This window comes from Maylandia zebra, linkage group LG11 (genome assembly GCF_041146795.1).
Source record: "Maylandia zebra isolate NMK-2024a linkage group LG11, Mzebra_GT3a, whole genome shotgun sequence".
Classification (NCBI taxonomy): domain Eukaryota; kingdom Metazoa; phylum Chordata; class Actinopteri; order Cichliformes; family Cichlidae; genus Maylandia; species Maylandia zebra.
This window is the reverse complement of record NC_135177.1, coordinates 22395304-22505197: the sequence shown is the minus strand read 5'-3', so window position 1 is coordinate 22505197 and position 109894 is coordinate 22395304. Positions and strand designations below refer to the sequence as shown.

At 42.6% G+C, this 109894-nt stretch overlaps 8 protein-coding genes across 15 annotated transcripts; 3 read left to right on the top strand and 5 right to left on the bottom strand.

Moving 5' to 3' along the window:
• The first annotated feature begins 3512 nt into the window (after positions 1 to 3512).
• On the top strand, positions 3513 to 36254 carry itga10 (integrin, alpha 10). Its single transcript, XM_014412063.3, has 30 exons — positions 3513 to 4320; positions 13484 to 13595; positions 13724 to 13833; positions 13932 to 14020; positions 16164 to 16278; positions 16398 to 16525; positions 17241 to 17389; positions 23317 to 23467; positions 26117 to 26282; positions 27465 to 27538; positions 27628 to 27772; positions 28158 to 28306; positions 28450 to 28593; positions 28753 to 28959; positions 29040 to 29170; positions 29373 to 29539; positions 29648 to 29790; positions 29894 to 30004; positions 30092 to 30177; positions 30258 to 30399; positions 30506 to 30598; positions 30717 to 30793; positions 34537 to 34626; positions 34718 to 34802; positions 34907 to 35020; positions 35091 to 35195; positions 35286 to 35399; positions 35484 to 35579; positions 35662 to 35775; positions 35875 to 36254. Exons 1-30 carry the CDS (start codon positions 4269 to 4271, stop codon positions 35926 to 35928), a joined length of 3513 nt encoding a protein of 1170 aa, XP_014267549.2. The 5' UTR covers positions 3513 to 4268; the 3' UTR covers positions 35929 to 36254.
• Positions 36255 to 36304: 50 nt separating this feature from the next.
• polr3c (polymerase (RNA) III (DNA directed) polypeptide C) lies at positions 36305 to 43861 on the bottom strand. The gene is made up of 13 exons (XM_004541238.5): positions 43721 to 43861; positions 41126 to 41272; positions 40081 to 40345; positions 39434 to 39738; positions 39190 to 39294; positions 38476 to 38649; positions 38315 to 38366; positions 38144 to 38204; positions 37898 to 38048; positions 37061 to 37162; positions 36890 to 36939; positions 36625 to 36774; positions 36305 to 36529 (listed from the first exon to the last, which is right to left on the bottom strand). The coding sequence occupies exons 2-13, from the start codon at positions 41270 to 41272 to the stop codon at positions 36448 to 36450; spliced, it is 1644 nt and encodes a 547-aa protein (XP_004541295.2). The 5' UTR covers positions 43721 to 43861; the 3' UTR covers positions 36305 to 36447.
• Positions 43862 to 43872: 11 nt separating this feature from the next.
• Positions 43873 to 49132, top strand: rnf115a (ring finger protein 115a). Its single transcript, XM_004541237.4, has 9 exons — positions 43873 to 44025; positions 45937 to 45995; positions 46235 to 46289; positions 46434 to 46717; positions 46867 to 46935; positions 47024 to 47096; positions 47172 to 47265; positions 48109 to 48224; positions 48892 to 49132. Exons 1-9 carry the CDS (start codon positions 43873 to 43875, stop codon positions 49009 to 49011), a joined length of 1023 nt encoding a protein of 340 aa, XP_004541294.1. The 3' UTR covers positions 49012 to 49132.
• Positions 49133 to 49957: 825 nt separating this feature from the next.
• On the bottom strand, positions 49958 to 57025 carry gba1 (glucosylceramidase beta 1). The gene is made up of 12 exons (XM_004541236.3): positions 56889 to 57025; positions 56674 to 56751; positions 56336 to 56527; positions 56102 to 56248; positions 54420 to 54553; positions 54173 to 54345; positions 53984 to 54073; positions 53729 to 53876; positions 51858 to 52082; positions 51260 to 51423; positions 51055 to 51171; positions 49958 to 50970 (listed from the first exon to the last, which is right to left on the bottom strand). The coding sequence occupies exons 2-12, from the start codon at positions 56744 to 56746 to the stop codon at positions 50865 to 50867; spliced, it is 1569 nt and encodes a 522-aa protein (XP_004541293.1). The 5' UTR covers positions 56747 to 56751; positions 56889 to 57025; the 3' UTR covers positions 49958 to 50864.
• Positions 57026 to 58563: 1538 nt separating this feature from the next.
• Positions 58564 to 64658, bottom strand: dap3 (death associated protein 3). 4 transcript variants are annotated; one of them, XM_076890016.1, is made up of 14 exons: positions 64461 to 64657; positions 64241 to 64282; positions 64003 to 64116; positions 63028 to 63129; positions 62793 to 62901; positions 62597 to 62689; positions 62128 to 62258; positions 61122 to 61202; positions 60272 to 60436; positions 60102 to 60161; positions 59934 to 60023; positions 58958 to 59075; positions 58763 to 58874; positions 58564 to 58720 (listed from the first exon to the last, which is right to left on the bottom strand). In XM_076890016.1, exons 2-13 carry the CDS (start codon positions 64277 to 64279, stop codon positions 58789 to 58791), a joined length of 1188 nt encoding a protein of 395 aa, XP_076746131.1. In that variant the 5' UTR covers positions 64280 to 64282; positions 64461 to 64657; the 3' UTR covers positions 58564 to 58720; positions 58763 to 58788. The 4 variants fall into 4 exon arrangements, with proteins under 4 accessions (XP_076746131.1, XP_004541297.2, XP_004541298.2 ...); XM_004541240.3 differs by having other exon boundaries at positions 58692 to 58874; positions 64429 to 64658; XM_004541241.3 differs by having other exon boundaries at positions 58692 to 58874; positions 64472 to 64658.
• A 4067-nt stretch (positions 64659 to 68725) lies between these two features.
• Positions 68726 to 83947, top strand: LOC101472002 (uncharacterized). Of its 3 annotated transcripts, XM_004541243.6 has the most exons (14): positions 68730 to 69191; positions 71888 to 72780; positions 73690 to 77839; positions 79178 to 79529; positions 79687 to 79860; positions 79968 to 80062; positions 80147 to 80220; positions 80307 to 80352; positions 80459 to 80499; positions 80599 to 80669; positions 80773 to 80954; positions 81466 to 81557; positions 81675 to 81817; positions 81898 to 83947. In XM_004541243.6, exons 2-13 carry the CDS (start codon positions 72100 to 72102, stop codon positions 81801 to 81803), a joined length of 6087 nt encoding a protein of 2028 aa, XP_004541300.3. In that variant the 5' UTR covers positions 68730 to 69191; positions 71888 to 72099; the 3' UTR covers positions 81804 to 81817; positions 81898 to 83947. The 3 variants fall into 3 exon arrangements, with proteins under 3 accessions (XP_004541302.2, XP_004541301.3, XP_004541300.3); XM_004541244.6 differs by lacking the exons at positions 81675 to 81817; positions 81898 to 83947 and having other exon boundaries at positions 68728 to 69191; positions 80773 to 80967; XM_004541245.6 differs by lacking the exons at positions 79968 to 80062; positions 80147 to 80220; positions 80307 to 80352; ... (4 more) ...; positions 81675 to 81817; positions 81898 to 83947 and having other exon boundaries at positions 68726 to 69191; positions 79605 to 79742.
• Positions 83948 to 84777: 830 nt separating this feature from the next.
• Positions 84778 to 102966, bottom strand: rusc1 (RUN and SH3 domain containing 1). 3 transcript variants are annotated; one of them, XM_024804117.2, is made up of 12 exons: positions 102873 to 102966; positions 97104 to 100421; positions 94195 to 95073; positions 92978 to 93100; positions 92813 to 92889; positions 92182 to 92356; positions 91746 to 91851; positions 90400 to 90446; positions 88879 to 89399; positions 88542 to 88786; positions 88210 to 88377; positions 84778 to 87199 (listed from the first exon to the last, which is right to left on the bottom strand). In XM_024804117.2, the coding sequence occupies exons 2-12, from the start codon at positions 100300 to 100302 to the stop codon at positions 87034 to 87036; spliced, it is 5706 nt and encodes a 1901-aa protein (XP_024659885.2). In that variant the 5' UTR covers positions 100303 to 100421; positions 102873 to 102966; the 3' UTR covers positions 84778 to 87033. The 3 variants fall into 3 exon arrangements, with proteins under 3 accessions (XP_024659885.2, XP_076746128.1, XP_076746129.1); XM_076890013.1 differs by having other exon boundaries at positions 102798 to 102926; XM_076890014.1 differs by lacking the exon at positions 94195 to 95073.
• A 1460-nt stretch (positions 102967 to 104426) lies between these two features.
• fdps (farnesyl diphosphate synthase (farnesyl pyrophosphate synthetase, dimethylallyltranstransferase, geranyltranstransferase)) lies at positions 104427 to 109112 on the bottom strand. The gene is made up of 10 exons (XM_004541249.4): positions 108924 to 109112; positions 108331 to 108483; positions 108106 to 108246; positions 107553 to 107633; positions 107306 to 107428; positions 106591 to 106679; positions 106436 to 106508; positions 106272 to 106349; positions 106014 to 106148; positions 104427 to 105053 (listed from the first exon to the last, which is right to left on the bottom strand). Exons 1-10 carry the CDS (start codon positions 108924 to 108926, stop codon positions 104853 to 104855), a joined length of 1077 nt encoding a protein of 358 aa, XP_004541306.1. The 5' UTR covers positions 108927 to 109112; the 3' UTR covers positions 104427 to 104852.
• Between the last annotated feature and the right edge of the window lie 782 nt (positions 109113 to 109894).

Here is a 109894-nt window from a genome sequence, read left to right as displayed (position 1 = left end):
GTTACACCTGATAAAGCAGCAACACTGATCATTTTATTATAGATGAAAGAATTTAGACAATTTTTGACTCTCAGTGATGCCACAGTGTTCGTTTGACTTTGGGACCTGAAGCGGAGTTTGGACCCAGATGAGGATTCCAACTACGGTAGCCGTAATGCTCCGACGATCCATCAAGCGGTGTGGCTTCGTAGCTTACCAAAGTCCTACTAAAACATTTTTTGACAGATTTTTGAGCGCCATATACCACATAAAATCGGTTCGAGGTCAGTAAGCACAACCAGAGTTCATACATAAGGGGCACCGGATTATAAGGCGCACTGTTGATTTTTGAGAAAATTAAAGAATTTTAAGTGCGCCTTGTAGTCTGAAAAATACGGTACTTAATTTCCCTCAAATTAATGAGTATACTGCTTTAAAGTTGCAGTTGTAAATAATTTTAATTCTGTGCATAATTCTGATCATTAGAGACTAAACTGTTATCATATTTATAGTTTAAAATCTGCAAAATAAAATAAATGAACCTTTAAAAAATGGTGTGGTGTACAAAATACAATATTTACATGCAAAATATCGAAAATGGCATGACACAGAAATATTTATGTACAAATACATTAAACTGTACCTCAGTAAAGTATTTGAGTAAATGTACAGTTAAGTTGCAGAGTCCCAATTCATGCTTTCAGTGCTTAACTCTAACAATCCAGTGTCACCAGTGGTCTTCGGGTGGTGGCCAGTCCTATTTCAGGGGAAGCAGAGGCAGTGCCAACCCATGCACACAGCGGTGTGTCCAAAAGGGGGCAGTCATGTAGAGCAAATGCAGAGCACACAGCTGCAAAGATAGAAGTCCGAGAAAGTATTTCATGAATTTCAAAGAGGAGACGAGAAGCAGAGGGAGGAACACTGGAAAGAAAACAGAACGACAAACCAAATACAACAGCAAACTCAGGAATAATATATGCAAACAGGTAAAACCAATAAAGACATGGCAGGCGTGATCCTCCTGCCCACTCTGCCCTCTCTATCAGACTCTGTCTTTAGGGGATGGTTAGTGTGTGAGGGGAAGCACATCTGTTGGCACTTGGCTAAGGCTTGTTAACATCCTCTCTTCTCCCAGCAGGCATCAGGTTGGTTTGGGTTTGGCTTGGGGTTTAATTTTCTTTCTTTGAAAAAGCCCAATATGCGGTGCGTCCACCAGACCCCCAAAAAGTGACTAACTAACAAAAACATGAACATCTCAGGAGCTATGAAAGAAAAGTGACTGGACTTCTTTAAGTATCTTGAAGATGTTTAAGAAAAGGGGTCAATTTTCTTTTACAAGCTCCTTAGATTACCATGACCTGGATGACTGAGAATCTACACAGACATAAAAACGTGAACACTACACAAGGGTTAAAGTCGCCCTGTTACACTTCATTAGGTGCACAGGTTCATCTGCTCATTAATGCAAAATCACAGGGCGGCAACTCAGTGCAGTGAGGCACATAGTAATGGTCAAAACTGAGCATCAGAATGGGGAAAAGGGTACTTTAAGTGACTGTATATGTGGCATGGTTGTAGGTGTTAGAAGGGCTGGTCTGAAAAACAGAAAATATCCCATGAGCAGCAGTCCTCTGGATGAAAAGGCCTCGCAGATGAAGAAGGTCAGAGAAAAATGGCCAAAATGGGACTTTGAGCTGAAAGTAAGGCAACAGTAAATCAATTAACCATACGTTAACACCAAGGTATGCAGAAGAGCATCTCTAAATGTCAAAAACTGAAGCAGTTGAGCTACAGCAGCAGAAAACCAAACTGGGTACCACTCATGTCCGCTAATAACAAGAAACTTAGTCTACAATTCACCAAAACTGGATAGGAAGATCGGAAAAATAGTCCTTGGACTGAGGAGTTTTGATTACTTCTGCAACATTCAGCTGGTAGGATCAACATTTGGCATAAAAATCGTTGCCAGAAATGACTCCTTGGTACCATCTAAGCATCATTTAAACACCACAGCCTGCCTAAGTATTGTTGCTGACCGTGTCTGTCCCACAGTGTATCCATCTTCTGACGGCTGCTTCCAGCGGGAAGCTACTCATGTCACAAAGCTCAAATCAGCAAGTTAACTGTACTCAAATGGCCTCCATAGTCACCACATTTGAATCCAATAGGCCACTTCTTAGATGTGGTGGGACAGGAGATTGTCATCATGGCACATAAGATAAGTTCAGCATGTGTTTTCCTGCCATTAGTACAACAGTACAGATACCAAATGTCATGGAAGGTGGTTAGCCCAAACCACTGCTCAAAATAATGATCACTGCATGACTGAAATTTAAGGATGTGGTAAACCTGGATAAGCAAGATTTTATGTGAAATTTGCATTTTTATGTGTTCTTACTTTTGATCAGTTAGTTATCAAAAGCCTCAGTGTGATGCATGGCAGAACACACGTGGTGAAATTATATGCTCAAATTACTCTTTTGGGCCACTTTATGCTAGTGTAGCATTGTGAGTTGGATAACAGATGGAAAAACACCATTAAGTAATAAGTCACCACAAGCCTCAAAAGCAACATTAGTGCTCCTTGTTTTGGATTCCCCAAATCTCTGAAAACCTACTGAAGGAATGAGCACCATTCTTAAAAAATGAATCTCTTAATTTGGTGTTTTTATGACATGTTATCCCAAAACCTCTTTCTGTTGCCTGCTGGGGCTGAGATAAGGTAACGGTGAAAACAATAACCGGTGGTTTACGGCATTCCTTTTCTCATGAAAGCATTCATTGACATCTGTTGTCCTGTAGATGGTGCCCTTGTCACGCTTGAAGCGATGCCCACTAGGCTAGAAGAATTTCAACAAAGGGTGACTTTACAGCACTGATTCTAAAGCACAGAATTAAACATTTTATCATTAATTCGTAAATAATTAAGCAGAATTATCTCAAATAACTGCTCCAAAGGTTATGGTAATGTTTATTGTCCACAGTTTTTGTGTTAGCTAATTTAATGTGACTTTTCCCGATTCAGAGCACTTCTGTTTCATTTCCATGTGACTCAGATTCATGTCACCTTTTCATCAGACATTTTGATCTGTCACAGCAGAAGTAGCGCTTGGTACATAAAACCAAATTTGGTTTTAATGAGAGGCCACCTCTTACTCAGCCTCTCTTAAGTCTTATGAAATGATGAGTGCTATAAATCATTATTCCCCCGTTAGCAGCATTTGATTTGGGAGTTTTGAGCACACCCCCCTGCCAGTGTGACACTTGTTTTGTCTTTTACGGTTTCTGAAAGAAAAAAAGGATTGATTAATGTTGTATTAACTGCAGTCAGTAACTGACTCTGATTCTCACCCGTTGCAGGCACATAGAAACGGTGTCAAAAACAGTGAAATTTGACTCCTTATTCGTAAATCATAAAAAAAGAAGAAAAGTGTACAGGAGAGAGAAACGGTCTGAGTGTTTGAAAAAGAAAAACGAGTGCGAGGAGAGGAGAGGAGAGAAAGGGGAGATGTGGGTTTGAGGTTTGTGAACCAGTTGCTCAGAGAGGAGTCTGGTGGATGGAGGGAGGGGAGCTGTGAGGATAAATGCACTCTTTCATTTCAACGTGAGAGAAATCCGTTACTAGAGACACATATTTACACGGACAAAGAAGCAGGGGAGCCTAAAATAAGAGAAATAAGCGGAGTGGATCATGGATAACGTGCTGTCAAAGATACCGCTCACGACAGCGCTCCTCAGACTTTGGGACTGATGAGCGGAGTTTCTGTCAGAGGAGTTTGAGCTTCAAAGACGCGCTCCGGAGTCTGGAGGGATAAAGCTGCTGCCTGCCTGTTTGTGAAGGCGTTACACATTTGTAATGGTTTAATGAGTCGGAACTGCGGCCTCTTGTTGGATGGGACAGGTGCAGTTATTGTCACGCCATGGGTCACTGAGACGTCACAAAGTTGATTTTTCATTTTTACATTTTTAAGACGTTTTCGCTCACTTTAACATAAGACGAGAAGAAGAAGAAGAAGAAGAAGAAGAAGAAAATCATAGCCAGATATTTCGTTTTATTCGTTGAATCAGTATTTAAGCTCCTGAAGTTGAACCCCATTCACGCACGTGGCATGCCACCGCGGCACAGTTTGGCCGACTTTTACGCATCTCTTGGAAAGAGAAAAAGCTGAAAACAAGCGTGTCTGTGTATGTGTGCGGTGGGCAACGACGCTCCTCATTTCCACCTAGTAAACGAGGGAAAAGGGGGAAAAAAAACATTAAAGAGAGACTTCTTTCATTCGGATTCATAAATGGAGCTGCGTAAATACCTGTTGTGCCTGGAGTTTATCCTCCTCCTTAAAGGTAAGAGCCACATCTCAGCCTATATTTCAGACCTTTAAAAAAAACCTGTTACATTTCTTTAAAAAGCCAAACAAAACTGAAGGACAGTTTAAAATAAGGTGAAGTTATTCATTCAGTTAATTCAGTTAACTCAACGCTGTGAACACAAATCTAAGTATATTCATCTCTGTGTAAAATAAGGCTCTGGTGTTGCTCCACTGCCCAGTTCCTTACCCCTCACTCAGCCCTCTCTTACTGGTGATTAACCTCCCTCAACTTTAAAAGACAGCATGTGCCAGTGATGGTGTGGCAGCCTCCCTGAGGCCCACTTAACACTGTGTGACAGTAAACTACTGACCATGAAGACATTCCTCAGATGATTTTGTGCTTAAAGAAGGAAAGCGGGAATCTTAAAACACCTGGACACACTCCATTTGCCAAATAAATCAAAGGTAAAGGAAGCTGTGCCTAAAGAGTACCGGTTCTTGGTTCAAAGTCAGATCCTTTAGTAAATCTATCACATATGTTTGAACTGAGGACATATTTCATTTTTGTTGGAGGTCTCCAGCTACCATCAGATATACGTGTACTCAGAGCCAAAAGGTTACCGGTTCATATCCGCTTATAGCTGACACATACAAACCCTGGCAGCTGTGTAACACGACCTCACCGGCCATATCAGCCATCTCTTAGACTTGATGTCTAAAGTTCCCCTAATAGGGTGCCTGTGCCATGTGTGTTTCTTCATGGAGCATGAACATCAGCTCCCCTTCAGTACTCATGTTCGCTGTGCCACAGAACAAACCGAGACGTTCCCACCCACCAGAAAGAAAGTGAAGAAAAAGGCCATTGTTGTCTGCATACTGATGCAGCTGATAAGCAGTGGTTAACTGCTGCCCTACGCCATGCAACCACGATGCAAAATTAGATCAATAGGCGTTGAGATTATGTTTTGCAAGGCATGTTAAATCTGTACCTGTGTCAAATCACACACAGTCGCTGAGGTTAATCTATAGAAGGAAATGTTGCCATTTGTGGTCATTTGTGGCAATTTGTGGCGTGATTATCCACGCTGCCCATTTTCACCCTTGTTCAGACCCCAAGGAATGAATGAGGAATGCATCAGGTACGAATGTTTCACGCTTTACACTCACCGGCGCATATACCCTTCATAGAAACACCAGCAGCCTGTGGTGTGGTTTTACACATTACACTCCATTACACGTTTCAATAAAGCATGAACAAGCCGACGTTTTTTTTCACCTTTTTAACCATGTAGCCTCTATTTTAATTCGTGCAGTATAGCTTAGTGTTTACGCTCGTCCCTGCGTGTGAGTTTGTAAGCCTAAGCATGTCTCACACAGGAGCATGTAGGTGAGTGAGTATGTGTGTAATGTTAATGGCTTCAGCAGAACTCCCCTGATGTGGTCAGCAGGCATCTCATGTCTGTTACACTCTGCTATGCTTTTACTGAGATGTCAAACACAGGTGTGTTTGCGTGTGTGTGTGTGTGTGTGTGTGTGTGTGTGTGTGTGTGTGTGTGTGTGTGTGTGTGTGTGTGTGTGTGCATATTTCACTCTGTTTCACTGCTCATTCATAAATTCTTGCTATTATTCTCCCAGCTATCTTCTTGCGTGTTTTCTTTTACTCTCCCATAATTCGCTGACTTTCATTCCTACTCCCCCTCTTATTCGTCCACCCCCATTCCCCACGAGAGGGTGACAGAGATTAGAACAGAACACGATGGAGATAATGGAGAGAAAATCTGTGGAAGGGTATAAGAAGAGGTGAAGGAGGGAGAATGAGTGGAGGAACATTATGAGTCACTTCAATACAGATGACAGAAACAGACTGAATAAGACATCTCTGCTCGAGGACATTTCACAGAGGTGCTGTAAGTCAGACGTGTAAATTAAAGAGGACAGGGATATACATCATTGTCTTTAGTTAATGCTCTAAATGCTGGCATGTCTTTGTAGTCCCCCAAACACTATAGTGCTAAGTTCCATTCCTTTTGCCCGACATGTGCACACACATGCACATACATATACTGTACTACACAATCGCAACTATTCACATCAAGCAGCAGTAGCGCCCAGAGCTGAGCGTGTGGTTGAGCGAATCTGGACTTAGTTTGGCTTGATAAATGTTTGCCGGCAGTTGTCATGGCAATGGGTGGTCAGACAGCTTGTGGTAAAGTGTCATATATAAACCAAGATGAAAATACAACCAGAGGAGGGATGGCAGGACAGGGAAAACAGGGAATGATGGTACAGTTTTCTGGAAGCTGCAGGGGTTGAGACGGGAGATTTGTCCTTGTGGTGCATTTATAGCGTGTGTGTCTGCTCATTTTATAGCAGAGTGGGCAAAAAATAAATAAAATGAGCAATTTAAGGCTCATGAGAGAATGAGCTAAACACGAGGATAAAAGAGAACATCAGTAGCAGGAGCTGTTATCAGATCCCTGCTTTGATGTGGGAAGAAATCTGGAGTTGGAGTGTGGGTGACATTGTCTCAAGAAAAGAGAGAAACAGTTTACTGCAGTGTGTAAGACGGGTGGTGGGTGTCAATCTGAAAGAATAGCTAATTGCAAAAAGCCTGGGAAAATGGATTTTCTTTCTCTGGCAAGGGAAATAAAGACTGCAGAATTATTATACTGCTGCCTACGCGGATCCCCAATGCTGAAGCCTGTTAAAACATCTGTGTAGAACTGGATAGATGCATGAGGCTCATCTTAGTCACTGGAGGCTTGGATAAAGAAATACTGGAAGCTTGCGCTGATGTGCAAAATCAGCAGAAACAAGGCTTAAGGGTCTACAACCATGCCAGCAGCTCTGTGAGGCAGTGTTTGAGACAATGCTCATTGGTTCTTCCAGTATAGACGACTAAATATAAACACTTTTAGAATAACATAGTTAGTATAATAGACTTTTTTATTGCATCATTTATATCTCACTCAATCAACTGTAAATGTGTAACCAGAAGATCTAATTATAAATAATTACATTTTATTAACATCACTGCAATGCTATTAATACTTAATGATGAACTAATTGATCAGTTGATCTAAAAATTGGTTGTTGTTTGGTGCAGTTGGAAAAATTATGTGTAAGCTGGTCATCTAACTGTTGGGATTTTCTCTCTAATGTTGTAGGACCGTTACTCTACACTGTAAAGCAGCTTGAGGGAACTGTTGTTGTGATTTGGAGCTACACTGAATCGAATTAAATTGCACGTTTATTTGTACGGGCCAATAATCAGCCTTCTGTTGTTCCAACATCCAGTATATCCCCAAAAGCTGATTCTGTTCATCTGGACATAGCGTTTTCAGTGGGAGAAACGTTTTGTCACTCATCCAAGAGACGAAACGTTTCGGGATTTACCTACCTGGATGATTAAGCATGCATCGAAACATCCAGTATAAGTCTCTGAATTTTTTGTGGTACAGTGAGCTCAGCAGGTTAGGTTTGTGTTACCTATGTTAGGGTCATGTTGGTGAATTGTCTCATCTCACCTTCCCTCCATCTTTTAATCAACAGAAACCTGCTTAGTGAACCATAGTATGACCAACTTTTGTAAAATGCCCATCATTTTATATTTAAAAAAAGAGAAAAAGAGTGAGACTATAAGCTCAGCAGCAAAGTGCTTGCAAAGGCCAAGTCAGGAGTCTTTTTACAACCACATTTATCTTCCCCTCATGGCTATTCTAGGGTCAGAATCAATCACAGGGCTAATGTAGTTTATGGCCAGTTTAGAAAACACAAACAATTTAGCTTTCATGGACATTGGAGGGAGCCCAGAAAGCTACAAGAAGAACATTCAAATGATAAAATCAAGGGAACCCGTTGGCAGCAGGTTTGAACCCGAACCCTTCTTACTGTGAGGTGACAGGTTAACCACTGCGTCACTGCTGTTCTCATCCAGTTGTTGTCAAGGTAAGTTACAACCAATAAAGTCAAACTCAAAGTGGTGACAGACAAAAAGTCTCTGCGTGTAATAATTTATTGACATAACTTAATCTACACCAGAATATCTGCTGTTGCCATGTCTGAAAGCCTCCATCTTTGTAGGTGTATGTGGTGAGTACGTCTATGTAGATAAAACCAGACAAAATGTGTGTGACAATGCAGTCATGTTACAAGAAAGACAATCTGTAGAGAAAAGTGAAGAAGCAGGTAGAAGAAACTACAGTGTGTAAGAAAAGCATGAGCAGGGACGGAAAAGAAACACTGAACATATCTAGTTTCATTCTCTAAACCAAGTGGAATCCCAATCTGATTGGCTTGGCGGAGGTACAATCCTGTGCAAAAGTCTTGATTCACCCCTTGTTTCTTTATATTTTGCTGGGAAACTGAGAAATACGTGCAGCGATTTATTGAAATATGTGCAAGAATACATGGAAATACAGTGTGTAAGGCACAAATGAAGTTTGTCAAATTCTAATGAGTTTGAAGGTCAATATTTGATATGACCACCTTTATTGTTTCCACAGCCTGCGCTCTCTCAGGCAGCTTTCATGTCATTCAAAGCTTTTGTTCTGTTTTCCATCAAGATGATCACTGCTTCACTGATGTTGAGGTCTGGGCTCTGGGGAGGCCAGTCCATGACTCACAGTGCTCCTTTATGAGGTTTTCTATCCAGGTATGCTTTTACTGCATTGACAATGTGATTGGGATCATTTTCATGCTGGAAAATCAGGCTTCTGTCTATCAGATGCTTTCCAGATGGTAATGTGTGGTGGATAAAAATCTGATGGTACTTTTCTGTGTTCATAATTTCATCAGTTTCAAGATCTCCAGCCCTACTCTCTGAAATGCGGCAAATGCAAAAACCTCGCCTCTGACCTTCTCCATACACACTGATGAGAATTTTAACAATAAATTTCAAATTTGGATGATCACTCCATCAGACCTGTTGCCACTGATTTTTCTTCCATTTCTTGTGTAATTTGGTAAAACGCAGACGTGTCTTCAACTGAGACCAACTCTGATGAGGCTTCAGTCATGTGTCTTTGCTGGCTTTAAGATAATGCTGTGGCACTATGACACTACGCTGAGACACAAAAACAAGTTTTGAGCTAATAGCACTCGGGAATCATTTTGCTGGTACAAAAATATCATTTTATGCCCGTCAGACCTGGCTTATCTTACATTTTTCATTGATTCGAGTAAAAAAAAGGAAACAAATAATGCTTGTTCATACAGACTCTTTGCAATAAAGTGCCTAAAGATACAGTTTAACATGAGTGCTTTGCTAAATTGTCCGTTATGTGTTGAGACAACACTGGTTTATCCTTTGGGTTAACCTGAATGATTTATAGGTCAGTGTCAAGTGTTTTAAAAGCAAACAAACAAATATTATTCTGAAAAAATTGTTAGAGACAAGAACCTGACTAAAAATGAGTGAAAAAGCAGCCAATGTCCAAAGAAAAACTTTGAAAGACCTTCAGAAAGCTCGGAGAACTATTGCTCAACACCATTTTAAAAACTTTAGGAAACTGTGGCTCCTTAGAAGCAAAGTATAAATAATTGAGGAGTGAGGCAAGACTTTTGCACAGAATTGTGACTGTCTGTGTTTAGTTGTGGGAAAGTACCTGGACACAAGTGTGTAAGCAGCTGTTTCATAATCATGCCACCAGTGTTTTGGTCTGCTTCCCAGTCTGGGAGTACTGGAGAAGTTACAGAACTGTTAGGAAGGAACTGTAGATGTTGCTAAACTGCTCAGTAAACTGAAGCCATTCTGAAAGCCCATTTTAGCAACCACATCCAACACACCCTACAAATAACATACAGTAGACACACAAGTGGGACAAGTTAAATACCGACTGTTGAGAGCTGCAGAGCTGTCTCAGTCTGAACTGAAAATAATACACGATGACTCTCTTTAATCTATGGGGAACTGTGTAGGCAAGAAATACCAGCTGGCTCATATCCTATAAGCTACTTTCAACCACTTCAGTGGAAACAGGAAATACATATATATCTGCTTAAATGTTTGCTTGACAACATTTTCTTTAACTTGTATTGTCCATTACATACTCAGTCTATTTATGGGTGTTTGGAAATAACCTGCTATCTGTTACATGTAGCTTGAAATGCAAAAGATGAAGCCAAAATCAGATAAATCTCAGATAAATTGGATTGGTTCACATGTCACGTTCAGCGTATATATGTCACCTGTATGTACACTGAAAAAAGAGAAATGCTGGAACAGCTTAGTTATATTACGTCGATTGGTAATGCATGATTGAATTATTAAATAATAAGTCAACCAGATCAACCCAACACAAAGCATAATACGTGAAGCTTAACTTGGGTGCTTTAAAAATACCAAGTTAAGGGACCAGGCTCTAATTTCAAGTTGACAGAAACCCAAAAAAATACACCAACCTCACTAAAGCATTACCTCAGCTACAACTTAAATACTCCTTGCACAGTGTAACTTAAGAGTCACCAAAATTTGGATCCGTGACAGAATTTTGTTCGAGTCACCACTAAACACAGGCTGAATGAAGAAAAGTGCAGAAAGCCTGGCTTCCACCATTTAAACACAAATTTAGGCATTTGTGAGTTTTTTCATGACTTCTCCAGTACTTCCTGTCCTCCACTACATCTCAAAGGTAACCGTTGCCCTTTCTCCCTCACTATGTGACAGCTAGATACTCAATACTTGCAGTAAATGATGATACTGGCTGTTCTGTTATGAATGAAACAAATATAACTTGCAGTTGGACATGAAGTTGCTCACAACAGCTAAATTCTGCTTCTACTGTGACGGCCACAGGGCTGACCTTGTTTTCTTTGTTGCCTTTGTCTATCTCTTCCGGGTAACTGGTGGATGGAGCAGACCTAATTTGGGATGTAACATACCTGAGCAGGCTCGGGGCCGTCTAAAGCAGCCCTGCCAGACCTTCGTGGGGGCTTTTTTTCTGCTCCTCTCTTGCACTCACTCGTACACTTACCCTGCATATACACTAATCTGCTGACAACCACTCCTACTAATCTTTGGTTTCTTTGTTTTATTTAATTAAGCTATTTAATAGCATCCTAAAACGACGTGTGTGCTTTCTCTTTTTGAACCAGGGTAGTATAAAAATCCCAAGATGCGATCTTTCCATTTTAAATAATTTGCTTTAAAAATGTTTTTACATTTTCAATGCAGGACGTTGTGTTTACACCGTAGTATAAGTGTAGACTACAGTGTATAGACTGCAGTGTATAGACTTCTACTGCCATGAGGTCTCTCTTGGAAATGAGATTTTTAATCTCAATGAGATTATTTACCTAGATAAATAAAGGACTAATAAAAAGTATAAGTAGCTGTATTTAAGTAGAAGATGCGAGTCCTTCCTCCATCACAGTGCTTATGCTGGCATCTGTTGGCATTGAAGATTACAAGTCTGACACTGAAAAACAATGTGAGGGTGTGGTGCTAGAAGTGAGCTATGAGCTCTGTGGTCTCTTCTTCATCTCATCTACATTTGCTGCACCTAGCATAACACACCCGGGTCCCCAGACTGCAAGTCGATTAGCTGTGGGTCACTTATGTGTCAGGTGCTTATGAGGAATAAATGTGTACGAATTAACAGTCCAGGGTCTGTTTTTCTGCTGCACCTAGTTTGATCTTTTTTAATGTTTCCCTTTTAAAAAGGTTCAAATGGATGCTGAAACATCCGTGTTATTTATTTTCAAGCTGTTTGACTCCTAAATCTTTATTCATTTAGTTTAGCTCTGATCATCAGCACCGAGCAGCTCAAACATGCTTCAGCTTACTTACAGATGTAAACAAGTCAGTGAGCTACCATCTCACTGTGTCTCCCTCGCTTCTCCCTGTAAGTATGAAGGGCAGCTTGTGTGTCATAACAGGGAGCTCACTATATTTAAGAGTTTTTCTAACCCACACCCTTCCTTGCTTTGCTTCTTCTCTTCTCTCTCGTCTCCCTCTTTCCCCTTAGACTGAACTCTCTTTTTCCTCAGAGACGGCCTTTGGTCACTTTGTTTATCCATCTTTTTGACACCCCCCTACCCGCCACCCCCTGTCCCCTCTAATTCTCTTCTCCAAGGCCAAGACATGAAATAATAATCTTACTCTTCACTGTAGCTCTAACTACACATAGTGCACACAGTTGTCCAAGTTTTTCACTGGCCTTTGACAGCTTATGAATAAAGTTTATGTAAGTGCATTAACTTTAGTGCTCCATGAACAGATGAATAAATAAAAAAGCATAAGTTGGAGAGGTAGATGGAATGATTTATATTTGTACTACCATGTCGATAAGGTTGTGGGTTTGAATCCAGGCCAGGAGTTTGAATGTTCTCCTTGTGTCTGTGGGGGTACTCTCTGGGTACTCCAGCTTTCTCCCACAGTCCAACATGCACGCCAGGCTTTAAGAGCAACTGATTATTCCAAATTGGCTAAAAAGGTGAAAGTGAGCATGAATAGCTGCCTGTCCATTGTGTTAGCCCTGCAACAGATTGGCTGTACCCCACCTCTCACCCTATAACAGTGATACGCTACAGCTCCAAGTGGAAGAGGATGGATGGATGCTTTAAAAGTTATGGTTTTAATACCATTACAATTCCAGCATTTTCCCCAGTTACAGTTTGTATACTAAATCAACCACCTAACTAACGGGTTAGTTTAATATTTAAAATCTAAACTTCAAACTTTTCTTTGAATGCACAGCTTCCCCCCTATAATTTTTTTACGTGAATCTTTAAGAGAAAAAACCCATCTTCCACGCTTTATACACATCACTCAGCCATAACACATGACACAGGAAAATGTAGGGTAGAGGGGTTTCCTCCTGCCAGAAGAAGTTTTACTGGGGCTGTAACATTCGAGCTTGTCCTGTGGTGTCTGGTACCCAGATATTGGCAGCTGGCAGTCCTGTTGCTGCTCAATCAGACTGGGATCTGCAACATTTCATGGGGATTTTGTTAGCAATGCCTTGTCCCCAATGACTCTGAACGAGAGGATTAGCATTATCTGTTTGTAGTTTTAATGTTATCCATTAAAGTGTTTTTTTGTTGTTTTTTTTCAGCTTGATTCAGTTGATTTATTGGAGCATGCCACTTTTTTTGTGGTTGTATTATTTAATTGAACAAAATTCAGTTAAGTGAGCACTGTTTTGTTGTCTGTTTTTGTCATCGGTGTTTAAAATGTTCTTTGTCATGTCTTCCAGAGCTTTGTCAGTGTTTCAACATAGATGTAAAGCACCCGCGCATATTCACCGGTCCAGAGGACGCGCTGTTCGGCTTCTCCGTCTTGCAGCATGAAGCAGATGGAGAGAAATCGTAAGTCTGTGAGGGAGACAGTCAGATATAATCTAATGGAACCACACAGTCATAAATAAACTGTCATAACATGTACACAAAGCGGGCGATGGATGACATTTTGATGATGAATGAATTACTCCGTAAAGGATGCTGGTTGGTGCTCCCTGGGACGGGCCGCCCAACAACAGGAAAGGAGATGTGTACAAATGCAGCGTGGGACGGGAGAAGAACTCAAGCTGCAATAAAGTGAATCTAGGTGAGAGAAACTATGAGTTGAAGAAAATATGCAGGAAAAAAATCCTCAATTCATGTTTGGATTTGTTACTTCAAAGCTAAGATGTTTGTGTCGCTCAGGTGAGACGGCTCTCCAGAACGTTTCTAAAAATCTGAGGAATTCTCACTTGGGAATGACCCTCACACCAACTTCACCTGATGGCTTCCTGGTATGTGGCATCAACACTGGAAAACGGGGCTTTTTATTTTTCCTACATGGGCAGTGGGTTGATGGGTGGGAGCCTGAAGGGATGTGGTCAGACCAGGTTGAGTTTGTTCAACAGAATTCTGATGAATTCGCTCCCTTCGAGTGTTTTTAGTTGAATTTAGATTTGACCACAAGCGATTCACTGATCCTCCTCTTTCTTTTCTTTCATTTTGGACATGCATTTGCACATTTACATAGTGTGGGAAGGTGTTTTAAACCCATTTCCAAACAAGTGGAAAACATTCAAGACAGTTACCAATCTTCCCAGGAGTGCAAGTCACAGAAAATTCACTTCAAAGTCAAACTCTACAATGCTCAGAGAAACTGCAAAAAACCCCAGCGCCACATCTCAGACAGTACAGGCCTCAATCAGTTACACAGTAAAGTAGCTAACCACAAGACTTCTAGAGTAATGTCTATTTAACAGATGAGATCAAAGTGGAACTGTTTGGTCATAAGTCTCAGCAGCATGTTTGGTGAAAACCAAGCACAGCATATCAGCGCAAACACCTCAGACATACTGTCAAGCACAGTGGAGGAGAGGTCATGATTTGATCTTGTTTTGGAGCCACTGGTCAATAGTCAATAACTGCAGTATGTCAGTGGGCTGGTTGTCAGTGTAGGTTGTATTTAAATAGTTTAATCGAACCTCGTGAGGACCACATAATTTATTTTATGTCCTGATAGGTAAAACCTTAGAATTTAAGGAGGGTGTATTTTCTTTTTACCATGACTCTAATTAATGTGAGAACTTACAGAGCTTGTAGTTACTGACACAATAACCAGACATGAATGATTCAAAGTCAAGCTGATGAAGTCAAGTGCAAAGCAACGTTTATGGACAGAATCTAACTCGAGTTTAGGTTTAAGACTTTAGCTTTTAGACAAACTTCTTGAAATCTTACTCACTCATTTATCCTAATTTCTGCACTTCTGAGGCTTCTGGCTTGCAGACCCACACACTTATTGCCTTAGCGAGGAGACAGCAGTTTGTGTTACATGCCTTCTTTGTGTAACTCTGTGTGTATGTTGGGCAAGTGTGCTTGCGTGTTTTGGTGTCTGCCAGGTTTTTTACTGCTTCTTCGGGCGTGGAGTCGTGTACAGTTCAAAAAACGCTAGCCAGCTTGGGCGGGTTTTTTGTGTGCGCGTGTGCACAGGCATGTGTGCGGGCATGTGTGTGTGTGTTTATCTTAACCCCAGTGGTCAGGTCTATAACAGGATCGGAATGCGTCTCCGGCCCTTTGTTAATGACAGACCTACCAAAAGCCATAGCACCTCTTTCGCTTTTCTCCATCTTCTCCCTCCATCGTTTCCTCCCATCCCTCTCTCTCCATCCTTTCTTCTCTGCCTGTCTGTGTGCCTGAGGAGAAACCCTTCCATAATGACAGGGCAAGAAAAACCAGGATGTTTCTCTTTCTCTCATTCTACCCCCACTTCACCCCACTTTCAGTCTCCTTCTTTTGTCTTTCTGCTAGCTTCTTTTTTATCTCTTGTCTCTGCATTCACCCCTGTTCTTTCCTCTTGGTATGGAAAGCCAAATAAACGGCACGCTTTGAAGGCAGAAATATTTTTTATAGGGTGCCCCCTCCCCAACCTCCTTACTCACCCTCCCTACATTTAGCACAATCAAGTTTAAATCGCTCATACTGGTCTTGTGCTCCAGCTCTGTGAAACCGCTCATGACAACTGTGACTGCCAGCATGTCGACAATAGTCTCCCTCCTTCTCCTGTCCTCCAAACCACACTATTGTAGTTTTTCCATGACTTATTCCCTGTCGTGACTTGTTTTCTTTTTGTTCCCTATCTGCCCTGATTTAATTGTTATCGTTTTGTGCGTTTTTGTGTGTGTTTGTGGGTATGTTTGTGTGCACATTTCCATGTTTTAAACTCTTTGATACACATCTTGTGCACGTAAAACAAACAGTGAAAAAGAATAAACTCTGTTCAAATTAATTACAGCTACTTGTGAAATTCACCTGTAAAACAGATGCTGTGTGTGTGTGTGTGTGTGTGTGTGTGTGTGTGTGTGTGTGTGTGTGTGTGTGTGTGTGTGTGTGTGTGTGTGTGTGTGTGTGTTTGCGCGCGTGTGTGCATCTGTTTTGCAGGCATGTGCTCCACTGTGGTCACAAGAGTGTGGTACATCTATGTTCAGCACTGGCATCTGTGCCTCAGTCAGCGATGACCTAGAACCAAGAGAGGCAATCGCTCCAACAGCACAAAGTAACTATACTTACACAAACACACTCACAAACACAAAAAAACCCACAAAGTGCGGCAAAGAAACATGTTGCAGACCTGCTTCAATCAACCAAACATTTCTAAACGTCCATATCTGGCAGGGTGCTCGACGTACATGGACATCGTGATCGTGCTGGATGGCTCCAACAGCATCTACCCCTGGTACGAGGTCCAAAACTTCCTCAGTAACATCCTCAGCAAGTTCCACATCAGCTCAGACCAGATGCAGGTAAAACTCCAATTCAGTGTGTATTTGCACAGCCGATAAATATTATTTACACTAGTAATGGAAACTTGTGGGTTTAAATTTGAGTGAGTCTCCCACTTAAATATCTGGAACCCCTTAGCTGCAGCCCAGAGCAGTAAGACAAGCTAGTCCCTTGAATGAAAACATGCTGACAGGGACATATTAGGAACCAGTTTGGCAAATATGTCCAGAAGAATAGTTGGAGTAATGTAAAGGGACATGAGCCCAGCTCACTTGAGGTTGAAGGGGAATGGGAGCTGGGGGTTTTGGTGATGGTGTGTGTGTGTGTGTGTGTGTGTGTGTGTGTGTGTGTGTGTGTGTGTGTGTGTGTGTGTGTGTGTGTCTGCATGAGTTGGGGAGGGGAAGTGAGGTTTCTAGTGACATTATTCAAAGCAAAGCAACTAGTAGAGTGAAAGGAGAACTGAGTAATGAAAAGGGGAGGTGGGGGGTAAGGGGTAGCAGGCAATGTGAGGTGAAGAGGAAATACCTCTGGTTTTTGAATGAATTCAGAAATCCCCCAAGTGCACTGTTTGCTTTAAGAACAGGACTGGTACTTAAGGAGATAGTTCAACCCAGAAACAAAAGTCTCAGATGTTGCTTTCCACAATTATGTGCCGGCGCAACCAATAACATGTGGCATTGTTGAAATGCTTGTGTGTTTCTGTACGTGTGTTTGCCCTCGCGTGTCCATATTTAGGTTGGTATTCTGCAGTATGGTGAGGTAGCTGTTCACGAGTGGTCTCTGAAGGACTACCAGACCACACAGGAGGTAGTGGAGGCCGCCAAGAACATCAGCCGACAGGAGGGACGGGAGACGCGCACGGCATATGCGATTGAAACAGCCTGGTAGGCATGGCAGTTTACTAGTCGGGGATGATTTTTCTCATTCTAAAGCATGCTGTAGATTTGGCAGGTTAACTGGAATCTATGTGACGCTTTGGTTTTTGTTTGTAACAATAGTTGGTGCTTATAAATAGATCACTGTATAATTTTCAGTTATAATGGCAATCAGATCTGTTTTCTTCTTCTCTAATTTCCTTTCTAACAATATGCTCCATGTTTAATTTATGGAAAACTATTCGATTTCTCATAATGTATGATCTGTTTCTGTTCAAAATTAGTCAGCGGTAGTGGCAGCACACCACACAAGTATCTTTCAGCCAATAGTTTTAGTTCGGACAGGTTTACTTCTTGAGTTCATTCTCACTGATTTCAGGCAGCTGTTGTAAGCAAAAAAGCTGAAACAAACCACTCTACACTCCCTATACATAAACGCTTAGTGCCCAACAACAATTTCAGAAGTAGCTGGTTTCCAGATGGTATTGCATCTCCAACATAACTAGCTGAAATGCAGTTCCAAACCTCGACGGAGGCTTCACTCAGTGTCCAGGGGTGTCCAACTCCAGGCCTCAAGGGCAGGTTTTGGATGAGTCCTTCATCCATCACAGCTGATTTAAATGGCTAAATAACCTCCTCAACATGTCTTGAAGTTCTCTAGAGGCCTGGTAATGAAATAATCATTTAATTCAGGTGTGTTGGCCCAGGGTGAGATCTAAACCCTGCAGGACACCGGCCCTCGAGGTAAATTGCTAAATTGTTTGTTTGATTGTTTGAAGGGTAAAAGTCATAAGTCAGTGTTAAGCGATTTAACAAAAAACAAAATCCTCTGAAAATGAACAGGTACAAGGACTGAAAATGACTCAAAGATCAACCAGTGAAAAACATTGAAAGACCTTTGCTTAAGACCCCTTCAAAATTAAAATAAAAAATATATAAGGAAATAAGTGGCGGTTCAGTACAGTGTGCAAGATCAAATCCAAATAAAATGCATAAGGGACCTTTGAGGCAGTCTTCTATAACTTCCTCATGGCTGCACTGTCACCCAGTTCCTCCACACATCCATCACTTTGTAGAGGTATGTTGGGGGGCTTTAACGCTGGTAACCCAAGTGTAAAGAAGTTGGCAGGTCAGTGAAAAATCTTTCTTTTCAAAACAAAATTCCTCCTTTATTAAAGTCATACCCACATAGAGCACCACACCCAGACCTGATGTGTGGCCGTGACTGTTATTTTGGTATGTGTGTCTCTGAGCACGCACACACGTTCACACAGGTAATTGGAGGGTTCCTGTTTTCTGGTACATTTAAAGGTAAAAGTTGGACATGTAAACGATAGTGGAAAAGCAGCCCCTGGAAACCAGTAGGCTATAAGGTCTTAAAGCTTTTTACTTTAAAACGCCAGCGATTGGAAATCCAGTTTTTGCTTTCACTGTAACTGTCATCTTCACTCCCTGCCCAATGTGATGGTTGGGCTAAGTTATATGCTTTATGTGTTTCTAAGTGTAAACAAGTAAAATATAGGCATTAACTTGACATTAAGAGGCGGGACTATCAAAAGATAACTTCTAAACTAACTCTCATAAACATATCTACTTCCACTCTCACATACTCATGCACAGATGGACAGATAGCAGCCCTGGCACTGGCAGGAAAGTGACGGGGTAAGAAAAACAACGAGATTAGCTGAGCTGGGCTAGCCGGCTGCTGGCTCAGCACAGCTGCAGGTGTGGCATGACCTGACCCAGACTGGTCAGCCAAGTAGTTCTGCTACAGCTGTAAAAATACACACAGAGACACGTACAGCATGCACGTGCACACGTACACACACATAATGAGGACTCATGTATAACTTGTTAAATTCACGAACGATGCCTTTTAACTATTCTTTCAAGACTTGACAGTTACAGCATTTGTTCCCTGACCTCCTGACCTCAACGTTAACCTTCTTCACTGTGTGTTTAACTTTCAGCCTTTACCCCAACCATCTCCTTATGAGAAACCTACCCTAAAATGAAGCACTTAGCTAAAATAGCTCCCGAAAGAACAACAGAAGATTTCGAGTTCCTGGGAGAGCGGTCGGTGCAGATTTAAACTGATCTTAGACTTTATTCACATTAATGCCATAAAAATCAGGAATTTCGATTTGACTTGAAGTTGACTGCTCTGAGGCTTGGCATATTTGAGAGCTAACTATTTGAGGAGGAGAACTATTTGGGACTACTGGAAAGAAGGAATGATGGTTTATTCAAATGATTAACATTTCACACCTAATTTGGTAGAAATAATCCGACCAGATCTACTGTGCGTAACTTGATAAGCATGCTATAAAAGTACAGCTGTGGGAAAATGCACAAAGAAACCCCCACAATTAAAGGGATTTTTTGAGCTAAGCTAGCTAGTGTTAGTGAAAACTAATCACAGAGAAGGACTTATTGGTGGCCAAATTCAAGGCAAACGTAGGACAGAAATGCTTCAGTAAGTCCTCCAACTAAAAAAATCATATCAGCTATCATCTGCTATCATGTGACACGACCCATGAAACAAAACATAGCAGTGTTTCCACAAAACAAAGTCTGCATTAGGAGCCAAATGATGGGTAGTATCTCACCTGCTGTTACATTATCTGTTGGTTTGTGGAACCCCTGCTTTCAATTGTTGACTTTTTTCTTTTTTTTTCAAAAAAGTTGGGTTGCTGACAACAGAATGCAATCATTTGTAAATCTCAAAAATCCACATTTTATTGACAAGAGAACATAGAAAAGGTATCAAATATTCAAACTGAGAAAATATATTTAATTTGAGGAAAAACGAGGCCAGCTCTGTGCCTGAACTCTTACTTTGAAGTCTTGCTGTCTAGTAGCTGCAGTATGGAGTTTATCATTGTCTTGCTGAAATATGCGAAGCCTTCCCTCAAAAAAAAAAAGAAAGAAAGAAAGAAAGCGTTATATAGGCAAAGGCTTTATTCAAATGCAGCTGAGAACAGGTGAGTCTTCAACCTGGATTTAAATAAACTGAGTGTTTCAGCTGATCTGAGGCTTTCTGGGACTTTGTTCCAGATATGTGGAGCATAAAAGCTGAATGCAGCTTCTCTGAGTCTGGTTCTGACTCTGGGAACGGATAAAAAACAGGATCCAGATATCCATGAGGGATCTGGAAGGTTCATACTGGGCCAGGAGGTCACTGATGTATTTTGGTCCTAAACCATTCAGAGCTTTATAGACCAGCATCAGAACTTTAAAGTCTATCCTCTGACGGACAGGCAGCCAGTGTAAAGGCCTCAGAGCTGGACTGATGTGGTCCACATTTTTGGTCTTAGTTCTGAATGAGCTGTAGTTGTCTGACTGATTTTTTTTTAGGTGGACCTGTAAAGATGCTGTTACAGTAATCAAGCCTACTAAAGATGAATGCATGGACTAGTTTTTCCAGGTCCTGTAGAGACATCAGATCTTTTATTCTTGAAATATTCTTGAGATGATAGTTAGCTGACTTTGTTATTGTCTTAATGTGTTTTTCTAAGCTTAGGTTTTTCTAAGTTTAAGTTAAGTCTGCGTCCATCACTATAGCTTTAAGCACTGATGTTATCTTTTCAGATGTGCAAGCTGCCAATGCAATAGATACTCATCCAACCCAATACCATCAGAGATGACATGTTTGATGGACCCTCTCACTGTCAGATTTCACATTTGGATTTGTCTGATCACAGAACAGACAGAATCTTTTAATGCAGTGCTGCCTGAGGCATCACAGGGGTCCTGTTCTGATTTTCAGCCTTGTCCCTTGCACACAGAGATTTCTTCAGATTCTGGAGACACTGCACTCTCATAGAGTAACAACTTATCAATAAATAGACCCATCCCAAAGCATTCTCTGCTTTATTATCTGTTGGACTCTAAATAGGAGAATGAATCACCAAATGAACATCATGTTATGTTAAAAAAGAACTGAAACTGGGAATCGAGGTCATAAACTTCTTATAAAAACTTTAGTGAGGTATTAAATTCAGTGAGGAGTAGGGTAGTTTATTCATAGAGTTCAACACAATCTTACTTCTTTTTGCAGCCAGGAGTCACTCAGCCTCACTCTGTGTTTCAGCTGTGACTGTCTGGAAGTTTCACCCATTGATTGCTTTGGTTTTTACTCTCGATTTTTAGGCACAAAGATGACAACATTTGCAGATTCCATCCCGTATCACAATAATGACACCACCAAACATTATGCATGTGCTTCTTCACTCTGCTAGAAGTACTTTAACTTTAAATCATAAACATAGCTCACAATAACGGCTCGCATGAGGAACATTTTTTGTCTGTGGGAGGAAAGTCAAGGACTTGACCTGAATCTGACTGCCACTTGTATAGTGTAGTTACACACTTTACCTAAAACTTGATTGTTTTGTATCTCCTTGCATAATGAAATGAGACTAGTACCAGACTAGAGTACAATTTGATTGCAGACTAGATGACTGCTTCATTAACATGAAGTAACCCATCTAGAATTGGATTTGCCACTAATTTTTTTTATCGCTCCACCCGTCTGAGACGCACACCATTCCCTTCTACACACACACGCAGAAAAACAACTAAAGTACACACACACAAACCGCTGTGCTGTGTCATTACCACACTGCTATGACTCCATAAAATGGCTAGTAAATACAGCCAGGCCTCCCAATTAGCTCCCATCACTTTCTCTGCTCTTTCATCTCCCTGTCCTTCTTTCTCATCTGTTTCTTGCTTTTCCTTTTATTTTTCCTTTGTTTCTTGCCTGTTTTTGTGTCTCTTGTATCCTCATTTTCCCCAATCTTGTCTCCACCACTGCCCCCCACTCTTCTGTCGTTCTTTTCAATCTTTCCCATCACATTTGTTCTGCTGTATAATTCACTAAATTTTAACGATAAGCACAACGAAGTGGGTTTTGCACTCATAATGTTTGATGTAATTTTACTGTCTTTATTCTTCTTGTTCTTATAATGAAAACTTATAGTTTGCATTATAGTACCATTATTGTCATTATTCTCCATTCGTGTATTTGTAGTTTTTCTGTTTGTTGCTTTTTTCCCTCATCTTAATGTGACTTTTCTCGTTCATTTGTTCCTTTTCTTTTAACTCCTCTCCTTTCTTTCTCCTCTCCTACTCTGCACCCTATGTAATTTGCAGACTGCATAGGGGAAACTGTTGTTTTTAACTCAGAGTTTCTTGCGGCTGACCACAACGTTATATTTAGTCATGGGCTGGAGTTAGGCCTGAAAATGACTGAGTTCACTAGCAGTGACTTCTCTGCCTCATTCACTCTGTGTGTGTGTGTGTGTGTGTGTGTGTGTGTGTGTGTGTGTGTGTGTGTGTGTGTGTGTGTGTGTGTGTGTGTGTGTGTGTGTGTGAGGCTTACCAACCCTATTCAGTGCTTGAATCAGCTCCCACTGAGAACAGGTTTCCTCCAGACAAATGGGGTGCAGCTCGGGTCTGTTTGTGTGTTTGTCAAGTTTTCGTCTGTGTGTCATAGCACAGCTGGACTGGAATGCACAAATGTGGTTCTTGTGTGCAGTGACACATCCACACTGCACGCAGTGACTGGTTGGAGTCAACTGGCAGCTGATGCATGTGTGTCAAGTTGGACTAATAAAGTTGTGGAAAGGTCCAGCTGTGACTTGGGCCACTTATATCGCGCTCGATGAAAGCAACTCAAACTCCGTGTTTTACTAGCTTTTTCTTTTTCTCAGAGAAAGGATTAATGTCGTGTGTTATCTTACAGAGGATGTCTATTTAAATTACTTGATACTCACTGGTAGCCTCCCTTTCATCCATTTCCTAGCTACACTTTGACTCCGTTTTTCTTTCGTTCTCCACGTCTAAGATCTGATTCTGTTTCACAAGATCTGCAGGACCAACTGACGTATATTTTTTTAAAGCTTTATATGTCTCTCTCTCATTCTTTGTAGCACAGAGGCTTTCAGTCCTGAGCGTGGAGCGAGGGAGGGTGCCACCAAGGTGATGATCGTAGTCACAGATGGAGAGTCCCACGATGGCGATGAACTAGAAGGTGCTCTGGAGAAGTGCGAAGAAAGAAACATCACCCGATACGCCATCGCTGTGAGTGCATGTTGTCCAAGCTCAGCAGAACGATAATCTTTGGGGGTTTATTTGACAATTTGTGCGTTTTGTGGTGCTCAAATTGTTGATTCAGAAATTCTTTCTACAATACTAATAAAAAGACAACTAATCGACGCCATATGCAGGATGTGTAGCGCATCCCTGGCATTCCTCACACATTGTGTGAAAGTGGTATAGCAAATATATACACCCCGAATGAACCAGACAATATCAACACCACCCCACCCCAAAATAACTCCAAATTACAAAATGACCCACTTGGGTCTACTAAAATAGCCAACTGGGAACAAAAACTCTTCCTTTCCAGCCCCACCCGACCCCCTCAACACACAGAAAAACACCGAGTGGTGGCGTGGTTTGTTTTTGAGAGCCAGACAGACTCTAGTTGGCAGGACTGGTTGCAGACCCCTCCCTACCCACAAGAGAAGCAAACGAACCTAAAGGCTCCGCTGGAACCGCAGAAGAGGAGAACATGAGCCAAGCATGCAGGAAGAGTGGCAAAGGGCCACTTTGGAAACAGATGTAGATTAGAGAAGATCAGATAAACTGATCACTGACTGGAGAAGCTTATTTACAGTACGAGTCAGTTTCAATAACTTGTTCTGTTGAAACAACGAGTAAGCCCTACCTCTGGAACAATAAATCCCGCAGTTTAATCAAGCCATCATCAGTGAATATTCTCCCATGTCTCCCTGAATCTGCTTCCTTTAATGTTTCGCTACAGGAAAACATCTAAGGAACTAATTTCAGTCTGTTCATTAAGCAGTGGTGGGCCAAGATAGAAATGTTCTTCTAGCAGCTTTTAGTGGTATCAGAGCATGCAGATAAGTCTGTAGCGTTTCTGTGATTGTTAAAGGAAAATGTTAAATATTCTTTATAATAGTTTGAGCTATAATCACAGAAATCTGTTACTTTGAGATAATTATTATTTTCTTAACATGATAAGAAGCTGGATCTTCCACAAAGATTCAAAGCTCTGTACAGAATCACCATATACATTTTTTACTTATTTATTTTACAACAAAATACTTTTTGTTCAACATTTTTTGATCCATGTTTTTCCTCTTATCCACACTCAGCCTGCATTGGCTCTTTGGCCCACCAAGGAGATTCGTTACTCAGCATAACCCCTGGTTTGGTCTGTTAGGACACCAGCAGTTCCCAGTTAGGACTAAATTCAAAGCACAACTGATTCTGGTGATACTGATGAATCTTGAAAGTTGTTTGGATTCATCAACCACAAAGCAAATGATGAATTATTTTCATTCAATAGTTTTGAATGAAAATAATTAATCAGCCAAACTAGTGGGCAAACTAACGCCACTCTGAAAATCCAGTAGCAGCTATTACAGCCACTGTTTCTCTGGATAACAGTTTTAATATAGACCATTTACCACACTTAAGGAAAGTGTGTGAATCATAGAGAAAAATGTCTCTTAAAAAAAGACAAAAGGTTTGAGAAGTACAGATGAAATTTTATTGTGTCTATGATACCAGAAACTCTTTGGCTCCAAAAATCACCTGGAGAAAGTAATAAAATATGCTGCAGAAACAAAATACTTTGTGAACCACAGTTTCATGGAGGGAATCAAACAGGTAGTGACAGATATTTAAGGTGCTGCTAGAGCAGACATTTTATACACAGTCACAGACTTAAATATTGAAACAAACAAACAAAAAATGGCTGAAGCAAACGACAGTGAATGGGGTGGGTTTGGTGGTTTGAATGTTTGCCCAAAAAAGTCAAAGTGATGAGAGGTAATTATTGCTTATAACAGCAGCCATGTTTTCATGTTGCTCTCTGTGCTGCAGCCCGTGTGTGTGCGCAGTGAAAATGGCTCGCCAAGGGGGTCGGAGCTCTCAAAACAAGAGCAAAAAAAGCGCCCGGTCACTGAAAATTGTGTTTTTTACATCAGTGCAGCCCAGAGGCTAAAGCATTTAGGCAGCACCGTATGTTTGGAAGCTTGTAAAGTGGAAACAAACCAATCAGAAGAGTTACATTTACTTTACAGTTCTTCTTTCCCTGTTGCCCTTTTATGCCCATGCGAGAGCTCGCAGTATTTGGCAGTCTGCGTGGAATTTCTCAACTTCTACAAGTTCATAATGTACATATTTATACGCAGGCTCGCCTTTATGTTACACACTGCACCCCTGCCCTTTGAAAACAGAGGATTTCCTTAGTTTGCTTGGCAGCTAAAGTCACAGGGGGAGATCTTGGGTTTGGTTTCTCTTATGGAATTTTCTCATTTGTACTTCAGGCGTTAAGCCATAAGCCTTTGCCGCTGCAGTATATTCTCTGGATCAGTCATCTCTTCACCTCGCAGCTAGGCCTGTGCTCCTCATTTACAAATCTCTGGTGGCTGCCTTTTTCTTCCATCTTATGCATTCCACTCGATTTGTTGACTTTGGTATCACTTAATTATTGGTAAATGACACAGAAACTGGCACATCTCCAAACTCAGTCGATTTTACTGATAGTCACAGCAGAAACATGGATGAGCAATTGCTCTGATACCTGCTTGTATACATCAGAATTTCATCTGTGGTCTTTCATCAATACTTTGCTGAGCTTGTGTTATGTGCTCATTCATTTCCCATGTGATCTTTTACCTTTCTGACTTTCTTCAGGTCCTGGGTCATTACATCCGGAGACAGCAAGACCCTGAAACTTTCATTAAGGAGATCAAGTTCATCGCCAGCGACCCTGATGACAAATATTTTTTCAATGTTACGGACGAAGCTGCGCTCAACGACATTGTTGATGCACTGGGAGATCGCATCTTCACTCTTGAAGGTGACTTTCAATCCACATGGTTTTTCAGCAGTTTACCTGCTGTGTTGTGCTGCATAAAATGTGCTAGCTGTTGCTCACAAGCAAGAAAGACTGAATGGTTGCACAGTGCTGTGAAAAAGTCTTGAGTGGCCACTCAGACTTTCTTTTACATTTTCTTGTACATTTTTAAAGTGGTCTTGAGCAATAGTTCTTCAGGGTTTTCAAAGGGCTCTCAAAGTTTTTGTTTGGACATTGGCTGCTCTTTTTACTAATTTTCAGTTCTGCCCATGCACCTGAGGAAAGTTGTTTTGTTTGTGAAGCCAGTTAACACTGAAGCATAAAAAGGGTACCTGACTGAATGGATGAACCAGTGTTGTGTCTACACACAACAGACAAATACATAAAAATGTTTCCCCGTTTCTTTGAATATACAGAAAAAAACTTAGCATAATGTGCAGTGTGTTCTTAAAAGTTTTTAGGAAACTGGACATGTGTAGAGCAAAAGAAGCAGTGCAAGGGAACAGTTTCTGAAAGTCCAGACACAGGACAGGAGAGATCCACCTGATCCACTGAAGCCTCGTTGGAAATCAGAAAGTTTTTCATCCAAATTGTCATCTATGTGTACAAAGCAGACCAGGTGACAATGACCCTCTATAAAATACAATGGAGGCCCTGAACTCCAACATTAGTGAAGCACTGTGGGATCAATGTGCCAGAGAACAGAACAAAAGGCAGAAACATCCAAAGAAGAGCTCCGAATCTCCTTCAAGAAGCCTGGAGAACTATTCCCGAAGACTGCTTACAGAAAACTTGCCTATGAGAGTTCAGACTGTGTTGAAGAATAAATGTGGTGAAATTAAAGAAATGATAGCTTTCTATCTGTCTAATTGGCAAAGAAAATTACATAAGGAAAGAAATGTGTGGGGAGGATGTACATGGATGAACAAAGCAGTGAAAACTGAAAAAGGGCATGTTCAGCTGTCATAGTATTTGTGGGAAGATGATAGGAAGGACGATGAAAAGCGATGCCACCCTTCAATGTTCAGGGAAATCTGAGAGGAAGAGACAGGAAAAAAGGAAATGTCTGCCACCTCCAGTGTCTGTCTTCAGTGTGAGTGAGGATGCCAACAATCAGAAAGAGAGAGGAAAGGGAAGGGAGGAGATGGGCAAAGGAGCACGGAATGACTTGTTTTCCTCCTTTAGGTACGCTGGGTTACAACGAGAGCTCGTTCCACATGGAGATGTCTCAGATCGGCTTCTCCACGCACACTCTAGATGTAAGTCCAACTTTATTTAATTCTTTGTGAGCCAGCAATTAGTTGAGTTTTATCTCTGCACATCATTCATTCCCTGCTCCATTCTTCAGGATGGCATTTTGTTTGGCATGGTGGGGGCCTATGACTGGGATGGGGGTGTGTTGAAAGAAGGGACCAATGGGCGAATCGTGCCATCCAGAGAGGCCTTTGAAAGCGAGTTTCCTCTGGAGCTCAAAAATCATGCTGCTTATTTAGGTAACCACACATCATACCACCAAACATGACACTGAATGCTTTGGTTTTTGCACTTACTGTGTGTGGTATTGAATAAAAAATAGAAAAAATTAAAAAAAAAAAACTATCTTCATTGATGAAACAATCATGTAATGGCTCACACTTACCCTGGTATTACAAACGCAGATGACCATATTAAACCATACTGGAGAGTGTGAGTCGTCCCCACTCTCCTAAAAAGAATGGCAAATATTGGTTTATAAAATATCAAATAACAACTTTTTTCAAACAAAGTAAACATTCCTGGTCTTTCCGTTTAATATAAGATACAGCATTAATGTAACTCTTAAAGAGCCTTAGATTAGGTTTTCAGTGCTGAATGAGGTGTGTTCATACGCGTTTCCAGGTTACACGGTGACCTCTGTGATAATTGGTGACTGGAAGAGGGTGTATGTAGCTGGAGCTCCTCGATTCAAACACAAAGGCAAAGTCATTCTGTTTGAACTCAGCGATGAAGGCGATGTCAACATTGTGCAGGCGCTTAATGGAGAGCAGGTAAAGCCCTTGTTTGAGTCTCCCTTCAGTTTGTTTTTGCTTTTAATATTTCAGCAGCAAACAGTAGGAGTCTGATTTCTCTGGGTTAAAGCAAGCGCTCCCCCTGCTGGCGGTAAGATGAAATAACATGTATCTGTGTTTAGATTGGCTCGTATTTCGGCAGTGAAGTGTGTGGGCTAGACATCGACCAGGATGGCATCACTGATGTCCTTCTGGTTGCTGCTCCAATGTACCTTGGGTCAGGAAACAAGGAGGCTGGACGAGTCTACATCTACACTCTCAATGGAGTAAGACAGCAGCAGCATGGATCGATCACCTTCATATCAGTTATTATGAAAACATTCCTGTCATATACAACAATGAATGATATCCCTGTTTTTCTCCTACAGGGTCTCCTGTTACCATCCACTCATCTTTCTTTGTTTCCTCCTCTTCGTGTCTCACAGGAGGACATTTTTGTATCCAATGGAACGCTGAAGTCAAACAATAAGTCCCAGGATGCCAGGTTTGGTTATGCACTGGCACCCACTCCAGATCTGAACCATGATGGCTTCACGGATCTGCTGGTGGGAGCCCCACTGGAGGATGAACACCGGGGGGCCATCTATGTTTATCACGGAGACGGTATTTATGTCATCCACAACTATAAACAGGTATCCCCCTTTTTACAACTGCAAGTTTTACTGGTGCATCTCAGAACTTAGACTAATTCCTGTCTCTCTCCTTATCACAGCGGATAGCTGCATCATCAGTTTCCCCCTCCCTGCAGTATTTTGGCCGAAGTTTGAATGCTCAATTGGATTTGGATGGAGATGACCTAATAGACTTGGCAGTGGGAGCGCAGGGAAGTGCTGTACTGCTCAGGTGGGTAGGATGGAAAGTGTAACAGGCAGAAAGCAGTGCAAGCAGTGTTAGATAATGGAGCCATATAAAACATAACTTGTGTATCATCTATAAACAACAAGTTCCCACATTTAGAATCATAACAAAAATTTCTACTGGCTATTATAACTGTGCACATAAATGGATAAATACTGCTTTTTGAGACTGTCCCTTCTGTCTCTAGCTCTCGCAGCATCGTCCAGATCAATGTGAGTCTGTCCTTCCAGCCGCACTCCATTAATGTCATTCAGAAGACCTGCCAGAGAGGAGGCAGAGAATCCGCCTGTCTCAATGCCACCGCCTGCTTTACAGCCGTGTCCCGCTCCCCAAGACCACGCAGCAACAGTTTTGGTTGACACATTTATATATATTTTATACATATATGTATATATTTTATAAACCCTACATTAAGTAGCCTATCGATGGAGTTTTTGCCTCAGTTGCATGATTTCTCTTCAGATCTGTGGGTGCGGGCCATGTTGGATGACAGGAAGTTGTCAGCACGGGCGCTGTTTGATGACAGCTCCCACCGACAGACCCAGCTGGCTGTACGAGCCCAGACAGGGAAAACTCTGTGCTACAGACTTCCCTTCCATGTCTATGTGAGTGTCGGTACACACCTTCCATCTTTCATTCATACACAGCAGGATGGGAAAGTCACATTTCTTTGTTTTGTTTTTTACATTTTTTCTGTCTTCAATGTAGGACACAGCAGATTACATTCGTCCTATCAGCTTCTCACTGTGGTTTAAGATCAACAACACAGAAAGTGGTCCCGTGCTGGATGAAGGGTGGCCGACTACTATCAACAAATCTGTGAGTGGCACAAAAATTAGCGCTATATATCCTTGTTGTTGTCCACATTCGTTCAACATGCTGCTCCTGCCTCCCATACCTGTCCAGATCCCATTTTTTAAAGACTGTGGTGAGGATGATGTGTGTACAACTGACCTGGTGCTACAGGCACACATGGACATCTCTGGGACAAGGTACAGAACTGAGATATTCTGGTGTTCCCTCTCTTCCCTTTTTTTGGTCTCAGTGAGTTTTCATTGTGTTTCCTCCACAGACAAAAGCCTTATGTGATTCGCAGCCCTCGTAGGCGTCTGGCAGTGGAGGTGCAGCTTCAGAACAGACTGGAAAACGCCTACAACACCAGCCTGACGCTGCACTACTCACGCAACCTCCACTTCTCCAGCCTTAGCATCAGGGTAAATACAGCACATGTACTGCTATTACATGAGGGACCATGTAACCATAAACATCTATCTACATGCACAGATCCTCTCTTTCTTCGTGTCTTTTCTTTCATCGTAGGAGGTTGCCCACTTCAAGATCGAGTGCACAGCTCTTAGCGCCAACAGCCACTCATGCAATGTCAGTTATCCAGTATTTCGCTCCCAGTCAAAGGTACGTTCGTGCTGAGGAAATAGCTCCATCAATCACTCAACTCAGCCCACACATACTTCTCTTCCTCCAGGTTAGATGTGGCACTTCAGCAAGTTGCTGCTCTCTTTTTTGTTTGCAGGTTAACTTCCTGTTGGAGTTTGAATTCAGCTGTACATCTTTGCACAATCAAGTGAAAATGAAGCTCCATGCATCCAGGTAGCTGTCTGCAAAGTAGCATGCATGCACACGTGTTGAGATGCTGGAGTATTTACAGATGAGGACAATATTTGAAAAAAATATTAGAAAAACTGACTGTTTTTTTTTTTTAATTGAGCCATAGCACCAATCAGTGCTGTTCAGTGATGTGCTTTAACTTTGTAATGGTCAAAACTTGTAAAATTAAAGGTTATCTTTCAATTTGCACACAATATAAAACCTACAGCAAAGGTTTGAGCTGTCACTTGAGAAAACAGCATGCAACAAACAAAATACCTCAGTTTAGACTTGAGAAAAAGAATTATTGCTGCTCACAAGTAAGAAGTATCATCACAAAATTCAAATAGAGCCAAACAGTACAGAACAGAAAAGACTGGCAGAGGTAGGAAGTGAAAGATTTCAAATACTCTGGAAAGAAAACTAGTGAGAGATGTGTCAAAAAAAAAAAACCCAGAACAACTGCCAAGAGACTATTGAATGACTTAGCCAAGTCAAGATATGTAATCTCAAAGAAGATAGTCAACGCCACCCTGGGCAGGAATGGACTGCAAGAAAGCACAAAAAACGCCACTTCTACATAAGAGACATCTTCAAGCCAGACTAAAGTATGCTAAGAACAACCTGCAGAAATATTTCATACTGGGATAAACTGGAGTAATATAGAATAAACTGGAATAAGCTGGAATTTTATGTGTACTGGAAGTACGTCCTGTGGTCAGTTAAGACGAAAACTAGAGTTCTTTGGCCACAGAGATGCTGCTTGTGTTTGGAGAAAGAAGGACGAAGCGTACAACCCAACAAACATCGTCCCCACAGTGAAACAGGTGGTGGGTGTATTATGCTGTTGGGATGCTTCAGTGTGCCTGAAACTGAGAACCTCATCAAAGTGGAAAGCATTATGAAGAAAGAAGGATATGTGAAGTTTTTAAACAAGCTTCACGCAGTCAGCAGCTAAACTGGGTTTGGGCTGTCACTTGGTCTTCCAACACTACAGCGACCCAAAACATACGCTGCTGGTGAATCACTGGCTCCAGAAGACCAACGTGAACTTTACTGACTGGGCTGCTTAAAGCTATTGCTTGGATCCCACTGTAAATCTGTGGGGTGAACTAAAGACCAAGGTCCATGCCAGAGGACATAAAATGTTGAGAGATTGGGCAAAGAAGAATGTGCTGGGATTGTTCAGGAGATGCATGCGAGACTGACTCCAGCTTGTTTTACAGCAAAAAAACTGGTATTTTCTGGTTTTTGTGAAATAATTTTATCTATGTGTGCAAAGTAAAATATTGTAAGCATTCAAAGTAAAAGTAAGATGTTTGGAAAAACCGTGTAAAAAAAAAAAAATCGGGCTCTTCAACTGGTGGGGGGGATGGTCACATCTGGCAGGAGCTTTCTTCTCTCAGGAACTCTCTGCAGGAGGGGGAGATACAGGAGAGGTGGAGGAAGATCTCAGCCTGGGCGTTTACCGTCTTATGTAGTCTGGAAGATGTGTGGTTGGTGGGGTGGGTGTAGTTTTCTCTGTGGTGGGGTTGGGTGGACTGTCCAGGGCTCTGTGGAGCCGGGGGGCGCTACTGCACTGGGCCCCGGTCTGATGGGCCTGGGCCCCCCTTCCCTGGCGGGTCGCGGAGGGTGGGAGTGCCTACTGGGGTCAGCGGGGGAGCTGGCCCCAGGGAGGGGTTACCTGCCCCTCCCTTCCTTCCCTCCCCATCTCCAGCTGCCTCCCTCTTCCCGCTCCTCCACAACCACCCACACATGCAGGGCCTTGGAGTGGGGGTATGTCACCAGGGTGCAGAGGAGGCTACCCCCCCCCCCCCCCGTCCCCTTCTGGCTGCCTCTGCCTCAATTTTATCCCACAACTTAGACATTCACAGTATTCACACTCTCATTACACATACATATAGGATCTTGGGGGTGGGCACAATCACGGAGTCCAAATCACCATCAGGGTGTATACCTCACCCCTGACGTCGTTGCCCACCTCTCAATTTTAAATACACTTAGTCATTGAGGGTTAGCAGGAGGGACTATGCGCTTACCTGCTGCTCCTTGGCAGGTAGCTCCATGCCCTCCTGGGTTTTAAATGCACCTTAGAACACACATGCATCAACACTACAATGAGCGGGTGAAGGGAGGTTTGGAGTCTTCTCCCACCCCCATTCTCTGCGGCCTGCTGGAGCGGGAGGGCTAGTAGGAGGAGTTGGCCGTCCGACTGCGGTCTGGGGTGTGGGGCCTCCCTGCTGCTGCGGAGTCGGGGTGGTCTGCCTCTCCCCACCGCAGGGAAAAGGGTAACACCACCTGGGTCTGGGTGCAATTCCCCCCTCCAGGGGCAAGGGTACCTAGACCCGGTTTGTAGAGTACGCTTGGGGAGTGTGATTGTGTGTACAGCGTCTCTTTATGTCTGTCTCCACGTTGGTTGAGTGTGGAGTGAGTGCATATGAGAGCATGAGGGTGGGAATGGATGTTTGTGTCTGTGTGTGCCTGTATGTCTGTGTCTATATGTCAGGTTGGGTATCAGACGCCACCTCTCTGGGGACACCTCAGGCCCTCCAAGGTTTGGAGGCCTATCTCCACCCACCACCACTTCCCCTGCCGGTGGCGGACTCCCTCAGGTGTCGGTGTGTTGGTGGTTCTTTGTGTCTGGGGGTGGGCGTCCGGGTACACACCGGCTCACTCCTTGGCGGCCGCTTGTCGGGGCCTGGGGCCTGGGGCTCGCTCGGGCCCCTTTGGAGGTGGGGTGCCCCCGGCCTCTCGGCCTAGGGCTCGGTCACTCAGGCGCAGCTGGGGGCCGGCGGAGCTCACGGGCGCGTCACTGCAACTCCCCCTGACTTCTGCTCCGCGGCTGCTGGGCGAGCCCTCATCTGGGACTCTCCTCAGCTCTTACTGGGACAGTGGCGCGGCTGCCCCTCTGTTGGTCTTCCATGGTCTCTTGTGTTCTGGGGGCCTCTGGATGTCTGGAGTTTTGATCTCCTCCATACCCGCTTCACACCCTGGAGGACGGGGCTGTGGCCCCCCCACACTCCCTAGCAGATCATTACATGGAGAAACCTTTGGAATGCAAGCATGCTGATCCACACAGGTATGCACACATGGGTATTCACAGACGCGGACTAAAGCTTTCCTGGCTGCTGCCTCAAAGCACACTGTGCGCTGTCTATCTTGCGTGCTGCACAATATCGTTTATTACTTAGTAAATACTGATATCTATGACTAGCTAGTTTATTGTGATGGTGCTTTGTTTTCTCTATTATTATGTTGCTCTTTGTTGTTTGCTGTCTCCTCTGTTTGTTTGTTTGTTTGTTTGTTTGTTTTTTCTCCATACAGGTGACCCAGGAGTTTTTTTTTTTTTTTTTCTCTCTCTCTTCCCCCCCCTTCTCACCGTCTCTTCTCCCCTTTGGTTTTCTTTCTTTCTCTCCCCCTCTCTCTCTCATTCATTCCCCCTGTCCTATTTATTTAAAAAAAAAAAAAAAAAAAAAAAATGACAAAGGATGAACTGAAGCTCTGCCATCACGTAATGTCGCATACTGCTGTTTCTGATGTCATTTAAAAAAAAAAAAAAAAAAAAAAAAAAAAAAAAAAAATCCTTACTCTGTTTAACAGCACTTGGGAAACACTTAAAAAAAGAAAATTTAATAGGGGGGCTAATAATTCTGTCTTCATCTGTTTGCATCCACGTTTTGAGATGCTGGAGTATTTAGGAGACATTTAAACTGAGACGCTTTCGTAACCCTTCTTTTGTCTTACAGTGACAGTGTGGAGAGACAAGACACTTTGGGGGACAACAGTGTTCAGTTCCAGACTTTTGTTCAGTATGAACCAGACCTTTTTGTTAGCAGGTGTGTTTGTACAGCATCGATCTAGTTAAGCTCAACTCATGAACTGGTTTATCTCTGCATTTATGTGCTGATCTTTTCCCTGTTTTTGCAGTGAATCTAATTTGAACCGCTATGAGGTCCATCCTACTCGGACAATGTCGGAAGCAATTGGACCAGAATTCTACACACATCTCAGGGTAAATGTATATCCTCTATATAGGTCCCAATAAAAACATATAATTATAATCACAGTAAGAAAAATAAGACAAGGCAAACTTTTTAGCTTTGTTTGTGTTTATAGCTGCAGAATCTCGGCTGTTACTCTGTGAGTAATCTGGAGCTGCGTCTGCATCTGCCCTCTGTGGCTGCAGGTGACAGAGTCTTCATGACTGTCACCGATGTCTTCTCAATAAACGTGAGTACTGCTTCTGTGTATTCTTATCATGCTTTAAAATCGTACCTGACATATGTAAATTACCCCGTAGGTCACGGTGAACTGCAGCGTGCTCAGTGATGCAGCACAGCTGAAGGCCAGACAGGGAGATGTGCGCCCCCTTCATCCTGAAGACATGATGCAGGATGACATGTTGGTAAGGGCCTAAATTGCCACAGAGCTGCTGGTGAACACTGCAAAAGCAAAGATGTTAATATGGCTCATGTTTACATGTTTTCGTGTGTAGAACTGCAGCAGGTCATGGTGCACAGAGGTCGTGTGCCAAGTCAAGCAGCTTCCGAGAGGAAAGGATGCCATCATTCGGGTCAGCCGCAGAGTTCATGATGATTTTTTCAGAAATGTGAGTAACAAAACATACGCAGATTTTTAAATTGTGCTCCTGTGGCACAAACATTGGTCATAATCTGTGTGCCTCTTCCTCTAGGCCAAATATAAGTCAGTGAAGATAATAGGCGTATATCGACTCACAGCTCAGGAGACTAACCTCATTACTTTGAGCGCAGGAACAGTCTGGAGGGAGGTAAGACCCAAGAGAATCCTGAGCAGCACAATATGCATAAAATTAATTTCCTCTAATCTCTCCCTTCATCTCTTTTCCTTAGACTGTGCTGGAAGTGCTGAAAGGCCGAGCTATTCCCATCTCGCTCTGGATTCTGATTGGTAGCATCATAGGGGGTTTGCTGCTGCTGGCCCTCATTATTTTCATACTGTGGAAGGTATTTGGAGCTGAAATTTCACATCAGATTCCTTCAAGAAAATATCAGAAAGTAGTAAATCTGTCTCAATTTCTTGTTTTCTGTTTGTTTTTTTATCAGCTTGGATTCTTCACACGCAAACAGAGAGAAGAGGATGAAAACCATGAGGACTGAGCAAAACTTCTGCTGCCAAGAACACACTCATCTGCAATGAAGACTGTCAGATGAGTAGAGCCCTCCTGGCAGACACAAAGATAGTCCCGAGATGGGCCTTCAGGACCAAAGAGTATCGGGGAGGGGGTTCAACAGTAATGCGCTACCCACTGTTTCAAGGGTCAGGGGCACTTATGTAAATAATCTTTTTCTAATTTTAAAGTAATGCAAAGTGTATTAAACCACAGTCCTTCTATTTAACTTGCAGACATTTTTATGGTTTTATATTTCAGTCACTTGATTCTTCAGTTTTTGTTTGTTCTTTAATTAAAACAGTTAAAGACAAATTCTTGTTCTTTATTTATTCACTGCTGATGTAAATGTAATAACAAAAAGGTAAAGCAAAAAAATCTGATTTTATTTCAGTCCAAACAGAAACATTCGAGCTATAAACTATAAAACAGTCATACTTGACACGCACGCAGAAATCATACACAAAAATTAACTGCATGGATGAAATATAAAACTCCAAAGTATAAGTCATGAAGATGCATTGGTTGAGTTGATGTAGGACTCTAGAAGAAAGATGGTTTCATCTACTTGGTTTTCTGCAGAATCTAACCTAAAGGAGAAAAAGACAGTGAAAAAAGGACTTGATTAAACCACCGAAGAGCCTTGTCGCCTTTAGAAAAGAGAATTTCTGTTTTGCCTTCCTACTTATTGATGTGAAGCCTTAAGGTATCCAGCTGTTGCTTTTCAGGAGCAGTGATCATCTCCTCGACTTCAGTTAGCTGCTCGGGCTCGGCCCCGCTGACCTGCAGAGATGCCAAGATGGCTTCGATTCGCTGAGATTTCTCCAGCAAGCGCCTGTAAACCAAAAACCGTCAACCCATTTCTTTGTAGCAACGTGCGTGCCAGACAAAAGATTTTATCTGCCTTGCAGTGAGATGCATCAAAATATATCACTAATGAAAAGACTCACTTGCTCTCTTTGGTCTCAAAGAGGCGTCGCTCTACGAGGTTGGCTACGGTCTGCAGAAGGAAAATATTTAGAGATAATGTTACCGGAGGCAAATACCAGAATGAAAGACAATTAGCTGTCTTCTTCTGTTCAGAACTCTAAAGGCTACATGTAATGAGTTTACTGTTTTACCTTGTAGCAGCTCTGGAGCAGCATTCTTGCAGTCGGGAGTTGATTAACAGTGTAAAGATAGAAGGTGCGAGAGGGAGCGTAGTCAGGAGTCTTTGGGATTTCCTGAAAAACAAGGGGGGGGGGGGGGGGGGGGGGGGGGGGGGTTGCATGCCTGTCGCACTTACATGTTTCAGATCACCAAATAATATTAGACAGCTAAGATAAGCTGAGTAAATACAAAATGCAGTTCTAAAGAAGCACCTATATATTACATATCACTTGAACAGAAGCTGTCTCACAAAGTGAAATAGGCTGAAAGTTGTCAAAAAGCAAAGCATCACAATCTAAAGAAACAGCTGAGAAACAAAGTCATTGACTTCAATCATGGAAAAGGTTACAAGACACTTCTAAGGCTTTGGGACTCCAGCGAATCACAGTGAGCGCCATTGAGAGAGATCCAAGAACAAAACACCTGCTGACCAAAAAGAGCACAAACCTTGACTAACATTTGCCAAGAAAACATCTTGATTATCCAAGACTCACTCAGTTTATGCAGTAGCTTGTGCAAAGGTTTAGTCAAAGTCCAGACTTAAATCCAACTGAGATGCTTTTTCATGACCTTAAACTGGCTGTTCGTACTGGAAAAACCTCAAATTTGAATGAATTAAAATATTTCTGTAAAGAACATTGGGCCTCCACAGTGAGGAGGCCCAATGTTGAAAGACTCATTGGCAAATTATTGCAAATGGCTGATTGCAGTTCTTGCTGCCAACAGTGGCACAACCAGTTATGTGGAGTTTGCATGTGTGGGTTCTCTCTGAGTACACCGAAACAACTAACAGTCCATCATCCGCATACCTGTAGCTGGACCAGGTTCTGTGACAGCAGTGTGTACAGCATGTCTTTAGCCTCTTTGGCTGGAATCATAGCAAAGTCCTCCACCTGCTTCTGCTCCAGGTGACGTTTTCTTAGCAACAGACGAAAGATGCGAGCCGACCGGGAGCCAAACCTGATGTCAGATTAAGAGTGACTTCAGTAACACGAAGCTGGTGATAATAGGACACTCACAGCTATATATATTATTTAACATACACACCGGCTTACCTCTCCTGTACTACAGACTCGAGTGTGGCCCGTGCCAGATTGGCCAGTGCTCTGTGCAGATCTGAGAGAGGAGCTTAGAAAAGCAACCGTGATTCCTGAATTAAATCATATCAACCAGTGTGCTGCTTCATAGGAAAATGCTCAGGACCTTTTAAATCTGAAAAAGGATACTGACAACAAACATCCCTCCTCCGCTTTCACCAGCCTTCCCCACAAACTCCATCTTAAAAAAGAGGAGGAAAAGAAGATATAGACATTGTGTTTTTTGTTTATTTAAAAAACAAACAAACAAAAAAGATCAGAAAACATAATATGGTGTTTGCAGATCATACCGGGTCATCCACCAGCAGAGTGAGGTACTGGTCTAAGATGGGTCTGAGGATGTTGTAGCTGGGTGGGAGGGACCTGAAGATCTCATTGGCTGAGAGGGGCTTTGTGCAGGTGGCCATGGGCGAGGTTGTAACCTCACTCATCCTCAGCATGGTCCTCACTATTTCACTGCTAGTCTGCATATTGAGGATTAAGAAGATAATTAGTCATTAAATTCTTAATCAATCACAATAATAAATCATTCTAGTATACGCACATATACTATACTATATATGCATTTATAGTGACTATAACATGCTCTTTCACAATAAGAGCAGGCTCATATCATCGCTACTCATAATGACTTCTTCATTAATTGAATTAATGACATAACAGTGGCATCCATATTTTCTTATGAATGACTAAGCTTCGCACTAAGGACTCTCAGGTCTGGAGCTCCCTGCCTGAACTACTAATGCCTGCATAACCAGCAGCAGCTTTAAATGTATGATCAAAATGTACCTTTTATTAATAAACTATTTCTCTCTACTGTGTTTTTTGTGGACATTTGTTATATTTCTAATGTTGTAGCATATTTTGTTTTTCCTTTGTAAACCACATTTTTAAAAGGTGTTGTGTACATAAATGAACAATAATAATCAACAAAATAATCTTCATAACGCAAGAAAGTAAATGAGTGTCCTTAAATTAAAAATTATAATACTTTTTCCCATCACCTGGTCCAGCTTGTTTGCAACAGCACTGATGATGGTCTGATCTCTAAAGTGGAGATGGAACCGTTCAAAATTCACCTGCCAGTAAATCCCCTCGTCACCATGTGTCTGAGCCGAATGAAGCAGAGCATATGAGAGGCAAACAGAGAAATAAAAGGTCACATGAATGATAAGCGGGAAGGTAGATATAATGGACGGAGGACATTGCAAATTTGTTAAAGTAACCAAAAAGGTTAAAAAAACTAACCTGTGGATCCATTTTGGCCCTTTTTGCGCTTCTTTGCTCCTCTCCATCCTCACTGGCGAGCTGGCGTTTGCCCCGCCCTATGAGTGTCACACTAGGTACCTTATAGCATTCTGGGAAGCTCTCTGGTGTGGGTGGGGCAGTGTTAACGGGAGCAGCCGGAGTACCAGGAGTGGCAGGAGTCTCACTTGGAGCAGAACTGTCTTTATTTCCCACTCTTGGCAATGGAGGGCAGCGCTGAAGAAAATGGGTCTCCACCAGTTTGGAAAAAGTCGAGGACACTTCACTGTAATCCATGGTGAGGCCCTCTGCAGCAACAACAGAGAAAAAGTGGTGTTACCCAAGTCATATTTAATTCCCTTTTCACACAGCTAAATTACAAAGACAGTGCAAGTACTAGAGTCTCTAACAAAAGTCCAACATTGATAAAGTCAAAAGAGATATTAGGACTTCTGGTTCACTCACAGGCCTCCAAGTTTTTTGGGAGATATTCATTTGAAACCTTAATTGCTAATCCTGACATTTTTTTTCCACATAAACATTTAAACACTGGTTGTAGCAAATGGCATGTCCATCTACTAGACCAAAATCCAGCTGTCAAAACATCCACTGATAGAAGTATGTGTTCTTTGCTTGATGCCAACACTGACCTGCCATGTTCTGCGTGAGGCGGTCTGCCACCGTCTTAACGGTGCTGCTCATCGTCGTGTGGCCTCTCTGTAGTAACTCCTCTATGATCAGCTCTCCTGTGTCACCATACAGGGTTTTTGCAGTGTAGATGTATCGTGGGTAGCGAAGAATCCTAAGGATTCGGTCACAGCTGGCGTGATACTCTGTGGGGCTCCCGGGTCCTTTGCGGCCTGAACTGAACGTAGAGGCACCGTGTTGCACGAGGACACACAGAGACTTCTTCACCTGGATTTGGAAATAAACAAATGAAAGAAGGGAAAAAGTTTATCGCTTCCTCTGATATTTAATATAACTGACAACGGTCAGGTAAAGACAGAATTCAATGCGATTCAAGTTTCACTAATGCAGAGAACAACAACAAAAAAAGACATTTTCCTTATTTTCATTGTCTGGTTTCCTAGCTTAGATGTTGTTGTTTCTAGATCCACATTTCTTTTGAGAAAGGTAAAATTGACAAAACTTGACTGGAGATTAATAAGAGTGTAAAATATGTGACCAATGGCAGGCTAATACCTATAATCCAGCGAGTTAGACTATGCACCACAAAGCATGAAGGTCTCTGCAGAAGAACTGCAGCTTAACCATTTTTTAAAAATCTATTCTAATTAATAAGGTAAAAGTAGGATTTAATGAGGTAACTCCAAATTATGTGCGCTTTTTTGCCTTTTTTCCAGTGTATTATGCTCAGAAAACTACATCTTTGCTTCTGTTCGTTATGCAAAGCTCCATTCAACTTAATTACCATATGCCCTTAAATGCTACTTTGTACTGTTCTACACTTGTTAGACAACTGTGTAACCCCTACACTATAGAGCCATCTATCATATCTAATTAGCTTTTTATAAAATAATAATTCTAACAAATAAAAATGTAAGACGACAGAATTTTCAGATAAATGGCCATAAAGCCATAGCTGTTGGAACACAGTGTTATATAAATAAATACAATAAATATAAACTCAGCAAGCTTAACAAGCCGAGGCAGAGTTGGTGTAGTACTCCTTACCAAGTCCACTGAGAGGCCAGTTTCATGAATGATGGTTCTTAAATTTTGTGCTCCACATTTGAGCAGGTGTGTTCCCACTTTCTCAACCACCTCTCCAAAGTGCTCCCGCAGCAAAAGACCACACAGGCGCACTTCTTGGGCTGTCATCTGCACAAACAAAAGAACAGGAACACACAGGTGATGAAAGGTCTAAAATCTAGTATAGCTGTAAGTAACTACTTATATCAGTACAAAAACAGCATTCCAGTATTCCTCTATATTCCTTTAATATAGTGTCATTTTTCTTAACACCTGGATGTAATAAACCTGAAATTAGAATCATATCAGGATACAAGAGATCTGTAATTTAAGGTTAAATAAGTCGCCCCCTGCAAAAACCAAACTCTTATCTCTGTAAAGACTAACACATTTCTACAGAGAAGTAAATGCTTTTTATGGAGTGTGTGAAATATATTTTTATTATGACGGAGGTGGACTGCTGTTGCTATGTGCAAATCACTGGTTGCTATGTGTTCATATATTAAGATGTACATAAAACCCCATAATAATTTGTGTCCCCTTACTAGAAGGTGCAAACAATATATGGTTTCTATCTACAAGAACACAAAAAAATATAATTCAAAAGGGGAGAATTAAAAAAGGAATGCTAAAATAAGCAATGTAGGATGTGTCTCTAACAGTGGACTTCTCACACGCTTGAATCACATGCATCACTTTTTTTTTAACTTGTTCTATACCAACTTCAGACTCAGAGACTCTGAAGCACAACAGAAACTGAAAACCCTTTTTTAACAACAAAAACAACAAACAACAACAAAAAATGATTAGGAATCAACAAAGACTTGGATCTATAAGCAAAATCTGTGTCACTGCCATCAGCAAAATCTTATCATACTCATCCCTAGTACAGATCAGTAGGCAAAATCCTGAAGCAGCTAACTTCAAACAAACAATAACATCTTACTCATTAATAATGATAATGTTATTAATAATGGGAACCGTATGACCTAAAAATACTCATGATAAGGCCTGAAGCCCTATCAACAAATTGGTCCATTTCCTGGTAATTGTATGAAATTCATCAGCAGCATTAAGACCAACATGGGCAGCAAGTACAGCATAAAAACTACAACATCTGATTTATAGTTAATAATAAATCATTTTAGGCCAATGTTAGCACCATCACCTCACATCAAGCAGGTCCTGGGATTGAATCTACTAGCCAGCTTGGGATTTGAAACAGCTGGGGACTTGAAACACTGTGGGTTCGCTCTGGGTACTCCAGCTTGCTCTCACAGTCCAAAAATTTTGTTCACATTGTAAAACTGATTTAAAATATATTACCTAAATTAGTTTGCCAACAGCATGAACAGACCAAACAATACTTACAGCACTGGCATGTAATATTGATAATAAAATGCTTGACTTTTTGTACAGTTGTAGCTAAATTAACAATGACAACTCCACAGTTTCTCCCTCCCCTCTGGCTGAAGTCCACATATCTTGCTTGACATGCAATACTTTCTTTCCAAACTCACAGCAGTAATCTCACTCAGTCTTTATAACATTAGTTACCTCTGTATATCTCTCACACTCAATAGTACCACCATCCTGGTTACGTCATCCATCGACATCTTTAACTCCCTTCTCAAGTCCATCCAGAAATTCACTTTCTTACAACATGCCTGTACTTCAGGAGTTTCACTGGCTCACAGTTAAATATCCTATTGATTACAGAACATCACTCTGCAACATCCCTCTGAAATTCTGCACATCAACACACTCATCCACAATCCCAGATTTTCTTCTTCTCTCGATCTCGTCGCCCTTTTCCTGTTTGACTACCATGAGGTCTAGAGGCTTCATTTGCTCTGTTCCTCGCCTCTGGACTTGCATCCGACCAGAAATCCACAACACTGACTCTCTTCATTTTTAAATCTCGTCTCAAAACTGGCATATGCACTCTGACTGTCTTCCACCTATCATATTAAACCTCTGCTCTTACTGATTTTATATATTGTTTTATTGACTTGATCGATCTTTTCTTATTTTTATATTGTTTTTCAATTCTTCAGCGTAAAGTAACCTTGGTTGTTTTGAAAGGCGCCTAATATCACGTATTACTGTTATTATTACCGACTGTCTCTCCACACCTCCCCACACTCGTGTTTCCAAGTGTAACTGATTTGTCACAAAAAGAAAATGTGACACAAAATGAACGCAAAAAAATTACTGTTTTATTTTTCAGATTATGTCGATATATTTCGATAGCAACCACATTATTTTTGGTAGTTACAATCTGACAACAGAACTGGTCTTATCTAGGCTAAAAGTTGTACTGCACATTACTGAACAGAAACAACAAGTTTCCACTTAGATTTAAGCGACTGCAGACCTCAGTTATATTTAAACCACTGTTGATGAATTTCTAAGTACATGTGTAAATGACACATTGTGCAGAAGCATCTTTGTCGAGTACAGAAAATAGTTTTGTCTAACCCCAAGTTAACCCTGTGAGCAGTGCATGCTAAGCTAACTGAAAAGCTAACATTTACAGCTGACCATTTCAGCCGTTCTTTAACACTTTAAACAAACCTTTTAAGCTGAGAAGTTTCTGAACATATGCTGCTTTTATTCTCCGTCACCCGCACCGAACACTTCACGTGCGGCTTCTTGACGTCAACACACGAACACTTTTCCTTCCGCTCCTCGGTGAGCTGGGACTCCAGCCAGCGGCGCCGCGGTGCATGCTGGGCTGGAGGTGGACGGCTGCCTTCGGTTTGTGGAGGACCGACGTCAGTGTTTGTGCTGCTCTGGGGAAGATGGCGGAGGCTGCGGCTGTTCCCCCGCATCGGTTTTTCTGTCACTGTTGTAAAGGTGAAGTAAACCCCAAACTACCGGTAAGCAAGAGGCTTTTCTTGTTTATCTGTCAGACTCTTTTAGAATACGTCCGGCTGACAGCTCTGCCTCACCGCTAACGGCCATTTGTTCCGCTTGCTTTCTCGCTACAGCTAAACACCAGCTAGCCTGTTAGCAGTTAGCGACGTCTGCTGTTGTTAACTCACTAAAATAAACTCCAGCTACGAGCTCCGTCAAAGGAAAGGGGTGGGGGGAAAAAACTGACATTAAAAGCAAATATCGACAGGTTTTGTTAGACTTTCCTAGACGTTTCTGTCAAAGCAGTGTACTCGAAGCTCTGCTGTGACAGTTCGGGGATGTTGTGTTTTTCCTCAAAACAACAAGGACTTGTCGAAAACATTTGCGTTACTGCTGCCTTTGTTTAGTGCTTCACACTTAACTTTAGTTGCCTGACAGCTGGTTAGTTTTTAATTTCCGATAAAAACGCAGTGTTGACAGGACGAGTTGGGGGATTTTTGGAAACATAGTTAAACATGTCGTATTCAGTTTCAGTTTTGAAGTTAAAAGTAGAAGCTAAACTCTGGACTCAATGCTGACCTAAACCGTGACATACTTAGCAACTTTAACGTGTTTGAAACATGTCATCCACGTCTTAAATAGTATGGCGTGTGTTTGTATTCAGTGTGTTACAAGTATATTAAATACAACAACCTAAAATTAACCTACTCCAATACAAGGTTATGGTCAGCTGTAGCTTTCTCACAGTTCTCAGTGGCACTGTTTACTACTGTGGTGTTTTGTTGTGTTTTGTAGGTGAAATCTCAGATTCCCCCCCCCCCCTCCCCAAATAAAAAATAATAATAAAAAAATTGCTGGTTGTCATAGTCCTTTAAGAAAGTATTTTTTGTTTGGACAAAAATAATCTTATACTGTGGACAAACTCTGCCCTGTTTAAAAAAAAAAAAAAAATTACAATATTCACAATGAACTGTTGACTGGTTTTATATCACCACTAGAGACACATTAATCTTTTATTTTTATGATCCAGCTGAGGGTGATTCCAGTCCTCCTTGTCACTGACTCTAAAGTGTCCCAGGCACAGTCAGTCCTATGGCATGTCTTCACTGAGCTAAGTGACTCCAACACCTAAGATTGTCGACCTGTGCTACTACAGTACAGCCCAGGCACCAGTCCTCAGTCATCTGTCCGTTTTATACAACAAACTGTATAATCTGTGAGGTTGTCCAATTTGACACTCAACTGATACAAACTGTTTTGCTTACGGCAAAGTTTCTTAACACGTTTTAACCACAAAATTCATTTTAGATCCCCAAATTTCTCTATGCTGTGCGAATATGAGTTTTAAAATTGTCATGTGAACTTAAGCATGGTATAAGCATAATACAAAAGGCTGGCAGTGTTTTCCTCATTCTGTTACACAGGTTTTCTATAACGCCTCTCTTTAGGTGTGGTTGGCAGACCAGCTCTACCTACTTGGTTGCATTCACAAAATACAGGCCGTCACACTTCTTACTGATATTATCTGGCTGTACTTCTTTGTGTGCCATATTAGGCCGCAAAATGTCTTTACGTGCTGTAATTATTTTGTGGAATGGATGCTGATTTGACAGTGATGGAATATTACCTTTTGTCACATCTCATTTTCACACATGCAAAGTGGTGTATAGTTAACCAACACAAACAAATACTTTCAGTTGATAGTGTAATTGAATTTTAATGTAAAAAATTCCAGGTATTTATTGATTCCTGATTTTATTTTATTTTTCTGTGAGAATTGATATAATTGAGAATAGAATATTTAAATTACTGGATAGTTTATGTAGTATGAATAGTTTGAATAGTAGGGTCTAGGAAATTAAAAAAATAAATAAATAAATAAAATGAATTTTTCCTCTTCTATTTGACTCTTACATGGCTCAATCTATTTCTAGGAGTACATCTGTCCGAGATGTGACTCGGGTTTCATTGAGGAAGTAACAGAAGACTCCAGGTAAGAGGTTTTTGTATTATCGTCACTATCCATTTCACTTCTCTAGACAGCATATGATGTCTACACACACACAGGCTTTAGCTGGAACAAGAGCATGGACATGTACTGAAGAACGCTGATGTTGCACTGTTGTAACTTGTAGGCTCACTCTGCAGTTTTGTTCCAGGCTTACGCTACAGCTGAACAGTGCATGTTGCTAATAATGAGTCTTTTGTCCCCTTGTGCGCTGTTTCCCTCAGTCTCCTAGAGGTCGGCGCCAATGGGCTAGATGACACAGCCACACAGTTTGCAGAGGTATGACATGATCTGAAAGGTTTGGGGAGTTGAGGAAGGAATACAGGATAAAGAGGTTTAATTAACATGATTGTATGTTTTACTTTACTTAATCTTTTCCTTTTCTTCTGTTACTGTTCTTTTCTTTATTATTATTTCATCAAGCTATGGCACCTCTTGTTAGTCGAGCGGCCATTTACAAGAGACATTGACAGCCCAGACTCAGAACCTAGGCTCCCTGGTGGGCGCCTGGGGAGTTTCGGTGACCTAGGAGGGTTAGGAGGGGGACCAATTGGGGGATCTGTCCCAGCAGGCCTAGGAGGATCTATGGGGGGCCTACTAGGAGCTGGGGAACACTGGGGACCAGGACGCCCCCCTCGTCTGAGCAGCCAGAGGAGATACCGGTCTAGAGGCAGCAGTAGGCCAGACCGCTCGCCTGCTGTGGAAGGGTGAGTATCACACTAGTTCATCATTTTTCCTGGCTCTATTCTCTGCCTTGAATACTCCCACTTATAATGACAGTGCTATTTATGCTTTCCCCCGAACCGATCTTATTTTTGGTAATGACATTAACTGCTGTACATTTTCTGTTTGTCAGGATTGTACAACAATTTCTTGCTGGTCTTTTTGCCAACTCTGGAATCCCTGGCTCCCCTCCCCTGTCATGGTAATATGACATTATAGAGCAACAAGGTGTTACTACAATTTAAAATAACATTATTATTATTAAAAAGGTCTATTTGTGTTTCGTTCAGGACAGGGATGCTGCACTCTAACCCTGGGGATTATGCATGGGGGCAGGGAGGATTAGATGCTGTGATAACACAGGTAAACAAACTATAAAATAGTCTACAAAATTTGTGTTCTTCTCATGTATTTACATATGTGCCCGTGTCTGTGTAGTTACTAGGTCAGCTGGAGAACACAGGACCTCCGCCAGCAGAAAAGGAGAAGATCTCTTCACTCCCAACTGTCAATATTTCTCAGGAACAAGCCGGTCAGTCACCTCTGATTATCTTTTTTCCTTCACTGTCCCCTGATGTTTCTTTATTCTGTCCTTGAAATACAAATTGCAATTTTGCCATTGCTCGAGTTGTCAGGTCAAACCCCTATTTATTACTACTACAACTAAGTTTGTGTTTTAAATAGTGGTCGCACTATTCATACCTCTTGAAGTCAGTGTGTTGTATGCTGTCCGCTTACAAAATAATCAGTAATGCATTCCAGAAAAATGTTAAACCAAGTATTACTTTGCTTTAGTTGTATATGTGCACTCATTGACATGTTTCCATATAATGTTTTATTTTTACTTGTTTTCAGCTTTGAAAAAAAATAGCTAAGGACAAAGTGTCCATTTTGTTGATACATAGTTGTTTCAAAATCTTCACAGCACTTAAATGTCTTGTATACACTTGCTGCCTGTTAGAAGGAGCTTCTGAAACTGTGCCTGTTAGGGACGAAATGCCCAGTAGCCATGACAATATATATATTTTTGCTTCCTGGTCTTTCACCTCCCCAATTTTCTTTCCTCTTTTGGCTCTGTTCTTCTTGACTTCCTCTTCTTGGTATGCTGTCCTATTTTACCCACTCAGCTGTAACTGTGTGACTAGTTATGCTGTCCAGTTGCTGCAGGACTGTTGATAGCTGACTTTAAGGCATAGATGAATGTCCAGGTGCATTCTCAGGACTTTGTGTTATTCTCTGTTGAGAAGTGTAATGTATATCTCCTCAAGAAACGTAGCTGTACCACTTTGTAAACATGTGTGAAGCTGTCTCAATCAAAAATGACAAGGGTGTTGATGTCAGGAAAAGATTTAAAAACACATATCCTCTTCAATAGATTGCTGTATGGAATGCCCTGTATGCAAAGAGGACTTTAGAGTTGGAGAGCCCGTCAGACAGCTACCCTGTAACCACTTCTTTCACTCAGACTGTATAGTACCGTGGCTGGAAATGGTGAGTCACATCAAAAACGTTGAATTTTTATTAAATATAACCATACCAGAGACCATACATGACATTGAGGATTCTATGTGTTATTTATTCACTTTGCATTTGAGAGCATTCAGATCTACAGGAACCTCAAATATGTGATTTGATTATCTGAGTCATGATGGAAATGCCATGTAGGTGGGACCTGAGTAACACTTAGCTTAAATTGATGATAATGGAGTGGAACTGATGAAGTGTTGTTTTAATGCCACTTCTGTATGCTGAATAATGCTTCCCGATAGTTTATTTATTGCAATGATACAGTCAGTGTTTTTATTATTGCATGGTGCTTTTAGTATGTTATCCTCCTCTGTGAATGTGTTATTTTGAAAATCTACCTGGAATTTGCATGGGACAAAAGGTTAAAAAAAAAAATTACAAATCTGAAAATTTGTTTGCATTCGTCTTCGAGTTATTTGATATTAGCAGTTGGGAAGCTGTGGATAGCACATAATTGGCTGAGCAGATTGAAACATTTTTAAAAATGAGTCACAATCAAAGACAAAGAGCAGACTGACGTCATTTAAAACAGGCCCGAAATAATGTTCCACTTATTAAAACTCTTCTCAGACACTTGTGAGAAAACTGTGCTTAGCAACTGTTTTCTGCATTTTGTTCTGTGGCCGTGCAGCATGACACATGTCCAGTGTGTAGGAAGAGTTTGAACGGAGAAGACAGCAGCAGCCAGCCCCCATCAGAGTCCCCCTCGCTCTCCACGGACCCTCGCACACAGGAGAGATGGTCCTTCTGAGACACCCACCTGTCGCATCCCTTTAGTTCTCCTCGCCTACATCAAGCAGCCCACTGAGAAGACAAAATGCTTCTCATTTCCCTCTGTTCATCTCCGTTGCAGTCATAATCATCTCTGTCTGAGTTTTTGTATTTTTACTTTTTATTATAATGCCTTTCTCCTCACCTGTGTACCAATGCAGACGTCTTAAGAGTCAGTTAAGTTCAGATTTATCTTTTTTTTTATTGCCTAATAACAAACCAGCCTAGATTGTTTATCAAGCCCATATCCTCTGTACTTTGAACCCCCCAGGAAACTGCTTTCAAATCTTTTCTTTAAATATACTGCTGCAATAGACTATGGTGGAGAAATACCAGACTTCTTCATGCTTTTCCCTCTTTATTCATCTTAAGATTACCTAAATCCTGCAACTGAGCCCTGTAAGCATATGAAAAGACTGTAGGTGATTTTTTTTTTCACTCTACGCATGCACAGAGGCAACCCATAACAGCATGAACACCTTTATCCCTGAAATAAATGCTGTTTATGAAGGGTCTGTATAATGTTCTTTGTTGAGATTGTGTCAGGAAGATGTCGAGTGACTGTTGATATGTTAGTGTTTAATTGGATTGGACTGTAAAGGTGTTTATGTTTTTGTGTGCACACTCTGCAGTGTTTCAGGAGCACGACAGTCTTGTATAGGAATCATGTGGAGTTGCTGCTGTAAAATGGTCACAAACAGGTCGGACTAACTACAGAGGAAAGTAAGGGATTCAAGACACCTTTCAGAACTCTTCTAAATCAGAAGAAAACAAAACAATTACCCATAGTACCAGCAAGGGAATAAAAATAAATCCTCAGAGCTTGGCCCCATATACAATGCTTCATATTTCAACATGCTCCTCCTGGTGTGTATAGTATAAACAGCTGGCATCCCTCTGTCATTTTATTCCTGTTTACGACTGTCTTTTGTTTCACATTTTATCACTGTTTGATGTAAATAATTTTAGTCCAACAACTTAAAATTTGCAAAGAAATAAACATGAGAATGGAGGCCCAAATGTGAAATACTTGGTAATGAAACTGTATATTATATATATGAAAAAAATGTCTATGATAAACTGTCTATGATGTATTAATAAACTGAAAAAAAAGTCATTGTTTCATTTTCATTGTTCACAATCCATGTAATAGTTGTTCCTCCAAATTTCAAACATTGTTTTATTTAGCAAATATGATTAAATAGCAACAACTTAAATTATTTACAGATTCAGTGCATTACATGATTTGATCAGAGCCATGTCAAGCATGTTATTAAAAGGAAATCAAGGCACCAGTGATTACGTAGCACAGGCTAATGTGTATATTCTTTTCAGGCATCATTTTTCCCCCCCCAAGACATTTGAAAGGGGAAATAATGTGTTGAATGTCTGGTTTCCTGTGGTTATTTTAAATGAATACAGGAATTACTCAAGTTATGTTTAAAAAAAAAAAAAATCACAGCAAAACAAAATAATATGTCTGTGTGATGAAACTTAAAACATAAAACAGCTTTTGTATTAGGGGTTTTTGGACCAAACAGTTGTGGAGACTCCCAAAGCCACACTGAAATCTTTCTCAAGAACTAGGGGCTTATAAGGGCTTTTTTCCTGTTTGTATTCACACTGCCAAAAGGAATGCTGAAGTGATGCAATCGCCCTACATTTATGTCAGAGGTTCCTCTTGCTTGCTTGGTCCAGAGGTAGGAGCTAAACAAAAATTAAGGCCCTAAAATCAGGAGGTTTTATGATCATCCTGTGTGCAAATTTGCAGAGAAATGCTTTTAATGTGGTTCAGCTGAAACAAATATGCAGTCTGAGAAACTGCTTTAATGATCACTGCCTTTTCCAAGCAAGTGTGAGCAGAGAATGAGCTGGAGCAGTGGAGGGGATGTAACCCACAGGAGGGTCCCAGACTTCAAACAGGATGTCTGATGATGATCTAAAACAGAAAAACAAAGCATAGAAACAGTTCAGTGTTTACCCATCATGCCACATTTCCTACAACAGATTAAATATGCCTTACCTGTTGAGTATGATGAGCACTAGTGAGCCATCAGGTCGGATGAAGGCAGAAAATTCCAGGTGTGTCTCTCCACTGGCAGACACCCCCACTCTCTGAGACCCCTCCCACAGAAACTTGCTGTGTAGAAAGATCATGTAAGAAGATCTCAGTGAAGTAATGGAACGGGTGAAATGTAGCATTCAGTGTGAGCAGAGATCCTGACTACCTGAAGTGGGCCATGCTGTAGAAAGACGGCTGCTTGTAGAAGACATCACGCGTCGCATCCACTATAACAGGGCTGTCCACTAAGTTTTTAACCCAGTTTGGTCCACCGTTCGGGTCCAGCGCCAGGTTCCAATCAGTCCAGCCGACCACATAATGATTCAAGTCCTGCCGTGGAGAAAAACACCCACAGTTTACTATCTACTACCTCCTCTGTGTTTTGTAGTAAGATGTGTAATTTAGTCAGCCTGCTGAACTAGCATTTTGTTTAACTATCGCAGGGATTGCACGTCTACATAAACAAATTCCTCTGGACTCTCAGAGCGTCTGCAGCCTGAATTCACCCATGCAAAAGAGAGAGAATGGAAGGAGTCCAATTTCCCTTGAAAGAGAGTGAAGAAAGAAGAAACTAAACACCAGTTCCAGCTTGCTTTGATGGCCTGCAGGCCTGCAGTCTCTCGAGTGTGTGCACAACCTGCACTGCAGCACGAAGGGAGGTGACTCACCTTTCTGGAACAGCTCACAGCTTGTCAAATTCTCTTTTTGCAGTGGATCTGACTGAACAAGCACAAACCTCCACGCATCAGATAATATGATCTTACCTCTATAATGTCATGTGCATACTGTTCAGCTCTGTCCCAGCTTCCCAGCATCACTCCTTTGTTTAGCGGGTTCCAACCAGCGCAGGCCTCTGTGCCAAACAGGTAATACTCCGGGTAGAGGTCATGGGTGGTTCCCAGGCTGATGTCAGGTGGCACAACGCTGTCTAAGTACCAGTGGACTGCCACACCATGGATGTACCTTCCTGCATGAATATCACTTAAGACCTGGAGGGACAAGAGGGAAAAAATAATAACCAAAACAAGAAGCACTCAGAGAGCACAAACCTCTGCTAGGGCAGCTCAGTCGCTGGACAGTATTTACTATTAAGGGGAACCTTTCACATTTTTACATATTCATTTTGTTTTCTTTGTTATTTTGAAATGTAAGAAGTTTTGTAGTGCAGTTAAAACCAATAGCTAATTTTAATATACTTCACATAATTTTGATTGTTTATTGTTTAGTACATTTGTTTAAATGTACACTAATAAATAAAGTGAAAAAAGTTTTGCTTTGTTTTTAAAAAAAAAAAAAACACTTATTCATAAAACATTGTAAATGTACTCAAATTGGTATTTATTTAAAAGCTATAAGCTTTTACTGTAAAGTAAATAACAATGTCGTAATATATTAACATATTTAGAATCCCCACATATCCCTATAAGCGTATGTTGTCAGGTCAGAGGTCAAACGTGACGTGACATTTTAAATCCTTATATGGTACTTTCTGTGTGTTGACAATACACCATACTTGTAAGAATCATAGTTTCTAAGCATTAAGACTTTTTGTCGATTTTATCAATAAATCATTCAATTTTATCAGAATTCACTCATAACTTCACAGATAGAAAGATGACACACACGTGCAAACCTCCTTGGCAGAGATAAGGAATAAAACTTTCCACGTGGTTAAAGTAACAGCGCCACAATTTTCCAGATCAGTCCTAGAAAAGTATACACAAAATACTGGATTTATTTCCTCCCAAAAGGTTTCAGTAAAGTCTTTAAATATACGTTTCCTCACAGCCGCTGTAGACACTGAGTAAAGTAAATGTCCTTTTATGTGATTCCAATTCCAGTCACGACTCATTTTACCACTATAAACTCTCCTCTGGACTTTCATCGAGTGACACCAAGTTTTTTTTCTTAAAGTCCTTCCCCTAGCTTCAATAGGCTAACTGGAAGCTAATTATAGCATAATGGGTAAATACTGATTTTAATAAGTTATTTGGTTAAATTAGACTACAGGGCCACAGTTTTGCCTGTTGCTTGCATTTTTCTTTTGCAGATCCAACAACTTCCCTATTTTTTGGTGTAAATCAGTCTTTGGAGTTTGTAAGTGGCTAATTCATCCATATATACTTTAATATCCCTCCACAAGTCATGTTAATGGAAATTATGGTTGAAACAGTGATTAACAAGACCTTGAAAAGGAAAAATAATGCACTTCACTCAACATAATTGTGAAAGATGCCTTACAGTGTTAGTGGTTTTGACTTTATTTGTTGAACCACTGCAGAACATTTGCATTAATCTGCTTTTAGCCTGGTTTCATCTGATTCTTAACTGTCGTGAAATAGCAAGACAAGCGTCGTTCTTTGGGTTGATTTCTATCAACAGCTTATCAGATTGACATTTTTTCCTTTGCTGAACAGTTTGGACACCAAGTTTGTGAGACTTGAAGTCAAAAAAAGTTCTTTATTCCCTCTTCCCCTTCTTGTATTTCACTACATTAGGCTTTCAAGTTATCTTGTTAAGATGTTTTGGATTCATTTATTCTCCTAAAACTGATTCATTTTTAATTTCTTATTTGCCTCAGGTAAAATAAAGTTTGCCATGACCTTTCCTGCTACCCTTCTGTTTACTGACTCACCACTTTGGCCCAGTGGGGCAGCAGAATGCGGCTGTCATCCAGTATGAGGATGTGTGTGTGTGGGTATGACGAAGCGTGCAGGGCAGGGCCCAGGTCTAGAGACACCCAGTCCCTCTGCTCCTCAGGAGTGAAGCCCAGGGCTTGAAAACTGCAGTGAGACAAATATGCTTGTCAGTCTGCTGCAAAATTTAGAATCCACAGCTCAATGCTTAACATTTTTTATATGAAAAAAACTTTTAATGCATCTGAGTAGACCTGTAGTTTGTCATCATTCCTGCAGAGGGCTCGTTTCCTGTCGTCAGTGCCCAGAAGGTCAAGTTATATTTAGCATATTCCTCCAGGAACCTGACAGGAAATGATTAAAGCACCAAACAGAATACATTTCTCTTGAATCATGCTCCTCCAATATCTGATATCAATCTGATTTTAAGCCACAGAAGTCACCTGACATAGTACTGAGCCCAGGTTTTATGCTCCTTGCCCCCTGGCTGGCCCTTCAGGGAGCCCTTTCCTGTGAGTGCACCGTTCGTTTTCATCCAGGCGGGGGCACTCCAGGCACTGGCCAGCAGAGACAGAGGACGAGGAGACAAGGCCTGCGCACGCTGCAAGAGAGGGATCTGGAACACAAAGGAGGTAAGATGAGACATGGGCGACAACGGCCGTGTCAGCGTGCGAGACAAAAGACAGACACCTTCATGTTGATGTCTTCTGGGGCCAGAGTGAAATTGTGCAGATCATAGTCTCCAGGTGTGTCAGCATAGGTGTACAGACGTGTGGAGAAGTCACAGCTGGCCATGGGGACACGCACTACACTGTAGCCGATACCTGCCACAAAACACATCAACACAACCAAAGCTGGGGGATAAATCAGTATTATTACTCAACAATTATAGCATTTTATTCCACGGTGTAAAAACTCTTTAAAGAATATGTTTTAGAAGACTGGTGAACAAGCCATGCAATAGATTTCCAGAAATCTGAGGCATCAATAACAACGTCCAAGGAAGCTGTTCTGGCAGGATGCCCTTCATAGTAGCTGAGTCATGGCTGTAGTTGTAGTTTTTGGGCAAGAAAAGAACTCTGCAGGTGTGCTCAACTTTCACAGTCTTTCAACCTCCTCACCAGGAGAAGGCTCTTTCAGCGTTTTCTGCCGACCTACGCCATTGCACTCTCGTCCTAGTGAGCAGCCTCCACACAGAGAGGGGAATCCCAGACAGCCCACTTCCAATGGAGAAGAAAAGAAAACAAAAAACCCACGTACCACCCTTTTTGTCCGTACATTTGCCAGGCAGCTGTTGGTGTTTACTGGTCGACTGCTTTCCCACAGTGCAGTCAGCTTCACTAAAATGATTTCCTCCTTTCAGTTAACCAGATAAACACATCTGGCCTCAGCTTAGGAGGGAAGCAGGACATCTGGGAAGTGGAAAATAATTGAACTAAGGCCATTTTTGGTTAAAATCGTTTTTTCCTTCCTGAATGAAGGTAATTGTGTTGAATGACTGTTGGTTTTGATCTGCTTTTTTTCTTCCTTTTTGGCTGCTCTAAGACATCTACAAGTGTCAATAATCCTGTAATCATGGCACCATCTATTACTTGCCTCAGGCCAGTGATGTCAATGATCAGGGCTTGGCAGGATGTGCACCGTTTTTTGTTCTTCATGTCCTCAGGTTTTATATTTCTAACCAAACTGTAACTGAATTAGATGAGACTCTACTTTATAGAGGGCCCTAATACTAATTTCCAGCTCTATAGCTTTAAACTTTGACTCTACTAGAACAGCTTTGCGTTACAGTTCACCACACTTGCATTTTACTGGGCCTGGGTGCAGTTTCATCCACTGTGAAACAAGCTTTTTTTTTTTAGCTCCCTTGCCCCATTCTTTAATGACACTTTCTTCTGATTGGCTGCCCTTCATACACACCAGGTCTAAACAGCAGGTGAGTGGGTTTGCTGTGCTAAGTACCCTTCAGATCACTGGGGACATGCTGTCTCACTGATGTCGTACTACCATTGTAACAGTGTAACAGTAAATGTATAGAGAAAATAAAAAAGGAGACACAATTAGACACAAAACCCTTTTCTAGTTATTCTGCATATATTTGTTACATCTGTGTATATCATTGGGGAATAATTTTATTTTTTAATCACTCAGTCAATTATAACTGGTGCTGATACTGGGCTATGACATGTTTTGATGATCATCATGCTGCTGATGCAAGTTAAAAAAAAGTGCCTTTTAATACCCCAAACTGTCTAACATCTCCTCGTTTCTGTTACCCTTCTTATACCTATTAGTATTATTTTACTGCCTGACTTTGTATCGCCCTTTCGTAGGCTGTAAGGCTATGTCTCCCCGGTACAGTGGCAGTGTACCTTCACTGGAGAAGTACTGCCTCAGCAGCTGTTCCTGTGCACCAGCAGAAAGAGAGAGTATATTGATGGCTGCTGCATCTGTCATCGCCCCTCCAAATCCCCTGGTCTTCTGGTACTTCTGATAGGGAACGATAGTCAACCTGAGCCCTGAAAGAAACACAAAAGCAGACAGAAATGCTCTGCACCTGCTCCAGCATCACTGATGGTATCTTAAAATGCCACTCCTCTACCCACTTTCTCCAGTGCTGTTAGCCCGAACTTCACCCTGACTGGCCTCCAGTCTGCTGCCCGCAATGTTGCTCAGGTAGGACGAGAACTGGCCCAGTGGAGGTAGGCTGACAGATCCAATGCTGTCACAATATGTCGAATTACATTCACACACCACAGAGTCATAGCCAAAGTTTCTGGCAACACATTTATTGTAACCTGGGAGAAGAATAAATCTAGTTAACAATTATTCTTCTGCAGTAATAAAAGACACACAAGCTGTGTGTGTGTGTGTGTGTGTGTGTGTGTGTGTGTGTGTGTGTGTGTGTGTGTGTGTGTGAGAGACTGTGTGTTTTCCTGGTTACCTGCAGAGAGGATCACTTGTGCTGCCACGAAAAGGAGCGCCCACAGGACAGATGACAGAGATGAAAGGGCCATTTTATCTACAAACAGAGTAGTTTTAAACATAGAAGTGCGAGTTTTTATTTAGAAAAACACACGTATCAGACAGAGGTGCGTGCTTTTACTAATATCCTTGTCATACGGCGCACTTTGTAAACGTAGAAGAAGATGTGCTCACCTTAGACGCTCCTGCAGTTTACCTCATGTCCTACAGAGTTACTAGAAAGGTCAGTCCTCCTCACGTTTCTCCAATTTGATCAAATGTCATCCCAAACAACTTTCCCCACTTCCTCCCTATTAGCCAGTCATGTGACGTTACATATGATCACGTGAACAACTATGCAATATTCCGCATCGGCAGCCAGGTGGTGCTATACCTTCATTTTTTCCCCACTTTTTTTTTAGATCAACTTTATTGCAACATAGAGAGCAAGAAGTGCAAAGGAAGAAAATACTAAGCCAATTACGTAACTGCACGATTGGGCAATAGAACAATATACGGAAAATTACAAAAATAAATATTTTTAAATATTTTGTAAATATATTAATAACCTCAGAAAGGTTTTCAGTTCAGCTGATTTTAATTTATATAGCCCCAATTCACAGCAAGCTACCTCAATGCGCTATATTTGAGAAATTATGAACCTGAAAGCTTTGAAAAAAACAGTTTAAAATAAATAAATAAATAACAACAGATTACTGCTGTTACTAACATCTTGTAAGGAATAAAAGCTATTTTATTTGAACGACTTTTTCCGATTTCTTCACTGATCAAATAGGCTTTACGCATAAATGTCAAGTTCTTCCTCCATTTCTGTATTGTAATGTCTTTTTCTGTTACGCTAGCTTTTCAGCGGCTTTTCCATTTGGTTATCATATCTGGGTTTCGGGGAGGATGCATCTCTAGGTCTGCGTGATTCTTTTTGTGTCACACGTGTGTTGTGAGACATGACTTCACGTTTGGAAACCTGAGCCAATTAAAATGTGGGACATTGTCGTAATATGTGGGACAAGGGCACGAGGGATAAAAATGCAGTGCAGGCCAACAGGAAATGGGACACGTGGTCTCCAAGCTGGTGAATGTATGAAACTAGACTAGTAGTAAATTTACTAGTACTGCATTTTGAACCAGCTTGCTTTTATTCACCGACATTCGTAGTAGATCATAATAAATCAACAAACAACTTTGGACCATAAAAGTAAGCCAGTGATGTTTGGTTACAGTTTTTAAAATTATTAATTAAAATTTGTAAAATTCAACCCCAGTGAATTATTTATCAACTAGTCATAAAGTCCTGATGACTGCCATTTATCAAATGTTCAGAGAGGCTGCTATATTCTCTTGTAGAATTTACCTCATTAAGTAAATCCCAGAGATATATAGGTGTAGACACTTAATGACTGAAATTACAATTTTCTATTTGCTAGCTGGTTGGTATTGGGGAATACACACTTTTTCCCAGCATATGGTGATCAGCAACCCTTTCCTATGCCTGTGTGAATCCAGTAATCCTGCTCGGTATAGCAGATCCACCTGGACTTTGGTCCTGGTTTTTGAAAAGTGTGTTTCTGACTGTACCTGAAACCCAAACTCCGGGGTGTGAAACAAAAGTCCTGGGGGCCAGAATCACCCTGAGAAAGACTGGACTTTTAACTGCATCCAATTTTAAAGCTTTTCCTAACACCTTCCCCATGGCCACTCACAATATACCAAAGTAATTAAACTTAGATTGCTGTAATTTTACACATTACAGTATCCTATATTAAGATATCTAATTGATTAAATGTGTAGTTAAACTATTTACACTGACAGAAATTGAGGATTTCGGACCACATAAGATCAAAGTGCTGACAAAACCAAAAGCACTATTTTCTTTATTTTAACATTTTATTATCAAAGTAGCACGCATGCATCATAGTTTACAACAGTATACATATTACAGACATGGACACATGTATGTTTTTGTATTTCTAGTAGACCGATACTGTGTGTGTGTGTGTGTGTGTGTGTGTGTGTGTGTGTGTGTGAGTGAGTGAGTGTGAGTGTGTGTGAGAGAGATTTTAATCTGTTTGCATCCTCATAAGAAGCCACAAATTCTGTCCAACATTGATGGATTCTTGTTGCTCAAGAAGACGAGTTCTTTTTTCCCTTCCTCAGTTCGACCTGATTAGAGGAAAAAAATTAAAATATTAGAAACACAGCCTAAATTACGTGTTATTAGTGTCACCATCACCATCCTCGCTCACTCTGTGGGTGCTGCAGCCAGTGGCGGTCCATATAGTAGAGGCAACAGCTCTCAAACTCCTTCTCGCTGTAGTTGGGCACAGAAACTGGAATGAATGGATCCATGCTGTCAAACCCCCTCTGATGATGAAAACACAAACAGAACACAAAACATCAAATCTCACTTTCAACCATGTTTAAAGCCTTTCAATACAGCTGATGATCACTTACATACTGACAATAACTTACAATAGAAAAATAGAGAACGTATGAATCATCATAAAAATGCAAAACATGCACTGCAGGCTCTAACAAATATCAGTCTTTACATAAGATAGATGCACTAAAGGGGAAAAAAATCAATAATGCACATTTCTAAATATGAATTAATGCATTTAAAAGAAAAGAAAAAGTTCAGGTCAAGCCCACACAGTGTGAACTTACATCACCAACACTTTTTAATGGGGGGGGGGGGGGGATCAGAATGTTTTACGAGCCTGCTTTGAGTTTTATTGTTTAATCGTTATCCAAAGTAAGAAGTGGGCGACAGAGATGGATTTATCGGTCCATCTGCAAATGAATCTTGTGACACGCATACATCAGACAAATATGGCTGTGATGAACAGAACGGACTGCATTGGCACAGTCACGCTGTATAACTGCAAAACTGAACCCAGCGAGCAGAATGGGAACAGTAACAGAAGCATTCACATTCATGCTGCTGCATAGAAGAGCCAGCTTACTAAAGAAAGAGGGCGTGTATGCACTAAACAAAGAATAAGATTCATCCTTTGTTGACAAATGTCACAAGAAATCTGTTTTCTGACAATATTGCTGGTTATGCAGCATGATTTGATGCTCACAGACAACAAAATGTTGCTCAGTCTGCAATTTCCTGACTAATAGCCGAAACTGAAAATGACAAGCAAAGACTAATCTGCCGTCACTGCTTGAGGGCGAGTGCTACAGATAATAAAGCACAATCAAATGACCTCTAACCTCTCCGAGCAGCTCTTGAGGCAAGTAGGCAGATTTGGGGGTGTAGAGCGATCCCGTCTGGGACAGAGTGGCGATAATGGCGCCTCCAGTCTAAAACGAGAGAGAGAGAGCGTTAATGGAAAATCTCTTCAACGTAATATTCTCGTAAACACCTTGTGCTCTTCTCACCCAGTCGTTCCTCATGAGCTTCCTCAGGTTATAAATCAAAGTGAGCTCCTCTGGATCGACCTGATAACAGTGAGAAAGTGAGACGCATGAGATTTTCCATCTGTGGCAAACGTAGAAGAAGCCTGAAAACATCTTTGAGGAATAACAGGACTCTATATGTGTCTTCTCACAGCACTCTTATCCTCCTTCTTGATGGTGGATCTTCCCCACAGGCCATTGACACCATCCACTGCCACGGCCAAGTGGAAGTCTGAACCCGGTTGCCCGCTTTGCAGCCTCAGCTCCTTCATCACCGCCCCCACAACATCACTGCTGCTCTTCACACGAGATATACCCTAGAGTGATGCAATACCATTTGTTATGGAAGCAAAATCAAGAATATAAATAACAGTAACTCTGCAGCAGAAGAAAATCTGAGTTATTGTAGCGTGTGGGTGGGACGGGGAAGCCTGTAAACATCCAGCTGTTTGATACAGAAGCCAAAAGAAGAAAGGAAAAAAAAAACCTGGATACCCGTCTGTCTACTCGCTGTTGTAGGATAATTGCTTAATATAAGCTTTATCCATATATATGACAAGCTTACCCCTACATTTAAAGAAAAAAAGAAAAAAAAAAAAAAGAAGAAAAAAATATTTTTTTATATATATATATATATATATATATATATATATATATATATATATATATATATATATATATATGCACCATCTTTTAAAGAAATGGGAATAATGAGACAACTGATACAAGTGGGAAATTGACAAGCTGCATATAAATTCCTGCAGCATTTGTCAGCATGCATGGTGCAAAAGTATTGTTCTGATCCATCAGTGCTCAGTTCATTCGCTATTGATCTCCAGCAAGCACAGGCAAGGTGAAAGATGAAACTTTAATGACCTGTGTGTTGGGAATCAGTCAGGCAGGACAAAAGAATCAGTAACAGGATGATGAAAATGTTTTGGAGGGTAAACAAATCCTCTAAACAACAGAACTCCCACTTATTTGTACAGAGGGAGGACTCACCTGATCCACCAGCTCTCCTAGCAGACTTCCCTCCTCGGTGAACTCTCTCTTTGTCCACATGTAGCGATGCTTTGTCTTTATCTGGCAAAGAAACAGAAACATTAAACTCTCATCATTTCTATTTGAATTCCTCACCAGACTTTTACCCAACCCTTTCAATGTTTCTCATAGTTTTAGATTTGCTACCTTGAACTACTTTTATGCCCACTTGCATATGTGCACCTGCAATATATACTGAATCTCCTCCAGTGTGTTCAAATGGCAACCTTAGGGTTTTATTTTGAGAAAGAAGTGAAAGTCAGAGGAGAACAGATCTGGTGTGTAGGGTAGATGAGGAGCCAAAATTGTGTTAGTGTAGACAGAAACTTCCTGCCATGGTGAAATCACAGATTCATAAGTACAAGTAGTCAGAACAGAACATCGTAAAAATGGAAGTGGTCTGGACGTGCATAAGGAGAAGACTTGAAGACGGAATCTAACGAAGGAAAATTTAAGCCAGTTATAGTAATTTTCAAGTTTGGTGGTTACATATGGGTACATATATTTACTATTTATAGACATTTTTTTTCTAGGGGGGTGCATTTAGTAGAAAGGACAGTATAGATTAGCCATTAAAGTAGGGACAGAAAGAGGGCGAGTGGCTGGAAGTGAATGAAGTGGACTGGGATCCAAACTACTGGATCAATAATGATCACAGTTTATGGCACACGGGTCGTCTGCTCAACCAGGTGTGCTATTGGTGGAACATTTTTTCTTTAAAATGTTACACAAGTTTGGATGAAGACCATCGCTGAAATTTACATGCTACAGGAACCTGTGTCTCCATGTCAAACATACCATTTTCCGGGGTAAAGACGGGTAGATTTAAATGGTGTCATTTAATAACTTAAGTTAGTCCTAAACTACATCAAAGCCAGTACTTGTCCAGCTTATTGATAAGCCTTTATCTCACTTTGAATACTCAAAGTACTCTAAATACTGCGTATTACTGTGTCCATATTGTTACCTTTGAAAGGAAGCGTTCGTTGGTGAGCCTGAAGTTGCGTAACCATGTCGTGGCTTGTAATGGCTGATCAAAGCGAGACGCGTTATAGGATGAAGGCAGCAGCTCCTTACAGTTCTTCACCCATTGATCAGCTGCGCGAGCAAAGAAGATACTGATCGTTAACTTCTCACGAAGGAGATGCAGCGATTGTGAAATAATATATTCATCATTAAAAATAAATAAATAGGTTTAAAGACCTTTAAACCGACACCACACTCTTTCTGAACGACTAATACATTTATCATTGGATTTGCAAGCAGGGTGGTTGAAAGTTGATCGCATACAACAGAAAAACATCACTAAAGGTCATTTTATTTGCTGACAGGTTGATGCCAGTCAACGAGCCACATAACAGGCCATTGAATCAGCGCATCCCAAACACTTTCTTACTGTTTACTAATCAGACATTTAGCCGGTGTGTCTGTCTCACCATCAGGAATATGAAGCACCAGCCATCCCTGTGTGTAGCAGAAGTGGACAGCGTGACAGAGAGAAATCGTCTTCCCAGTACCCTTCTGCCCATCTGAACACCTTGATAAGGACAACGACTGCTTTAATCAGGATCAAGAGCTAGAGTGCGTTCACTTTTCTGTAAGCGGCAGCGCAGGTGTGTTTCTGAAGGATACAAAATAAATATCGCAGAGCAGGTTTGCTGTAGTCTGTTTTTTTCAGGTAAGAGATGACCTCAAGGCTTGGCTGCCTCACCATGATGCAAGCTTCGTTAAATGTCTTCACCTAAAACCATGGAGAAGAATTTATCAGTGCTGCTTAAATCATTTAAGAAAAACTACACTGTAATCTACAAACAAGGTCACATTTGTAACTTTTCTATGCAGATCTCACATCCAAGGATGAACTTACCTGTTGCTGATAGCGCCAAGGGAGGCCTGAAGGGAACAGCGTGCGGATATGTGCAGAGGGCAGAGTGTAGTACTGTCCGATGTGCGTCTCTGAATGACATGCCTGGAAGGAAACGCAGGTCAAACTCATAAGCTTTTTTCAGTCATTTCAATTAAAGGGACAACAAATTCCAAATATCTGATTTAAGAATAAGCAATGCAGTCGCATTTCTATAAAAGCTGCAACAAAATGTTTTTAAATTGGATCTTTGTCAGTTGCTCAGCAACCCTCAGATTGCCCTAAACAGAAATATATACTCGTCCTCTATATAACAACATTTTATCCACCATCCTGTAACCATTTTCACCGTATAAATCTCAATCTGGCTGTAATGGTCACGAACGAGTTCTCATGCAGTTCATGCAGCACAAACAAAAATCTTCAGGACAGCAGAAGAAAGAATGAAACACCGTAAAATGAAGACTGACAATGCTCACTGACAAATCTTTTGAACAGACACCAAATTCTGTGAGTGCGTCGCTTTTCAAGGCAACACATTTATGCAACATAACCTGAACGTAAAAGAAATTCAGCTAGATCAAACACAATTTCCTCTATTCAGAAAAATAACAACTTATAGTAAAAAAAAAAAAGGAAAAAAAGGAACAAACACTAATAAATGTAAAGTCTAACATGTGGCTTTTGACCTGAAATAGAAGATAATGCGTTTTCTTTTTGTTTGTTTTTTCATTTTGGTAAGTTTGGACCTTTTGTTTGCTATTGCTGATTTTTAGTCTTAAAAATTTTTTTAAAATAAAGATTTGTGTTTAAATAATTTTCCCTTCAGTGTGTTGAACGGCAGTGGTGGTTTGTTCATCTGTTTTGCTTTTCTTTGTTAAGTTAATGTTGGGCAGGTACATGTTTAATAGACTAATGATTCAACACTTATCCCAACAACACGAGTATGAATCCAGCTTTGCCTCATGTCTTGCTTACCGGGTCGCTCTCCGGTGTCCTGAAGACTGAGAAAGGTTCCGGTTCCGAGTCTACAGCCACAGCCTCCTGCTGCTGCCTGCGTCCACCGCTGTGAAGGGACCTTACGTGGGTTACCTGCAACATTTTGCCACAACAGCTGTTAGTAAAAACATTTTTGACCTGACAGTTTTGACAATAAAGTGAAATATTTAAGTACTGTCCAGGTTACGAAGAAGCAGCTTCTAAAGCCTATCCTCACCGTTGGCCGTAGCCTTGAGGACAATCTGTGAAGAGCCATGACCTGAAACAGGGTGGACAGAGAGAAACAATTCAAAACGCCAGGATATATAAACACACACCAGTGTCCTGTAACCTTGCATAAACAGTTAGCTAACAGCTAGCTGTGTCGTCCTGCAGACACGTATGTAATAAGTAACGGGAACGAACCCAGAGCCGCGCGGACGCTGAAAGCTGCTCACCTGCGACTCACTTCATTAAATGTTCAGTGAGGAAGATTTCGACAAACGTCATCTGCTGAAAAGGCTCTCCAGACTCCGGTCACGGAAAGTAAATACTGCACAAACCGAGCCGATGTCAATGTGCCAGACCTGTCATGGACACCGCCATCATGCTGCACACAAAGGAAGTGACGTGACGCGGTGGTTTAGCCAATCAGACCGCACGAGGCGAGGCGACAACAAATGAGGAAAATGGAGTTTATCAGACTTTGACGTTTGGCCTCTGATAATTACGGTACAGTTATTATGACTGTTTAATACATTATAAAGGGTAAAGACAGTGATCTTTAAAGCATTAGATATATCCCTGTTCTCCGGATTTAGGTAAGATTAACAGCAACGGTACAGTAATCTCAGTTAACCATCAGATTAGTTGCCTGGAGATTAAACAAAAAAAGTTACAAGGCTCGTGATGAATATTCATGATGAGAAATTAATCAGCTAAATGTCTTTGCTCATGCAATATACTTCGTGTTCTTCTTTAGGGATCACCTCTGCAGATCATCTGTCTCCATCTCAACCTATCCTTAGCATCCTCCTCTGTCACATCAACCCTCTGCGTGTACTCCTTCACTACATCCACCAATCTTGAGGTCTTCCTCTTTTCCTCCTGCCTGGCAGCTTCATACTCTGCATCCTTTGTCCAGTATATCCCTCCTCTGCACATGTTCGAACCATCTCAGCCTTGTCTCTCTAACTTTGTCTCCACCTGCTCAACCTGAGCTTTCCTGTTTATATACTCATTTCTGATCTTTTTCATTCTTCAGTGAAAATCTGAGCATCTGCAACTCTCCCACCTCCAGCTGTCTTTTTGTCACTGCTACCATACATCATAAGAGATAAAGATAAAAATGTGTATTTGCAATTTGGAGACATACACTAAGGTCTAGGTAACTCTTAGAGATTAGAGTCAAAGTCAAATAAATACTCTATAAATATATATCTCTTTATGGTGTATAAAACAGTGCACACTAAGGTTTTTGTTTGTTGTTGTTGTGTTTGTTTAAAAAATATATATATAGAAAAGAAGTAACATGTAAATTAGTTTCAGCTATGAGACGGTAGTTCCCAAATTCCAGTGTAGTATGAGAAAAATATTGCACAGTCATTTAGATATTTACTCCACATTGAAATGTGTATTGCATAGGAATATATATTGCACTAAGTAAATGAGATTTTGTATGTTTTAGTTTGTCTCTATGTTTGCTTTGCCATCAGTCTCATTACTATCTTCTAAACCTTCCCTTTCACTCTTGCTGCTGTCCTTCTGTCACAAATCACCCCAGAGACTCATCTCCCCTCACTCCATCCTCTCTGCATGCTATTCTTCACCTCTCTTGTGCACTGTCTGTGGCTTTGAATCATTGATCCCATGTATTTCAATTCACCAAGTCACCACCTTGACTACCTCTGCTCCTTGCAGCATCATCTTTCCTTCTATTGCCCTCTCATCCACACACATCTATTTTGTCTTGTTTCTACTGGCTTTCATTCCTCTTTTCTCCAGAGCACACTTGCACCACTCTAGACTCTCTTTCCCCTGCTCCATGCTCTATAAACCACAGTGTTGCCTGCAAACATCAGTCCACAGAGACTTCTGTCTTACCTTATTTTTCAGCCTGTCCATCCAAACTACAAACAAAAAAGGGCCTCAGAGATGATTTCCGATGTTATTCCTCCGACACCCCGAACCCATTTGTCACCTACTCCACACCTCATCATTGTCTTGCTGTCCTCGTGCTTGTCCTGCGTGAGGATATGCCTCCTTCTCCTCTCTTGACAACCTATCGTATACTTTCTCTAGATCTACAAAGATACAGTAAAACTCCTTCTGACCTTCTCTATACTTCTTCATCAACACCCTCAAAGCAAACATCATGTCCCCACCTCTCCTCTTAACCTAGCTTCAGCAACTCTTTCCCGTAACTTTATGGTGCATTTCATCAGCTTTAACCCTCTGTGGTTACTACAGTTCTGCACTTCACCTTTGTTCTTGAAAATCAGTACCAATGCACTTCTCTGTTTCTCAGTCATCCTCTCACTCTCCAAGATTGCGTTAAAGAATCTGGTAAAAAAAAAAAAGAAAGAAAAAAGTCCACTCTCATCTTTCCTAGACATCCCATACTTTTACAGGCTTGTCATCTGGACCAACCACCTTTCTACTCTTCATCCTCTTTATAGCAGCTCTTCTGAAATCTAATCTTCTGAAATTCCTGATCCACTAACTTTCCTCCATCTGTCCTCCTCTCTCTCTCATTTCCGTTATTCACAAGCTTCTCAAAGTACTTCTTCCATCATCTCAACACTCTGTCTTCACTCTTAAATAAATTTTTATCTCTGACTTTATTTCTTCTGTATGTTTTATCCTTTAGGTCAGAGTATCAGAGTCCTCCCCTGGACACAGTTTCACTAATTTGCCCTTGTATTTTGTGTCTGTTTGTATAACATAAAAAAAAAAATTATTTTCTTAGTTTTATTAATTGGACTTGCAATTAGTATGCTGATTTTTTTTTGTTTTGCTCTATGGTCTACTGTGTGCAGATTTGCGTCTACCCACAATCACAGGAAAATTGCTCCCATGAAAGACCAAATTTTCTGTACGGCAATGCTCATTTCTTTAGTAATTAACTAAGAATGCCCTGCATTATCACCTATTTTATAATGTGTTTGACAATGAAAGGTTCTGAACATTTAGAACTTATGCAGGTGTTTGAAACGGATCAAGTATTCACTTTTTATCGCAACGACAGCAACAAAACCTTATTGCTGATTAAATTAAGTGTGCAAAGCATATCTCTCTTATCTTTAGTGCTCGTTGTGAATAATCTTGAAAGCTTACGCTCTCATTATGCATACATGCTATAGGCATCTTATAGACATGGATGTTTGTGTCTCTAAGCATCTCTAGGACTCTGATATTTGTCTATCTCAATGTGATCAAAGTTTTTATGCGACTTTTTGAGCATAAATTCAGTTCCGCATTGATTTTCTTTTGCTCTCGTTTTTTTCTAGTCATTCGCACCAATGCAGGTATTTAATGAGCATTTCAATTGTTAAACTTTAATCACTTTGATCGACTTTAGTTCGACTTTATTTTCCCAGTTGTTCACGTTATAACGAGTACACTGATCCTAAAATAGACGAGCGCTGTCGTTAACATTTAAAATAAGGTTGCGTTGAAACTGACTGACATACAGAGATCCTGGCTTCAGTATCAGTCGAATAAATCTGGACCCTTTTTATTCGAAATAATGTTTGACAGAGAATTTAAAAAAAAACAAAGCAAACAACAAGCAAAACTCGGTTGTGTCACAAGGGTTAGACAACAACTTTTTCCCAGGAGGCCCAGAGAGCCTGAAGGACTTTTTGGTTTGTAAAAATTTGCGTGCTTGTTAATTGGACTTAAAACTTACGGGGGCAAACATCTATCTGCTTTTTGTCACATATTCCTTACATGGTGCGTGTTTTCAGGACTTTTAGTGCTACTAACAAATTCAGGATCATACAGACGTGCGCGGTCAGGTGCAGTCTGCAGTGTGTTTAATGGTTATTTAGAGGTCACGGTGTAAACAGTGTGTAGCGAATAGGAGGCACGGGGGCTCCCCAAATCTTATATGCGTATCAGGACCTAACAGTGGACTAAACTCTTTGGAGAATATACCGCTTCTACTGCCAAATAAATCATTACTATACTGTAATTATATATCTGTGACTGTTGTTTTTAGCACTACTAATTATGACTGTGTTCTCATATTAACACACTTCTGCAAATGTTTCATGTTCAAATTGTGTGCTTTTTATTATTTGGGGGAAATGTTACCAAACGCGCGGTAAACAGCTCTCACGTATCAACTTTTACCATCCCCGCGTGCCTCTCCCACTCGCGTAAAGCCGAATCTTGTATTGCATGACGCGACGCAACTTTTCGGCTGCTCCCCAAAATCCTACCAGCAGCCTACTTTCGCCAAGTCGTCGCCATTTTATTAAGCGCCTAAATAGCCCTCCCCGATCGCCTGTTATGAACCGCAATGAGATCCTGTGCTGTATCCACCGTTTTATCTCCTCCTCTGGCCACATGAAAATGGCCACGCAGTTGCATTCCCGCACATCCAACAACCCCTCTGCGCTGCCAGCCCTGTACCCCGAGCGCACACACACACACACACACACACACACACACACACACACACACACACACACACACACACGCAGCTGCAGCCTTCAGCCCGTCGCCACGACACGTTAGCAGGCTGTGCGCATACGAGAGCACAATCTGAGCCATTATAACTGGCGGGAGCGGTGTAACTCCCCCCCCCTCCCCCCGAGAGAGAGAGAGAGCGAGAAAGAGAGAGGGGGGTAGAGAGAGAAGTAGGCAAAAAAAATAAAAAAAAATAAGATCCAGCGTAACCAGTCCGCCACCTAGCTGCGGAGACGCGCCGACGGAGATCCGTCGACTGTATGATTATGAAAACACCCGCGCCAATGTTGTTGCACAGTAGGCTCTGCGCTCTGATGGGACTGAAACTCGGTTTTAGGGGGTGTTTTAACCTCCGCTGGCCTTAGTTATGTAATCAAAGCAACATCTAATGCACCAAAAAGCCGTGGATCGCCGCTGGTGCGAAAGGGGAGAGCAGGACAGCAACACCTTAACCTCCTGCCTAAACGCAGTTGGCTCTGGGACGCGCTCTCGGGGTAAGTAGCCTACGTAGCCTTATTACTGCTTGTCATGGCAGTCCGTATTAATGCGTGCAGGCCTGTCATCATCAGCGGGCTCAAAGCGCAGCAGGTTAAGAATTTTGTGCATCCGCTTTGCGCTAATTTTATCCCTTGTTGCCGAGTGTGTTTCCCTCCCCTCTGTTCTCCCCGCACGGTGATATTTCTTATTTCAATGTTGCTGACACCAGCAGAAGGACTGGCAGAGGACAGATAGAAGAGAGAGAGAGCGAGAGAGAGGAGAGGCGGGGAGGGGGGGCTGAGGAAAAAGGTGGCTCGGTACTAATCCGCACCAGCACAAACACTACCAGCAAGCACATTTTTTCGTGCTACGTAGCCTCCCACTTCCATGTTGAGTTTGAAACGTGCAGCTGGGTCATGTTTTAGGGCGCGTAGATGTGCGATATGTCTCAAAATAGGAGACAGGAGTGACGACAACAACAACACGTGCATGTGTGTATCATTTGTAAGTGCGACAGCATCAGGCGGGTGGTGATTTTCCGAGGTGCGCAAAGTCATTATGGAGAAGGAAGCTCCTGTTGACGTCCTCGGTAAACCAGTGATAGGTTGCTCCAGTGCGGTAACACCCCCACTGCCCATACTGTATCTACAGTAGCAACATCAGTGAGCCTACGCAGCTGCGACCCGGGTACACAATGTACGGCCAACGCACTAACTAGAGGGAAAGTGTGTGTGCGTGTGCGCGTCTGAGGAGGGGGACTCACGTGAGAAACTTCCCCGTACGCTTACCGCGAGGCTTCGTGGTTCAGTGATTTCAGATGCCATCACAGGGGCCCAATTTCCAGCTGGGCTCATGCTGTTGTCAGGCAGATGATAATAGTGTTGTAGTTATCGATGATAACGCTGTCATGGGATGGTGATGATGGCTGGAAATATGGTGGGCCATTATCATGATTTAATCGTTGCTTCGGCGCTCCCGAGCCACCGCACTGACTACAGTGTCAAGTCAACCCATCATCCTGTCACTGGAAATAGCTTCTGGTCTAATGTTAGAATAATTTTGAGTTATGTGTGAGAGGTATAGTTCTGGAGACTATAAAAAGCCATTAGTATGCACTCTGACTGATGCTGAATGGGCTTGCCCTTTTAAGTCTGAAAACCTGCCACTCTGGCTCTCCTCTTATGGCGAGTTTTCACAAACAGGTTTGTAACTCATACTGCTTGTGCTCACGGCCCCTCCGCACAGGCTTCTGGAGTGGACTTGATAATAAAAGTTGCCGCAGTTAAGTTCAAGAGGACCACTGTCCACCTCTACGCTCATTTTCTTTCATTGTAAGGAGGACTGGTCTTGGAAATGCTTTCCAAAACTGTTACATAACAGCGGTTACTGAAACAGATGTTGATTTGAGCTTCTATGATTTGGGTGTGGAGGGAGGGACCAAGAGGCACGAGAGATAGCCCACTGAGCTCTTAAATGAAAACATTATCTGAGATGCTCTCGTAAGTCTAAGGGGGCAGTTCAGAGCGCTGAGAGACAGATGAGCTATTTCATAAGAGGCGCTCAGGAGAGAGCTGCAAGAATGCTTGCCCGGGTGTGTTTTATTAGAAAATGGATGAGTGTCTCCCTTAATGAGGGAGAGCGAATAATGAAGGAAGCATGACAGAAAGATGCTGCTTCCCTTCGACACGTTGAAAAGCGGTCTGGAAACACCACGAATGAGAGTGAAAGTTTTTTCCTGGTGAGGAGAATGTTATTTTAGGGTGTGTTACTTCACTATAATGTCACATTAAAAGGCCATTTACAATGGGGGTCAATGAAAAGCTTACTTGACTTAGAGGAAGCAATGGGAGGAGGAGGAATTTGCGCTCCTTTCCAAAAATAAGTTTTACCCTTTCCTACGGATTTGTGTTACCACTACTGAAAGGGGAGGAGGGGAACAGTCGGACTGTGAATGGAGAGATTTAAGTTGGAGAGAAGGAAAAGAACGACAAGGAAGAGGAAATATGGTTCTGATTAACATGGATACAGTGTATGAGTTGACCATTTTACTGTGTGGTCTACACACACACACACACACACACAGAGTGAGAGAGAGAGAGAGTGGAGGGACTAATAGAGAATGCATGCAAAAGCTTACTGCCAAACATGAAAAGGGGAGTTTCGGAGAGAAAAGAAAGTACAGCAGCGGGAAGGGTGGGAGGAGGAGTGCTTGTGGGAGTAGCTGAGAACAGAAGGCGCAAAGACAGTGGAGGGAGCAGGGGAGGAGACTGGATCAAGTGTTTGAATTAGCCAGAAGCTGATTGATTGATAGATTGATTTGCGGAGAGACACGGGAAGGATTACGACATAAGTGAAAAGTGTAGAGGTTTGGGGTGTGTTCGCTGTCTTTTAGCTCCATCGATATTTGCGGATTGTCGGAGCGAACTAGCCCAGGCTGTTTTTTTGGGGGGAATGTAAGTCAGTCTTCCAGCTAATGCCGACATTCTGGGAATCAGCAACGTTGATTGGCCTCCTGGGTTTTCTGGATGATGAGATCATCTCTGTGGACACAGACTTTAGCACCTCGCTACAGCTGCCTGAAGGAAGGGGACTTTCCCCTCAATTCCTGTACTGCTGCTGTTCAACATCTTAGCTCACTGAAATGACTAATCACTGGCCTCTCTATCTTTCTGTCTTTTCTTCCACTTTCCTTCTGCCTTTTACTCTGTCTCAGTGTAACTGTAAAGGACATCAGAGAGACCTTCCCTTGCCGGATGAAGGTACAGAGCTGCACTTGGACTCTTACTGGATCTTTTTTTTTGTGACCCTTGTGATCGACACCTGCATTCTGCTCTTCACCCTTGACCCCACCAACCCCACTGGAGTCGTTTTAAAGTGTTGTACTGGTAACCTCACAGCATCCTACTTCTCCCCCCGACTTCTCTGATGGACCAGAGAGTGAAGGGGGGAACCCCTCCGACCACAGCCTCCACTCTGGACCCCGCCTCTGCACCTGAAGACTCTGAGCAGGACCAAGTGGCAGAGAAAAAGAGGAGAGGGGAAGTAGAGAATGGCGAGGCAGTGGGAAAAAAGGAGGAGGACAAAAAGGGAGGAGGAAGAAAGAGAGAAGGAGACAAGGGGGCAGTGCTGGAGCTGCTCATCGAGGGGCGCTGTGGCAGCGTGGGGCAGCAACAGCTTCAGCTCTCTGGCAGAGAGGCCAGCTGCCCCGAGGGGAATGTAAGAGTCCGAATTGGTCTCCAAACCAAGCGCACCAAGAAACCGCCCAAGATCTTGGAGAGCTACGTCTGCAAGCCCACCATCAGGACCTATCAGAGACAAGGCAGGGGGGGTTTGCTAAAGGGCGATGGAGAAGGAGGGGGAGCGGGCCAGCAGAGTAAAACCAGCTCTGCCCCAGACGAAGCAAACAGAGAGCAACACTCAGGCTTGGATGCTGTCCAGACCACATCCAAACAAACTGCATCTGCTGCTTCACCACCAGTTACATCATCAATACCGTTGTTGTCTTCGTCATCACAGTCACTGTCGCTGTCACCGACATTTTCTACAGCTTCCAGCCCGGCCTCTGTCCCTGTCGTAACCAGCCAAGGGACGAAGTCTGCCAAACAGGTAAGTTAAGGACAAGGCCTCACATATGTACAGCGTTCCTCATGTCAGTTGCCAACAGATTGCCCTTTTTTAAGGGGATTAATAAAGTTGATCTGAATCTGAATAAATCTGCAATTAGCTGAAGTTAGCTTGAGAAATGGCACCTTTGTGCTTTGTTTAGGCTTTTTACAGCTAACCACCATTCTCATAGAGTCTTTGATGTGGTGCAAAATCACCCAGCATTGAGCTCACTTGTAATATCTATCTAACAGCCATTGTCTCAATCCTGAAACTCAAGCAGTGCATTTTAAAAACAGACCTATAAATAGGACAACAGCACGGCAACCGCTTGGAGTTATTACAGACACTGGCCCATCAGTCCTTATGACAATCACCCAAGGGAAAGCTTATAGCTTTAGCTGCACAAACGCCACTCAAGCTACAGCATACCAAAATTACAGAACAAGTATGAAATGTCAAGCCTTCTCATCTGTATTAGTGGCAATTTATAGCCACCAATAGCAAGGCTTTCTCTCCCTCTCTTTCTGTCTCTGCTTGGCTCTCTATATCTGTCCCTCTCTTCTATTTTTACATCCCCTCTTTTCTCTACCTGCTCTCATTTATCTTTCACTCCCCCTCGGTCCCTGTCCCACTCCCTTCCTCTCCGTTTCTCTGCCTTTGTATTTCTCCTCTCTTTGTCAACCCCATTCCTGTTTCCACTCTCTCCTCCTCAGTGTGCCCTCGTTTCTCTGCTTGATTGAGTCGTTTTTATCTTCACTGTCCTTTTTAATGGGGAACAATAACAAAAGAATTTCAGTTACTGTCTCTTTTTCATTGTCCGTCACTGTTGTTGACAGCAAACTAAAAGATGCCTATGACAGAGATTTGCTTTTTTCTTTCTTTCTTTTTTCTCTGTTTTTCATCTCTCAGGTTCCTATCAAGCTGGCCGATAAGACAGAGGGGAATTCATCTGAGAAAGTGAAGAAAGACAAATCTCAGAGCGTCAATGGCCAGCCCGTCCTTGCAGGACCCAAACCCTGCTCACCCACAACAGACCAGGCAGCTTCAACTACTCCTTCCAGCCCATGCATCCAGACGCAGTCTCCACTGGAAACCAGGAATGATGAAAACACCTCCAAGAAGCATAATGGTTTGGTACAGACAACCAAACAGAAGGGCCTGTCCAATGGGAAAGGCTCCTCTAACATTCTTGGCACTCCTACTTCATCCAAAGTCAAAGTTGGAAAACACAGCACTTCCACCTCTACTTCTTCCATGGACTCTTCAACAAGACCTCTAGTCTCCACTGGTTCCCATAAAGAACTTAGCCTTTCCAATAAGAGCAGGCCAGAATCTCCCTCCTATCCCTCAATTACCCCAAAACCGCAGTCATCCCCCGCTGTGGAACTCTCTGTCCAATCCCAAGGTCACGATCCCTCTGTAGAGCACCCGCTGGAGAAAAAGAGAGAGAAAGAGAGAAAAGCAAAAAAAGAGAAACGCAAAGACAAGAAGTCGAAGCGAGATAGGCTGGAGGCTGATAAAGCAAAAAACGAGGGCAGAAAGGAGGAGGGTAAGAAGAAGAAAAAGGAAAAAGGGAAGGATGGGAAATCGAGACATGGAAAAGAAAAGGATGAACGACATAGAAGTGATGATATACGGAAGGATGATCTAAAGAGTGACAGAGGAAAGGTTGAGAAAAAGAGGGATAAGCTCAGCCCAGACAGACAAAGAATAGAGGATAACAGTGCAAAATGTGGGGAAACTGCTGACAACGGCAAGCTAGATAAAACCTGCAAATTAGTGAATACAGGCAGACCAGATGAGAAGGAGAAGACAGATAACAGTTGCAAGTCAGTTACACAAGCTGAGGCAGCAACAACAACAGGTGACACGAGTAAATCAAAAGAACAGGACATCTCGAGACATTCAACAGTGCCTCCAAGCCACCCCTCCTCTTCTGCTCCTCCCCCTGTGCCCACGCCTTCTGCCCATTCTCCCATTTCTCCCCCTTCTTCCCCACAAGAGCAGGATAGCCGACCGCTCAAAAAACGTAAAGCCAGAAGGCCCAGCTGGACCAAGCTGGTGCACCGGGCTCAGAGAGTGGAAAATCAGGAAGCTCCTTCTGATTCACTACAAAATCCTTTACTGAGTTTCACCCAGAACACCAAGACGCCCCTTCCTGCCAAAGCCACTATTCAGCAGAGTGATGAGTCACACCCAGCAACCTCTGGCTCCCTAACCAGCAGCTCCTCCCCAGTGTCTTCTGCAACCAAACCTCCAACCCCAAAGCAGAATCACCCCACATCAGAATCCAGCCCCCCTTCTTCCAGAAACCCCATAAACACGGCCCGAAAAAGGGGTCGTCCTAAATCCTACAGCTCTAGTTTAGACGAACCTCCCCCTCAGCTTACACCAAACGATATCGCAACTGAGGTGCCTCTCCGGGGCTGTGACGGAGTTCCGAAAGCCCCTGTGCTGGAGCCAAGTGCAATACTACAGTGTGTGGCTCAGTCTAAATCCAGCCCCAAGAAGCGTGGCCGGCCTCCCAAACGACCTTTCCCCGAGGAGGCGAGTGGAGATGCACTAAATCACGCTGATCATACAGTGAGTGGTAAAGATTTTCACCCCCCTGAAAAGGGAAACAGGCAGCTAAAGCTCAGGAGGCTGATTAATGAGATGAAGAAAAGAAAGAAGAGGAGATTTCACAAAGTAATGCTGTCTGGGTATTTAGGAAAGGAAGGAAGGGCAGGAGAGGCAGCAGATGGTGAGACTTCTCAGAGAATGTGTAAATCGATAGAGGCTACAACAGTACACACACTCTCAGCCCTGTCCTCCTCCTTTGGAAGTAAGCTAGGCCCTCAGATCAATGTGAGCAAGAGGGGGACCATCTACATGGGCAAGAGGCGAGGACGCAAGCCTAAATCCCAAACCGCCAACCTAAATTCAAACTCCCAGAACTCCACTCACTCCTCTCTGTTTACCAGTCCCTCAGAAACTTCTCTCTTCTCGACTAACCAACCCCAGCCTCCTCCGTCTCACCCGTTTCCCTCCCCATCTCTTACTCACTCCAGTGGGGCCCAGAGTCCTTACAGTGAGGGCAGCCTCGCAGAACCAACATCCTCCCTACTTTTTCCTCACCCCTTCTACCTCCCCTCCCCATCCTCCTCCTGTACCTCCCCCCGTCCTCCCTCCTCCTCATCGCTCTCTCCCTTTGTGAAGAAGAGCTGTCCATGTCAGGGAAGGCATCACTTCCCCTTTCACCAGTCTTCATGTAAGCTCTCTTGCCCCACCCCTCCACTGCATCACACACCTGGCTCTCCTGGCCACCTGAAAGAGGCCACCCCGTCCCCGAGGAGTGAATCACACAGCGAAGAGACCCTGCCCAGCGACAGCGGGATCGGAACAGACAACAACAGCGTCTCTGAGCGAGGGGAGATGAGGGGACCTCGGGGCGTGTTGAGGATGGGTCAGGGGTCAGGAGCGATTCTAGGTGGTCAAAGGCACCTTTCTTCCATCATGGACTGTCCCTCTCCAGTCTCTTTGCCTCTGTCTCACATCCCCAGACACACCAACCCCATGGCCAACTCAAATACCATGGAGCGGCACAGAGACCGACATCGACACAGGCGCAGGGATTACGATTGTTCTCCTTCCTGTACCTGCTTGTGTCCCTGCCCCTGTCCAGGACACAACAAGTGCACTCATTCAGACTATTATTCCTGTGTTGGGCACAATGCACTGAAGAGACAGAAAAATAAACACAAGAAGAAGCACCAGCAGCTGCACATGCAGGACCCAGAGTTTCTGGCCGAACTCGAAGACTTAATCAGTCAGTTCAGCGAGGTACATATTGGACGGCGTAGCTGGGCGAGGACAGGACTGGGACAAGGCTTTGATGGGAGTGCGAATGCTGCCGGAGGAAGGCGACATCATTCCTCCTCTTCCCACCGCTCCAACATTTTCAGGATCAATCTAAATGGCTTCTACTCTCCTCACCCGTCATCTTTCTCTGCTAATCCCACGTTCTCCCCGCAGCCTTTCTACCCTTGCCACTGCAACAGAAAGCCAGACCGCAGGCAATGCGGCTGCCCTTCAAAGTTTCAGGAGACCATTGAGAATATGGGCTTCTACAACAGCTATCCCACAACCACAACACTTTACCACCACCTCCCCTCCTACACGCTTCCATCTCCCCACCAGTATGCCCCTCATCAGCCCCACCACGCCCACTTTCTCCTTAATCCACCTAGGTTTCACAGGCGGAGGAGTAGGCTGCTGAGGGAGGGAGCTTTAGGAGGGGAAATCGAAGGGGATATCGGGGTAGGCAGTGGAGGACGGCCACACCTCGGCTCAGGGTTCGCATCCGGCTTCTCTTACGGCTGCGGGAGGAGTGAACACAAACACAAACATAAACATCGTCACAGGCACTGCGAACGAGACGTGGACGAGGAGGAGGAGATACACGAGGACGAGGAGGAAGATGGAGTGGAACGAGAGGGGCTGGCCTGCTCAAAGTCAAGGTTGGGGTTCGTTTTGGGGCAAGGAGAAGGAGGAAGGAAAGTGGCAAGGGGAACAGGGAGCATGCTGGGTAAAGAATCAACTTGGCTGCGTGAGAATGGAAATGATTCCTTTTCCGCTGTCGCTGCTGCCGCTGCCTCATCGTCATCGTCCGCAGACAGGTACAAACACACTTCGCTCACGTCACTGGGGCTGGGATCCTCTCACCTGTCTTCATTCGGAGGAGGATGGGGCGGCCTGGGTCAGAGCTGGGCGAAATTTGGGAGTCTGGGAGCTACAGCGTTCGGAAACTCAAACCCCAGCTGGAGAGGCTTCACCGGAGACCAGCATGCAGGAAGACTGATCGCGTCGGACGGCGAGGACGAAGATGGGGACGAGGATGTTCAAGAGTCGCATCTGTACACGACGTCCCCATCGCCGACACACACCAACCTGTTCACGTCTGCTGCCATAGCAACAGGAGGGAGGGGTCTGAGCAGTGGATTGGCCATTAGGAATCAAGGAAATGTAGAGAGGTCGTGGAGGAGACACGAACCGGCGTGGACAGAGAGGAGAGACGCAGGTGAGGGTGCATGAATGATTTGATCTCTGACAAGTCTTTGCTTTCACCCGATCGATCAGTGTGAGGCTGCGATCGCATGACAGCGTGACTGTGCTGATGAATGCTACAGAAATCTCCACTGAGAGCATTTTGAGTTTTGCGAATAGGCTGTTGTGTTCTGCTACTGTGTCAACGGCGGAGAATATGAATATATAGGATACTGACAGTAATCTAGATAAAGCAGGGAATCTATCATCAAATGTACCTACCACTGAAATATGACAGCAGCGAGCAAATCATGACAGCTAGCTGAGTGAATAAGATTTATGCCAAGAGCTTCTTTCCACTTGCACGGTATGACAGATTTTTATATTTGTGCAATGTGGAGATGAAACTGTGCTACCAGTAGTGTCCCCAGTATAGGGACAGCGCTGCTTTTTCTCAGGTGTTGTTAAGCCATGCATCAAAAGCCTGGAGGGTGTTTGAGAGGAAATCAGACTCCATTCTTTTTATAGCTAATTTCAGACTCTCTCTGCTGTGCGAGAGACGATGCCTGACACAAACACACAGCCTCTCAGCAACCACTATCTGCTGGAATTTTTATAAAGTGTTATAGCAGGAGAGCAGCGTCTTGATGGGAATCTGCCAGAAAATCTTTGAAATCTTCCTGGTCGGCAGTGAACCACACGCTGTTGCAGCCTAGGGCTACCCAGTGAGAACAGTCATTAGTTAACCACCAGATTGGCTATTTAAAGATTGGCCTATCCCTCACTGCTGCCCAACAAGGCCTATTTGACTTGGAAAAATCCAATAAGGAAAGAGTGGTCAGTCTTGTCACTGGCAGTGGAAAATGGAACAAAAAGACGAATGACCTCAGAGAGATGGATAAAGGAATAGCACAGAGGTCAGACGGGGGGCAAAGGAAAAATGTTTTTGCAAGCGGAGGAATACATTTGACATCCGTTCGCCGTCTGTAGCTGCTGAGCTTTCTGGGGTTGTATTTCACAGTAACCGAATTTGTAAAAAATAAATAGTGTGCTTAGTGCATATTTGTGCATGCTCACTGAAAAAGCATGCATGATGCACCGTGTTTATGTCTGTTTTTCTTTTCCTTGTTTTTTGTGGCGTGCATAAATCACTTTTTAATGTGTTTCCCAGAAGTGAAATGGTCAGAGGAAATGTTGTGACTCACCTAATGTGCGGCCTATGTGCATGACTCAGCCTAGACTGGCCTCACCTCACACCTCCTGCCGGCTCAATCACAGATCCACATCTGTCTCATTTCCTCTCCACCACTTACACCCCACCCTCCCCTCATGCCTCCGACTGCCCCCCCCCTTGTTATTTCGATGACTTCAGGTTTACAAGGTGACTCGAGAAGCCGAGGGCAGCAGAAAAGTGTGCCAACGTCAGACAGCGCGGCGCTGAAGAACAAAAGAAGGCCAGGACGGCCCAGGAAGCACCCGCTGCCCTCCTCTGTGTCCTCCCTCGCGCACTTATCTGCAACGCCGTCCATGTCCTCACCTGAAATCTTGCCAGGACACAGCCACGTCAGAGATGAGAGAGAAGTGGGAGGGAGAACAGAAGAAAGACTGCCAGAGAGAGACAGGGGAGGAGGCGACACGGCGCAGCAGGTGACGGAGTCGGAGCTGCAGGCCAAGAGGAAGAGAGGACGGAAGAGAAAACACAGTGACTCGCCCTGTCATCAGAGGTAAACACCTGAGCTGGTTGACTTGAAAATTCAATACAACCACTCACTACTGTCCTATTAACCCATCGTTTTCAGCACTGTGTGCTAAACCAGTGCCTTTCTCTCTTTCTTTTCCCTCTCTATCATTCTATCTCTCTCTTTGTGCTTTCCTTTTTAGTGTCGCTGAGGATAAATCCGAGTGCGACGCCCTCCCTGAATGTTTTAGCCAGTCAGACGTCGACCAGGCTCCGCCCCAACCCGTAACCATCCAAAGAGAGGAAAAGGCCGATGGTCCTCCCAGGAAGAAATTCCTGAGGGCAGGTCTTTACTCTGATGATTACAAAACTACAGAGTGAGTTGACTGAATCCATAAACAAACTATTATAATGGGGGTTTTTTTCCGTTATGTTTTTTATTTTTTGTTTGTTTGTTTAAATATTTATTATGCATCTTTCCTAGCCCCCCCTCCCAAACCCAGAAGAACTGCAAAGAGAACATGGAGTACACGCCAGGGGAGAACGAGTACAGCCTTTTACCTGCTCCCATCCATGTCGGTGAGTATATAAGAAAATGTAAACACTGCTAGTGTGTACTATGTTCTTGTAGTAATGCAGCTAAGCTCACTTTATCTTCTTCAGGGAAGTACCTGAGGCTAAAAAGAATTCATTTCCAGCTGCCCTATGATGTGATGTGGCTCTGGCAGCACAACCAGGTACAGTCACACCAGATCAGACTTTGCAGGGCACAAGCTTTTAAAAAAATGTCCTTGGATCTAACTTTCATGTTGTTTGGTTACAGCTTCACCAACAGCCTGCTGTCCCCCTGAAGAGGAAGCGGCGTTACTGTGAGTCACCGCTATTACAGTGTTACAGCAGTTGTTAGATGTCGTCAGGTTTAGCTTGCCGGATAATTTCTTTCTTACCGTGTTTCTTTCTCTCTGATTCACTCAGGCCGGCTGAAAGAGAGGACTGCATCATATCAGCAGACAGCGGTGAGTTTTTTGTGGCTCGTGGTTATTTGATTCCAGTGATGAATGTTTTTGCAATAATCTGTCCCGAAGCTTACGCGCGTCTCTGCATTTATTGTAAAGGAGGAGAGCTCCAGTGACATTACCAGCTTGTTCCCGCACCTCGACATGGAGCCTTTGACCAGCAGCGAGAGGTACGGAAAGTACACGACGATTCGCGTTTCACATTAAACTATTTGTTGCGATATTATTGAACTAATGTCAGCAGTTCATGTTTCTCCATTTGTGCCGGGCCAGGAGCTTTGTGGTGAAGCACCGTGTGTTCCTTGTGAGGAACTGGGAGCTGGTGAGAGACAGACAAATCCGGATGAGAATAGAGAGGGAGAGAGAACGAGACGCAGAGGGGGAGGGAGAGGAGGGCGACTCACGACATCTGTCCTGTGAAGGAGCCAATGGGGACGACAGCCACATCAAGTCAGGTCCATGAAGCAAGTGTGTGTGTTAGTTTTTGTTTCTGTAGGTGTTCGTGTATGCCCCCGTGTATGTGGTTTAAACTCTATACATTTTCATTTCTACCGACTTCTTTCGGCGTCTTGTGTTGTGTCTTTTCCTCCACGTGTGCATGTATGTGTACGTGTGTGCCGTACAGACCGCCGTCCTCACAACTGGCTTGTCTCTGCATATCATACTCAGCAACAAAAACTAAGTGGTTTTCCAACCACAGAATTCAGCCTGCAGAAATGTTTCCCCATTTCTGTCATCCACCGCTGGTGTCCAAGAACCCAGCAGGCATCAACTTTCCCCATTAACAGTGAAACCACACACAGTTTCCATCAAAGACTCCATGACTGATTGCAGATAGAAATCAAGGGGAAATAAGGACACTTGCATAATTACAGACATTTCTGTAAAAGAAACGAGCGCAGTTTTCATTTCCTCCTACGTCGCCTTCACTAACATACAGAAAACTCTTTGGCCTTTGACCCTCAGATCATCCAGTGGGGGTGGAAGTGACGGTTATCAGCAGTGACCCCCCCCACCAAAGTCAGGACACCTCCAGCTCGTTCACTGCCAGCCCCTGTGTGAGTCAACAAATCTACAAACATTAAAATATATATATATATATTAACAATGCAAAAATTCCACAAGGATAAAAAAATCTGCTTTTGAAATTAACTGTGCATACTTGTTCACTCCAGCCCACCAAAACCCACAGCAGACATGAGGAGGAGGGAGAGGAAGAAAAACAAGGGGAAGGAGAAGTTTGCAGCAGAGAACAGAGGAGGAAACGGCTGAATGATTTACTTTTGAACCTGCAGCATTCATAAGCTAAAAAGAGGGGGTAAGTGAAACGTCTGCCGCTGAAGCAGAAGCCAGAAGTATGTGTACTATTTAGCTGACAGTATCTTTTCTTTTGTGTAGGTGGGACCACTCTGAGAAAGGGACCAGGACCCACCACTGGACAGATGAACTGATGTCACAACGCTGCTGTTAACAATGGCAGTCCCGCAGAGAAGAAGCGAGAAAAAGGAGACGAGATCTGGCGAATTATACCAGCTGAAAATGCAAAAGAAAGACATCTCAAACGCTGACAGATGAGTGTGTTGATCCTAGCTTTCTGAAGGGCATCCACATCAAGGATGAAACCATGGCAACACATCTTTTGTCCGAGCGGTGAGGGATGAGAGAAACACAGATAGACTGTCCCGTATGAAAGAAAGAAAGAAAAAGAAAGAAAGAAACAGACCAGCTGAAATGAATTTGCACTAGTGCTGATTGAACAAGCACACTAAAGACTGTATGTATGCTGAGTGGACACACTATAAACACACACATACTGTACACTTTGATTGCTCTTACTTCAGCACCTTAAGCAAATTTGGGAAAGACGGACATTGCAGGGGAGTTTGGATATGGACTTATATGGTACTCAGCATTTCAGCTCCGACGTTTCCAAGAGACGAGGAGCTCGCAGGCTGCCCAGAGCAATACAAAATGTAGCCTGGGCCCTAAGTAGGTCAAAATTGAACGCTCATTTAGTTGGTAAGCTTTCAAAGTCACATTGCACCTTTGGGAAAATGACACGAGAGGAGACGTGAGCCAGTTAAAAGCTGTTGAGACAGTGTTAGGGGGTTTTCTTCACTTTATCAAGACAGTGTCTGCTATGTACCAGTGAATAGGCAGGGGAGGGGGTGGGCTTAGTGATAGGAATTTTGGCATCGCTGCAAGAGAATTTCTAATGAGGTTTTAAGAAAGAAGTTATTTTTTGGAGAAAAAACAAAGACAGCTCGAGTCGTGTCCGCTAAAAGAAATGGACGAAATATATTCACGATAGGAATGTTTATTGTTAACTATTTTCAGTATTGCTTCTGAGGGAGGAGAGGTGGACGTGTAAAAAGTGTTTTTGTTTACTTCAGACTGCCTTTGAGAATGTTTCACTCTTTGCTTCAGAGCACTGACAATCAGAATGTCCTCGGCAGGAGGGAGGAAGGAGAGCGGAAAGGGAATGAGAATCGATTTGCCCCAAATGCTCTGTAGAAGTGCCATGTTGTCTTGTGTACGTACCTAAGCGAACTCATGCAGTCTTTAAAAGCAATATCTCCTCTGATAAGGACTATATAAGAACTTCCTTTTTAAGATAAACTAAGAAAAAGAAAAAAAAAAGTTGTGAATATTTGAAGATTGGAGGTCATTTTTCTGTACAGATGCAAAGTAGTTTGTTCTCATCTTAGGAACATCGGGCTAATCCACTTATTGGAAGTAACATAAGCGTTTAGTTACGTGTGAATGTACAGTACATCGAGAGACCTGTTTTCTTTCTGTCAGCAGTAGCGTGTAAAATTAGTATTATACACAATACAGTCTGGATTATACATGAAAGTTAATAAACCTTTCATTTTACTAAGATGTTTTTAAGAAACTATACAGCTGACCAATATATCAGACATTTTCCCTTAAAGTTGACTATGATTGTATATGATTTATTTTGTTTTTTGTAGGACATAACTTGTCTGTTTGGTTTGTTTGGGTTTTCTTTTATTGGTTGTTTTTATTTGATTTTCTTTAGCCGAGCGTTACTTTTGTTTTTGGTCAGACAATCAGTGACAGTGACTTAGTTTTTCCAGTGTTACATTTCTGCTCTCTTTCAGTAGTGTGGCTTCTAATAACAAGCCAAGAAAGTGCAATTTCTTTGACTGTTTACATACTGTATGTATATTTTTCCCTCTTTCCTTTTTTAAACTAAGAGCACTACATTATTGCCAGTGGATGATTAACTTTATAGCAAAGGTACACGTAAAGAGTTATTTATCTAGTTTGCATGACATGTAACCTTTGCCTGTTGCCTCTGATAATGTGCTTAAAAAAACAAACAAAAAAAAACAGTGATAACTCAACGCCATAGAATGTCAGCTCAAACTTTTTGCCTCTGTATCCATAATAATAAAAGCATTTTATGTCTACTAGTACTAAACCCTGAATGCTCGTGGTGTCTCAGCTTAAAGACCTCCTTCTTGCTTTGTTTACTATAAGGGGACGGGGGTTAGCTCAAGCTGATTAACATCAGCTTGAGCTAACAGTGCTATCTAGTGGCGTTAGATTGTATATCTCACAATGTGTTGTCCTCCATAATGACCCACAAAGGAGGACGCTACCACAGAAACGGTTACAAGATGGGGGAGGGCTGCAGCTCGCCCTGGAGACGTTTTCTCCTCTTTCTGCCCTTCAGAACGTCCAAAAGACACCCAGAGATCTTGATCTGAGTAAATAAAGTGGGAAGATTATGATTTCTCAGGAGCTTAAAAAAGTTTTTGTGTTTTTTTTATTATTGTTGTTGTTTTTACAGGATACTACATTATGAGCTTTCCTCATTTCCTCTGTAATCTTGCACATTTCAGACATCAACAAATAAATGAAATGCAATCGATATTAAGAAACATGCAAAGTCCATGGCTCAGAGTTCAAAATAATCCTTATTTATCTTACACTGGACCTTGTTTAGATGGACTGCTGTCCTCACAGTCAGAGCTGTGTCCCTGAGATGTCTTAATTAAGGGCATCCCCTCTCCATGACAACATGAAGATCCAAGAAAGATCCAGAAAAACCTGACTGAACTGAGATTATGGCTCATTCACTACCTCCACATAAAATAATCTCATTATTTTAAACTTTAGCATGCTTACTTTGAGCATCCACCATTGTAACACATAAACAGGTTCTCTTCAGTATAGAGCTGAGGTTCTGGCTTAATAGGGGATTTTACATCAACTATAGTGCAAAAAAAAATGACTCCCAACAGGTGATCATGTTTGGTTTATACATATTTTATTTGGTGTATTTACAAACAAGCACATGCAGGAGCTGAACAGTGACTGACACTAGAGGGGCACTCTATACGCAACAGTAGGACAACGGGATGTCTACGGGCTACATGACACCAGAGAGGAGAGGGAGGAACAGAACTAACTGTCACTCACACACACAAGTGAAAGTGCAGGATGCGCTGACAGAGAAGTGCTCGAACTCATCTCTGCTTTCACTTCACATACACGCACATACACACGGCCATGCGTGCATTTTCGCACACGAAAAACCCGGATAATTAGCGAGCTATTCCTTTCAGAAACCTCAAGATCAATAAATAATACATCCCATAAATAAATAGCTTTTAAACAAATGCATTTGTAATCTCACATCGGAAAGAAACAAACTAAATGTGTCTACTGATATTTTATCTGTATCTAGACTTTGTTTCTTTTATTTCTTTTAATCACTTGTGTTGGCATTTTTTTTTCCTGATAATGAGTTATGACACTGGTTTAAGTTAATGCTACTGGACTGTTGCCAGCAATCGCATGCTACACTGAAACTCTGCAGAACTGATCTTTTCCCTGATTGATCAATAGCAATGGAACTTTCCTGCTGATTGAATAGAGGTCCTTTAGCGTTAGCCTTTCCTGGCCGCTTAAAAATCGCCCTCCTTCTTTTTTTAATTTAAGCACTTATCGTTTTATGCTTCCGGTTTCCTCTTGCATGATAACATCAAATTAAAATAGACTTTATAACAAACTAAACACACTTCTAGTTGCGCATTTAAATATATGCATAGTCATAGATACAGATAACTAATAATTATGTGACACAAAACAACAGGTTTTTTTTTCTTTTCATTTAAGCAACAACAAAACAAACGAATCACTTCCACTGCTACCACTACCATTAATATCAATGATTATGATCGGCAAACATGGGGTTAAGATAAATACAAAAGCTGAGGTACGAGGTGAAGACCAGCCACCAAACCCACAGACTTGTAGCATTTATGAATCGACATCACATCTGGGGTTTTTCTCACTGCGTTCATTTGAAATTCAGACAGTGCCGAGAAAGCGGGGCAGACTTTTGTGAGGGTTTTTGCTAAAACCCACGGAGGCTCTGTGAGATTCTGGCTACAGGTCGCTGTCGTCTATAACTTTGTGGGATATCTAAGATGTTTTCATTCAGAGCATTCGTGGTACATTACAGTGCATACAGAGTTTAAAAGGTATGAGCTCAATTTAATCATGTTATGAATATGATGACAATGGCAATACATAAAGCGCACAATAGGGAAGATACTGGATTGCATACTTAAAATAAACACATATTCATTTGTTTTTGCATGTATGACATCCGCTTCATGTTGTTGCAAATGTAAAGATGAATAATCACTCCATCAATACGGCTGCAGCCTTAAGCTGCTACTTTCTCATATTTATCTACCTTTCTGTCTATCTTGGTAATATCAATCTCGTTTTATATAGCTATATATTTATATATATATATTTTTATATGTATATTTATACAGTCAAATACAGTAGCAGAAACATGTCAAACACACATAAACTAGGTGAGAAAGATGAGAGGTCAATAAGGGTAAAAGGTCAATAGAACGGGTCTACACAGCTACAGTTCACTACATTACTACGCAGTATGCAACAGGAGCTACGGCCCACTACTCCGACATGCTTTCCCCACTCGACGACCTGCAGCCAGGCTGTCGACCGCCGCCTCCTCGCGACAGATAGCCGCTGATTTGAACGCACTCGAGTGTGACAGACTGCAAAGAATTTTGGCGATCGCTTTCAGATCAGCGGCCGGCAAGCAAGGCGGAAATGGAGAAAAAAGGCATTTGAAGGGATAATTCACTCGAGGATCAAAGGTCTTCTGGTTTGAAATGATCCAAGTTTGAGTCGAGTCATTATTTCGCACCATCTGCTCAATTCCTGCTGCTAAAATCTATTAGTTGAACGCTACCAAACTGAAATGATTGTGATGGGAAAAGCTCCAATATGTTCATAACGGGGGGGGGGGGCTGCAGATTGCCTCTGATGCACATAAAGCACAACAGATGGTGTTATGCCCTTAACTCAAACTGTAACCGAGCCTGTGTGAAATATCCCTTTCAGAGTAGTGCAGCCTTACCATAACCTCTCAATACTCACCTAAAATATATATATATATATATTTTATAATTATTTATTGATTTTTTTAGTGTTGATTAAGTGCAGCAGTTATGGTCACATGATGAGAGAGGTGTAGCCAATAGGTACCAGCCCCTCTTTGTCTCCCTGACGACAGCGAATCCAGTCTTGATCGACGCCTCCTAACACCACGAGCTCCTCCCCTTTGCGGAAGCTGAGCTCGGAACCGGATCCAGCGTGGTCACACAGCGTTCGCACCGACCTGGGACAGAAGACACTGTCTCAGCCGCAGTGATCGACGTTTACACCAGCCACAAAGAGTAACGTCAGCGTATAATGTCAGACGGGATGAGTCACCGTTTACAAGACTTCAGACTGATAACAGCAGCTATTCTGGTGTCTCTGGTATAACCCCTGCCGCCCTTATCAGTGGGGAAAAATATTGATTTGCAAAAGAAAAGACATAAAAATAACTGTGTCACCCACTGTGACCATATTAGTCTTTTGAAACCAGATCTGGGTGAAAAATAGAGGACACTGCACACTCACAAGGCAGACAAACCCTATCATCTAATTTACTCTGGATGGAAATGTAAAATTTGACTTGAAACCAGCGATTGAGACCATAAAATCATTGGGACAACTTACTGACATCACGGGTCAATTTTTTTTGTCACAGGCGTGTAAACAATGGGGCTTCTCAGATGAGAAGAGAGCATGCAGATTTGAGGCACTAGCTTGGTATCACTACTCATACCTTGAAGTTGGATCCATCTTTCATATGCAGACTAGGATCCCACTTGTGTAAAGGTCTGACCCAAAATTACACTGCTGTCATCTGATTTTTGCCAGTTTTGGGCTTTGAGATGTTACCATTCACTTAACAAAGACAGTCTACATCAGGGGTGTCCAACTCCAGTCCTCGACAGCTACTGTCCTGCAGCTTTTAGACGCATCCTTGCTCCGACACACCTCAATCAAATGGATGGCTTGTTATCACCTTTGCCAAACTTGATGGCGTGCTGAAGAGGTAATCCAACCATTTGATTCAGCTGTGTTGGAGTAGGGACGCATCTAAAAGCTGCAGGACAGTAGCTCTCGAGGACTGGAGTTGGAGACCCCTGGTCTACATTATAAAGGCCAATATAGGTCATATAAATGTATTTAAAACTTGGAAACAGAATCAGCGCTTGCAACAGTAACAGTGAGAAAACAGCAATGCTGTGTCATTGCTCCTTATCCATCATTGCCATCACTTTATGTCTGCTGTACCTGAGTGGTCTGGGTTTGTCCTTCATCTCCAGTGTGTCGACATCTTTCTCGGACTCTGATCCGGTCTCTCCCAGAGTCTCGGGGATCTTTCTCAGCATTGGTGTGGAGCTGCTGCTCACCATTCGGGTCAGCGCAGTGACACCGGGTGCAAACCACTGAGAGGGACGTCTGAGGAAAATTACAGAAACTTGGAAAATTACAAACAGTCATGAGTCACAGACAATTGTCTTCAGAAGCTGATTTAATTTAATTTATTCAATTGATTGATTATCAGTAAAACCAATTTCTGTAGTCTAGACTACATAATAACTATTACATATTTAATGACTGACCTGGTTGGTTGTGTGTGACCTGTCGGGCTGGTGGGAGTTTTGGAGGCTCCAAAGAGCCGGCCCAGACCCCAGGGAACCTGAGTACTACCGCTGACTGGAGTGTAGTCGCTTCCTGCCTGAGCCTGGAGATCTGGCAGATCTGTGTTCATCTCATCCTTCTTCACTGCAGAGAGGCTCAACTCAGCCAGATTCTGACTCAGTCGGCCTCCCCAGCGCACCACAGCACCCCATCCTTGTTGAATTACCTGTAAATAAAAAAAACTGATAAATTAATTTCTGCATAATCACACAATCATCATTGAATAGAAAGGCAGAGGAGTTGAACAGTTGTGGCTACCTGTCCTGCCTGCTGAGCGAGGCTGTCTTCCTCAACGTTAGGAGGAGGCAAATCTTCAATTTCTTTTTCCTGGACCCACAACAGTTGAGGACTCGTCTCCTCCTGAGTGACTGAAGCCTTTGTGGGTCCAAAACTGGTATCTGTTGACGCTGCCGATCCTCCATTATCTGAATTAGTCACAGGTGATGATTTAGCATCTTTAGCTGCCTGATGATCTGGGCTTCCAAAGTCTACTTCTGAGAGGCTTTCACTGTATCTGCTGTCTGGAGTTTTGGATTGAGACCCATTTATTGCTGTCTCATTTGTTGAAAGCTGGGATCCAGGATCCGGAAAGGGAGGGCTGGGGATCTCTGGCCTGTGACTCTCTGGCTCTAAATGGTGGTGCTGGAAGAGCAGGTCGAGGTTGAAGGTGAGCAGGCTCAGAGGCTGCAACACAAGGAGCAGCTCCTCAAACAGAGGCTGGCAGGCGGTCTGCGACAGACGCATAAAAGAGGTGGGGTGGTAATAGGTCTCCAGCACATCTGAGAAAAGAGAGCGCGCGCGCGAGAGAGAGGTCAGTTTCAGTATTTACATTTATGCTTGTAACCAGATTTGCACCACGACATGAAAATAATGGCATTTATCGCTGCTGTCAATGTATCGTTTAGAGAATCCAACTAAACAAATTCAGGACGTAAACACATGTCCACAGCTTTTACAAGAATATTCTCATGAATTCTTTTCAATGAAATTAATATGAGGAATATTAACAGCCTCTAGAGAAATATTAATGTTTACGTCTCGATCAAATGCAGCCGTATAAAAGGTTTGACATGCAAGAATAAGGTCCCAAATCCAATTAATAGTATTTTGCCATTAAGCTTCAATATTTGAAAAGAAATACGTACAAATTTCAACAGAACAAAATGCTGCATTTAAAAAATATTAATTAGTCCTGTATAGCATATACCTACATCAAGAAAACAGCCTGCTTTGATGAAAGAGTTTTTCTGCTTTCCCGCGTCATCTGAAGTGCTTCGCTTTCCTTCTCTCTGGATGATTCATTTACTGAATCAATTGGAGATCTTCGAGTTTGAGAGTTAAAAAATGTGTAAAAATGAGTCTGGTTGCTCAGCAGGTGACCACGTACCCTATGGTCAGTGTTCGGTGGCACAGGTTGAGTCTGACCCACAGCCCTTTGCTGAGTGTCTTCCCCCTTTCTCTCTCAACACTTACCTGTTTTCTTCTGTAACCTCGTCTTACAGTGTCGCAAATCACCTGCTCTAACTTTGAACTGTGGACAGGTTCTTTTTACATGAACGCGTGACTGCTCTTCTCAATCAGCCCGTCACAGCAGCTGCTGTGGAGCTCACCTTTGCAGGAAATTCTGAAGTCACTGATCAGGCAAGCGGTCTCCTGATACTCTGAGTTCATTTCATTTATTCATCAAACAGGGGAAAATCCCCTGCATTTGCATCCCCACCCTGGCAAACTGCACCCTGCTCATAACTGCAACAACTGCTAGAAGAGAGGAAAACTTACCACTGCAAGACTGAAGGTAAGACAGCCAGAAGTCAAGAAGCTTGGTACTACGAGACAAAAACAGAAAGAAGATGAGTAACGAGGATACAAAGAAGATACGTGCACAGAAATTATTATGCAGTTTAGGCCGGATTTACTAAGTGGAGCAAATTACCAAATGCAGAAATGCGCCCATGGGAGTGGAAAGTTATGTGGGTGATCTACTAACAATGTGCTAATTTATAAACAAGAATGCAGGCAGTTGATTTCAGCATTCTGCAAGAGCAGCACAAATTAGCAGGTTAAAAACAAGCAGCCTCGATGAGGGTGTAGTAAAACAGTGCAAGTACAGGTTTTACTCAAGTGTTTCTCTCTGAAAACAGTGAGAGAATTCAGGAAAATGACAAGCAGTTGGAGGAGAGACAATATCTTTAATATAAGGTTGAACTCCACTGTTAGAAATGACTGAAGACTGAGTGTGAACCTGAGGACTGAGACTCCGGTGGAGCGCAGACGAGAGCTGCGTTACTACACACTATGTGTAACAGCTGACCTGCACCATGTGTAGGAGAACACAAATCACTATTTATTGTTGGTGTCTTACTGAAGATACTGTTACTGTGCCGCTATGCAAGTGCATGATCTGCTTTTTTGTTTCCTGCAGGCTGTATGAAGCGCTAAATACCTATTTCAGTCAATATTACATATTGTAAGATGAAGACATTTTTCTAACACATTAACAAAGATCCCGTTTTCATTTCAGCTCCACATTCCAATATGGTATGTAACAGCTCTGATAGAGAGGAGCAAAAATAAATAAATAAACTGAAATGAGACTAAATGCCTGAAACACTGAAAACCATCAGCTCACTCTAAAATATAACCCTGTTGCCTATTTAACATCAGGACTCTTCAGTTCACTTCAGTTTGGTTAAGTTAGGCTCCACTTCATCAAAATACCAGTATTACTACGGACCACAAATATGTGGAGCTCAGATCTAAGCGTGCAGAGTTAAGACCGAGCGAAGAGTTACAGGATGTAGTCGAACCTTTTACACACACTCACAACTTTGACCCATCCACCCATGTCGTTACGTACTCACACTGGTATCCTGTCATTCCAAATAAATGAACACTGCTAATGCAACTATCACAACAACACCAGGCACAAAATGTAACAAGTCTTTTTTCTATGTTCAATTTACTGCAATTTGAGGTATATGAGGTAAATGAATGCCACAAAATGGTTTTGTGGTTGCGCAGAACCATTAGTAAATCTGGCCTTGTGAGTGCAATAATAAAATGAATAGCATGCTCTTAAACGAGTCGTCAGTGGAGATCAAGGATTGTTAATAGCCACTGCTTACTTCAGTAGGCCGAGGAGGAATGCGTTGAACCTGTGTTTGCTCTGTCTGAGCTGGGGTAGCTCTCCAACTCGAACTTGCAGACTGAACAAGGCATGAGTTTTAGGACCTTGGAAGATCGGTTGGGAGGAAGAGGATAAAATGCACAGAGAGAGAGAGAGAGAGAGAGAGAGAGAGATCAATGAAGGACCTTACAGAAGTGAGTGAAAAATTGCTGTGAAGCTTGGCACTCGTAGGCCAATCAATATCTGTGTCCTGGTGTTCACTTTATTCAGCATTTTAGACGATAAAATCAACAAGTATTGACTGATGTGGGAGAAAAGTGGAGACAGACGAATTGCAGAGTTTATCACTATCAACCAGGAAACCAAACCTCAAGAGGAACAACAGGATAATATCTGATTTTTAATATCCACGGCTATGATGCATGATATGCTACCTGCCCTGGTTGAAGCCTGGACCAGACTCCAAGCAGAGTTTGGCCTTCTGCCTGCAATCAGGTCACTCTGGTAGGGTTTCAAGCCATCAGTCAGCAAGCTGTGGAGGGCGGGGCAGAGGCACTGCAGCACCAGACGGCCCAGTGATGGATTTATAGCGCTGTCTCCTGATAAGGCCTGAGGAGAGGAGAAGAAAGGAAGGGAGCACGGTTTGGGGGGGAAAAAAATGGGTGTTTGGTGAGAAGGAAGATGTGCAGCGATTGGACAAGAAGATGAAAAGGATGACTCAAAGAGAGAGGGAGGGGTGGAAAAGGGGGATTGTGTGATGATGATCAACATGATGTAATGAGGGATGATTTGGGTGGTGAGTGAGCAGCAAGTTGACAAAGAAATTCTTGTGACTAAGAAACTGGGTTATCTTAAGATACTCTAGTACCCTGTTAACTGAGGAAGACTGGAGGAAGGCACACAATAGTCAAAACAAGAAGGAAGAGGGGAAATATTTTCAAAGGTACATAATGAATTTAATACACCATGAAGTTTAGCCAAAAAAACATAGATTATAAAGGGTGACTAAAAATGAAAAAGCACACAGTCCTTCTAGCTACTGTCATCAAACCAGCAGGTACTGACCTTCTGAACCACAGTCCTTGAAGAACTGAACTGGGCCAATATGGCTTCCACTGCCACACTAACTGCGCCTACCAGGGCTAGAGAGGAGAACCGGGTGTAAAGCTGGTTAGAAGAGCGTGCACAGACAAACAAACGCACATCCTGCACATGTACATCCAACCCCACCTTTCTTTTCCTGTAGGCACAGAGAGGATAGGCCAAGACCTCTCATTGGATGCTTCACATCCTCGCCCATCCAGGGTGTGTCTGTCTTCAGCACAGAGCCAGCGAATGAGACACTGCGAACAGCTGACAGCGATGGTAAACAAAACCCCAAATAAATATATATCGCAATTACTTTGTATGCAAGTGATAAAAAAAATACAAATTAACAAACTTAAAAAAAAATGAATCGCCACCAAAAGAAACAAAACAACTAAAATATTAGCATTATTAGCAGGAGCAGTTAAGCAATGAAGAAGCCAGATAGAAGCAGATGGAAGCAGTCGTTACTGCTGACGACAAACAGTGAGCGAGCACATCCTGTAGGATTACTGTGATGAGGTTTTCACAACTGGATCTGTGAACACAACTTTTTGTCTGCTTCAGGGCTAAACAGGATCCCATGCAATTAACCTCAACTCACACAAACACAGTTATACAAATACTCACATACTTAATATAGGCATACACGGAGGAACTGCAGAGCTAGGAACAAACAAGTGTAGGAACTACCACAAGAACCAGGTCAGAAGAAAGTACATCCATGTGCAAAGGGTAGGTGTAAAGTACATTTTGCTGTTTATATAAATGTATTTATATAAACTAGATCGATAAATGCAAATGTGTACAATGGACAGGATGCCGTGGATCTTAACCGAACACAGAACAAATAAAAATGAAAACTTTATTTATTTATTAGCATCACATCATCATCAAGCAGCTACTTAAGGTTCGCTTTGCATGAAATGCACGTGTCTGTGTGGGTACACCATGCAAAAACAAAAAGACGACAAGAACAATATCGGGACAAAGAGACAGACAGGTGAGGAAAGACAGACAGAGAGAGAGAGAGACAGTGATGAGAGTGACTCTAGACACCTTGTGACAGAAACAGCTGTTACCCTTCTGAAGGCCCTTTGCGGATTTGAAAGGACAGAGCAGATAAGACGTATCAGATGGCCTGCAGGGACGCACCTTCTGATATATAAAACAGCTACAGTTACCTAGTTCTTTCAAATCTGCAAACCCCCGGGGCCATAGGTGACACAAGCGTGTAGGCCACCACATCCAGACGAGAGAAGAGAGACAGAAATAGAGACAGACAGAGAGATAGACAGACATGCGAGATGTCAGACAAGGAGAAAAAGTGTAAGATGTATGGAGAGAGAGAGAGATCTTACTCGCCACGCGTGACTGCAGAGGAGCCTGGTGGAGTTTTGGGGGTAGGGGGGGCGCCCTGGGCGGTATAGGAGGGTAGAGGTTAGGATAGTAGAGGGGAGCAGCGAGGGCAGGCAAGGTGTGCGAGCGGGGGAAAAGCGGGGAGCTGAGGGAGGAGCTTGCTGCACCGGGAGGGGGTGCTCCGGAGCGATGGGGAGGGGAGAGGGCTCCAATAGGAGAGAGGCGGGGGGGAGCCCCCCTGTGAAGAGGGCAGTTCTTAGGGTGGTACAGGTAATAGGTGGGGAGGGGAGGGAGATCTTTGGATGTCCTAGCCTTGATGCTGACCTGGTCTGTGTGTGAGAGTGAGCGCTTCTCTGAATACATCGAATCCCTAGCACCAATGCTGTTTGAATACATCATCATAACATCGATATTCTTATACGGTGTGGTGCAACCTGGAGCTTCAGCGGTGCTGCTAACAGACACGGCGTTGGCATCATTCTGCTTCTCTGAATCACTTTGGTAAAGAGAGTCAAGATTGCAGATTGACTCAGTTGCAAAGTCCCTTTCATTGGTTTTGGGATCGCTGTTATATTGGTAAGCTGAATGTGTGTTTTGCTTAAACTTATCCCCACAGTCACGTGGAGACTCTACACCAAAAGCAGCCGGGGATTCATCTTTAAACCCAGAGCTCGATTCATCTCTGTGGATACAAGCTGAGTGGACAGCAGGAGTCCACCGTGTGTTTCTGTGTGTGTCTGTGGGCCCTTGGCCTACATGACTGCGGGGCCTGGGATCTGCAAGGGGGTGGGAGTAACAGTAGCCTGGGCGAAAGGAAGGGATAGCGGTGTGGAGGAAGTAGGGTTGGGAGGACTGGGCGAGGGAGAGCGGGGGTGAGGAAACTGCTCGGTTCAAAGGGAGAGCAAGGCCAAAAAGCGCAGGAGTTCGGGTGGAGAGGGCAGACGCACAAGCATAAATGGTAATGAGGGAGCGATGATGCCAAAATGGAGACAACCGAATGGAAACAAACCAAACAGGATGGATAAGTGAGAAAAACAAGGAAGATAAAAGTAAGAAAGAGGCGGCAAAGAAATGGGAAGGAGAGAGAGATGCAGAACATGTTAGTGTCTGTTGAGAGAAAAAATGCACATGTGTATTCTAGCAGTCATCTTCAAAACACCATGCAGTATTTATTCCAGTCAAACGTCTGATTGACAGTTACACACCAACGGTGCATGGAAGTCAATGAAGAGCAATAAACACAGTCTTTCGCTTAGGAGGGGTCTGACATGACAGGAAATGACACGGAGGCTGTAAAAGAATAATTACGGAGCAGTCTCACAGCTGCACGGTAGAAGGACTCGGTCTGTCATTCACTCGCTTAATTCATCATAATTAAAATGCCATTCCTGAAGAGTCATCCTACTACAACACGTGTTAAGAATCCACGTTTTCTTTGTGACATCAGATTTCTGTTTGACACCTGAGAGTTATGAGTGATAACCACAGTCAGTGACTGGTGTTGCTAAACGTTTTGTACTTTACTGCAGTGCGTGCTGTCATCACCTCCGGATCACCTTCTCTCTCACTCTCTGCTTTTAGTTTCTATCTCTCTCTACCTTCTTCCCCACCACCCCTCCCTTCTCCACCAGTACAGCAAAAACTGTACTGCTGAGTCAGTCAACAGATAACAGATTTCTGTTCCTTTCTGCTCAATCATCAGGCCCGCCTTTGTGGAAATTCAGAGTGGCACCCCGACTCTCGTTACACTGTATTTACCTTAAACTAAAAAAGGAGCTAGAAAGCAACCATACCTTGGTTAGACTTGAGCTGTGTCTGAACTGCAACAAATACATGATACTTCCTAGTTTTCTGACCCTGGCTGGCAGTAATTGGTCCATGTACTAAGATCCACCCCTTCAGCTCTTAAAGGTGTATACACCTATCCCCCAAACCTACCTCACTGCAGTGGTTTTGAGAAAAGATCTGAAACTTTTAACCTATAAATTTTTAACCTATAAATCATTTAGAAAAAATTATCCAGTCTTGGTTTTAAACACCCTGCTGTACATGAACAACTTAGTTTTAATGTAGCCTAATGTAGGACCATATGAGCTACGTAACCTGATCTGAGCTATCTGTGCTGCAGGGAGCAAAGGGTGGGGTGTTGGGGTGGAGACAGCATAAGTAAAAACACATAAATGTCCCAAAACTGGGATTCAAAACTATTAAAGAAGCAGAGAGAGAGGGGAGAAGGAAAATATTTCAGGATGCCAACAAAGAAAGAAAAAAACAAAAACAGGAAACAGGAAAAAGTCCGATTTAAAGTGAGTGAGCTCCATTATTCCTCTCCCCCTCAATCTGAAGAGTGGATGAATAATTGAATAAGTCTGTGATGACATCACACACTGATAACCCGTACAGGAAATACTGGCTGGAAAGTTTCCAACCTCCCCTTTCTCCTCATATTACCTTCACTAGCCTCACTATATTCTTCCATCTCTCACTGTTGTGTTCACATTTCTTACTCCCCTATCTAAAATCACCCTGTTTATCCCCTGCCATCGCATCATTGCATCATCCTTTTCAGTGACTCATGTTCCCGCTCCATCTCTCTTCCGTGGCTCCATTTATCATTTCCACAAATGAGTGTACTTTTTTTTTCATTTCCCTTGGCTTTCTGTTTCTTTTCATTGTAATGTCAAAGGATATTATTTGTGCATCACTGAAGAACTGAGCAAGACGACTGTGAGCGTGCCTTTTCCCCATCTGTTCCTCTCCATCATCTGCCCGTCCCAGATCTGTTCTGTCATCCAATTTGCTCTGACTTATTTTTGTGTGTTTACTTTCTTCTATGCACATGCACAGGCAGGACTGTACTTTGTGTTATTGAATATAACTTCCAATTTACTACCATTAAAATCACACTCACCTGAAGTTCTTGATTCAAAAGTCCGTCCTCCATCAGCTTGTCCTCTCACCTCCACCTCCTCCTTTAGTTTGTCCTTCCCTTCTTTTTCTTCCTTCTTAATTTCTTCCCCCTCCCACTCTCTGCCCAAGGTCCACAGGCTGCTGTCACTGACTGAGCAGCCAATCTTCTGTGATGGGCACAACTCTAGTTGCCCCCCCTCCTTATCAGCTCTCTGGAGCATTTCCTGCAGAGCAGCCATTGAGGTGAGGGCTGGCGGCGGCTGCATGAAGAGGGCCTGAGCCTGAGAGGTGTACTCCCACTGGCTGCCATCACTTCCCTCCTTATGTTTCCTCCACTTTAAGTTGTAGAGTATATCTGGATCTGGAGTGATTATTGTGGGGTCAGGATCGGGCTCAATGATCACCTTAGTCGGAGGAGAGGAGCTCTTGTTGCGGAAACGCAACTCTTTAAAGGTTGTGACCTTTGGAGCTGACCCTGGAGAGGTACCTGACGAATTGGGCTTCTTTTGGGTTTCCACATATGCCTTTCTCTTTTCTAGGGGTGGCAGCTGTGGTGGGGCTTCACACTCAGGTGTGAATGCTATCAGCCAATCAAAACGCTCAGGTTGTTCAGAGTTGGCGGGCAGAGTGCTGACTTTGAGGGATGGCAAACATGGAGGAATGGGTGGCAGAGGGCGAGGGGGAGGAGGAGGCGGCGGTGACTCTGGTGGCTCAGCAGAATAACGGGAAGCCCCAAAGCTCACATTCTTTGCTTTATCTTCATGTGTATTGCTTAAACTGTAGTACTGGTCGAATGCCAAGCCAGTGTTTTTCTTCCTTCTCCTTGCCATCTCAGTAAATGACGTTGTTCTCTGTGTGTCTCTGCCCTCCTCTTTCTTTTTGCCTTCTTCAGCTATATCTGCTTTTTGATCTCCCTCCAACTTTTCAGTGCCAACCCATTGATCTCTGGCCACCAGCTGTGTGTCAGGCTCACTTTCCTCTTCTCTGTACCGCAGACTGAACTCTTGCGACTCCAGAGATTTCGGTTTCATGAAATTATCTCCATCTCCCTCGTCTTCTAACCCCCCGACACAGACACCAAGCTCAGGGCTGAGTTTGAGGAGCTCAGCTTGGGTAAGTCCAGCAAGCATGAGCAGTTTCCGAATCTCTACATCCAATGCGTGGAAGGATGGTGGAGGAGGCAGCGCAGGTGGAGGTGGTATGGCAGGAGGAGAGGAAGAGGAGACTGAGATAACAGGTGGAGGAGGGAGTGGTGGGGGGCGGGTGGTAGGTGGGGGGAGGGACATGGGGGTCTTTTCCTGTTCGGCTTGAAGAGCCGCGAGGCGCTGCGCTTCCTTCCGTGCGAGGTGTCGCTTTCGAGGTGGAGGGATAGGAGGTGTTGGGGTGGGGATAGAGGGAGGTGGAGAAGGGGTGGTATACAGAGTGAGGTAAGGAACTGGCTTAGAAGCAGGGAGAGGAGGAATGGATGGTGGAGATGAAGGTAGGGATTTCTCACACCTAAAAGTGGTGAATGTGGGGGATGAGGAGTTAGGTGAGAAGGTAGACAATGTAGGAGAGGTGGAAACAGCAATGGAGGTGGTCTCTCTGCTGATATTTATGTAGGTGTGGAGGTCCGAGCTCACGCTGGCATGTCGCGCTGGAGGTTTTGGGGGTCTAGGTGGCGGTTCAACAGGGGAAGGTGTGAGGGAATCTGGAACGAGGGGATCTTCACAGTCTGACGGAGCGGTTAAGTCGACCCCGGCATCGGAAAACTCCTGAGATTCTCCCATCGTTCCATCATGTGTTTTATACAGCTTCCAGGGAATGTCAATGTTGCCCATTTCATCCATGACATCTGAAAGGTCCTGCTCATCCAGATCTCCAAGATCAAGTCCCTTCTCGTGGAGTCTGGCAATGTAGGTCAGTTTTACTTCCCTGTTCACCTTTTCCAAACGATCCAGGTGATCTAAGCGATCCCGCAGAACATCCCAGTGCTGTTCCCCGTCCAGATCCCAGCGAGCCACTTGGATCACCTGGCTGAACCGCTCCATTTTCCCAAATTCTCCGACCGATTCTAGAAAGTCAAGCAAGCCTAATTTGGTGACCTCAGAATCATCTTTGACTCCTAAGTAGTCAGGGGAAGGTGAGTCAAGCGCAGAAGGGTAACCCTCATCTGGGGAGCAAGGTGGACTCGGGGAATGAGATGTTAAACAGAAGGGATTTCGGTTCAGAAGGAGGGATGGAGGTGAGCGAGCAGGAGGCTTGCTATCAGGGCCTTGTAGGAGAGAGTGGTCTTTGGAGGAAAGAGAGACGGACAGATTGTCTTGATCTTGGGAAGAGCAGATGGAGGCAGATTGATCGGCACAGTCAGACTCCAGATCAGAACAGGAGCTGATGGAAGTGGAGGAAGAGGAGGTAGAAGAGGAGAGCGAGAACTCCAGGAGGGAGGGGGGACAGTCGCAGCACGAGGGGACCAGGGTGTCATCATCTTCATCGTCATCGTTATCGTCCTCTTCATCATCAATCTCAATATCCCCGCTGCTCTCTTCCTCATCATCTTCCTCCACCTTTGCATTTTTCTTATTGTCTACTTCAGTGTTTTCATCTGAAATCTTCTCTTCATTTTCCAGACTGGCAGCAGGGCAGGCAGAAATTTCCATCTGGGCCTTTGCCTGTGCCTGCTCCTTGGCCCCGGTCCCATCCTGCCTCAGGGGCATCGGGGCCGGTGGAGGCGGTAGCTGCAGTTGATGTCTGAGGGAGATGGTGTTGTTGTTGTTGTGGTTGTGGTTGAACATGCTGTTGTTGTCCTGCGGGGATCGGCCATCACAGCATAGACACGGGAGGCTCGGCTCGTTGCAGTTCGGGTCAACAGGAAGAACCGAGGGAAGCGGAGGAGGCGGATCCGCTGCGGGTACAATTTGAGTTGCTGCAGATGCACGGGCATTCTTGGGTTTGGGTTTAGCTAGTTTAGAGACAGTAGAACCCTGTTTCTGTGAGCTTAACCTGGACTGGCTTACTGGAGCTCGAGGCTGTACGCCCACTCTGGTCCTGGAGGGAGCAGTGGGACCCTTGGTGGCCCGGCGTGGGGACGGCGTGGTGATTGTGTTCATGTTTTTATCCTCCCTCTGAAACCCAGGGCCGTGAGACTTTGGTGCAGCTAAGTTATTGGTCCGTCTGCTGACGTCAAAGCGCCGCGGTTTCGGCGGCTGAGAGGACTGCATTGTGGGAATGGGACTTTTTTGGATATTCTGATATTTCTGTTGCTATGGAAACAAGTATTGTAGAGCCTCCAAACTATGACGCGCCGTGACAGTCACATCTTGGCGTGACTCCCAAGATCCTGTAACATCAAAGAAGACACACAGTGAATAACAAATACGAGCAGCTTCTGCTCATCGCAGAGCGATTTCTTACTCTACACATGTTTGCATATTAGGTTTAAGCTTTGAAGCGAACCCATCATCGAGACTATTCATTAAAAGGCAACTGCTTTTGAGGGTTTTCTGTTCTGTAATTATCACAGCCCGGGAAGTCACACACTGTGACTCACAGTTAGAGTAGCACATTGTCAAGCATTGCCCCTTAAAATAAATACGGTGAGAACTCTTAGTAGTTAATTTTAATTCCTCTGTGTGTGTGTGTGTGTTGAGGTGGGATTTTTTCTTTTAGTATTAAAGGTGAGCATACCAATCCAAACAATAAATGCAAAACCAACCAAAAGTAAAAAACAAACAAACAAATAAAATATTTAAAACCAAGTGCAGCAGATTACACTGCTGTGTAACACGGTGTTAAATTATAACTGTACACTTTCACACAAAGTCTGGTTTACATTGTTTGAATTTTTATTATTATTTACTACATCCTTTCAAGCATTTATCAAATATAAACAGGTCAAATAAAGGTTAGTTTTTCCTGCAGGAAGTCAAACAAATCTGCTAACACATGCAGAGCAACCAGGATCATTACAGGTTTGATAGAAATATATAAGCCGGTGTGATGGTACTTAAATATAAGATTTGAAAACTAGATATCCAAATGCCATTCTGTCCTATCGTCAAAAAAATATATGGAAAAGATTTGCTCTTTCCATCCCACAGCCTCTCCAGCAGTCAGTTTCACTGAAAGTGAATCAGCAAGAGTCATAATCAAATAATCATTTAACCCTGTGAGGTCTTAGTCATCATTGATAAGCCCTGACCATATGCTGTGGATACAAATCAAAGGGACTTTTTCTTGAGAAAAAATGCAAATAATTTTTTAGACTTTTTTTATACTGGCAAACTGGCTCTCTAATGTGGCAGTGGTTTACATCTTTGCCTAAAAAAAAATGAAAGATTTCCGGTTTGATCCTGGAAGGAAATCTGCCAAATTAAACATGAAGAGCTACTCACTGTGTCGGCCCCTTGTGAATGAGAGAGCAGCTAAAAGTAGCTCTATTATTTAGACTAGCAGAATTATTCTTAAAGCCAAAAATTAAATATTCTGACAGCTTTAGATATTAAATATTATATAAATATATTTAGATATTAAAATATTAAATATTCTGACACCTTAGGAATAAGATTTAGAGGTACTATGGTAGGTACTGAGACATCTAAAGACCACAGCTGGGACTCATCTGTTTGGAAAAATGTAGCCCTAACATATAAAATGTATGTTAGGGCTTAAAATGACTATTAATATGATCAAAAATATTATTCAGATCTGGGCACCTGTCCAGAGTGAACCCTACAATATCTGGGATAAGCTCCAGCGTCCCTGGGAATAATAATATCCACATAAACAAAAAATTACATTGTCATAATGGTGAGATGATGCAAACGGTGATAATAGTGTAATACAGAAGGTGGTGTCTTCCATACAAAATTTCGAATACTTAATTCCTGCAATCTTGCAGCTAAATAGATACTTTTAGAGCTTCTCTATTTGTATGCAGTGCTTCTGCAAGATACCTTCACGGCTCCTTTCATCTGCTGGTGTCACACAACACCCAACTATTCAAACACCCACCCACACACATGAAATGATTCTCCTTGTAATAATAATTGTCAGCTAATTTATAGTCTGATAACTGTCATCAGTTATGCTCGTCTTCACTGGGCTATGATATTCATGGAAATCTGGATCAAAAGAAACAAATCGTAAATAACAAAGAAAACACACATACATTTAAGTGGAGCATGAAATAATCACTCAGCGGTAGAGAACAACACCCAGTCTGCTTTTTAAAAGCCCATCTACTGAAGGCTATTGCTCATATATTCCTCCACAGTGCCCTTCACATCACTGAAGAATATAAATCACTGGAGTGCCTGTTTACACTGCTGGGCCTCCGTCGGGATGGCCCTTAGCAAACTAAGCCTTGAAATAAAATATAAAACACAGCATACCGTCATATGTAATGCAATCCGTCCTGTGCTCAGAGTTTAACCCTGTATCTATTGATCCCACAGAGCTGATGGAGACAGGGGTGGATGGGTGGAGGAGGGAGGAGGGGAGTACCTCCAACCCGCATCGCTCTGATAAACGGGCCCATACGCCCCTATTACAACTCAGACAAAAACCATCATTTTCACACTACAATTAGAACAGACAAAACAGTTATTTGCGTATTTACGCAAAGCTATCTAATCCGACAAATGCCACCGCGAACAGAGGAATTTATTGTCTTATCCTACGCAGTCTCGGGGGGGTAAGAGGAGGATTTTCTTACCCGATCGTCTCATGCAGGTTCGCTTGAAAGACATCTACATGCACGATAAAGCTGATAAAAATGCACTTGACTCACATTCAGATAAAGATGGATGAAGGTCTCCATCTCGTCGGGCTCTCTCACATCCCCAGTCCGTGAGAATGTGAATCTCGAATAGCCTCAGCATCTGTCTTCTCGCGAGCATCCAGAAATCCCCCCACCTCCCCCGATCAAACCACACCCCTTACCCCTCGCCTTATCATCACATTCAGTTAATCTATAGTCCTTTTTAGCTTTGCCTCCTTAAAATAATGAGTCTCAAGTGTTCACCGCCCAATTATCATGATTTATGCATTTGGTGATTTCTTTAACAGAAAATTAACTCATATAAAAAAGTCATATTTAATTGCGTTTAACTGCAATTTAAATACATATAGAAAAGGACAAAATTATTATCCTCTCCCAACACACACACACACACACACACACACACACACACACACACACACACACACACACACACACACACAATTATTTCTATTTGTACATAATAACAAAATTATTTCAGAAACAAATACCATGACCAAAATTATTAGCCCGCTGAAAAACGGATCTTTTTATTGAGCTATATCATGAACCACTGCTGTGCAATGACATGCTATTATTTTGTAGTGCTCAAAGCTCAAGCTGACGGTTATCCTCCAAGTTAAACACAGTATAAAAATGTCAGCAAGGGTTTGAGTCGTCACTTGAGTAAAAATCATGCCAAAAACAGAAGATATCAGTTATGAGTCGAGAAAAAGACTTATTCATGCTGATAAAGCAGTAGATGGATATAAAACAGTATCACAGCATATCCAAGTGTCAAGAACTGGAGTGAGAAGTATCGTCAAGAAATTCAAAGGGAGCCACACAATACAGACCAAGTCTCGTAGACGTAGGAAGCAAAAGATTTCAAACACTCTGGAAAGAAAAACTGCGAGAAATTTTGAAGTCAGACTAAAGTATGCTAAATATGCTGAGTGCTTTCCTCAGATGAGCTGAATCTAGAGCAGGGATGCTGCTTATGTTTGGAGAAAGAAGGGAGAGAAATACAACCCAAAGAACACCCGTATTGGGGGTACATCATGGTGGGGATGCTTCAGTGCATTTGGAATTGGGAATCTCATGAAAGTGGAAGGAATCACAAAGAAATAAGGATATGTGAAGATTCTGGAAGAAAACCTCAAGCAGTCATCGCTTTGTTTTCCAAGGTGACAGTGACTTAAAACATTTGTTGCCTCTGTTGAAGAACTGCTTCCAGATGGCCAAAGTGAACATTACAGACTGGTCTGCACAAAGCCCTGACTTTGTAAATCTGTCGGGAAGACCATCAAATCTGGAGGAGCTTGAGAGCTGGGCTGAGATTGCTCAGACGTATGTGAGGCTTTGTGAAAACTAGAACTGACTACAGGCTGCAAATTGGACACACCATTGACTATTAGCATCATGGTGGTTAATAATTTTGATTTGTGTGAGGAAAGTAAAATAACGCAAGCATACAAAATAAAACCAGGATGTTTGGAAAAGCTGTGCTAAAAAAAAAAAAAAAAATCCTGTCTCTTTAAACAACATAACACCACACAAAAAGATGAAATGTACACAACCATGTTTGTTCATACACTATATATTATTTATTAAAAGCAATAAATTCTTGGCTAGTACGGACTTTAAACACTATAAAACATATGGAACAGTTTGTCAGTTTTCATCATCTGTCCTCTGCCATCAGCATTCACCCATTTATTATGCAATCAAAAAAACATTAATCCATCATCCCTCTCATGTGTTCCTCAGTTCAGGCACACTGAAGTTAAATCAGACCCTTTGTGATTCACTCCAAAGTTATCCTTCTATCAGTCAGATTCCTCTGACAGAGGACATCGTCTATTAAACAAAGTCCTGACTGAGTTACACTGCTGAGGTCTGAAACACTTTATTTAAATAAGTGAGGACCTGCTTGTGCGTATTCATAAGAGTCACCAGACTTGTGTATTTGATGCTGTTAACATATTTTCTACAAAGCAGCAAGCCCTCTCACTTGTTTCTCTTGTAGATTTTTTGGGCAAAATTGAGGAAAACAGAGTGAGGAAGGTTTTGTGCGTGGCTGGCGATGAGTTTCTGGAGGCGCTGGTAGCTTTCCTCTTCATATTTTTGGTACAATGATGGCATCTGCAGGCTGTTGTACAGTGCTTTGACCTTTTCCACACTGGCTTCATCATGTTGTCCATAACATCCCTGAGGAGGAGATCAAAATGAACTTGTTAACACTAACAAATGACTCTAGTCATGAGTCTAAACAAGGTGGGAACAGATGAACGTCAAAGAATTAAAGGTGTAGACGTTTTAATACCGACTTAAACTGTACCAATGATCACATACGTCAGGGGAATTTTCTGGATGCCCAGAACATTGAATATCTGCTAGTAAGAAAAGTTAAGGGTAAGATTAGCAATTTTATATCATATGACGCAAACAGAGCTGAACCACTACTCCACCAGAAACTAGTATTGATTTCTTATAGAAGACGCAAGCCAGCAATGCGAGCTTTAGAGCATAGAGCTGCATAACTGCCAGCACTAAATCAAGTTGCTGTGTAGTTTGTTGTAGTTGGATGTATCTCAACTTGTTGTACAACAAGCAGACAATAGAGTGTAACCGTTGACTGGTCTCTATGGCATGTGACTGAGGCCCTAGCAACATCTGGCGATGCCAAGGACTAATTTCTGCAACCAGCTGACATGAATAATGAAGCTACCCCGGCAGCAGATCTAGATGTTTATTCTATCCTACTGCAGAGTCTAACGACAGTATACACAAACAGTGGTTACTCTCTTGTCCGTATGAAAATTCTCTCTAGATGAGATGCTATGTTAACTCAAAATCCCCCCCTTAATTACAAAGTAATATTACAAGAATGTAAGGGACAGGGCTAGATAGAGAGATTGCTACTTTCTCTGCAACATAATGTATTAATACGGTTAATATTATTATTTTGCTCATTATATCAGTTGATTTAAAAACGAAAAGTTTTAAAACTAACAACCATACAAATGCACATTTAAAGGATAAAAAACAAGAGCACGTACAGCTAAGCATCATCAAAATGAAAATTCTACACAGTGGCAACCCAACTCTGCCACATATTTATAAATTTTACGTGATCAGAAGAGAAGCATTTATTTAATGAGGCCCAACCTCTAGTTCTTCTCTCTGCTTAGGAGTCATGATTTCCAAGGCTGTCACAACCAGCCAGCTGCATTTGTTGTCCTGAATGTCTGTGCCAATCTTTCCTGTCACAGCAGGGTCACCGTAACAGTCCAAGTAATCATCCTGTGGCAGAATACATCAGATGGTCATTAAAACAGAATAGTCAGCAGCGTATTATGCAACACGTGCAGCTAACGAATGGGAAATATTATGCTATGAAGGTCAATGATGAGGAAAAGTAGCTACTTGTATTTGAAAGAACTCCCCCATCTCAAGTAAGATGTGCTTGGCGTTGCTGTGCTCTTCTTCACTGTTGATTCCTGCCTGGAAAAGAAAAAAGGTACAAAGAGTGTTTTAAAGCTGTATTATTTTACCTCCATTTTTATGCAACATGAAGTTGACACACTCACCATATACATCGCAGCTGCCACTGGGAGGTAAAATGAATAAAAGGCAGTCTTGTATTTTACGATTGCTTTATACCTTAAAGACAAAAAAAGAAAAAGAAATAAATACTTATTGCAATAAACAACACTCATCTTTCAACACTCTCTCCCCTTCTGACCTTTCGATGGTGAATCTGTTGAGGTCAATTTGTCTGGGTGGAGCAGTCATGAGATCCAGAGCCTGACCGAGTTCTGTCTGGAAAGTGACCTGAGGGGAAAAGAAAGAAGAAAACACACAAGGTAAGTAAAAACTCACAAGTACTTGAGTTTCTGAAATAACTGTTCGGTCACTTAATAAGCAAATGTTTTGACAGCTGATGAATCATTTGAGAGATTTTAATTAAAGAATTAGGAAACTGTGTTGAAAATTTTGTGGTTAGTTTGTATGACAATCTAAATATGCAGGCTGATTAAATTGGTTGGCTGAACAAAACACACATCAGCAAGATGACAGTGTTGGCTTGAGGAAAATGTTGTAAAGGACATTTTTTCTCTTCCCTCTATGGCAGCTGGGAAAGGCTCCAGCCACCTCCCCACTGCCACGAACGGGATAAGCGGTAAAGAAAATGGATTGAAGGATGTTTTGCATTTTCTGAGGAGTAGTTTGTGGACAGTGGACAATGCTGAAGATGGCTAAGTGTTGAGCCGGATTTAACTATGCAATAATATATTGCTCAAGCTGGACATTTGAGTGAAATCATGCGTAACCACAGTCATAACCTCTTCAGCAGTCTCTCAGTTGGCTTTTAAGAGCCGTTACTGCATACATTTTACGAACGAAGTGATGAATTTGCTGCCAGATGCACAAGCACACTTTCAGCCAAGAAGACTCACTTCGTTGAACAGCTCCAGGAGGTGAATATAGTAGGGCTGATCTCTGCAATATCTGCGAAGCAGTCTGTAGATTGACCCCTCTAACAGAAAGGAATCATTAATGGCATCCAGACCTATACCATCCTAAAAAAAACAAAAACAAGCAAACCAATAGGTAGGATTTATATAGGTAACCAGAGGGAAGTGGGAAAATAACCACAGCACAAACTCATACTAGTCTCCTTTTCTGGAATATATTAAGTCTCACCTTCTTGTACCAGCAGGGTTGCCCTCTCCGAGTGACAGATCCATCCATGATGTCATCTGCCACGAGGAAAAACGCTTGAAGCTGCAAGTATCAGACACACAGCGGCAACACCTAAATTAGAAAACGTAGCACTTGTGCAAAGTGTTAAAAGCTACAGTCAAGAGTCTGCTCGTGAGAGAAAGTTTTAAAGACACACAACCTGCATATTCCAGCTACCTTCCTGTCAATTTAGTAAAATCCAGCCTCAACAATGATTAAAGATAAATCACGATTAAACATGATTGCAGATGAGGATAGTGTAAAGTTACTGGTTAAAGTAGTAATGATATTGTTTGTACTGCTTATTGTGGTCCCAAGCCCCTACTGAAGATTGCAGACTTTAAAGGAGGTCATAACTATGTAGTGCAATCTTTTAAAGCAGCTTAACATCTTAATGCTTAATTAGGTTGGAACAGAATTAAAATCACCTGTGACCGACACTGACTTTTAATGGGTAAAAAATTAATGAAATACGGTCAGACTTTTAATTTAGCACGCCATACCAAACCCTCACCAGTTCAATGCACCAGCCGACCAACAGAGCCCGCTGCACGGTGTCCTGGGTAAGCTGGGAGGGCGGGACAAGCTCCCTGAGTGAGCCAATCACAGAAAGGCCTCGGTTCCTCTTTCCTCCAGGAGTGTTGTATACCAAAACCTCAAACAAAAACACATATGAACATCTACATATCATTGTCCCCCTCTGCTAAATGAAAAAAAGAGACCAGTCATACATACTTACCTCTCTCAGTCTTTTCAATGCGTCTGCCAGCACGGGATCTGTAAAGTCTCTCTCTGTGAGCTCTGTGACGAGCTCCTCAAACTGGTCTTCAAACAGCTGAGGGTCTGAAAGCAGAGCCTTCTTGTTGTGCGTCCCATTGCAAACTCTGTCTCCCTGCAAAGACGAGATGCACAGCAGGTGAGAGGTGTTTCTTGGCCCGAGGGGGGACACGGTCAGCCAAACGGTCCGGATAATTTTATGGGCACTGGAGACCCAGCTCAGCAAGCGTCTCATTACCCTTCAACCGTGCAATTGTGCCGACCAGTAACAAACGTTTCTATAGGTAAAGGTAAATCACATGGTTGCTCCAGATGAGGATCAACCAGGTGACTGTAACACTACCAGGTTACTTTAACACTACTAGGCAATGGTCTATCCGGCAGAGTGGATTAAGCTAAAGAGAAACTATTATTAGCTAGCTAGTTCCGTTATCATGAAAAGAAGCGTTTGCTGACTTTAGCTTACATCGTTTTCCTTCATTCACTCTGCCTTCTAGGCTAGTTATAACATAACGAATGAAAATGTTTCTTATTCATACAAATGCCTTTACTCACCATAATAACGCCGCCCTGTAATCCCAGACTGCACGATGTAATACAGTATAAAATGCCGGTCTTCACTTTCTCAGTCTTGTCAAACTGGAGTCTGTGAACGTCTCCTAAAACCAGGATATCAGACTGTAGTTTGCTATCACGCTGCTGTCTGTTTTATTACACCGCAGTCGAACTAAATGTCCCAGTGTTCCTTGCGAGTGGTTAAATATGGGCGGAGATTTTAAAAGGCTCCATTTGACATTAAGGGGTTTCATTGGTTTGGTGCATCGAACCAGGATGGGCTTTCACAATGGCTAACCAATAGGACTTGAGAAGAGGCGGAGCTTAAGTGGGGTGGCAAGAGTGGAGAGAGGAGTATGATAAAGCAAATGAAGAAATTTCTATACTGTATTATAGTACACAGTAGTATACAGTATATAAGAAAATTATATGATCCTATTCAGTACATAGATAATTTCTATACTGTATTTTTAAAATAATATATTATATCCTAGTTTGTACTTATATACAACACAGGTATTTTACAGTGTCTTGAGCCACTCCTCATTTCTTTCTATTTTGCTTGCATGGAGCAAGTAATTTTTTAAAGTGATCTTGAGCAATAGCTGAAGCTTTTTTAAAGGTTTGTTTTTCCTTGGACATTGACCACCTTTTCATTAATTTTCAGTCCAGTCATTGTATCTTGCCATTTTGAGATTATTATTATTATAAGTGGGCGATTGTGGCTCAAGAGTTGGGAGTTCGCCTTGTAATTGGAAGGTTGCCGGTTCAAGCCCCGGCTTGGACAGTCTCGGTCGTTGTGTCCTTGGGCAAGACACTTCACCCGTTGCCTACTGGTGGTGGTCAGAGGGCCCGGTGGCGCCAGTGTCCGGCAGCCTCGCCTCTGTCAGTGCGCCCCAGGGTGGCTGTGGCTACAATGTAGCTTGCCATCACCAGTGTGTGAATGAATGGGTGAATGACTGGATATGTAA

Coding starts and splice junctions, on each gene's coding strand:
- itga10 (XM_014412063.3), top strand. CDS start 4,269: ATGGAGCTGCGTAAATACCTGTTGTGCCTGGAGTTTATCCTCCTCCTT. Junction 23,468..26,116: donor TCACCCGATACGCCATCGCT/GTGAGTGCATGT, acceptor GACTTTCTTCAG/GTCCTGGGTCATTACATCCG. Junction 35,400..35,483: donor ATGATGATTTTTTCAGAAAT/GTGAGTAACAAA, acceptor CTCTTCCTCTAG/GCCAAATATAAGTCAGTGAA.
- polr3c (XM_004541238.5), bottom strand. CDS start 41,272: ATGACAGCCCAAGAAGTGCGCCTGTGTGGTCTTTTGCTGCGGGAGCAC. Junction 39,295..39,433: donor GGGCCAAAATGGATCCACAG/GTTAGTTTTTTT, acceptor CATTCGGCTCAG/ACACATGGTGACGAGGGGAT. Junction 37,163..37,897: donor AGAACCTGGTCCAGCTACAG/GTATGCGGATGA, acceptor CTTGTTTTTCAG/GAAATCCCAAAGACTCCTGA.
- rnf115a (XM_004541237.4), top strand. CDS start 43,873: ATGCTGGGCTGGAGGTGGACGGCTGCCTTCGGTTTGTGGAGGACCGAC. Junction 46,936..47,023: donor GGCTCCCCTCCCCTGTCATG/GTAATATGACAT, acceptor TGTTTCGTTCAG/GACAGGGATGCTGCACTCTA. Junction 48,225..48,891: donor TAGTACCGTGGCTGGAAATG/GTGAGTCACATC, acceptor GTGGCCGTGCAG/CATGACACATGTCCAGTGTG.
- gba1 (XM_004541236.3), bottom strand. CDS start 56,746: ATGGCCCTTTCATCTCTGTCATCTGTCCTGTGGGCGCTCCTTTTCGTG. Junction 54,554..56,101: donor GCAGTACTTCTCCAGTGAAG/GTACACTGCCAC, acceptor GTTTTGTGGCAG/GTATCGGCTACAGTGTAGTG. Junction 54,074..54,172: donor TGGGCTCAGTACTATGTCAG/GTGACTTCTGTG, acceptor ATTTCCTGTCAG/GTTCCTGGAGGAATATGCTA.
- dap3 (XM_004541240.3), bottom strand. CDS start 64,279: ATGGCTCTTCACAGATTGTCCTCAAGGCTACGGCCAACG. Junction 64,117..64,240: donor CCTCAAGGCTACGGCCAACG/GTGAGGATAGGC, acceptor AAAATGTTGCAG/GTAACCCACGTAAGGTCCCT. Junction 60,162..60,271: donor AGAAGGAGGATAAGAGTGCT/GTGAGAAGACAC, acceptor CACTGTTATCAG/GTCGATCCAGAGGAGCTCAC.
- LOC101472002 (XM_004541243.6), top strand. CDS start 72,100: ATGGACCAGAGAGTGAAGGGGGGAACCCCTCCGACCACAGCCTCCACT. Junction 79,530..79,686: donor GACTCGCCCTGTCATCAGAG/GTAAACACCTGA, acceptor TTTCCTTTTTAG/TGTCGCTGAGGATAAATCCG. Junction 81,558..81,674: donor CGTTCACTGCCAGCCCCTGT/GTGAGTCAACAA, acceptor TGTTCACTCCAG/CCCACCAAAACCCACAGCAG.
- rusc1 (XM_024804117.2), bottom strand. CDS start 100,302: ATGCAGTCCTCTCAGCCGCCGAAACCGCGGCGCTTTGACGTCAGCAGA. Junction 92,890..92,977: donor GTGCCTACAGGAAAAGAAAG/GTGGGGTTGGAT, acceptor TCTCCTCTCTAG/CCCTGGTAGGCGCAGTTAGT. Junction 91,852..92,181: donor CCAGGCTTCAACCAGGGCAG/GTAGCATATCAT, acceptor CGATCTTCCAAG/GTCCTAAAACTCATGCCTTG.
- fdps (XM_004541249.4), bottom strand. Junction 106,680..107,305: donor TCCTGGAGCTGTTCAACGAA/GTGAGTCTTCTT, acceptor TTTTCCCCTCAG/GTCACTTTCCAGACAGAACT. Junction 106,149..106,271: donor GGGAGTTCTTTCAAATACAA/GTAGCTACTTTT, acceptor ATTCTGCCACAG/GATGATTACTTGGACTGTTA.